Genomic DNA, 122,220 nt, shown 5'->3' on the forward strand with positions numbered 1-122,220 from the left:
AAAATAGTAAGAGTATGTATTTTTCCATTTATCACGATGCGTCAATCTGGTACAATCTGTGTTTCTATCTATATACTACAATCTAGAATAGAACATGACTATTTTTTTCTTAAATTAGATCGCAGAGAAATTAAATCTCAAGAGTCTCATAAAAAAAATAGTCATAAATATTGACAATATTTTGATGGTTAGTAAAAGAAACTGAGAACATGTTTTTTTTTTACAAATAACTTTATAAAGTTTTAACAATGAAAAAAAAGGATATGAATAAAAAAGAATTAAATAATACTTTATTTTCTTTAATTAAATGTAAAATTAATTATTAAGAGTTATTTTGAAGTCAAATTAGAGATATGGTGTTTGCCCCTCTGTCGGATTTGTCTTGCCCCGTCGTCGGCAAATCTCTACCGCCACCTCTGGGCAGATGGCGACCTTATATGCATCTAAATAGTGTTACACAATCAGACAGATACTCTATTCCATACTTGCATGATTTATTAATTCTTTACATGAATGCACAATATTTTCCATCCTTTATTTAGAAGGAGTGTACCACTAGATATCAGTAAAATCAGCAAGCATAGAGAAAATAGTCATTTACACTCCCTTTAAGTTTTGCTAATTTACCAGATAGACTTTTGAATTGCGCAATGCAGCACAAATATTCCATACATCGGGGGTCACTGTGATCTCGTAGCAAGGTTGCACACGCAAGGCATAATATTGTCAGAGGTCCCCAGGCTTGGATACCAATGCACAAAAGAATCGTCGTGTAACCGAGAATGCGCTCTCAAAATTCCCCGGAACAAAATGTTCTCCACTAGTTTGGAGCGGAGGGCAAAAGGGATGAAGAGGCGCCGATTTAGGTGTTGTCCTTCTAATTTGGCCAAGGCTCAAACTTATGATACCCATCCCGAAATTGTCCTCTTATTGCTTTGAAACGGTACATAAATATAAATAAGCTAATCATTCCATATTTCGGGACTTAGAGTTTTGTTTCGCTTTCTTTGACGAAATTCTAACTGAGTTAAAAGATGAAATCGAATACACCAGACGAGTTTTTCCAACGCCTTCAAGTCAACTGAAATAGGTAATCATATTTCTCTCAGTGGCATCGAACCGACTAAAAAGCAATTGAGAATTTCAAGCTTTCTGAAGCTGTTTAAAAATTCCGAAGATATTTAGAAATTATAAATTTTTATAATAAATAACAAAGTTACGGAGGTTTTCCTTTGTTGTTGTTGTTGACGGCAGTACATTTATAAAGAACTGCGACAGGTAATTATAGTTTTTTTCTCTTGTAATTAGTTTTCTGAATAAAAAGCAGTACCCGGACACTTTTTTGACGGACTGTATCGTGAAACAACCATACATATAAAATTAAATTTTACAATCCCCCCCCCCATAAAGATGTAATCTGATTTTTTGTGGTGTTATCAATTTGTTTTTCGATTATTTCATAGAGGACATCAAATATTTCTCCTAAATGAAATTTTATTTGATTTATCACATCTATTCAGCGTGACCACCTCGTATTTGGCAACGCTTTTAATGTAAGTTGTAATTAGTAATTTGAGAAGAAAAGTATTTCTCAAATTATTATGATTGTAATAGTCAACAGTAGATATGAAATAAGGAATAATCTGTTTGTCAACCACGTTCACTCTCATATACGCAGCGGTATCACGTGTTTTCATTTTTAAAAACGTTCGAGCATTCTTCTTCAGATTGGCAGCGATATAGAAGGGTTGTCCAAAACAATGGAAAAGCCTCGCTGAAAATACTGTCTTCCATATGTGATAGTACTGGACTACGTATTGTTGCTTATAATCTCAAGGTGTGAGCGAGTGAATTATACATCACTGTCTGCTTAATTTCGCTTCGGGTGAAGCTAAAATAAGAGAATTGTCAGAATTCCAAAGAGGACAAATAGAGGGAACCCGTCTGGTTGGTGTATTGGTAACCACAGTGGCACAGTTGTTGAGGATATCAATAGTTACTGTGTCGAAGGTCATGATAGCATACAACGATCAGGTCGAACGGCATCTGCTAGAAGGAACTGTGGAAAAAAAACCAAACTTATTCCTAGAAACAGATGGATGTTAAGCAGGATTGTGACCACCAGAAGGAAGACCAAGGCAGCAAAAGTGACTGCTCAGCTGAATGAGCATCTACAGAGCCCAGTGTCAACCCATACAGTTCGAAGGAAGTAGCATAAACATAATATTTGTGGCAGAGCTGCGATTGCAAAACCCCTTGTGACAGATGTAAATCGGAAACGGCGAGTGCAATAGTGCAAGGGCCATAAAATCTAAATTGTAGATCAATGGGAATATATCTTGTTTTCAGATGAATCCAGAATCCAGTTTCTCCCTATTCAGCAACACAGGATGGGTTTCCATATGGCGAATCCCCGCAGATTATTCCTTACAACCTAGACTTATGTATTCTCCTTCCTACAGTGAAACATGGGGGTGGTTTCGTAAGGGTTTGGAATAGGTCCCCTTGTCACCTTACATGGACAGGTTACTAGCAAAGATTATATTACTCTTTTGACCGACCAGCTGCATTCTATGGCGCAGACATTGTTTCTGGCTGGAGATTGCACTTATCAAGATGATAATTCCCCGATTCACGATTCACCGTAGTCGAACTGTTCAATCATGGTTTCAGAAACGTGAGGACTCAGTTACACACCTTCTGTGGCCTGCCCAATCACCGGACTTAAATATCATAGAGTCCATGTGATCTGCTTTGGAAGAAAGAGTGAGATTCCGTTATCCTCCTCTTTCATCTCTTCGGCAGTTAGAGGAATTTCTGCATGAGAAATGGTACAACATTCCACTTACTATATTACTAAACTTGTATATGTCCACTTAAGAAGAATTCAAGCGATTTTAACTGTCAAAGGTGCTCCCACACTTTATTAGGGGCAAAACACTTTTTTTTGTATGAATTTTCCATTATTTTGAGCAACCCTTGTAAATTCTTATTTTAATGAGTATTAGAATTCCACCATCACCATGGATATAATGAAAAGTTAGTTCAAAAATACTTATAAGTTATGTTTCAAAAGTTTTTTGATGAAAAATATTTTTTCTTCATTTGGAGTTTTTTAAAAGATTGAAGCTCGTTGCTTTTTTGATTCGGCACCGTCCTACGCCACACGAACTGGCACGTATTGACGGTGTGGATTTGCACAAGAGTTTCATTAATTGTTTGCATGCTTTTCTAAAATGTTCTGCACGAGGATAAGGCATTGGCTGAAGATTTCTTAAATCAAGTCCCTTAATTTTGTCATAATTCGCGGTATCTGTATCATCCAAGTACATTATTATGACTAACCCTAATAAGGTAACAGTATTTCAATTTTAACTAGTTTTTATTTTTTTAATCTTTATTCTCTCAAGACGTTTTTCTTTCTTCTTTGTTCTTCATACTTTCGGTTCTCATTTTTGATACTTATTATGTTTTACAAAGTCTGGTTTATTTTTTATTTCTCAATTGCAACGTTTAAATCAACTATAGTTAATTTATCAGCAACAGTTATATTTATTTCCGAGTCAAAAAAACCTCAAATTCTACTTTTTAATACCTTTGAACATTGCCTCATAAAAGAGTTTTGTATAACAATTAAATTCACAAATAGATGGTTCAAATTCATTTTAGAAATTGGAGATTCAAGAACTTCTCGAAAAGAAAATCAAAGTATCTTTTTTACCTCTTCGGTCTAACAAGCACAAATCGAAACCATACTGCCGATTAACTTCAATCGTTCGCTGATTTATGGATTCTTAAGAATTCTGGTATTTCAATCCATAGAACGTGCTTCGCACTCGACGGACCAGATGTTGATATCTCAATAGTTAAACATCTTTAGCGTATACAAACTCGAACATACGGATTGATTCCAGTGGATTTTAGCATATTCTTATTTTAAACTCTGGAGGAAGAGGTCCCTCGTCGTTATCTTTCTACTTTTAATATAGTATACAGGGTGTCCCATAAATACTGGGATAAACTTTAAGGGGAGATAGGGTACATCACAAGGATTCAGATTTGCATAGTAAACCGTGGTCGGAAACGCCATGGGAAAGTAGTATGACAGGTACAAGAAATGAAGAGATACAAGATTGAGATCATCTGAAATGTTTATTGGTTAAAGATATTACACGTGCTGTGGTACATGATATTTGAAAATGTCACAATAGATGTTCAAAGTTCCCACCATTGTTAGCGATGCATGCGTTACACCGTCGGACCATAGACTGGCGAACTCTCTCAAATACATCCGGATTTTGTTGGATATCCGCAGCAGCACAGATTCTTGCAATTAGATCCATTTCTGAATCCACAGGTGTTACGTACACAGCACTTTTCAGTGAACCACAAAAAAGAAATCGATGCTGTTTAAATCAGGAGAGCGTGGTGGCCAGGGAACCGGTCCACCACGACCAATCCATCGGTGACCAAATACCTGATTCAAATGTTCACGAATACATCTGCCATAATGGGAAGGTGCCCCATCATGTTGAAACCATATATGGTATCTGATATTTTGTGGCACAGGGTCAAGTAATGTTGGTAGAACCTCTTGCAAAAAGATGAGATATTTTGCAGATGTTAGTGGCGATGACAACAAATAGGGTCCGACTAAGATGTCATCAACCACACCAGCCCAAACATTCACTGAAAAGCGATGTTGGGCAGCATGTGGTCTAATGCCATGGGGATTCTCGACAGCCCATAAATGCGCATTGTGATAGTTGAACATCCCATCTCGCATTAAGTACGCTTCATCCATCATTAAAACGTAGGATGGGAAATTCGCATCTTGGTAACATTAATCGAGATATTACCGTGCAAAACGTTCACGAGGAGAATAATCTGCGGGGAGCAGTAACTGTACGCTTTGCAGATGGTATGGGTGTAAGCCTTCACGTTGCAAAACACGATGAATACTATTCCGAGATCCTCCAACGGCAGTAGCGACGGCTCGTACGCTGGCATTCGGACTCCTTCTAACGGTATCCAACACATTTTCTTCCATCCTGGGAGTTAAAGTCACTCGTGGCGTTCCCTCACTATGTCTATTACCTCGTAATGACCCATATTCACACAAATTGTGATGCAAATTACTGAACATCCGGCGGTCCGGTGCATCTCTCTGTGGGTACCTTTCCCGATACAACCTTTCAGCCACTCTTGCATTTCCTTCTGCCAATCCATAAATCAGGTGCATATCTGCCAGCTCCGGGTTCGTAAAACGTTCCATACTCCACTGCGGGCAATCGCAGCTCAAATGACTGAGAGATGGCAGGTCTGCTTCCTTAAACGCCACCTAGCGCCGAAGGAAGGCGTTTCAGACCACGGGTTGCTATGCAAATCTGAATCTTTGTGATGTTCCCTACTTCCCCTTAAAGTTTGTCCCAATATTTATGGGACACCCTGTATCTTTTGAAATCAGATGCCACTTTTTTTAAGGACAAAACAAATCCTATAAGGTACCAGACGAACTGGTTAGAATTATTCCAGCAGCTTCTAACCTCCGTATAATCAATGTTAACTGCATTCATATTGCAAACCGGAAGTTAAGCACAGAATTTTGGAAGTGACACCAATTTCAGCAATATCATGCGCAGTCTTCAATTCTGCTAAATAGCATTTACTTACAGAAATTAAAATACCTCACTTTTGCATTGAAGACACGACTAGGGGTCAGAATTACAACCGTAATCATCTTCGAGCTTCAACAACCCACAAACTGTCTATTCCGTCTCGCTGGAAGTCACACGGAAAAACTTGAATGGCCGAACTGCCGCAACAGCGACACTTGTTGCGTACAGCCGACCACCCTGCCACCACTGAACGTAGCAGTATCGACAGCAACACACTGGTGGGAATTCTGGTTGAGTCCTAAGGATCATCACTGGCCATGGTACAACCTATCCCTAAGGAAGTACGTCCCGTCATCGATGGAAGGAGCCAGACGTCCCATCTTTTCATGTACCCACAAGGGTGGCGAGAACTAACTACCATACCTGGAGCTTCTCATCCTCAATCACGAGGTGCATCCCCGTGGGATTCGAGATTCAACAAAGTGAAGTAAGTCAAGAGCGAAAATTTTGAAAAATGTTAGTATTATCATAAGTTTGGCGGAAAGATCAGTAAATGTGCTTGTTCTTGCAATTTTATATAAAAAGTTATGTAATTGAGGTGTGAAGGCGATAACTAATTGCCTATTAGTTAGAAACAGATACTCGAAAGTAAATTTTTTGGCCAGATATTTTGATTATTTTTACATCAAAATTGCAAAAAATAGAAAAGAAATAGTCGCCAAATGACTCTTTTTCAATACAGGTATAAAGTACAGAAAATCTATCAGTAAACCATTGACTGAGAAGAATAGTAACTGGATATTTATTGGAATTTCTAGAAATAGCAAAACCTCCTCTCCCAGATCAAGAAATAAAACATTCTGCAGTCCATTATTTTCAAACCAAAGATCCTCCTATTTCTATGAGACGCATAGTTTGCGTTTGATTATATGAAAATTATCAAGGAATAATTCCAAAACATGACTGAATTAAGACATACGCAGCCTTCAAGGAATAACTATGATCCACTGGTACATTATATATAGAGCCCAAAAAGGACAGTTTGGAATGGAGATTAATAGGCTATTAATGTGCAATTAATGCGAAAACGATAAAAGATGAAAGGAAAATATTCTAGATTTTATTTCTAATTTATATGATATAAAATTCTTTTCCTATAGGTTTCAAAGAAGTTTAAAATATCATAAACCATTAAATTCCAATATACCCTGTTAAAAGTGCCATAATAATACCTTTCGGTGTATTTGAGAGCACTAACATGAAATTTGATATCTGCCTTGCTACATCGATGGAATGGAGATTAATAGGCTATTAATGTGCAATTAATGCGAAAACGATAAAAGATGAAAGGAAAATATTCTAGATTTTATTTCTAATTTATATGATATAAAACGGTCTAATTTATATGATTTACGGTGATGCTACTCAAATTTATCTACGCCTTCGTTAATTCCCTTTGCTTCACAAACTCCGGAGGTACATACTGAGGATCCTAGAATTTTGTTTGAGCCTTCATAAAATTATGAGCTCAGTTTAAATATATTTAAATGTGTTTTCATAATTGCAACATTAAAAGTTTTGGTCTTCGACGTTTCAGATTTCATGATCGAATCAAGACTAGATAGTGTAAATAGCATTTGGAAATTTCCAAGATCAAATACAAAATCTCAGGGAAGACGTTTCATTGGTCTTTTTGATTTTGATTGCCCGATTCGTACTAAAAATCGCATACAATTTCACATCATTAAATGAATTCTTGTAGAACATTAAAATTTAAAAAAAATCAGGTCAAAAGAAAAGTAGTAAAGATGATCCACAAGATGATCTTTAATGGATTAAGCAGCTGCTCAGCAAAATGATTTTGTTGTTTTTTTTAATTGAAATAGTTGTACCTAACTAAATGTTTTATCCAATTACTAAAACAAACATTTATGTGATGTCTGAATTAATAAATCAAGACTATTTATGTAAGAATCTTTTCGGAGAATCATATTTAAACATTTTTATAATTTTGTACTCCTAAGGATATCAGGAATATTCGAGTTAATACTAGAACTACCAAGCTCGTCATTTTGACAGTTTTCATCTTTCATGTTAAAACTCTTGATACATGTATTGTTCTAGAGCTTTATGAAAACTTTTAAGGAAATATAAGAATAATTACATATTCCTATTCAATTTCCACTCAGACATTTTAGCTTCCATAATCAGTATGACCTATACCTATTTATACAAGATGACGGCTTTAGCAATTTTAAAGTTTATATTTTATGAACCATCTGTGCAATGATAGATATTAAAACGTATTTAAATTCATTTATGCATCGCTTTCAGACATTTTTTTGGAAAAATTTGAATTATATTTTTTATATATTGTCCGAAGAACTCTCTAGTTAATATAGTTGCTGCAGAAAAGAAGCCTTCTCCCAAACACTAGATCGAAAGTAGTGGATTATACACCAGTAAACAAAAACAAAAATAAAGTCTTTGTGAATGTAAATCTTTCCAAATTTGACAGTGCAACAAAAACAGAATGATTTATACCTGAAATGCATGCAACAAATATATTTGTGGCAAGTGTTCATCTAAGATAACATGTTATTGTAAAATATGTGCCTCATAGTTAGATCATTCAGTATCAAATGCGATATCATATAAATGCAAATACAAACTGTTTGTCGTGGGACTTTTTATTAATAATTAATGAATTATTATATTAAATGTCGTTTTTGCTAAATTATATTCTTTTACTTGTATAAACTAAGCCAAAAGTTATGATGAAAGCCATAATGATCAAAACCCCGTCTATTTGACGTATTTGGTAAAACTAGGTATATATTTAACATCGGTAATTCTAGTATTAAAGTCTTCTAACTGTATATTGTCCAATATAAGGTGAGATATCAAGCAATTGGAAAAGCCGTATTGCATATCCATGATCAAAAGTACATAGGTTACGAAAACATTCTATGGCACTTTTGACCCATTTACTAGATTTTCTCACATACACATTAATATAAGCCCTTTACTTCCCTTGGACCTTTGTGGATCGGTTCATTAGGTGGCGCGAAGCAATTCTTACTTTTTACAAATATACAGAAATAATCTATTTGCCATTTTTAGTAGTTGAATCTGTTATTTCGGATATCCTTCGATAATAACAGCAGACCAGAGGGGAGAATTCGAATATATTTTCTCTTAAGAAGACTAATTACTTGGTGTGACCAGAATAATACCAAGCAAACAGCATTACTGAACGTTTCCATTGTTCCCTCAAATGTTTTCTGAAGACTCTTGAAAACCATAAATACCAGACAGATTTAAGAATTAATACTGAAATAAACAGACAGACCTAAGACAGATACCCATCTAGTAATTCTTATGGTGGTTATAGCTGCAGTGCAAATAGATAACGAGGTTTCTAGGGCAGAATTAGTAGTATATGGAACTTTTTTGAGACTTTTAGCTTATCCTAGTACAAAAACAACACTTCACTTCTGTTACACGTATGATTTTGATCAACAGCTGCGACAAAGAATGTATAATGCTAAACCTCGTCTATCAGCAGTTCTAAACAGCTAGATTTTTTTACCAACAGAAAATTAAAAAACTACTCTTACGTTTCCATCAGGTGGACAAAATCGCCCCAATCCACATCCTTTGTTAGGTTTAAGTATTCCGCTGCCCTAGGCAGTGCATATTATGAGCCCGTCTTTCAAATAAGATGGTCCATTTAGTTTCCTATTTCAGAATATTTTTAATAAACTAATGATTTATTTTAAATTAATATTTTATTTTATTAACAATGTAAACACGTATTCGTTTTTTCTTATCTGTTGTGACTCTAAACAGCCATTGATACAATATTATTGAAGAAGCTAGATTCGATAAATATTCTAAGCGAATATAATGAAAAATATAGGAACATGACCAATTATATTCGATAAAATGTTAATATTGTCGTAATGTTTTATTAATTATTTTTTTTAACTTATTTTTTATTATTACTTTATTTATTAAGAAATTTTTTTTAAATCGACTTGTTTGCAACTCCTTCTCAGGCTAGTGGGCTAAGCAATTGCCTAATCTGTCTTACAGGAAATCCATCGTTGCCTCTCACACAGCAGTATATGGGATCTCATGAGATATTGTTTTGAAATGATTAAGTCATCACTAATGGCATGAATGGGTAGAAGAAATACATATCACTTAATACACATTTCTGTTCAACTCTTATATCTAAGGATGGTATTGAATTTCCTTCCAAATGTGGAGAAAAACTACAGACGAGGAGAGTAAATACAGTCGGACTTGTTTTCGTGTGGTAAATAGGGATTGTTTAAAAGAAACCGCACAAAAATATCCAAAAACTTTATAGATAGCTGTAATAAATAAATTTTATCAATGCATTAAAAAATTATTTTTTATACCGTGGAAGGAAACCACATAAAAAAGTGTCAATCAGAAAATATGTCAAAGATTTATGAAATAGCGAGGAAGTGCTTTCATAACAAATAATTAAATTACATGTGGAAACATTTATTTTAAAATTAATTTCTCATTTTAAACATGAAGGAACTTTCAAAATGCAAATGTTACACAAAATATTCGAAATCAGTCAAAACGCAAATTAACTAAATATAACACTTTTTAATTAACCGCGCTAGGGAAAACAAATGATATTATTTCGTGATGTTATATTATGTATATTCAAATGTAAATTTTTGATACTATAGTGCATATGACCTGTTGTATTTTTCTTGTGTTGCATTAGCATTATTTAACTTTTAGTTCTATGCATACTTATTGCAATGGTCATTTTTTTATGCAATTATGTCGACATTCTATTGTTAAATTATTTATTTATAGCGACATTCCCTAATTTGGGGATACTAATGTAGTGAACATTAACAATAATAGCCTTCATCAGCGTGTTATTATCACGTTGATAAAAACCAACTTTTCTCATGCACAAACGTAACACGCTCGAGTCATAAAGTTTTATTTTGATTTTATATTTTTGTAGAATAGAATAAACTAGCTTTTACTAACGCATAGATGAATGTCTGACTTTGACATTAGGTAATATCACATATCTATGCATGCTAAACTCCTTAACATTTAAGATTGTTCCAAATTATGTCAAATTTTTACACCATACTAGTTTTTAGGATCTTCAAAATGGAAGTGCAATCATACCTTTAGAAAGAAAAAAATGAAGAAAACTAAGTTTGAATAGACGTTTTGAATGCAATTTTTTCCCCATGAACAATTTAATATTCTGATTAATTTTATGTTTGAATTCATCAGATGTGAAAATAACATTCAATAACAAAGAGTTTGATAAATATTTTATTAAAAAGCAAATGTTTTAAATATATCATCTGATAATGAACACTGAATTGTTGAACATATACTTTATTTTCATAATAAATAGGCAATTGTCTTTTGAGGGATAAAATGGTTTTCTTCAAGAGCAAGAATTATGAGAATATTTATTTTTAAAAGTCTTATGTTATCTAATATATTTTAAATTTCAAATGTTTGAAATTATATAATATTATGCTCTTAAGAAATATTCTTTCCCTCTAAATACATCTGAACTCACATTCGAAGAAAATAACTGAAATGATAAATAAATAATGAGCTATATGAAGAATGAATCAAAAAGTGATCTCCTGGATTCACACATTCCAATCATGCAAAATGTGACTGATACTTTTAAATAAAGTTCAGAATTTTGTCATTATAATATACATAAATCAATAGAAATTTGTTCCAGATAATATAAACAAATAAGGTATTATTTTCCCCAACTCATTTTCAAACAATCTTTACTTGTTTTCTTTAAGTTAGGTAAGAAAATGAATATCATTTTAACATTTAACACTCTTGTACATTTCAAAATACAGAATATCTTGGAAATTATATACTCTAGAAACACGCTAAGAATTTAAAAAGAAGGCTAGTTACATGTTTAATTTGCCAGTTTAGTGCACATAAAATTTATGTCTTTAGATTTCTAGTTAAAATACAGCAGTAAATTTTTAATAAATGAGATATTAATAATTTTGTCATAAATTATTATTTTCCTCATTATTTTCATATTGTGTATAAAAATGTAATTCCATAAATATCGTGTTCAGTTATCATTAGAGAAGATTTTTTTTTTTGTCTACGAATGGGTGTCGAATAAAGATTCTCTAAACAAATTATCTAGCATATCATTGAATACAAATTTTAAAATATTGTTGCTTGTAATTGTAAAATACATTTATAATTGTATATCATATTTATTATTACTTATAATTGAAGTTATTAGATAGTTCTAATAATTATATATTTATAGTTGAAAAATACATTTTCATAAGATAAGTTATCATTATTTTATATTACTCAAACGTATTAAATGAAATCAATTTCAAAAAACCAAATTCTACAATTAATTCAAGTACGGATGAGTAGACTTGATGATGCATGACTGTTCCTCTTTTTTAGAAACTAAAATTCGTCATGATACAATATTCAATCTAAAACATCTCCTTTCAGTTCATAAGCATTAAAAAAGTCGTACAAATACATCTTTATCAGCACCAAATACAAATAATCATTGTAAAACTAGAACCCATCATTTGGGAACGGCATCTCATAAACAGTTTATAAATAAAACATAGAAATAAATAATGTGATGAATATTATTCTGTATTAGAAGGCTCCTCTCCTCGAATGATGCCCCAGCTGCTGACTGTACCACTCCCGTATGGCCTTTTTATCACCAGATGGACTGTCTTCACGCAGATGCTCGTGAGAACCACTACGATACATGTTCTTATCTTTTTTGTCCGGACGAGCATAAAGAGCAGCTACGTCATTGACAGTAATTTCACTGGCTTCTCGAAAACCTTCGATAGTCCCTCTCCCATTCCCACGAATTCCTGGATGGTCCAGCGTTTCTTGACGAGTCACGGGTGAGTGAGGTCTCTCAAAACCACTGATGAAAGCAGAGCCTTTGTCTTCGTAGCGAAGGTTCTCCCAAGCTCGCTTGTAGAATTTGTGCAGTCCATTTTCTCCACTTCCACTACTGTCGTATGTAGTGATGGTGGTGGTGTCGAGAGATCGTCGCGACGCCCGTTGACTTCTTGTCCTGAAGAGAAGCATCCTGGAGTGAGTGGTTAGGCCTAGTGAACCCTGAAATGTTAGTGAACGCGTGGTATTAAGAGGGGCAGAGGCACTGGGATGCGAGATAATAGCGAATCCACCACCAGTGAAAAAGAATTAAAAGGGATTCAACATGATGTGCGTTCTGTTAACAGAGGCTAGTGGAAACAGTGCCTCTGCCAAAGAACTGAAAGAATTGTAAAATAAGAAGCAAAAATAGCATGTATACTATTTACCAATTATTAGATCATTATACAGAAAAATATTTATACCTCATTAATATTAATTATAGAAATTATTTTTTAACAAGTATGTAGTTAACAAATATGATAATGTTCGTTAAAACCATTCACTGTGAGCGCTGTATCTCAGTTATTCAATCAACATGTACACATTCTAAAATTTAAACAATGAGTTAAAGCTTAGAATCATTCTAATCTTTTTATTACATGAAATGATTCTTTTTTAAGAACAAGGGAAATAATATTTAAAATGCAAAAAATTTGGGGGGGGGGTTAAATAAAAGGAAGATCTCTTCTTTTGAAAGCTAGAATAGCGTTTTTCATTTATCAGGTGATGATCTGTCAAAAAACTATGGATAAGAAAATTACTAATTCTAAATTACATTATCGCCAGTCTTCATTTTTTCTTTGGCAATCAATACAACAACATGTATTTAATTTTTAAAAGATGGCATTGTTATTCTTCATCTAACAATCTCTCTCCCCCCCCTCTCTCTCTCTCTCTCTCTCTCTTTCTCTCTCTCTCTCTCTCTCTCTCTCTCTCTCTCTCTCTCTATATATATATATATATATATATATATATATATATATATATATATATATATATATATATATATATATATATATATATATATATATATATATATATATATATATATATAAAAACATAATTTTTGAAGCAGAGTCGTGGCCGAAGACAGAAAAACACTTTGAATTTTTAACTCCGTTTTATTTCCATCTCGGGAGGCATGATTTATGAACGAGTACAACATAGAACGACACAAAACGAAATGAGGAAAAGCTAATGAAAATTTTATCCCTGTGAATATATATTATGAGATTTTAATAGGGATTTCCTACACTCGTCGACCATAGGCAAGGAAATCATAGGGATTTTTTAGAATTTGTTTGAGTCAGCAATATTTTATCCCTTCACTCGGAGTGTGGGAACTTGTCGGCTTTAAGCCGATTCAGCAATTTTAGAACTCATGTTGAATTAATTGAATAGAAAAAGTGGAATGGGATGAGGAAATAAGAGAACATTTTAGAATGAAGTCAATAATTAAATTAATTAAGTTTAAATTAGATTTTAATATATATATATATATATATATATTCCATCCCGGACGGCATGATTTATGTACAAGCAAGAAGCAACGAGGTACGTCAATCCACAGCGCAACACAAGAGCGAAAGAGAGCGAAATATTTCTCCTCGGCGGTTACACACTATGAGATTTTGATAGGGATTTATTTACACGTGTCAGTTTAGGTAAGAGAAATTTAAAAGAATTCGCTTAGCTTGACAAATTTTAATCCTTTCACTTGGGGCGTGTGAAAGAGCAGATTAAAGCAGTTTTACAGAGCTCATGTAGCATTAATTAAATAAAAGAGGTGGAATTGGATCAGGAAATAAGAGAAAATTTTAGAATTACTAATACAATATTTCAACGAAATTTTATAACAACATAACAATAAGGAAAAGCTGGCAAATAGGGAAATTTTTACTTTTTCCAATATTTTATTACAAAGTAGTAGTTTCGATTTTCAAAAATGTATAGTAAGTTAATTTATGTTGTTAAGAATCACTTTTTCTTTCCTTGCAAAATTTCTACAGCGATTTTCATAGCAAAATAGCATTTTCCTAAGTTAGGTAATTCTCAGTACCCTGCACATAAAATAATTTAACAGGCACAGAAGGACAATGCTATGTTTTAAAGCAATAACTCATTTTTCAAAAACATTTCTCTAGAAGAAAGAATCTATCATAGCAATGACATTTTCGGATATGCAGTATCATCGTTACTCTCTCAGGAAAATATTTTGCTAACAGCGATATATCGATCAGCCTTAACACTAGACCAGTCAAAATGATTGGTCGATCTCTGGTAGAATTTATATCTATGTCAATCTCTAGTAATTCTGGAGTTAAGGAAATGTTGCTAAAATTTTCCTGTAGCACAAAAGTATTGTATAATATAAGGTACTGTATATATACAGGGTTCTCAAAAACCTTGACCGTGCCTTTTATTCCTTAAATATTGATCGTAGACATATACTGTAAATTACAAAGTTGCGTAAAAAAAAGGTGCATATTGCTATGAAACCAATTAAAGTTATCAGAAGATTAAGCTTTAAAAAATACAAAATTTAAATTTTTATACGGGCCCCGTACAAAAAAATTCCCAATGAGTAAAATGTGCACTATCCTCTAATAAGGTCATGTACAAAATTTCAGAATTTTATGACAGTCTCATAGATATGAAACTACATAAATGCTGACTTAAACCACTTTTCATGCTATTTTTTAAATTATATTATTATTATTAATGTTTTATTAAACCGGGCTATTTTTAAGTTATATTCTGTAATTTATGATATAAAATTTTAAAGCATTTTTCAGGAAGCATAGATTTTAAAATTTGTATTTAAAACTACAGATATGAAGCTTATTTAATTTTTTAATGATGCATTCCTGCGTCGCGTCATCTGTAATGAAGTTGTAATTTGTGATTGATCCTTCTCCAACTTTGTTTTAACATATCTTTGAGAATTTTAATGATAAAATTCTGAAATTTTGTACATGACCTTATTAGAGAATGGGGCACATTTTACTCATCGGGAACTTTTTTGCACGGGGTCTGGTTCGTATAAAAATTTAAATTTTGTATTTTTCAAAGTTTAATCCCCTGAAAATTTTAAACGATTTCATAAAATTTTGCACCTTTTTTTTAAGCAACTTTGTAATTTACAGTTTATGTCTACGATCAATATTTAAGGAATAAAAGCCGTAGTCAAGGTTTTTGAGACACCCTGTATATATATATCACGAATATAAAGTACTGTATATTTGCGATATTGAAGACTATTCTCAATATTATATATATATGTTAGACAATGTCTCATAATATAATATCAAACAGTTTTGTACAATATCGTACAACAAACTTTGCGAACTGATAATTTAACTTATAGTGTATGGCAGCACTGATTAAATATATTTAGCTTTTTCTTTTTTTATTCAGTTGTTAATTAATTTTATTTACAACCCCAGCATTCTCCCTACTAAGATTACATCAAAATGACTTTTTTTTTTTAATTTGCTAAATAAAAGTGAAAACGTTAGTTCCGGGTTAGAAAAGAAAGCCATAAGGGAAATAAAAATATAGCGAAACATGAACAGGTTAATTATTTCAGTGCTTTCTTTAATAAGAAAAATGGATATTTGTGTTATGGTTAAACCTGATAGTTACAAAATAATTTATATGAGCATAAAACAAAGTAATATCATAAATTAGCATTCTAAATACTTACCTTCGAACAAAGATGAGAATTAGTGTTACTGTTATTGCTAATAAAATGAAGCCTCCAAAAACTCCCAAGGCAATTATACCACCTACAAAAAGAAAAGATGTTAATTACTCTTTGCTATAATGTAATTCAGCTTTTGAAATTTCAGAAAACTTTTAACTTTAAATTTAGAAAAATAACATACCCATATTGAGCTTTGCCTGAGCACTGTTAAGAGATTTTCCATCATGCTTGTGACCATATTTAACCTTGTCATTTCTGTTATTGTAAGGGGTTACATCATTTCCTAGATTATCATTCACAGTTACTATTGATGTTTCTTGTGTAGGTTTAAATGGAAAAGACCAATTTGTAGATGTTGGTATATTTATAATAGTTGGAGATGGAGTTGAAGGTTTTCCACTAACTGGATGCTTTGGGTTTGCATGGAAGTCGGGTATTTTATTTACGGGAGCATTTTCATAGCTTGAAATGCGATTGCTAGAAGCTTCTTCAAGAATATTAAAAGAATCTTCTAAATCTTCTGATGGAATTATTTCCAGAGGTGGTGGCGTCCATGATGGGAAACCCTTCTCTGTTACATTATGTAAAGGCCAAGACGATGTGGTAGTTGTGTACACTGTAGAAGAGGGTACATGAGCAGAGTTTGGAGATGCAGAAGTGGTGTTAAAAGAGGATGTACTTTGGCTATGTGTTGGAGATGGATAATTACTGTCAGGAATGTATGTAACTACAGAATTGAAGCTAGAAGAAGGTGTCGGTCGGAGAGTTACTGGAGACAGTTCAAGTCGAACATTGTAAGATGATGTTATTTCTGGAACTGAGATGTCTTCTGCAGTGATTTGTTTTGATGTGTCGCTGGTAACCACACTTTGAGTGCTCAGCTCGTTGTCATCTTTAACTGAAAATAAAACATGTAACAGTTATGCCAACGAAGTATGAAACCTTGTTTTTAAAAATTATTTTATCGATTAAGTGTCTTTTAGAACAAGTGTTAAATTTTCTTTAGTAATTACATCTTATAAAGTTAATAAATTTTTCAAGAAATATTTACTAACAATTAAGGAAAACTAATAATTTATGCAGATAATTACCAATACATATGGGCGGTTCACCATTCCAATAGCCACTAGCAACGCATTTAATTGTGTCCTTTCCCTTCATTTCGAACCCTTCATCACAATAATATCTGGTTATGGTACCGAAAACCGTAGTATTGGAAGACATTACAAAATGACCATTCTGAATAGGAGGAGGTTGTCTACAATAGAATGCTATAAATAAAAATAAATTATTAAAAAAATATTTTAAAAGGATTTAGTCTGATACTGATAACTAAACATTTTATATGATAGCAAAAGAATAAACAGTATCATTCATACATAAATTTTGGTAAATGGTACACACATTCACTGAAACCATTAACAAATATTGTTGAAAAATATTTACTCAAAAATGGATTTTGAGTATAATTTGTGAAAGATATTAAAATTTTTTAGATATTAATTTATAATTTTTCTTAATAAATGTTCGGATATCCTAAAATTAGTTTTTTTTTAAATTCGGTATCAGGCGACAGTAGTGTAAAATCTAAACTTAATTAAATTATTTAATTACTTGATAGTTTTTAGAAGACATTAAAATAGAGCATTGTCATCCAGAACACACAAGTATGCAAAATTTGAAAACTATAGCAACTCAGGTCATGAATGATTTATTAAAAAATTCCACCTTTACAACCATGAAACAAATGAAATGAAAGAAAAATATGTAATCAAATAAATTTCAGCTTGCATTTTTTTATTTTATGATATCAAATACATAGGGTCAGAAGGCTTTTATTAGTCTCTCTGAAAATAGCTAATTAAGGATAATAAATTGAATTCGAAATTCATGATTCATTTCTTCATTTAGCAAAAGTAAAGCGAAAATAAACCAATATTATTGTTTATCTTTGAAATTATGGACTGTGTTTTCAGACCACTCTTATAATGAAAGTGAATTCAAGTATCAAATGAGCAGAGCTTTTCTTACTTTGTTTAATTTTTGACTGAAGCGTAGCTATTTGATAAAAAGAAAATTACAAGATAATTTTATCAAAAATAATTATATTTCAGCATCAACCGATTATTATATACCAACTATTTATATATCGTTTGTATTTGTTTGAAATACAACTGCTGCAGCATCTTAAATCGTATCAACCTCAAATTCCTAAATCATACTTGGTATAATTTATGATTTGATACAGTTTAACTGAAATTACAAGCTTTGGCACACATTAGGTAACTAAGGTAGTTTAGTGGAATTGCGATAACATGTTCAAAGAAAAATTGTGTATTTTTTTCTACTATGGCTCCCAAAAAGTCAAAGCGTATTTATAACAGGTGGAACCAAGAAAATATGGTTGAGGAGTTTACCAAATTACGCAAGGGCCATATTCAAGGATTAAACTAGAACATAAAATTTGGAAGCCCCAAGAGCTGATTAAGCATATTCTTACATTAGAATCTTTTTTTCCCGTCTTTGAATTACATCGATTGTTCTAAGAAGATTGATATTTGAATTAAATGAAAATTATAAGCATCCATCTAACTTGGGAAAAATAATTGCTGGTAAAAAGGACATTATAAGTTTATGAAATACCATCCATGATTAAGTGCCTAAAATGACTTCAGTGCTGACATGAACTAAAAAAAAAAAAAAAAAACATGTGTGTGTCACATCTGTATTTAAATAATCGAAACAATAGGATAAGGTTGGGTTAATTTTTCCTCGGTTTATTTCTTGGTACGACTGAAGCAATACATGATACAGCTTATGATGCAAGTCTCCATAATCTTACCCTTTTTATTTTTGCATCAAATATGTATACTTTTTAGACTTATTTTACAATGCATATGAACGTTTTTTACGATGACAAAAAGTTAAAAAAAAAAAAAAAAGATTTTGGATCAATTTGGGATTTTTCTTAAGAAGTACGATTTGAGCAACCTCTTCTATATATATTTATGTATCATGCAAAATGTTTATTCTCAAGCAGGATAGGAAGAGAGTGTAAAATGTATAAGAATTAGAGTTTAGCAAAAGTGAAACAACTCAAATTAAATAAAAAAAGTTTGATAAAAGAAAAGCTCAAAAAATTAATACACTTGTCTAATTTTACCACATTTTTTGTGGTTTTGTTATAATTAGGATGTTTTAGTATATTCTAAATAAATCTTCTTTGTTGGATTCACGTATAAGTCAGTTATTCTAAAAATTCATTTAAAAAAACTGATGGTAAAGGGCTCAGAATCAATGCTATGCATATCAACCAATTCTTAAATTAAATTTGTGACTAAGCGCGTGTGACTGGCCACGATGAACTTCAAAATAACATAAGATGTTCTACAATATTGTTATGATACCTTTACAATATTGCACATTCCTTAGAATATTGAACAATATCTTAAAAATATCGTACAACACCCACTTAGCAAAATATAGCTACAATACCTTCGTGGCATTATGCAGCATTGAGAATACTCTATAATATCTTCTAATTCAAAGATCGTTGGGCTACAATAGCTTTCACATTAAATGGGCACTAAATGTATACTACTAAATGTCTGGGCACTAAATGGGCACTTTCACACTAAAATGGTATGGAGACGGAATTTGGAAGTGTCATAATCTGCCCATGGAATAGATAACAAGATTCACTTCAGAATAATAGTAAACATCTATCAAGAATGATAGAATTCAACTCAGATGCATTTTTGTTTGTGGATGTGAATTTTGGAAGCAATTATAAAAAACATAATCTAGTTTAAATCAATTGAAGAAATTATGCATCATTCCTTATCAAATAACTAATTTCATAAGTATTTTTAGATAAGCAAATAGGATAAGCAAAAAAAAAAAAAAATGAAACATAAAACTGATGAATAGTGCCAAAACATTGAGACACAGAGCTTCTCAGAGTGTATAATTGCTAATAATGCTATTCACTAAATGACGAAATTTTATTTGTAGAGTGACAGATAATTTTGCAATGCATGAAAAATACGATGTATAAATATTCATAAGCATATTTCTACCGAACAAACAAAAAAGAAATATTTGCCAATAGTAAGAATTTCAGTAAGTGACACAACAATCTAATATAAAATTTTTAATAAACAAACTATAAGAAAAATGCTTACGATCACATCGTGGAGGCGGCCCATTCCATTTTTCATCTACATCGCATACAAGATTTCCTCGTCCTACAAGAACATGGCCTTCATCGCATGTATATTGCACTGCAGAAAGATAATGAAGAGTTCCATTGATGAGAGTATAGCTACCATGTGCTATTTGAGCAGGATCACCGCATTCCAAATCTAGATTAAGAAAAGGGATTTTTTTTAATAAAATGTATTCATGAAACTTTTCGAACTATTTAAAATGTATTATGTGGTCATAATAAATTTATTAGTAAGGTCTGTCCAAATATTTAAAAGAATTTTCAGTATCTGGAGGACAAAATTCACTAATGAAAATTGATTATTTTGAACTCGTCATCTTTTTTCTTGGACATAGCTTTCAAGCAACAAATCTTTATCGTTTTATTATAAAGTATTTTATATTAAAGTAGGTAATCCCTATCAGAAAAGAAAATATTCATCACAAGAATATACAGTATTCTTGTGATGTTGTTCTGAATGCTGTGCAATATCGTAAAAATATTCTAAAATTATTTTGTGCAATTTGGAATGTCTCAGATTCTTATAGAGTAAGTCGATACATTCCTGATCAAAATTTCACAATATCAGTTTTCTCTCGTTAAAGAAGAGTCTTAGGTTTGTATTAGAAGAAAGTACCGAAGATCTATCATCTGTTCTGAGACATAATCAAATGTCTAGTCATGTGGCTATGTTAATGTCCAAAATGAATAGCCCTTATGTGAAATTTTATTAAAACATATCAAAGTACTTATAAGTTTGTACATACACCCCCCCCCATTTTTTTAATATGTCATCGTGTCATTTATATCATGAATTCGGAAAGTCTGTTTGCTCATGTGCAAAATATAGGCGAGAATTAGAAACGCCATTTCTGTGGGATTGCGAATGATGCGTTGAAGAGAAGAATTAGAAAGCAGATATATTGAAAATAAACCCCGAAAATCTCACTAAATGTGATCCTTTATAGTATTACGATTTTGGGGGACAGAAACATTTTTTTATATTCATCTCGAACTGTATAATGTTAATGGATTCAGATAAGATAGCCACCCAAGATAAATATCAAAACACGTTGGGTTTGACCCACGTTAATATTCACCCTCACTCTTCTAGATGAACGCAAGAAATTTTGCATCAGTTTTGTTAGGATATTATTCATGATTTCCCCATAGACTAGATTTGTCACCTTACGACTACAGTCTCTTCAAACATACATAACAGTCTCACCGTTTCGACAATGACATTGGCCTCCACTATGCGTTTAAGAGTTGCCTTTTTTTCTTGGAGGCAAAATCTTTTGAAAGAAGAATTTTAAATATTCTGAAACGTTATCTCTACTATTTCAATATGAAAATCGATTATGCCGTTATGTATGTAATATCTAATGCTTATAATATCTGCAAACGTTTCTCATTCCTCATTGTTATTTTCTGAACTACTTCAAAAATATATTATTTCTTCTCTCAAAAATAATAATAACAATATTTTTTCATATACTAAATGCATTTCTAATTCATAAAATCTTTTGAGAAAAATGATGCACTTACATCTACATTTAGGAGGAAACTCGCTGAAAAATCCAGATGGCAAGCATGTTCGTATATTTGGACCAACAAGTAAATGACCTGGATTGCATTTGTATTCAATGACGGATCCTATATCAAAATTGCGCGCTACAATTGTTGAATTTGCTGGCCTCTCTGGTTTACCACAAGTAGAAGGTTCTATAAAAGCAAGAATGTTATAATTAAAAAGATTTAGCTATAAATAGAAATGTTTCAAACTGTCATAATTTTAAAAAAGCAAGCATTATCAAGTAAGTACAATCAGAATGAAGAGAAACTATTTATTCATCTTTGCAACATCAAGTAAAGTTCTTATATTTTATTTTTATATACTTGGAAGCATAAAGAGGTTATTAAGTAACAAAACAGAGACCCTCTGCCGTACTTTTCGCAAATATTTAACCAGAAAAGTTCTTTTGGATTAAATAAAATGCTCATGTGTTTCTCGTGTTAAATTTTAATATGTCCTAGAAAATCTAATTCATAACTTATACTAAAAACTATTCTTTCCTTTACTTGTAAAGAAGAAGAACAGTATGTATTATTTTAATTATTGTTGACAGTTTCTGATAAAGCATAACAAGAGTTTTTGATACTATAACTAACTTTTTGTAACAGAATGCTCCTAAAATTTCATTGTCATTGCAAATCATTTTAACATTGTCTTGAATTTTCTATAATTTATTTGATATCATCACTTCGTTAGATGCAACTTATGTACGTTCGTATATGCGACGATCTTTCAGATCATATGTAATATAAGTTTTTGAAATATATAAATTCAAACAGAGGTTTCTTAACCCAAGGCTACATACAAGTTTTCCTGTACCTTCAATGCAATTATAATTCCTAGCAGTTCCTACACATTTCTTTATTTAAAAAAAACACCTTTTTTTAATAGTAAGAGTTCTTTAAATATAAAAATATCTTATTAAAACGCAATCGAGAAAAAGAATTATTTTGCAAATATAAGAAATGACTAAAAAGTTACTTAATTCATATTATAAGCTATTAAATCCGTTTTGATTGGCAATTGCCAAGAATTTAAATACTGTAAATTCATCTAAGCTTTAGATGAGAATTTGTGGTCAGTTGAATCATTGAGCGTTAGTTTTTTAAATATTTATGCATACTTTCAAAACTAACCCATATCTACAGATGCACTATTTTGCATATAGAGTCAGGGTAGAGAAGCTTTATGATTTAAAGAGGTACTCATAGAGACTATCATATCGTCAATGACGAGGCGTATCTTCTTAATGGAGCTCATAATGGAGTCTATTAAGAATTATTCATTATATCTGGATTGGTATTTTTGCGGCAATAAGGTCAATCAGTTTTACCGGATGTTTCGTGACTGGGCGGAGTATTTCTTTATGACAAATAGAACTATGAGTTATTGTTTGATAAAAATTTTATTTAAATATCTCCAAAATATCTCTTAATTAAGAAAATTATTAATAAACTCTATTCTATGGCCCAAGAGTAATAATAAAAAAATGTTTAGAACTCACTGTGCTGGCAGATGTAATTCAGGTTCAAGTTGCAGTTAGTTTCAGACCAAAGCCATCCTTTGGATCCATCAAATCTCGAACAATTCTCCTTAGTTCCGGGAACACTCCAAAAAGAAACTGTAACATCTTGTCCTGTGAAGTGAAACCTCATGTATAACAGTTAATTAGTTCACAATACAAAGAAATGAATCTCTAAAAATATTTTTTTACGCATTTCAGCATCCAAACCAAAAGTATTTAATCAAACCTGTAAGTTCCTATAAAGAATAAAGGTTTAATTTATTTTTAATACTTCGGAGAAGCTAGAAGGAAAATTGGTCGTAAAATACTGGCATTAGTCACACTTACTAAGAAATGGACAGCGGGTCCTGGCGCATGTTAAAATAAATATATGATTCACTATACAATTTCTAAATTTTGCAACACATACCTTTATTGGGCTTTTGTGATTCTCAATGCCATTTCTGTATAAATATAGAATATAATTCCTTACCTGAAGTGCTAGTGATTCCTGATCAAACATTTTGTTAATCTAAATTTCAATTAATACAACAGAAAAAGTGAGATCTTTATAGAGATATAAATCAAATTATCAAGAAATCTGTAGCAATGAAATTTCTTTGATACAAAATTTTTAGGTGGCTTTCATTCAAATATTTGCATATATGTAAATTAATCAACTGAAAGTTAACTATGGTAAAGTTACTAGATTATTATACGCTCACAATCTGAGTTATCACAACGAATTTTAAAAGGAATGAAAAAAGTTGTGAAAATTTGAGAAATATTATCTAAAGTTTAAGGTTTCACTAATAAAATGACCAATAAAGGAAATAAAAGATATAGTGCTCATTTTCACGGCGCATTTTTTTGATATAAATATATGATATATACTGATTAAGCGAATGTAAATTCATTAGATTTTGTTCAGACACGTCAGATAAATAAATGTTCAGATTAGCCTTTCGCAAGCAGATCGATGCAAAAAGCTTAAAACCCAATCATAACTATTTTCAATTAGAAAATACTATATATACCTTAATATTATGAGACTCATCTAGAAAGTAAGCTTCTTACCTTGCCAACAGATGACAAGTCATGTATCACGAAAGGAGACTGCGGATACCTGAAGGACTCAGAATGTGCTTATCATATGCGACAGTTCTCGATCGATCGAATTATTGTAGCGGCAGGAAATCACGTCTCTTAATTTTTTCCCCCAGCTACTGAAAGGATAGGTCTATGAATTTCTGAATTTTGACCATGCAAGTTGCATAGTTGGTGTTTTAATTTTTCGAAAGAAGCTCCAAAAAATCCAAGATAATTGGTATTTAACCCTTATTTATAACGACCACGTTTTCCTGGTTAGGTGAACCATAATGGAGAATTGTAGCTTGATGATTACGGAACCCGCAGCTTGTGATATGGTATTATTATGAAATTGTTTCGGATTAAACTGTCATCTGTTTTCTTTCAACTGTCTGTCAATTGTCATCTGTTGCGCAACAGAACCTTACTCTCGAACATTCATTGGTCATACACTATTTCCTAATCCAGGAAGTAGACATCTAGGATACAGGATACGAAGGACTTCAAGGATGCAGGATACATAGGATACAGGAAGTAAAGAAATACAAAGACTAACCTAATTGTATAACAACTGTCTCAATTTTTGCAGCGAATGTAATGAAAAGTACCTCAATTATTGTTGTATCTGCTCAGATAAACGTTTTCTTTTTATTAACAGCCATAAGGAAATCGACTTCGAAGAACCTCGTGATTTATAATGAATAGCATGATCAAACGTTGCTATGAGTGCTTCAGTGCCAGAAAAGCAAAATATAAGCTCAGTTTTTCTTTTAACAGATGATAGTTGGTATCAGATTTAAAAAATTCAAATGGATAAAATTCAATCGACTTCAGTCATTACCATAGTATGATTTTAATTCTATTGTGCCGCTACTTTTTCTCAAGAAGAAAAGCTGTATTAATAGACAAAAAATGCTTATTTCATGATGCACTTTTAAATATAATAATTTTCTTTAAAAATATAATTAAAATAAACGTATGAATAGATACTGAAAAAGAAAGTATTTTATTTATTCCTTAGATATAGTTTATTATTATTTAGATATAGAAATATTTTTTTTATTTATTTTAACAAAAAAATAATTAAATAAAAATAGAAATAAAAAAATACTGGAATTATGACGAAAAAAATTACTAAAAATATCGTCATAAAAATAACAAAATAAATATTTCTGAAAATATCATATTTAAATACATTTATCTTACAAACTTAAAAATGTTCTCATGTAAAATTAGCAATTCAAGAATGAATTAGAATTAGTTCTATGCTAATTAAACATTAAAAGAAGTTCTACATTCATTTATCATTAAATGCGGTATTTATTTTTCAAAGTGTTTTAAGTCCTCCTTTTTAAAGTTAGGCGATGATGTATATGCACGTCGAACGCAATACAAATGATTGCATGGTAATATTTACAAAAAATTATAATAAGATAGATAAGATTTCTTTTTGTATTAGATAAAAAATTACGCATCGAAATAAAATTTGGATTGACACGTCGTACGTACTTAACGGATTAACGTAGTGTGCACTTCTGGATTTTAGTTCTTCGTCACATCTTATTCTGCTTTAGCTTGCTTTAAATTATACATAATAAACAAGATGTAGTAAACAGGATTTATTTCTTATATTAAGCTATTTCATTATAAATTTTACTCTCGATTTTGAAAGAAGTAAATTGTTTTTGCTTTTTCACAACTGCAAGAGATTGAAAGAGAAGTATTGAAGAGAATTATATTAACGTCCCTTTGGAAGCAAAACTAGGACACGTTGGGACTGACCTCGTAATGCTCAGATGGCGAAATAGACAACTGATCTCATACTCTTCTTTCAAACTTCCGCACTATACCAAAGGGAGAACGTCTAGCTCGCGTCGTCATACTTAATGTGCAGTAAGCCTGCTTGTATGATGGATTTTTTCTGTAATCGGGTTTCGAGCCTGGAGCCCTCCGGTCCCGAAATCAATATTTTACCATTAGGCTAACTCGGTTCTGAAGAATTTGACAGCTGGCAATAAATTGTTTAATCTCTTTTATTTTTGTTTTTATAAATTAATTCCATGAGATTATTTATTTTACTAAGTTCGTAGTTAAATTAAACACTTAACCATGCGCTTAAATATATTAAAATGACTTCTAATAACTTTTTTTACATTAGACGTTTAACATGAATCGATGTGCATACTGGTGTACTCATTTTTCTCACCGTTTATCCACTTCCAGTTATTGGGATCTCTCGGATCTCTGACAGCACCTAACCAGTACTGGCCATTGGGATCATTTCGATGTCTCCGAAACAATTCCCAGCTGAGGAATCCTTGAAGAGCTGGACTAGTCTCGTCAATTAAGTTGCCTCCTCGTATTTCACAAAACCGTCTGGCTGAAAGCAAGTTTCGGGGTTGGTTGTTGAAGAAAATATAGCACTTTCCGTTGTACGTTGCTGTGCTGCCCAAAGGTTGGTCACGGAAGGATGGACAGCGTTCAATAGGCAGAGCTTCAGAAGAAAAAAAAAACATCATATTATTAAACATTACAGAATGGGACAGGAATGGACGATTATTAATTAAAAATTAGTAATACCGAGATAAAAAATATGTAAAAACACACACATATTTCATTTTAAAATCCCTTTTTGAATATAATATCACTTCAGTAGTAAAGAATACAACGACCTTGCAGAAGTAGGGGGAGGAGGGCAAAAGAAAAATTTTAATCAGTGATGTGTGTTTCATATAGTTTCCTACAAAGATTATTTTTGCCCACACAGAAATAACTGATCATTTTATTGCGATCATTAATGATATCATAACACTGTGACCTTTTCAGCTCGCGTGAAACCTGTAAATGCCCCATGGCAATTTAGTTTTGAAATACATTATTACGTCTTACAGGAAGAAAAGCGTAAGATGTACTTCTCTTATGTATTCTCTTCTCGCAATGTAAAGTCATTGGTTTTATTTTTCAGTTTCAGAACCTGCGATCCGGGAAAGGAATTTTTGAATTCAATTTAACGATAGATGTAACATAAAACTTCGTTTTCACCAATTATGAAAAACTATACTTAAACCAACGTACGTTAAATAAGCAACATTCTTTTTTAGTGATACAACGAAAACGTCATAAGTGTGACTTTTTTAAAAAGGCTAAAATCGTGACTAAATGGTAAGAATTACATTAGAATATTAATTACTATAATTCAATCAGTTAATTAATTTCAATTAATTTTATTTACCAAACGAAATTATTTAGAAAATGTGCCTAATAGTTCCAACACAATTACATAACCATTCCGAGATCTACATGATCTGTTTTTACTTTGACTATATATTCACTGTACGATTTGTAGAAAAATTCAAATAACACCTTATTTTTATGGATTCAAAATAAAAGTAGAAAATTATTCCTAATCACTGAGACTTCATCCTTCAGGAAAATTTATTGTGAGAAGAATTATTCACACAATGGCAGTTGCTGTTTCCATTCACTTAATTTGAGGTATGAATTTTAATAAGAATTATTGATAATTTCAGAAAGTATATAATTTTTGATTTGAAGATAAATAACTAGTTTTTTGCAAATCTTGTAATTTCTTATTAAACGGTATATTCATTTTATGAAACGCATTTATATTCCCTCGCAGAAGCAAAAAAAAAAAAAAAAATAAATAAATAAATTAAAAAAAAAAAAAATCTCGTGACAATCTTTTACGAAAAATATGTGGAAATGTTTTAATGTCTAGTTAAATTTTTATTAAAATGACGTTCATCAACACAATTTTTATAAGCATTTTATGAAAGCAGCATTATATCGAACTGTTAAAAATTTAAGAAAACAATTAGCTAACATATATTTATAACTTTAATATGTCTCGTAAACCTGATTGTTTTTTACTGTTCGAAAAATTAAAAAAATATATAATTAAATTCAGATGTCTAGTTATCATTAAATACCTTGATCTGTGTAGACGAAAGCTTCACAAATTGATAGTTGATTCTGAGCTGGTTCTTCGAGATATACACTTACAAAAGCTCCAGGCATAGCAGTTGTACAAGGTAGGAATAAAGGCCGCCCTTCCTCTAAGATTTAAAAAAACACAAAAACACAACAATCTTCAATTAGAAACTCAAAAACAATTTTTTAAAAAAAATGTATAAGTGCACAAAGAAGGAAAATAACCATTACCTATAAAACCAGTATATTTGTTGCAAATTGGATTGACTCCCAAATCAGGCCTGTTATTTCCAACCCTTACAACGATGGTCGCTGGACGGTTGTTTGCTAAAAAGATATGAAATATTTCAATTAAGAACTGCTAAGTTGATGTCATAAAGCTAAAAATTAATATTTGAAAGTACTTACAACAGCATGCCATTCCAAAATCCAGTCTAACCAACTGGACCATGTAAGGTTCCAGCAGATTAACATACCACCAAGGGGATCTCTCTGTCTGGGTCATACTGCACGTGTCTTGATTGAAAAATGTGCTGGTGCTGCCATCAATTGCTTTTTGGGGAATGCCGTTACCAGCAAGACTTGACTGCATCGGTGCTTTTCCAACAGCTACATTTATAACTACAAAGAAAAATCCGATATTTAAATGAGGGCAACAAATTAAAGTATACATATGAAAGTAAATGTAATCGTTTTGATTAGGTGCAAGTAGTGATATATATATCTAAGAATAGCTTATAATTTACAAAGAAGTAACTAGCTAATGGGAATCCCATCTGTAACGAAAACAGACAATTTGAGTAGTCCAAAAATGCCAAAAGACGTATTTCGAAAAAAAATTTTGAGCTAATTTACATAATCCTAATCAGAAAAGTAAAATTGCAGAAAATCGGAATTTTAAATGAAAATAAAGAATTAAATACGTAGACTGAGTTTTTCAATGTTTTTTTTTTATTTTTTCAAAGCTTATTTTGTAGAAACTACACCATAAAAGTTATTTTTGAAATCACATCGGTTTACCTTTCTAAGCGTATATCAACGCAAAGAACTTAATCTGAGAGATGAATAAAATTTTTGATGCAGCTATTATTTCAAAATAGAATATCTGCATTGAAACATCAAATAAAAATCCATTTGTCTATGCTAATTTGAACTCAGCAACGTAAATAATTTCATGGAAGAAATTTGACACATGATCTTTACATTAACAATACCCGATTTGTTCAGAATCTGTGAACGGGGGAAGTAATGTCTATTTGTAATATTTTTTATGCTAAATGGAAACGTGTCATTGATTATTTATTACCTAGACACAATCATGTCCGAATTCAGGTGATCCATTTTTGAACACATTCGAAATAATACATTCCTGCTTTTTTCATATTTCTGATCGTTTATTTTATCAGTTCAGCAAACCATTTCGTAGTTCATGGGAGTTCTCAATACAGTCCATCAATTTTACCTTGAAAACCTAAATGAATGTTGAATCTTATAAATAAAAAAAATAATTGTTTTTCATATTTTTAAACTTTTTTTATCTATTGAAATATGACGATGATGACGATTCAATACAGAAGAAATGTCCTTCGATTATAGCGAATTCTTGTAAGGATTTCAATTGAATTTAAGTATGCTTATAGTTAATTTCTGGTAAAGGACAATTTATATAGAGTGAGCTGAGATTCTCCTTTAAACACCTTACTCAACCAACAATTATTTTTAACGAAACACAAACATATAGCCTGTTACAGCTTCACCGATAGATGGCGTATCTGTCGATTAAGAAGCTTTTGTTAATTGTTATTGTATCAAAAAGTTTAGTGTAAGAACGATTCTATGACCTAGACGTGGCACCCAACTGTGAGAGGTGTCCTTATCTGTAACAGTCTACCTGAAGAGGCACAAAAAATGTGTCCGAAATTAAAATAAAATGGTGCTCATCAGACAGAAATGAGTTTTATTTAAAGAGAATTACATGGCCTATTCAATCTGTCAATGATTGAACATGTGGCCAGTTTTCATTCTTTTTATTGCAAGTTCTAAGAAATCACTTTCTTACTACGGATGAGAAATACCATGAAACGGCATTTTGATCTATAAATAAAAAAAAATTTTAAATCTCATTTGAATCATTTGCAAAACGAATAATGCTTTAATTCTTTTGATAATATTCAGCAATATGTTCATTAAATGAAATATTATGAATGATTTATTAACTATTACATAAAAGTAAATAGCGTTTTGGTGATTCTAAGTTGTTTTATTTCTCACTTGGTTTAATCAAATTTGTCAGCATTAAATCAATGATAAACAAGAAACAATATTTCTAATTCTTAATCAATTGTGATGAACTTTTTATTTCTTTCCTTCGAATTTTCCATTGAGAAAGCGAAATGCGCATTTGTATTATTTCATTCAAATTAAAAACATTCAGAATTATAAGCATAAATAATTATTCAGTATAAAAAGCATTAAAAATTTCATAACATGCAAAGATTTTTTTTAATAAACTTAATAATAAAAGTTTTTAAAACCACTCTTTTAAAATTGTACTAAAATCCAAATTTTTTTCTTTGAATCATTTTCGTCTTTACTTTCCAATTCATCATTATAAATAATATGGAATCATGAGATCAACATATTCGCGAATTCAATAGTAGATGATGCTGCGAGTACGAAATCAAAACAAAATTAGTGGGAAATTATGAATTAAATTTTAGAAATATTAAAGTAGTATTCGTCATCAAGAAAACATAAATGTAGAAAATTCCGAACATCAAAAAATTAGAAAAAAAAATCTGTAATAAAATTTAATCTTTACAATCATGAAACAAGTTCATTTAAATAAAAGTGTGCAAAGAAAAGAACTACAGATTAATCTGATTCAAACACGTAGAAACAAGTAAAAGGAAAGATAGTCACATTCAACCTCCTTTTACGAGATATCTGCCGCTTTTACTAAGTTTTACCAATCTGAAGAATTGCTTTGGAACTAAGAAATATACAGATAATTGCCTCATATAGCGTCTTGTTTCAATATAATTTCAAACTACATTATCCTATTTCATAGAATATTATCTAAAAGAACAAAATGCGACGGCGTGAAGAGAAAATAAATAGATGTGTTACCTAGTGTTTGTTCTTGGACAGATGGATTATTATTTATTAGACACAACGTGTATTAGTATCCAAATTTCCAGCATAATAAATTGTACAAGAATGCATAAAAATTGCATACATAATAAATTGCACTCGTATGCTGAAGTATGAATATTTCCTGCACCAGTGTTTCTGTTCTGTCCTCGGTAATGAAACTTTTCGTATTTGACAAGCAATTTTTGTGTTATATATTGTAGTAGTAGTAGTGAGTAGTGATATAGTGCGATTATGCATAGTGATATGTTATATGACTCTTGAAATATGTGAATAATATTTCAAGAGCTCATTAAAATTTAATATGACTTTCCTTTAATACATTGAATTACATAAATATATTTTTAGGTAAACCAATAAAATAACCGATTTCTTATATTGATTTTATTCATATATAGAGAGATCAAAAAGAAAAAAAGTACTGTTTCTCTAATTAACAAAAAATTTCTATGAAATAATTATTGATTCATTTTATTTGTATATTTTCTCTCATATTAAAATATGAAAATAACTTATATGTTAATTTTAGCTCTTTAAACTGACTGCCATTTAAAATAATTTAAATAAAATATAAAAAGCTGTTCAAATCATAGATATTTCAAATCATAGCTGTTCAAATCAATATTTTTATTAGGATAAATATTTATTGGGCATTTAGCAGTAATTGATTGCGTAAAGTCAAACTCATTATTCACAGTAGCTATATTTGAATGTCAGGTCTATTGAATGTGGGGATGACCGTTTAATTTCTATGAAGCTCAATTTATCCCAATTTAATTATTGTAGTTTGTATCTAACCTATTTTTGGCATCTGTATATATTTATGAAGTTAAAAATAGGTGATGCCATTGGAAATTTTGAAATGGGTACATATTTGATGCGTTTAGAAATTGAATGTCAAGTAGCTAAAATGTTTCCATTAAAATGACGCAATGAATGATGTCATTTAATTGAAATAGCCAAATTGTGCAAAGTGCACTGTTTGTTATGGAATGCGAAGTGATCCACAATTCTGTTGTAGAATTACATGAGGAAATTACGTTTTCATCTTTCATTGCTTCTATATTAGCTCATTTTAAACGTCATTCTTTCTCCTTTCAGTTAAAATTTTTTATTTTATTTCTTTTTGCATGAGATGATTTCGAAGTTCCACATCGTTGCGTTTACCGAAACTATTAAAAAAAGAGGTGACGCAAGATGAAATCGCTATCTAACGAGTTCTGGATCATTTCACCAGAAAGTCTTTAGATTTGACCTTAAAAGCTGAAGTATGACAGCTGTTGAATAGTCAGTTTTCTTGGATGCTATTTGCCAAGTTTGATGTGATTATTTGAATTGAAATATAACTTAAAGACTTCAATACATAGTGTTATTAAACAGCGTTTAATTTTTATTATTTTGTAGTGATGACAGCAAGAACCTTTCGCACTCTCATAAGATGCCCGACTCACTATTCTAATGCATGCATAGTTTTTACATTCTTGTTAGATTATGGATATTATAAAAGACCCATAACAGGAAAACCACTCAGGTTCATTTTTATGAATTGAACCAAATTAATAAACATTATTTTGCAGCTTCTAAAACACTAAAATAAATCATTACAACCCAAACGAATTCATGCAAAAAGTGGTTTGAAAATATTTGTTACCATTTGAAAGGTTCTCTTAACAGGTTTTTTTTATATAAAATAATACAAAGGGCACAAAAATATATATAAATATAACAACCCTATATAAATCATATGGAATGTCATTTATATATGGTGGTGACGAAGTATCAGTCAACAGATTCACTAATGTAATTACATGTTATTGTGATTGTCCAACGACCAGCACTGATTTTATCATGCCTGTTTTATTGCCAGCAGCAATGGCCAGCAACGATAAGGACATTCTATAGTAAGCTTTGGAAAAATGGTATCAAGGAATGATGTAAGCTGCATAAAAATAAAGTGTCTATTTATCACTTAGTTCAGATATGCTTTTTATTAAAACTAACTGAAAACATCGTTCAGCATTCAACATACTGCTCTACAAAATGAAGCCAACCCAAGAGTTTCTAAATTCTGTTTCTGAATATCAAAAAATTCTTAAAGTTAGTGAGAACACGATTTCTTTTCTCATAAAGCAAAACAATAGCAGTCTGGACTAACGTTCACTGTGGAACAATCACAGATAATTGATTGTATGTGTTTGAGGTTCAAAAATCTTTAAATACCATTTCAAAATGATGCTTCTAATGATCATTTGTCTTTGTCTTTTTTTATTCATTTCTTCCTCAAAATGACTTTATAATATCGAAAGAGTATTTGTATTCTGCTGCAAAATAATATTCAGGTCAGGATATTCTAGATTAACTAGAGTAAATGGAATTCCACAAAAATCTACATTCTGTTGGATTACTGGAATCTTCAACAAAATGCGACGATGATATGTGTTCAAAATATAAAAAAAAGTTTTTAGAAACACAATTTTATTAGTGTATTAAAATGCAGAAAATGTCCCACTATTAAATATTTTACATATTTTAGTCTTTAATTTACAATACATTATTATTAATATTATGAAATCCTTTATTCTAGTCATCCCTTTCTTTACCAGGAAATAAAATTGAAGCGATCAGGAGGCAATTAAGCTCTCACAATATTAACAGGGTTATTCTTATCGAGAATACTAAATGCGCTAAACATCTTGCTAAATAACTTTTTTTAATTTTCATTTTTATAGACAAGAAAAAGGTCAAAATTTATTAATTTAATTTAAGTTTCCAAAAACAGTAAAGAAGGTCATTTTCTTTACAAATCTTTCAGACAATCGATTTTGAAGATGGAAAATATTTTATATCTCCAACAATAGCTGTCTACAAGATACATTTGCAATTAATTTTTTTTATGATTCTGCCAAGTCGAGAGTGCTCGGGGTCTTTATAATCATGTCTGAAATTTGTTTCAGAAAATATAAAGACTTTAAATTAACTCTGGACTCAATGTATATATTTATTCGTCTTGCATACTGCCTTTTATTAATTAATTGTATTTCCAGGTATACAGAGAGATATAATTCTTGAAATAACTTCTGTAGACTGTAAGGTGTAAGATGTGGAGATGCTTCAAAATCTCGACATCAAGTGCATATATATTATTTTAAAACTTTATTAGCAGTTTTTAACAGTGTTAACTTGGCGCCATCTCAAACTTCTTTATTTAGTTTAAAAATAACTTTTTTTTTTAATGCTGGAAGAAATACATAACATTTAATTACTTTGCCGATAAATTTCATTTTTAATTTAATGATTTTCATAAAGCAAAATTTTTCATTTTAAAGCGACTTTGTGCCATTTTTAAGACGTATGGCGTATTCTATATCGCAATTTTGCTTTTTAATCCAAAACAGATGACTCTGGAATCATTTTACGCCATTTTAAATTATGTTTTCCTTTTACCATCTTAAAATGAAGTTTTTCGGAACAGAAGAATGGCTTACAGAAGCGAGAAAGGACACTATGATAAAAAGTAGATGAACGGTTCAACAGATCATGCTTTCCTATTTAACGGGTTCATCTTCTGCAACGTAACGAATTACTGCTCTTTAAGCTGATCTGCTTGGTAAGTCAAGCATCTTCGTTCTACGACGTGCCCTTTTTAACAAAGACCTTTCTTGTAACCGAGTTACGGCTGTGTGACGAGGTACCCCTGACCGCCTCATTCAGGTCAATGTTCATAGCACGTGAATCATTCGGCTGTCTGTAGGATTCGCTATAAAATAAGTACTTGTAAGAAAATAGAGCAAATTAAACAAATCCTTCGAAAGTAAAAGTGATCCTCACCGTGCAATGTCGAGCAATATTTATTGCTTTCCCAATATTACACGGTGCTGTACAAAATAATGCATTTTTGCGAATCTTGTACGTTACCCTGCTCTATTGTAAAATATTGGTGAGGAATTACAGATTCTAACAAGTTGTACGATATTCCGAAATATTGTTCCATATTATATAATAGTATGAGGCATTGATATATGATAGTGTATTGAGAATAATATATGATATTACGTTATATTGTAAAATATCTGTGTACTACTAAGCATTTCAGACATCTATCTCCGCCGGAGAATTGATGGCCGTCTTTAATTAATAATCTTTGCATAACAATCAGCTGAATTAGCTCTAAGTATTTGAACAAAAAAAAAAAAAACAACAACTTGGAAAGGATCATTTGTGGTACTTGTTTGCATTCTAAAGTCAAATGCGACAAGATGATTACATTTTGGAAGCCTTTGTCAGGAAGAAAATTTCCCGCAAAGCGCAGATAAAATATGCAGTCATATGATTAAGACATCTCGTTAATAGATTCCATATTAAATATTAAAAATTCTTCCAGTTAATATTTTTAATAGGCTGCTAATAGGCTAACTAATAGGCTGTGTGCAAAAACTAAAATTCTTCCAGTTAATATTTTTAATAGGCTGCTAATAGGCTAACTAATAGGCTGCGTGCAAAAACTAGAGATGCAAACGTAATTTTAAAAAAATGTGATGTACTTCCTTCGCACATAATAGAAATACAATCTTCCAAATATTTAGATATTTTTGTGAAAAAAAAACCCTAAGAATAACAATATATATATATATATATATGCTTTAAAAATCCCAATAAGTTGATATTCCAGAGTGGATTCATATCCAGTATAACCAGATAAATTATAAATAATGAATTGGAAAGATTATTAAAAATCCTTTCGTCTGCTAATATGGAGTAAGTTTATACAACCGTTTATTAATGGGTTTTTTTTTAGTACAAATCGCAATTCTCAGAATTTGTAACAAAAAATGCGTAATCGAACACACACAAATCACTATATAATAAATGGAATTAACAAATGCGTGGTTTTAAAAATTGCATTTTCATAACTTTGTTATGAAACAGGAATTAATATAATAACTATCCCCGTAACAATTAATTTAATAATTATTCTCATCGTTTCCGAAACACATGATTGGGTTACAGAATAATTTAATTATAGTTAAAAAGGAAAGAAAATCCCATTTGTAACGAATTTCCGGAAACTAGAATGAACTTGACCCTGATATTTTCATATTACAGCTTTGATTTTCAGTCTCTCTCTAATTTCTAATTTTATCCAAACATTTTCAAATAAGTCTTAATTTTGTGATTTTTTACAAAAGTTAATTACAAAAATCATTTGATACATTAATTTCCTTATCTAATGATGTAGAGGCTTCATTGCTGAATTTTTTAATTTAGTTTCTTTTAGTTTTCTTTAGACTTCATGATTTTATTACTAAAATAAAACTTTCAATATTGTTCTGGTAACTATCATTATACTTTTAACTTGTTGTGGTCATCTTAGAAAAATTGGGAGAATTTCAAGATTCTAATGTTGGAACATTTTAATGACTTTTTAATAATTTTAAAAGGTATTATTTTAAATAAAAAAAACTATTATGATGACCGTTCTAAGGATATCCATAAAAAACTCTCATATTTCTGATTTTTCTCATTTTAAAATTTTTTTATATTGATGTATTTTCGAATATTTAACAGAATACTTTACATCCTTCCATAAAAACAACCTTCCCCTCTTAAATCCAAATAAACAGATTCTTCACTTTTGATACTATACTTCCACAAACAGATTATGAGTCGTAAGATTTAGAGGTAGGGTTATCCTAAGTAAATCAAAAATACATATGATAGTTATAAAGGTCTTGACATCGATACAAGAAATGATCATGACATGATGAAAGTTATATTGGGATAGATTTATTCTTAGTATATAAGGAAAAATAAGTCATATCAATGAGTTTAGAACCATTGATATGACGCAGAGAAATTTGCAAATCAGGAAAATATTTTGCACTTCTGTGAGCGATATTCAGATCGCTCACAGAAGTGCAAAATTCCCCGAAGGATAATGCTGGAAAGACATTAGGGAATTTTTATGCATTGCAACCTCTGGTGCATGAAAAAGTGTTACCTTTTTGGTAACAAAGTAGAATAAGAATGTATGTTATAAATTTCCAAGAATGTCTACTCTCTGCGGAAACGGAAGGAAAACGAAATCTGAAGAAGAATGATGAACAAATAAGAAAAAGAATTGTACTAACATATAATAAATTTGAATAATTTTTTGAAGAGTATTTAATAGTTGTAAGCATTTCTGAAAGACAAATGCACAAAAGAAAATAATCTGCATGTTATAGACGGAATTATCAAAGTTACAATTAACTTGGGATTATTCAATAGAGTAATTGCAGAGATGAAATTCTAAAATTCGATAATAAAGCTTTATTGTTTGATATTTATTCATAAAAATTTCTTGTTCATGACAAATACATAGCATGCTCATGGCAAATGATATTAGTGTAATAAAATAAACTGAAAAAACTGCATTTTGAAACTGCTATAAAACCGAATTCTAAAATCTTCTACAATGTTAAAACTTGTTTATGACTAATTGTAAAACTTCTATTTTGTTTATGATTAAATGTATTATTTAGAGAATAACATATCGAAATAAAATAATAAAATTCAAGAAAAAAAAAGAAACATATTTAAATAAATTCTTCTATTACGTATTATTTAAAAAGTTATATATTCAAATCAAACATTTTATATAATCATTTTGTCTTTCTTTATCGAAACTCACTCAATATGTAAATCTGCATCTATATTTTAATACAGGGTGTTTATAAAGTCCCGGACCCATTTTGATGTTTAATAACTCATAAAATAATAAAGATAGATTTAAATTAATAACATAAATGGTTAAATAGACTCAAAAAGTTTCATGACCCTTGTCAATGAACTTCCACGTGTGCCCCCTTCGTCGCACGGAGAATATCAAGTCGATAGTCAATTTTACGCCAGGTAGCGACAAGCATGTCGGCATCCACAGAGCCATTTGCGCACTTTATGGCGATTAACAATGCCAGAAACATGAAAGGATGCTTCATCGGAGAACATTATGCTCTTCAGAAAATCAGCAGCATCTTCTATCCTCCTTAGCATATCTGTTGCAAAGGTCATCCTCCTAGGTCTATCGTTCGGTTCCAAAACTTGAACAATTTGAACTTTGTATGCATGCAGTCTTAATTTTTTCTTAATAACCTTGTACACCGTCGAAATTGGCATATCCAATTCTGTTGCCGCTGATCTCACAGATATTCTAGGATTGTGTAAAAATGTCTCTCTGATACGCTCAACATCAAAATCACTTGTGCAAGGACGTCTGGAACGTTTCTTATCTTCGATACTTCCAATTTCTAGAAAATTCTTTTTCCACCGTAAGGTGCTGTTTTTGGATGGAGGATCTTTTTGGTAAATTCTTCTGAAATTTCTCTGTGCTTGCACTATCGATTTCATTTCTATGAACCACCATAAAATCTGTGCTTTCTCTTGTGGTGTATGCATTCTCCTTAATATCCGCTCGAATAAAACATCACATACAAAAGTACTACATAGAACAAACACATCAAAAGTAAACATAACATTGCAATAGTTGACAAAAACAAAAGAGAGAAAAATGCAATTAATAAGCAGACAATATTTAGAAAAGTACAGATATTTAGACTGGAAAATGAAATTATCTGAAATTAACCACACGCGCAGACGATATTTACAAAAGTAAAAATATTCAAACCTGAAAAGGAAAATATATGAGTTATTCCATCAATAAATGTCATAAGTGTGTTTATATCTTTATTATTTTATGAGTTATTAAACATCAAAATGGGTCCGGGACTTTATAAACACCCTGTATTTATGCTTCAAATGTCTATAGCTATAATATGTGTGAATTCATAAAAATAGTGTATTAAATCCAATATAAGCATAGATGTGGGAATCATTTTACACAACGTTAAGAATATTAAAGGCCGAATCAAATTAATCAATACTAATTGTCGAATCAAACAATTTATTATTTTTTAATGAATATCTCATGACTGCTCCACAGACATATTATAAAACAATTTGTCAATTTCCTTAGAAAGCCCTTCAAAATAAAAGATATCGTATTTCATACTTGTGTTAAAAGATGGGACTTTTTAGGTGTTAAGAGCGTTTCCTGGTTTAGAAGGTCAAGTTCGAGCCGTTGACTTGCTTTGCGTAGCCTTGAACTTCTCCTTACGGAGACGCACTGTTTAGTATGAAATACCTTGGAACCTCTTACGAACTGAATACTCTGTAAACAAAAAGTTAGCTATTGATTTAGTATTTGATTTATACGTGAGCTAAATAATTAACGATTCAAGACGGACTAATTCGTCTTCCATTTTGCCCTAAAAGTTATCAGGATTGCAAATAAAATTCCAATATAAGAATGGGAAAATATAATGGGAAAATTTGAATGAGAAAAAATGAAAGTTACATATGCACACTTAAAATTGAAAATTGTTTATTGAAATTCACAATACTCCAAGGATTTTCTTCAAATTTTATTCATTGATGCTACGAAGCACAAAAAGTTTTATTGTAGGTTTCATGACAATTTATTAAATAATTTTTATTTATTAAAGATTGCTTTTCCACCAATAGAAAAATTGTTTTAGCTTTAGCGTTGCCCTTGTTACTGCATGAATATAATATAGATGTATATTTTAAATCATTTTACTGATTTACTGGTTGTAAATTTAAATTAGATTTCATATCATTGTTTTAGAATTATTAAAGACTTAAGGAAAATTAGCTTTATGATTGTGATTTTGTTTTTAAATTTTGGTACGACGTCAAATATTTTGAGAATCTGCAAGATTTAAAAATTCTTTGATACAAATGGTATTCTCAGTTTAATTAAAAATGAAATTGCAAACGAAAAGTTTTTTTTTTCGATATATATAATATAATTTTACGGATAAAAATATTTTTCACATTAACAATATTATAAATTTAAAAATGCCTTTATTCAGAATTCGCAGGTTGCTAATATTAAATATATTTTATCAGTAGCTAATTTAATATACGATAATTGTTTTATTAAATATTTACTGATTGATCTTGAGCTATAAAACCAAACCAAAGTATTATGACATGTTATAAGCACTTGATCACAAATACTGAAAGTGTTAAAGCATTTAATTTTTTACTGATGAAAGACTTGAAAATATTTTAATACCGAGAAGTGCTGGTGTATCTGTTAATGTAAAATAAGATTTTAAAAACGTCTCATACATTATGAATAACGAGATAAGTAGAAGAAAGTGAAATTAACGTACAGATGTGTCTTTCATACTTCATCCATTTGTTTCAATTTTCGAAATAAACGATGAAAGCTGTTACTCTCTAATTGTTTTAGAGCTTCACTTTACATTATCTAAATATATATGCGTAGGAACTAAATAAACTAATATAACTATAAACATATATATTATATAATAATAATAATTTATACTAAATATATAAGAAAATAATAAGCGCTTCAAGGAATGAAATATTTTTGAAGCCTAGAAGTATATAAGTAGCAATTAAAATTTAATTATTTGACATAGATAATCGGTAATTTATGTATTTTCCGCAGATTGGTGACGAAATCAAAAGGAAGTCGTTCTGTTACTTCTGAAAGTCCAGATTTTAGAATAAATAAGCAATAAAAGTATCTTGGGAAATTAAAAAAAAAAAACTCTAAATAACTGAAAATTTTCTATTTCAGATTTTTATTTTTACTTGAAACTTTTTTATTATTATAAATATTATTTAATTTTGATGCTACTTTTTTTTTCTAGAATTCCTTACTAGACAAGTACACTCCTGCGCAAATAAAATCTAATTAAAATAACAGATTATTTGATAATTAAGATCTGAAAGTATTAAAATAATTTATTGTTTTGAATAAAGAAGCAGACAAAAATTCAGAACTTCTTGTAAAACAGGAAGTTGATTTCAAAATTCCATCTCCACAAGTACGAAACAAATCAAATGAAATAAAAGTATGTAAAACGAAAGGTTATTTTTATACTAAATTGGCTTTTACAATTATGTGCAGTGATATATGTAGAATTAAAAAATCAACGATCCATACACTTCACCGAGCTAATGTTGTTGTCCAATAAAGCGATTCCTTTTCATAGGTAACGCAGCAGGCATTAGAATAGGGTAACATTTTAATACTTTTTAGATTTTTTTTAAATACTTCTACCCTATGCAAACCTTCCACTCTTGTAAACATTGTTGATCGTTACGGTTGGTTTGTAACATTCCTTTTCAAATATTTCCTTGGAAGTAAATTAGATACAATTTAAGAACAGGTTTTTTTTGCCGGGGTTTGTTCTGCAAGGTGCGCTCGACTGAATAATAAAGATGTTACAACAGAAGCCCCACCAACACGAATAAACAATTACTTTTGACATCTTTAGTTACTGTTTCAATCTTATAATACGCTGCTTCATATGAAAGCGATGTTTATTCTTCCCCAAGAAATTAGCTGAATCTTTTAAAGTAAAAATCTTTTCATTCACAATTCATCTTTAATGAATGAAAGATGGTTTTTGAAGCCCTGTTCATTGCTGAAATGTTGAGCGGACAATGACGCGGATCCTTTTCAAAACTTTTTTTCGTTGTAAAAGTTTTTTTGAGTTATTTTCATAAATTAAAAATTATCATAATTACATTGTAAATATCGTTTTTGATATTCTTCGTCATTAGATGCAATATTGTAGCATTCATTTTGTGCCAAAAATTTTTTTAATTCATATTTTTCTTTTAAATTTTTTCAGAAATGCTTTTAAAAATTCAGTACAAATAGAAAGAATAATGAATGTTCATTTATTTAAAATTATTTGATAAGCTCAGTTTAATGCATTCGCTTTATCTTATTTTGTTTCAGCCTTTTTTTTTTTTTTTTTTTTTTTTTTTTGTGAAGAGGAAAGAGCCATTGCGACATAGGGTGTCAAAATAGCTTGCTTCAGGCATGAAAATTCTCATCTGAAAATTCAACAAAATCACCAGGCTGAATTTTTTTTAACTATTATAATGATTTCTTTTTGTGCACAAGAAAGAGCGGTGTCAAAGGGAATTTTCACACATACATCGGAATTAAGTCGGTGATATATGTGCTATAAGGAGAGTGAAAATCTCTGTCAAATTCTTTGATTCGTCAGCTATACAGTTCAAAGGTATGCTGAAATTTTCATTTCCTCAAACTGAAGACAGGAGATTTATTGCCTCGTTATGCATAACGTCTGTTAGAAGTAAGGAGTCGATATTCCTCGATCACAAAAGAGGACAGCTCGCTGGAATACTCTCTTTCATCTTTTCGAAGCCCAGTAGCTTTATTTTCATTATATAATGTAAAGGAAATTTTCTTTTCTCTCTATCTATCTAGCAACTGAAAATTATTCCAATTAAACGAATTATTGTCTCCACATAATGAATAATTTTTGAGCAAAAGTTTTTCGATAGCTGCCTTCCGTTTAAAGTTAAAATACGCCTACACCTCCATTATAACATTATAATATATACTTATAAATATTTAAGATTTATTCCAATGCGTCATTGCTTTTCTATGAATGTTACATATATATTTTTAATTTTAAACCAGACAAAAAAAATTAAGAGATATAAGTCTTCCCATCTTTCGTTTTAATTTAGTTATTCTCAAAATTTTTCAGATTGATCTTCTTTTTTTATTTAATCAAAACTTGATTCTCTAAGTAATTAGCTTAATGTTAAAGTCAAGGACTGAATTTTCGAAATAACTCTTCTTGTTCGTATAATATGTCCAAGTTATAGCTCCTCTGACAAAAAAATCACGAGATGCCAAAGGAGAATCTTTTTAAAACATGAGCGGGTGTATTAAATTTCTAGGATTCTGTTCAAAGAAAAATCTGGAATTCATTGCCTATAAAATAATTGAGGTTTATTTTATTAATAGCTCCCTGAAATAGCTTTGACTAGGATATACAATCTAGCAAATACCTAATATCATAGAAATCAACTGTCCTAAAAGCATCTGGATTTCAAAGTTTGATTTAACCTTTAAAATAGAAAAGTCCAGTTTAAGATTTCTCTTCCTTTTTCATGTGAATGCATTTCAATAATTTATTCCAAAGATATTATTATACGATAAATTTTCAATTAATTAATAAAATAATATTGCCATAAATAGAAATGAATGAGTTTTTAACTAAAATGGCAGATATTTAATCAAAGCATAGAATTTTCCCCCTTAATAATCTAATAGTATAAAATGTCGTTTAACTAATTCAACAAGTTCGTCACGGTTATAAAATAAAAATAACCAATTCATATTTTTCAAATTAATGTGTAAACCAAACATCCCCTTCTTACAGCATTTGAATCAAATAAAAAATGTATTTGATAAAGAAATATCTTCTGATTCTTTGTTCTTGTTCCGAAATCAAAAAAGAAAATACTGGTAATAATCATACCAAATTAAACGAGATGATAATTTATCCACTAGATGAGTTTCCGCTCTTTATCTCAAACTCGAGTTATTTTTAGCGTGAATAGATATTTCTGCTCCAGATCCTCAGTAATGGTGTCATCTCTTGCGTGTTACCAAACAAAAATGACCTTCCAGAACTTCTCCTAGGTTTTACTATTGCGATTCGAATGTTGCTTGTTCGTGAGAAAAAGCTTCGTTATTCCAAATCTTTTCCCAAGTTATAAATTCCCCGAAAAGAAAAATGAAATTATTGTAAGTCGAATGATCTGCATGACCTCTATTTTCTACGGATGCCTTTTCTGATACATCCGCTAATTTTGTTGGTGTCTTCGAGACAATGATTACGACACGATTTAAAGAAACTGGTTGTCCGCTATTCAAGGTCGATTGTTAGACTCTTCTTTCATTCGCATATTTAGGTCACTTAAGTAGGGTAGATTTCCAACCACCTTAGAGTTGTCAAAAAATTTCGCGTCATTAAATACAGTTTAAGATTCTTGGAAGGAAAAAATAAAAAAGAATGCTTTTTCTGCCGTAGATATTTATAACTAACCGTGAGAAATAAATTGGTCACTTTTTTCGATTCCATTGATATTTTTTTTTTCTTTTTAGGGATAGTGATTTTATTATGATTAAAGAAGTTCGTCGTCCAAGATTGATTCTTAAACTTCATCATCCATGTATTTGGGTCACCTCATTGAGAAAGCACCACTGATTTTTTTCCATCAAAAGAATGTAGGGAAATTTCGCACCTTTAGCGAAAATCTACGAATTTGGAATAATATTCATAATAAGCAATAAATAACAGTTTATTTTTTAAATCGTTTTGTGAGAACTTTTATGTGGAATGTCAGAAACAGATCCAATAAGTAAATCCAATCAGACCAGAGTAATACATATAGGTCAAGGAGGAAAAAAAAAAACAAAAAAAAAACAAAACATAAGTTTAAGGTTTCGGCTAATTTTAATCATTTGAAGACGAAGATGTCAATGATCTAAATACATTTCTTGAAATAAGTGAAAATTTGTAGGAAAAAGAACGTAATGATAGAAATTTAAATTTTCTCAAATTAAATTTGAATTATTTGAAATGTGGTCTTTTTAATCTCTTCCTTTTTAAAATGACATAGCGTTTCAATAAGATATTTCTATCTCTTTATATAAGAATTGTCTAGAAATTAATTATGAAATTTCCATAACGCTAATTTGGGGTCTAGCAAATCTCTCTCTCTCTCTCACTTTTTCTTTTTTTTTTTTAATGCGTGCAAATAGTGAATGTGAATAACCCGGAAGTGCTTATGAACCCGCATGTCGTTCTTTTTTCTTCTTTTCAGTATTTTTATTTATTTTGTATTTAGCAATGCATTTTTTTTTCGTAGACCACCATTTATTTCAATACGATTTTAATTAGTTTCAGTGCTTCATTTAGTTTAATTTGAGAGATCAGATTAGTTTTGATGCAGTTAAATTTTATTTTATGATGGTCTTCATCTCATAATTTCGAATCAAATATATTTAATGAAGGCGAAGAAAAAAATTTTATGACATTGTTTAAACTTCCATCATAACAAAATCTGAACAAGTTGAAAACCTATTTTAATATAACGTGACAATAACTATCTTATAACTCAATAAAAGTGTAGCAAAGAATAGTTTGCCCCGGGCAACATAATAAATCAGAAATCCTCTGTCCAGAGAGAGGAAGGAATATAGAAAGAAACTGACAGAATTTGAAAACGATTGGATAAAATATGTGATCAGAAAAATGATAAAGTTTTGAATACTAAAGGCTCTTCAACATATTTCAGTGTAAAGGCTTTATTTGTGAAAAAAATTAAAGTAAGAAATAACAAACGAAAAGATAAGATATTAAAAAAGAATTATGAGAAATCTTGATCTTTCAGGATTTTTTTATTCTAAGAATGAATCTCAACATTTTAAAAAGAGAATCTTGACTTCTATACTAAATGATATTAAAGAATAATATTTTACTAGTGTGCACATTGTTATTCAAGGATATTATTTCGCTACAAAATTATATTTTTCATTTCTAACTATCTCATGTTAGAGATTGTCAGCGAAGACCGCTTAATAGCAAGTCATATATTCTGCAATTATTTATTTGCAATTGTTTATTTATTTCAAATATGATATTATGAAATAAATTTACCACTGTGGCAAATATTTGTTGATTAAGATATTTGATAAATCATGTAAACAATCATGGATGGTAATAAATAAATAATAACGTAATAATAAAATATAATCTTTCTAATTCTTTGTAAAATATAATTAATACAAAGAAGCAAATAGAAAAAAAAACTTTGTACACAGATTTAACATTTAAAATATAGATTCTAATCAAATGTTGAATCAAATCTGTCACTCAGTGGACCGTCTCTTTGTTTGTAATTTCGCATGCATGTCAATGCAATAATTCATAAGCGCAACGACTTCAGTCAGTGATCAGTTTATGAAATCAGTGAATCAGTGATTACAATTTTAGTTCTGTGTCAAGTTTTGGTGTCAATCGGTCGGCAAAAAGGATTCCAAAATAATATTTTCTCTATAGATTCAATACAAATGCTAAATTCATGTCAAAGATCTATATTTTGTAATTATCGCCCTCTATAAATCTATATTTCGTAATTATCGCCCGCTTATACCGTGCGAGGAACTTATACCGTTGCACAAGGTCTACAAATTAATGCGAAGGGGTGGAAGAATATTGGATAGCATGCGAGAAAGCTTCGCGAACACCAATCTCACTGGTTTCATTTTACTTTAAAGTCACTGAATGGACACAACTGGACCTTCTGGACACTTCAGCATGATTAACTTCTACTGTGAGAAATTTTTACAAAGATGTCAAAAGAAATTAATCTTTACATTTACTGATGTTCTTGGAAATATATATTTGATCTATATTTCAACTATTTTGAGCATTTTATTCTACGTTGAACAAAAGAAATACTATATTTATTTTGCATCACTAATCTGAATTGGTTTGTTATAAATAGCGAAGTCAGGAGCCAAGAACTCGTGATTGATGACAGCTTCTGTTGGTATAAACGCACTTTGGGAGAATTTTGACGCAGTTGTATGTACGAGCTGCCTTTCGTACGTAGGAAGAGTTTATTTTGTGTTTTACTTGAAGGAAAAATCATGAAAATCTCAAACAGCAGGGAACAATTCGTTGCTTAAGTGCACAGCGGTCTACCAGAGTTGAATAACGCTTAAAATCTTCTTTTGTTGACAGACATTCCTCAGGTAAGCGATGACATTAGGATCCTGATAACCATTTTTACATGATGTTTTATAAAATGTACCGCTTTAAGAAGCAAATAAAAAATCCAATAATTGCATAAGGAAATGGCGCACCAAATTTTTCCTTTTGTTTCCCTATATTACTTACCGACTAACTTGATTTACTAAGCATATAAAGATGAAATAAAAAAAAAGTTTATTTTGAATGAAAAACTCTATGAAACTATGTATGAAAATGTTTTTCTATAATTCGTAAACTACGATTGTTTGTGAAAATGTGAAAGTACGATTTTTATGAAATAGTCAGAAAAAAAAATTGCTTTAAAAGTTCGGTTTTCCAGTCTTTTGAGATTTCCCATGTCTCGCATCTCCATCACCTGTTGACCTGACAGTTTTCGCTCTACTTCGAGTACTAACCTTATATCCGTTGAATACCGGCTACCTTCCCTGGTTTCCAGAAATACGTAGCCCGTTTTAAGTTCATCTTTCTTTTTCTTTGCATTCAGTATTAGGTATGCCGTTATTTCACATCTTTGTGTCTTCCAGGTATTTTAACAGAGAATAATGTCGAATGCAAAAGCTGTGAGTATTATATTTTAAAAACAGATTGTGACATTAAGGTCTTGTTGTAAAAAAATTCTATCACTAAACTAGTATAATTACTTGTAAATAGTAAATTTTGAATATATATCGCTTCATATCTGTTTAAATATGTTGAATATTATCCAAAATGTTACATTATTTTTCAAGTGTTTTGATCAATATATATCTACCAAAATGGTAAATTTATTTCATAAAGTCATATCATTTTACAAAAAAATAAGCCTTGCTCAAAAGCTGTCTTTGTCGACAAATCTTAACATGGGACTGTTAGATACCAAAAATGTATTTTTGTTGTGATAATTATGATGAATAAATAGTGAGATTTATTCTCGATATAATAATAGAGGAACAACAGGATGCAGATGAATGGGAAAGATTAGATGAGAAAATCAGTGAGTTCTATAAATGAACCATTTTATTGTGAAACTAATGATTATCGAGCAAATACTGAATATGGTTTAAGAAATAACCTACAGACTGAGTCAGTAGGCTAGTAAAAAGGCCTCTGTCAAACTGACTAGTATTGAAATTACCACTTTAGATAATGCTTCAGAGTCATAAAATTATTAAGTTGACATTGAGTAAAAAAAAAAGATGTCTTCTTAATATAATAGTCAGTAAAAAGAATAATTCTTGAATTTTAATTCAGTATAATTACTGTTTTCTGTTTTGTTGAATGGGCCAATTACTTAATCTCTGATTAAAAGCACTTAAACTGAAGCCTTATATATTTTGAAACCCTCACAAGTTCAAAATTTGAATTGTGAAATCACTGTTTTCGAAAGATAGCATTAAATCGAAAAAGTGCCCAGTTTTCTAAAAATTCATTAAATGAAGTTTAATAATGGATTTGAAAGAGAATTCATTTTTGGAATATCTAACCTGAAGTCCTGATAAATTAAAGGCTTAATTAATAGTAATCGAAATCTCTGATTCCTCTTGAAATTGCTGAAATGGATGGTTGTGTTGAGTTCATACAGATTCAAAACTTGAATCTGATATCTACAAATTGAATTGTTTCAAAAGATTTTAGTGCGAATTGCGGAACTCCCCAAAAATATTTTTGCATGTTTCAAAGGAATTTATTTATATAGTGGAGCAAATTTTACATTGAATTGCTCTGATATGATAACTAAGAAGGAACGTGATTGAGCTGCGTTATTGTTACTTTTATAAAAAGAAAAGAACTGACAAGATCGACCACCGGCCGAAATCGGGGAGTGAGCTAGATAACGGAATTAACGCGTCCCTGGAAATGCCGATAGTTTATGATGGCGGCGAAAAACATTGGCAAAACTAACAGCTGGGAGATATTTAATCAATGTCGGCAAGTACAAAAGCTCACGATCTTTTCTTTTAATTAAACGCGCTATTCAAGCAATTTTGTAGACCGACTAAAATGGGTATGCATGCAAAGGCTAGTGCTTTGTAATTGCTTTATCGTATTTTTTTCTCTTCCCTTTTTCTCAAAAGGCAATCGATGCATTCTTTTGACTGTCGTATAACTATCAAGTTGGATGTAGCATGATCCTATGGACTTTTGAAATCCAACTAAATAACTGAACGATTAAAAATCGTATGAACGCGACAGACTTTATACGATTTTACTGAATGCCCTATTTATGAAAGAAAAAAAATATAAAAAAAATCATTCACATTTTCTCTAACAATTTGAAAACTGATAATAATATTGCTTTTCATTCAGATAAAAGGCAGCGGTGTAGCTAAGCAGCTTGGATCCTCGGGCCAATGTTTGTGATGAAGCTCATCTTTCCATCCTGAAGGACAGAAGCATTGTCTATATCAAAGAAATGGCAACACCTGGGGTCAAAGCTCCCAAAGATAGAGGGCTCTAGAAAATATGTCACCTCTGAAACCCTGACGTTACGCAACGTAATCTTAGTTTCTAAGAAAATGTTTTGCTTACTAACAAAAAGTCACCGTAGGAGAAAAATAAGTTGTTAGGGTTGAAAACGGCAGATTACGGCAATAGATTTCTTTCTCTGGCTGTTTCTTTTAATGCATTTGAATTCAGATAGGGCATTTCTAATTAAATTTTCATGAAGTGCATAACTATAGTTGGCTTTTTAAAAAAATAATATTTGGCTAGAGTTTTAGAAAAGTTGATGTACTTGCTTCATACATACATACATACATATATCTATATCTATCTATCTGTCTATCTATCTATCTATCTATCTATATCTATATATCTATATATATATATATATATATATATATATATATATATATATATATATATATATATATATATATATATATATATATATATATATATATATATATATATGACAAGTAATGGTGTCTCTTGTATCACTATATAAAAATGTACGATGGGTAATAGTTATTCTACATACGAATACTTTTAAATTTCAGAACACATCCTGTAGTTTCATTTTGCGGCAGCACATAACCACACAGGTATGACAATATTTTAATCCTATGTTACGAGGTATCAAATCCTTTGATTTATACAATCCAAAACCAAATTCTCTTAAAAACAAATCGTTTATGTGCGTGCATCTTTAAAACGAACAGAAGCATCCGCTTATCTGGGAGATAGAAAGAAAGAAGTTACTTCCGTTCGGGTGACCTTCATTTCTTACGTCATTAAATGGTGGTGGGGATTTGGGGTAATAACGAAAAACCTACAAGACTCACCGCAGAATGGTATGCCCTGCGGCGTCCATGTGCCGTTGGCCGTACATACTCGGCGAGCAGGTCCAAGTATTTCAAAGCCGCTGTCGCAGGTATAAGTTGCCACTGTACCTGGGCCGATGACCTCAGTCGAGAAGCTGATGGAAGCATGAGCTGGAGATCCGGGATACCCGCAGGCATTCACTAGGTCAAGAATGAAGGAAGATTATTGTAAGAAGAAAATCACAATAAAACAGAAACAAAAAAACTGAGGGTGTAGCTAATACAATTTTTGTGTTAACGGTTAAACCGGTGTATGATGAGACAGTTCACGAAAGGCCATAGTGAAGGTAGGTGTTTCAGAAATGTGGGACACGATTCCTTAAGTGTTCGAAAATTAAGGTTTCTTATCTGAAGAATGCCCCTAATGATATAAGAATTTTTATTCGGTAGAAGAAGCCATACTGCCATTGAATTATTCGATTAATTTTTTCATTCTATACGAAAGGCTCCATCTGGCAGCGAATATGAGAAAAATCGAAATTCCATACGAAATAAACGGATCCTTTTCACAGTCTTATTATTCTTTTTCGTGTCTTAATCAAATTAATTAATATTTCATATTGTTTTTATCTTAAATTTATTCTTATAGAAGAAATATAATTGAAATGAATATTGAATGTAGTTATAGCAAAGTAAAAATTAAATTATTCATGAGCATATTATGACTTCTATAATAAGGCCTCTTTCACTTATGATATATTTTGAAATGTATAGATAAAACATTTTAAAAGCAGCAAAACAGATGAAACTTCCAAATAATGTAACTCAGTATTATAAGTATAACATAAAAACTCCAGAAAAAAAAATGCTAATTATAAATATGCATAGTAAAAAATATTTCAAAGCCACATCTATTTCTGAATGTTTGTATTTATTGTTATTACACACCCATTTCATTTGAAATCTATTTAACTCTTTATTTTAGAAATTTTATTTGTTTCTTTCTCTCAATAACAATTTGATTTATTTTATAATAAATATAGAATAATAATGCAATATTTTAATGTTTTATATTTAGTTTTAGTTTAGTTTTTATGGCACAAGAGCCATTCTTAGCTCATATGCTCCATAATATTTAAAGAACTAAATTTAAAATTACTCGATTAATTTTAATTAAAATTTCATTCAATAAGAAAGGCTCTATCTGGCAGCAAATATGAGAAAAATTGATTAGAAAATTCCATAATAATTATGCAATGCATTGAAGATTATAAAGGAAAAACTTTCATGAAAATAAGATGATTAAGTTTTTAAAATATGTTTCCATTAGTGAACTGAAATGTAGAAAATACTCGTTTTTATCAGAAATATTTAGGTCCAAAAAATTGTAAAAACTGAAAACAGTACTTTAAGGAAATAAAACCATAATCAATATCACCAGAAATAAAAGCATTCATTTAAAATGTTTAATAAATTTGATTAAAATTCCATTTTACAGAGTTTGTTTGTCCATGCTTTTGGTATTTTGTGTTGATGGACATCCATTAAAAAGCATCTATTTCCCTAATGTTTAGGTTATAATTTTATAAAGTCAGAAGAAATATTAGATTATTCAGGTCTCATATAAAAGTCATTTTGCAAATGAAGCACTCGATAATATGTCTAGTGACCAGGCATTACAGAAAAACAATTCATTTGAAATAACTTTATAATACTTGCAGGGCATTTTAGTCGAAGGCCACCTTACTAGTGATATACATGAGCAAACAAGTACTTTTTAATTTGAAAGTAAACCGACTATCATGAAAGAGCTAGACGACAAAGATTCAGATTCTCTCTTTTAAGACACGGTCCTGACCCTATATCCTATAACTAAAGAAACAATTGATTCATTTATAATCTTCAAATATATGAATTTATTGTTCTTGAAAGAAATGAAAACGTTTGACACTGCTTGCAAATAATTCTTTAAACTTTCCTAGAGGCTCGACGTGTACGAAATATTGTGATGATAATGCTACAACTTTTCTTACATTTTTACAATTTATGAAATGTCATACCTTTTTTTAGTAGAATAACAAGAGTTCATATTCCCGGGAGAGAAAAGTGACTTTACGAAGAAACGAGGAAATAAACCTAATATCAATGATTAAAATCTTGACTCTCGACGTGTAAAAAGCTGAATCTCGTTTTGTTGTTAAATATAAGGCCGATGTGCTTTAAAAATGAAATATTTTTCTGATGCTTCTTGATTGATTTTACAATAATGGATAGACAGTCCTTCAACCGACAAGTAGGCGCTTTTAAAGACCTTTAAAAAATCGTTTTATAAGAACTCGTGTACTCGACACAAAATAATACAGAAGTATGATTTTCTTTGGACCTTCTGATGGGAGGGGGTATTCTCTAAAACACTATTTATCGTGTGTAATTTTACTGATAAATAAATAGAACCATGATAAGAATTTTGAAAATCAGCAACTCATCATGATAATTTTAAAGCTTCATGAAATCTTTTGATAAGCTTCTTTGAACTAGGAAATCCACCCAGAGGAATTCTGTCTAGCTAGCTGTTCGAGTAGTAGTGAACTCAATTACTACAAAGCTTCAAATGCTAAAGAGACAAAATTTGATACACAGGTTTAGCATCTAAAATGTAGGTTCTTTCAAAATTTTGAGCCAAATCTGTCAACGGATTGAGCGCCTTCGGTCTGCACTTTCTCACGCACGCAAATTCAATAACTCATATACGCAATGCCTTAAATCAATAAAATTCGGTATGTGATTCTTCAGTTCCGTGTCAAATTTTGATTACAATCGGTCATGAAAAAGGCTTCCATATTGCATATTCGTAAGATAGATTCAATAAAAATGCAGGACCTTTATTAGAAAAAATGCGAGAATGTTTCGGGAAGGCTACTTCCGCTGGTTAATTTTCAACTATATTGGATCATTTTCTCTCCTGTTCATTAACATAGAGCATGAATAGAAAAACTATCGAAGTTTTCATGTTAGATGAAAACAAATGAATGACAGTGAAAAAAATTGCAAAATTAAATATAAATAATTAGCTCATTATTTCAGTTTTCCTTAAATAAATTTTTAGAATTAAAAAAAGAATATTACTCATTTCGTCGATCTATTCCTCGAAGAAAATTTTATTTTAATCACAATATCGCTTAAAGATAGGGCAAAGATAGGAAGAGCTATTCATTCTTTTTTCACATAGTAATAATAATAATAATAATAAACTTTTTAAAACATTAAGAGAAGAAACTGAGTTTTTAAAGTTCTTTCTATATCATTTAAGTGAATTGAAAGAAGTCAAATTTCTCAATTTTTACCTCCTCTAAATATCTGCATTTGCTTCTTTTTCTGACGGAATAAAAGAAATTCAAGAATCTAGACATGCTTCTGCCTTTAACTGTTTTTCGTATGCTATATGCACAACAAACTAAAAAAAATCTCTCTTGCGATAAGAGTTTTAAATAGCTAATGCTATCTTCAGTCATCTATAAAACCGAAGATTTAAACAGCACTTATTTAGTTGCTTGAAGCGAAGTGTTTCATCTTATAAGAAGAAAATCATTTGAATGAAGATAAATGCTGAAGTAAAGTTCCTTTGAGACAAAAATAATTTTCATTCTATAATCTTATGAGGTATGAAACAGAATGCCCATTTAAGAATATACATTATAAAAATACAAAATCTGCAAATTTTTACAAATATTGTTTATATGATTAGTTCATTACATCTGAGCCTTCATCTGGAATTGGACTCACAAGAGCTATTAAAAATTATTATATTACATTCGTGACAGCCCGAACTTTTGCTGGAATCATTTTGATTATCCAGAAAGGCAGCTGCATATCTACAGCTGTGGACCCCCTAACGCTTGTTAATCAATAGAATTATTATGGCTGCATGTTGTGTTCTCTGCATCCGAGTTTTATTAAATAATAAATTCAGACTTTGGAAGAGTTTGATTACTTTTCCTAATCTTTGAATTAGAATTGATCACTGTGCAAAACATGACATAATAACACAGAGAATGAGATAGTGGGCTGAATCATTAAAGTCTTAGTGAATCATACAGATTGAAGGAAAAATTACGTCATTGACTTTTATAAGATAGATTGAATAAACCTATAATCAAATTCAATAAAAATCTATTGCTCATAAAAAAGTAGATGATTCTGAGAACAATAATCCTTTTTCTTTCAGAAATCATTTTAAACACAGCATATAAAGAAAAATATAATTGCAATAGGAGAAGAAAAAAATTATTTGTTTCTAAAATCTAAGGATTATCTTCAGTTATAATCAAAACTTTGCGTAGGATGAATAAAAAATAATGAATTAAACAAATTCGAAACTATTTGATCAGTGAAAACACCAATTTGAAAATCTAAAATTTGCTTTTCAAATAATTATTTTTCAAAAATATCTATGAATTTATAATAATGTGTGCATTTTTAATATAAAGTTTGCTGCTGCTCATGAAGATGCATATTTTTTTATTGAAACAGGAATTAATTAACATTTGATAAGAATAAAGGCCTTTTAGTGAATTCACAAGTTTCTGTTCCTTACCGATTAAAACATTTTCATTCATTTAACTTATTTTCAAAAGATTTCATCTGTGGATATTAAAATGATTTAGCTTGAAATGTTTATATGTTAGGACTTAGACTAAATTTCAATAGCAAGAAAATTTCTAAAAACAATGGAATTAAAAAAAAACCTTAACATTCACGATGAAATCAATAATTTTATAACAAATTCAATCGTACACAAGCATAAGTTTTTGAATATTTTTTTTTCATTCCAGTTTGGTTTTGCACAATTTTCCGTGTTAATCGATACTAAACTTCATTGCGAAATAAAAATTGCCCTTTCAATAAAAACTACAAACTTCTGTACATTCTGTAATTTTCTTAGTTTAGCTCAAAATGGTTGCCTGGCAAAAGCTATCGAATGCTATTTTAGTTCTTTCTTCTTCTGTAAAATTTATTTCATTGAGCAATCTCTTCCTAATGCAATAGAATAAGAGTTTTAAAGTGTCTTCATAGATTTTTCACTTAAAAGACTTGAATTTCAAAATGAAAAACTTAAAAAGTGAATGAATAGGTTTTGTGGGATTTCAAAGATGAATTTTAAGAAGGAATACAACACACAAATTTACAACAGACAAGAATAATTGACTGCATTTTAATGTATTCTGATCGTGGCCATTGACTTCTAGTTACACCTGGTTGCGCAACTGTTTCCGTCAAATCTGGGTAATTAAAATATCATCGAGGAAATAAGCGTGGATATACATTTTGTCAGATAAGAACCATTCGGTATTTAAAAGAAATGTTAGCATTTTTTTATTAAAGATTTCATTTGCCGTGACAGAATAAAATTGACAAAAAATACAATTGGAATAATTCAATAAAAAAGCTATCCCATTAACTCAACCTGAAAGAATTAAGAAATAAAATTAAGTCTCTAAAATTTGTTCTCAGCCTAATAACTACAGAGACTCAAAGAATCAGTTGTTCCACTTTTTTATTACGAAGTTTAAACTCTGTACTAGACAATAATTTATCTCTCTTTCGCCTTCCATTAATTAAATCTAATGCCATGTAAGTCTGTGACATATAAATCTTCATGTTGAATAAGACATCAATTAAAATTAAAGTTTCCAAAATTATTGATTATAAAGTAAATAACAATCTTATAAGCAATTATGACATATTCGGAAAGCAATAAACACATTCTGTGCTATTCATTTTCATTTTATTATCCCGCCTGCTTCTAAAAGCCTGTAATAATTTGTAACTTTTTTAAAAAAGCTTTGTAAATTTAAAAAAAAATTAATTTCTTTTATGCATTTTGTAATGTTTTTAATGGCATTGTTTCAATATTTTTTCAAAATAACATTTAAGGACATGAGTGTAATAGCCTTATCATGACCATACTTATCCTAAATAGTATTTATCATTCTATAAAATGCCTAAGCATTAAATACAAAGCCTAAGAAATCATATAATAATTCCCATATTTTATACTTCGCTTAAAACTACCTGATATTCTATAAAATGCCTAAGTATTTTATAGAATGTCGGCGTTTCATACATTGTGGGTAACATAGCTAATCTTCTACAGTATGCTTTAGAATGATGGAATGAAATAATATGTATGCATTCTATTAAAAGATAAAAATGACTTCTTTAACTGCCTAAAAGAAAATTTTCAAACGGCAAATACTGAAAATATGATAAACGTCATGAAAAGACTCAGTCAACAAAATGGATCTTTTATCACGCGTGACGACTTATCACGCTATGATGATTCCGGAATTCGCGATCTGTTGTTTTTCAGTGTGACAGATTTTACATGCGATAACTTTTTTTTCTTTTTCAGAAATCAGATTTTTATTTTGTAAAAAAGCACTAACCAAAATAAAATATGAGCAAATGAAAAAAAAAAAAAAAAAGATTGTTGAGGTTTGCAACTTTTGAATTTTTATTCTAAATGTAAAACTGAAATTATTCATGAAAAGAAATCTCAGCATGATTTTTAAAAAATCAGCTTGTTAAATAAAAAAAAAATTTAATAAATTTTTCAAGCACATTTAATTTGGAACTTCTAGAATGCTTTTTTTTATCATTTCATTACCCCTTTTACAAATGCATTTAAGTTCTCAAATGCGTTAGGGACAGAAAGATTTTGTTATAAATGTAAAATAAATAAAACACTGTAAAATTAATTATTGCTATATATAAATAAAACTATATTTAAAATAAGTATTTGGAAAATTTATTGAAATATTTGATTAAAAACGACTTCTGTCTGCAAATATTTAACCAGTGGGAACCTCAGTTTTTTAATTAACTAAAATTGTTATTTTTCGCATCTAGTGGAGTAAGCTAAGTGTGTTCTTTCGGCGGATTGAGTTTAAATTTCGATAGATATCTATAATTTATCATTTGCCTAAATCATTGCGATTTAAAGTTGTAACTTTACTTACATCCGAATCCAAAAGTGAATAATATTTCGTAAGATGCAAAAATTCGATGTCAATGTAGATGAAATGATTCACAATGAGTTGTGAAGAATTTTGGAGACATATTTTTCTGTGATGATTCGATCATGATGATTTTTAGGGGCAAAAGGGATGAAGAAGAAAATTATTATTATCATTTCACAGATAAAGGCAAAGCTTTCATCAATATTTTGCTTTCTGTGAGTAATATTTCCATGCATTTGAGTAAAAATAAAATAATACATATATCCTGAAAGACATAAAAGTTGTTTTGTAAATCAGTCCCAATTTTTCAGCATTTTTTCTGCTATAATAAGCACAGTTTTTAATTAAATTTTATGAAATTTACAGAATTAGTGACAATAATTAGATGTGCATTAATTAAAAATTCAAAGTAAATATTTTGAATATTCCAGAGTATATTACTATCTACGGTAATTGATATGTAACTGCATATGCAAAACATCGCATCATTTTTCTTTCATTAGTTAGAAGCCATTTTCTATAAAATTCCAGATAAATTCTGTTAAGATTCAGAAAGATGGGAATTTTTTTAAAAAAATCATCTTTTATAAACTTCAGTCGAGTTTAAATAAAGTAACTCAATTATAAGAATGCATTTGTATTTACCTTATTTCTAACCTATATACTATTCAATATAATTACTCAAAGATTTCCGAGTTTAAAACATTTCAGTTTGTGAAAAAATCTTCACAATTTTAGCTTCCTTTAAAAAGGAACTGAAATTCTGCAATTTCTTTGAAAATCGCATATTTTTAGCAGCTTTTTCTATGAAACGGTTTGAGTCCAAATCCTCTTTCTACCCCCGAGATGTAATACAAAAGTTGTACTTTCCACGATTCTCTGCAATAATTTTTTTCATTGTACAAATTATACTTAAGTTGTGGACAGAATGACAGTTTCTGGATGCAATTAGTTCAAAATTTGAAAAAGTTAATATCATAACAAATTTTACGCTAAGCTTCATTTTTGAATTATTTGCGCTTTGAATTTATCGCTCCCAGGACGGACAGACAGATAGGAATTCTGAAAGAGGGATTTTGTGAAAAATTTAACAGAAATCAACAAGTTTATTTTCCAATTATCATGTTCATTGACAGCCCGAGAAGAGGTGGGAGAAAGGGTGGCGGATCATCAAAAGGATGACGATTACAATAATTGCCCTCAATATGCAGCGCGTAATAGAAGGTAAAAACCCACCTTCGTGTTAATAATAAGAATATCAGTAAAATTGTATTTTAATATGAGCTCTTAATACCTGTATTTTACCTGTATATAATTTAAACTGCAATACTTTTCTATTCAGAAAAACAAACAGAATATTTGAAAAAGATTTGATTTTCAAAAATTGCGTTTCTCGAGCAAACAAAAAATAAAAGAAAAGACAGAATTCCGAACTATAATTAATTTTTATTTGATGAACTCAAATTTGGGAGATTTAAATCTGTATTTCTAATATCTTGAAATAAGCGGCCCGATTACTCAAATATTAATCTCTTTACCAGGAAGTTGTCCCTAATAATTGCTTATACAGTGACATTCCGTTGTTTTGCTTTGGTGTTGATCTATTCCAAATCATCTCAGTATTATGAAAACTCTCTATAATGTCGCAGAATGTTACTGCCTTGCCTATTCTGAAATTTCAACATAGCTATATTTTCTTTTCATCAAATTTGAAAAAAAAAAAAAAAAAAAAGCTTGTATTCTACCCTGCCCACCATACTTATAGTGGATTTAGACAAAGGGTAGTTTCTTATATCAGACGACTGAAGTTCTAATACGGAATTTTTCCATTTTCATAACAGCCGTTTGAATGGAATAAATTTAACCATTTTATTTTATATGTTGTCTGATTAAAACTCCAGAAGAAAAAAAATTTGTGTGCGAGATGAGTTTTTACAATAGAAGTTCTGTATCCTAAAGTGTAGTCCAACTCTTAAGAGTTTACACTATTTATAATTTAAACTTATTATATTATACAGCTAAAATAAATATTAATCGCATTCTGAACTAAGATATGATTATACTTTATCTGATAGGCTTTACTATGGATACGACATACGGCGGATAACATTTCGGCATATTCAATTACTTATATTTCTACATTGAATCTGCATTATGCTTTTAAATTTTTTATTTGGAGAATAGAAAATTCATTTTATTTCATTTCAAGAATGTGTTCTACTATAATAACTGCGACTAGTATTTAGATTTTGACATTCATTTACAACGTAGATAAGTATGCATTTCTTTATATTAGGACTTATTTAGCCCATTTTTGGGGGGAAAAGTTTCAAAATAAATAAATAAAAAAAAGAATCAGATATTAATAGCAACAAGAAAATTAAATAAAAATCGATTGTAGAAAAAATTTGGTAAAAAATTCATTTCAAAACAAAGCGATTTTCTTTGATTCCAAATATTAAAAAATCTAAAAATAGTAAGTAAGAAGGTTTTTGCATTTTTCTCCATGCTGTGTCAGGGCTTTTGGAACTTCTAAAATTATACTCGTAATGTTTACAGAATACGGTCAATTTCAAGAAAAAATATGCCGCATTCAATAACAAATTTTATATAGATTTTTTTTTCTAAAATAGCCCTTTCACAATAGTTTTATGACAAGTTGTAATTTAAAAATGAGTTTATTACTGAACTATTCTTATTTATTACTATATATAAATCATATTAACATTTAAAGTGTCATGTTGTTTGCTTTTTGGATTATTATTCCTATGATACTAACATTTTACATTTAATAAAGGTATTAATATCATCCTTAAGGAAAAACACGCCACTGCCTTAAAACGGTTTTTATTTTTGCAAACTGAAACAAGGTAAAATATTCCTTATTTCATGTAAAATTTCTGAGTTGACTGTAACAATACTTAAATGTCTAATTTTGTAGCCACCAAATTGCAGAGCATATAATTTCTACCATCATATTACAGATGCTTCGTTTTCCAGCTCTGATAGGGAGATTACTAGATGAGCATTCCAGCCAGAACATTTCACGAAAATTTTCCATCTTTGGTAAATAGCGAGGTGCCCACATGTTGAGATAAACTTTCATTTGGTTTTTTTTAAAAAAAAGGACTTTAAAAGGAAAAGTTAAACTTTAGTAAACAACAATGAAGAGATTAGAATAGTGATAAATATGAAGACAATTAGTGAGACGAATGGTAAGACTCTGAGAAGACGGATTACTTAGTGACACTCCAACGAAAGGCTATGGACTACTCAATGCACTGTAAACTCTTTGAAGAGTAAATATGCAATAAGAAAATTCCGAACTTTACTTTATATAAGATAATCGTTTATGATCTAGCTTTCGCCATTGACGGTAGAGATTGTGCATTGATTTGCGCGGAAACAAAGCGAAATGATTGCTTTAACGACGATGAAAAGTAAATTTTCTCATTTCGGTGTTTCATGAAAAAATACATCAAAATTCTTGATATACATCACATTTATATCGTTTATGAAAGCAAAAAAAAAAAAAAAAAAAAAAAACTTTTACTAGCTTGAATGTACTGTTGAAGCTTGCTTATTTATTTATTTATGTATGATTATATTTGATTATATTGCTATTTATGATTATATTGCTATTATAAGGAAAATTGTTAAAAGTTTTAACTGTAATTCGTGCTTTGCAATTATAATTTTATTGTATACAAAATTTTTCCAACTCTGCCGATGAAAACATTTTACAATAAACCTTTTTTCTGTAGAATCAAAATTCTCTCTTTGCGAAGTTATTCTAAAGCCTAGCTTTGAACTAACTTTCGTTTCCTTGCAAAAACTAATATTATCAACGTAGAAAGATTTAGTTTTCAATCCTCCTGAATTTGTTTCTTCATTTTTTAATCCTGTTATTGTAAACCAAATTTTATTTCTCCAAAGACTTTTGGCTGCTTTCGATTAATTGAATGAACGTGAAGAGACAGACATCTAAACATCTTTACCCTAACAGGCCTCCTTCACCTGATATGACTGCCAGGGGGAACAAATCAAAACTGAAAAGATGGTTTGCAGTTTCAAAAGAAATTGATTAGCGAAGCATAAAAAAATTATTTCCAGGATTTTCTATATAATTCTGATACGTCGGAAACTCTGGTTCCGGAAGCTGCCCTTAGTTTTTGTACATGAGTAAAGGGCCTTTTGTTACTAAGCGGCTGCAGTTTATATATATATATATATATATATATATATATATATATATATATATATATATATATATATATATATATATATATATATATATATATATATATATATATATATATTTGGTATAATGATGATATAAATTATAAGTTCCACGTATTCTAAACAACATTATGTCATTTGAAGTAAGCATTATGTTATTAGGTTTAGGATTGATTATTCACATATTTTTCACCATCTATCTTTTCACCATCTATAGAATTCTATTATGATAATAATGAATTATATTGGGACAAATTTAAATGATATAAATGCGTTCTCCAAAACTTTAATTCAAGAGGGTTTATTATACATGTTTTAAATTTTATTCTTTGTCAAAACGTTTTTTTTTTTTTTTTTTTTTTTTTTTTTTGGCTTTACCGTTTCAAAAGCCAGCATTCTTGGTTAAATTGTACCAAACTTCCGTTGAATTCAAATAAAATAGCATAAAAATTTAAATTAAAAAGAACAAAGATATTTTAAAAATAAAGAACACATATGGAACTGATGCTTTTTGTCAGAACGGAATATCGTTAATAACCTAATTGCATTCTCATAATTAAGCTCACCTTGGTTACACTAAGTACAAAAGAAAAAAACAAATTGCATCATTAAACCAAGAGTTGAATTTAATAGAATTTGCTTTAAAGAGATAGAGATTTGTCCAAAATATGAAATTTATATCAACAGTTGTATCTAAAAAAATAATTGCAATGAAATTTTAAAAATTGCACACAGTTTTGACTTCTTTTACAAAATAATTCTCCTGGAATAATTTGAAAAGATTATTTATTAAGAAGATTAACATTCTATGTTATGAAATTTTCCTTTTGTTTGGCATTCATTATTCCAGTGAAATTCAAAAGTTTAAAAGTAGGTCAATTTTCATATATAAAATTTCCCCCATTTGTTTAAATGCATTACAGCATAAAAGTGCTTTGATTTTACATTTAAAGTTGTAAGAAATAAATCCCTTTAAAAGGCTCAATTTGTTTACATCAACCATTAAGACAATTTAAAATTTGGGAGATAATCCCCCTCCCCCCCCCCTTAACACAAAAACAGCTCACTTGCAAATTTTTATTCATTGATAGAAACTAATCTCTACTCACCTGTTGCGAATAAAACGAAAACCGAAACAAAACAACTAAGAAGAAATTCCATTCTGTAAGGAAGACCGTTTCTTCGGTATTTAACCATGATTTTTCAAGGTAAAACGTACTCTCTCACAAAATGAATGAACCAGTTCACGTCACAACCGGCATGCGCATTACTTCCTAGTTTTATGAAACCTTTCCGTACGGTAGCGATGAGTTTTATGACAAGTAACTGTGACGTCACTTGAACTTGAGACCAATGGAAGCTTCCTGGAACATCCGAATCGGTTACGGTTAATAACCAGTCTTGGCGCGTTATCGTCCAAGACTTTCATCGGTTACCACGAAAAGAGGAGCTAGGAATGAAAAATAAATTTTAATAAAAGCATTCCTATTCTACAGATACAAATAATTTTCCTGCAACTCATTTTATTCATTCATATAAAATATGAATTTCTTGTTTTTATTTATATCTAACCTTAAGTAATCAATGGCAAAATATATAGGGTAGGAGGGACATAAAGTTTTAAGTGGGCCAAACTCGAGATGTTACAAATACGTGGGCACATGCAGCTCAAAATAAAATTTAATTGTAAATGTTATTTATCCCACAATGTCAGTAAATACTAAATGTTTCCCTTCTAAATGATGAGATCTAACATGCAACATCCATTTCTTCCGGTGGCAACATCCATTTCCATTCCATGCAACATCCATTTCTTCAAAATGTTATCGTGCTGAAGTTAAATACGATGAGGGGGCAAAAAATATTATCCTACCCCGGGCGCCATTTACACTTTTTAAGTCACGGATAACGAGTAACCTGGGCCATTTATCCTCTCTAAGGCATTGTTACAAACTTACGAATTCAAAGAGGATATTTTTTAACCACGGCTCACTTCGATTTCAGTTCTATTATTTCAGTACTATTTTATAGACAATATAAACGGAACTAATATTTTATCAAAATCATTTCCAAGTTGGAAATAATGAATAGAATCTTTCAAAGTATAACGCAATTTTTAAATGGTTTCGTCAAATGAAAGGAGTTACTGACTATTATCTTTCACTGAATGGTTCCAAAATTTACCATACTAAAATTCAGAATTCTTTAGGACTGCGTTCCGATACACAAGAAAAGTAATTCGACGCAATGGCCCAAAACTTGATACATATTTGTATTTTGGTTGGAAAACCAATTTCATATATCTAGTTGATTGTATTCTTAAAATATCGAATTCACATGCATACAGATTTCGTACAAACTTTGACAGAAATCTGCAATATTTGTCACATATGAAATTTCATTCGTTTAGTTCATTATGGTATTAAGTTACTGTGTGTCAGACGACGGTCTCAGCAACACAGAAACAATTACAGAAAAAGCATTTTCAGATTCAGGAAGGTTTGAATCGCGGAAATTCATAAAAATCTCAAGTCTGAATGCGTCTGTTGAGACATATTGGAAATCTACAATTTTGCATAGCATTAATTGTTTGCTTAAAATAGTCAGTTGAAATAATAAATATTTTTTTTTATTGATGATTGCATACCTCTTTGGATATGGATACACAAATGCACTAGCAAAAATAAAAAGCTGAAGAAAATCTTTAATTTTTAATTAGCTTAATATATATATGATATTTATGCTCTTTTAAATTGAAATGCTCATTAATATTATGATGAAAAACAAGACTAATAACATTTTATTTTTCTTTAATGTTTGTCTCATATCAGATTCACAAATGCATAATTTCAATTGAATCCTTCACACAACACGTTGTCTGTCTTTCTCGTACCATTGTGGAACTTCAAAGGATTTTTATTATTTAAATATTTAAAATACAATGTTCAGATTCAATAATGGTTATTGTTGCGTAATAGTAATAAAATTTTCACTATTTGAGAAATTTGGAAATTTATTTCTTATTTGATAGATAAATTATTATCCATCAGAATATATTAGAAAGGATATTCTGATGGATACCAGTTCCACAAAAAATGTGACAGAATGTTTTTATTTCTTTATAGACATAATTTCCTAATTGCAATCGACATATTTTAGTGCTAGATAAAATGTGTTTTTTTATTTTGTTTAACTCAAATCAATTGTCTAATAAATGTATACTGTAGGTACCGACATTTGGGATTTTTTATTGATATTTATGTTCATTTCATTTTATACATACATCATATCCCCTAGGGCGCACCTTGTAATTGAGGATGAGAAGCTTAAGGCACGGTGGTTGGTTCTCGACAACCTTGTGGCTATAGAAAAAGGTGGGAGTTTGACTCCTCCCATCGATGATGGGACGTACTTACCAAGGGCTGGTGTTGGCCCTTAGAACTCAACCACAGTTCCAGCCAATGTTATTATTGAGATGGTCCGGTCATTCGAATTTTTCCGTGTGCCTTCCGGCGGGTCGGAGTAGCGAGTTTAAGGTTGTACATACATCAATGAAGCAGTTTTATATGTAGTACATAGAAAGAATAAATTTTCCGCTTCTAAAAATTTATTAAAAAATATTTTTCTAGAACAATTTTACACCGCAAAGACCTATTTGCAGCGAAGATAGATCTAGTTCACGTTTGACACTTTGGAATCAAAGTCCCATCTGCTAATGAGGTGTTAAAATTTCGAGAGGAGATTGTCAATATCTCTCTCTAACAATGATTTGAACTTAACGGGATCTGCTCCTATTTGCACTCCTGTAATTTGAATAGGGACATTAGTTTATCTAAATAGTTTTAGAATTTAACTTATTATTTTCGTGTAGAAAGACGAAGTATTATAACTGTAAAAAAAATCTCGAAGCTCCTGAACAAAGAAAGATAAATAATATGTTTTTCTCTCCGATAAGGCGAAGAACTATAATTCCGATTATATTAGGACTTGTAAGTAAAGTGCTTATGGTATCATTTCTCTTATACAAATCGAGTAACACAAAGATGAAACAACACGAAGAGACCCTTTAAAAGACAAAGTGAGTGGAAGACAAAACTTTTGACTAAAGGGTTAACTAATTAGTTTCTGAAAAACATTGAAATTATTAGTAGTCTAATAATTTAAATATGAAATAATACAATTTTCTCAGAATATTAGTTTTCTAGTGCGAATCATATTACAATTGACGTACATAAAATCGATTAATTAGGTTACGATAGTGACGATAAAATCCCCTTCTTGTAACCTAATTTTCACGTGAAACAGTTCGAGAATTCGAGTTTCCGGAGGTCTGAAACCAACTCCTTTATGGTCATATAATGGCTGTTTCGAGATGATAATATCAGAAATAATTTTTCGGGTATTGATGTTGTTTTTCAATAAGACCCTCTATTTCTTGAATCTCAGCAACAAATCTTGATCCAATTTCTTGATATGGCATTTTGAGATATTCAGATTTTAGGAGATTACCATTTGCTTTTGTCTCCTTTTGAGTTTACCATTCAACAGCCGATATTGCCCTTCATTTAAATGATGCCTTTCAATGATGACCAGTTTTCCAGTGCGAATAAAATTACAATTTACGCACATAAAATGATGTCATGTCCATGCAACTAATTTTTCAATTACAGGGTTAGCAAGAAATAAGTTACCCACTTCAGAGGTCTCTAAAATGCGTTCTATTGATCCAAATGAGAAAAAATTTGAAATAAAGATTATTGAGATAATGCGGTTTACATTTATTAAATAAAAAATAGTACAAAAATTCACCGTTAGATGGCGTTGTAATACATATAAAACCATTTAATATGGTTTATAATTGTTAAATAAAGTTAAATTAAAATTGCTCAATATTTCTTCCTTCATTTTCAACAATATGCTCTAATCGGAGAACCATATTTTCTATAGATGACCTAAGCGAGTCTGCCGGAATATTAAGAATATGGCGCCTAATGTTGCCCTTCAGATCTGGTAGAGATGACGACCTTTGATGGTAGATATTGTCCTTCAAATAACCCCACAACCAAAAGTCGCAAGGGGTGATGTCCGGTGAGCAAGGAGACCATGCTATTGGGAAATGACGGCTGAAAACTCGTGCTTCTGTGAATAATCTTTTTACCATCCCGCATGAAAATGATGTCTTGAAGGCATCCACGCTGTGGAAGAGTTGGGATTACAAAATTCCTCAGCATATCATGGTACTGTTGTCCTGTTGGATTCCATTCGAAGTTATCTCTTCAAAGAAATAAGGTCCAGTTATAAAGGTAGCTGTAAAACCACACCATACTGTCACTTTTTCAGGATACAAGGATTGTCCCTGGACAACGTGAGAGTTTTCCTCTGCCCAAATTCGGCAGTTGTGGGTATTAACTTGCCCATTGAGGCAAAAGTGGACATCATCACTCTACAGAATGTTCCATGGCCAAGTTGTGTCAACCACCATTCGAGCAAGGAACTGAAGTGCAAAAGTTTTACGGACCTCTAAGTCCCCGTCTTGCAACAGGTGCACAGACTTGATTTTGTATGGATAAAAATGCAAAATCTGCAGCACGAATTTTCGTACAGTTAAATAATGCATATCCAGAACACGGGAAACAACTGGCAAACTCACACTATTATGCGGCGACTGACTGCTTGCTTCAACGAGCGCGGTAGCAACATTTTCGTCCTCAGCCTGGAAGAATGCCAAGTTGCCCAGTTTTTTCAATTTCTGTATCATCTTGAGTAGGGCACCTGGAGTCATTGGACCTCTTTGTATCTGCTTCATTCGACGAAATTCCTTTAGAGCTGCAGCGGAGTTTTGTTGGTTCTGGTAGAACAATTTCACCAGTAGCACTTTTTCTTGAAAAGTAGGCATGACGAACAGAGAAGAAACTAATGTTCGTGCAGAATACACCTTCTTTTTATCCAAAGAAAAATGGTAATAGATATGTGCTGTAACGCAAATTATGTTTCGCATTTTCAATATATGAAAATAAATGCCATTTGTGTTAGAGCGCCATCTATTGGTGAATTTTTTGTTCTAAATCTTTTTAATTGATAAATGTAAAGTGCATCATCTAAATGATCTGTAGTTCAAATTTTATCTCATTTGGACCAATAGAACGCATTTTAGAGCCCTCAGAAGTGGATAATTTATTTCTTGCTAACCCTGAATATTCATACTTAGTTATTAAAATCTCATAAATTTGTTTGTTTTTTTATTATTTTTATTATTCTATATTTAATACGGTAAATGCGCCTTACTGACTAAATATTGAAAAAAAAAAAGATATATTCAATTACTTATTTAACAAGATATGCTTACAAACGGGACAAAATAAATCTAGACTAGTTATTGAGATAATGATACAATGATCTAATTATGAGTGAAAAAGAAATAAATTATAAATGTCAAAATATATGTAATTTGTACTTATATTAGCTCAAAAATAAACATGATATTTTTATAAATATTTCCTAATTTTACTATAATTGTTACACTAATTTCATTTTCACTTTTTTTTAGAATCAGATTATTTCGTATTATTTAATATCAGATATTAATTTTAACTACTAATAACCATTCCTTTTCCATATTGTGAGACTCCTCTTTCCATAAGCTTATCAATTTAGTTTCTAACTTTCATTATTATATAATTGAAAATTCCATTTCTGATCGTATTGCTTCTTACTTTTGATTTTTGTTCTGAATAACTAACTCTACGTATTGAAGTGCACGACCATCCGTTTAAAGCAAAATGGGATTCTGGGGTCCCTCTACGCTCTGTTTGGCCCACACTGCTCCGTAAATTGCGTAACAGAAGTTATACCAATCTTGTGAAACGGCTGATGGTGTTGTTTTTCTTTGGAACGGGGAACCGCTTCTTCAGAGTTTGGCATGCAGTTTCTGTAGATCTGCATCTCTCCGATCTCTAAGCAATCACTGTGGCTGGAGAATCCCAGAAAGTGCATATGCCTTTTTTTTTGTTGTTGGGCTCCATGATGGTGGTGGTGGTGTGGGGGGCGGGTTAAGATTTCTGTAGATCTGTATCTCTGTTCCAATCTTAAGCAATCAATAAAGCTAGAGAATCCTGGACTGGGCATCTGCCTTTCCTTGTTGGGCTTCATGGTGGATGAGGGTATATTAGAGTATAACATTTACATATTATAGGTATGAGAAATTTTGATCCCAACGAGGCATGCGTCCATTAACTTCTCCTGAAGAAAAGTACGACGCGAATTCTAAATGTTTTTGTAGAGAGGCAGAAAGAGAATTATTTCAAATGCACATCACATACTTTAATTCATAAAACGATAATGAATATAGGAGAGATCATGTATAGAAAAAAAAATGTAAAACTGGCAATATTCTGATTGAAATTCAGGACACAGATACAATCTACAGCTTTAATGAATTTGCAGAAAATTGGAAATTTTGATATCATTGCCTATCCAAATAATTAATTAAATTAATCTAAAGGAATTATTTCTGAAGCAGAACTGCAAAGAGACACAGAGAGTGACATATTGGATGAACTAAAAAAATCAAAATGTAACAGCGGCAAAAGGGATTTTAATTCGATAAGATGAACATTTGCTTCTAACAAAACATTTGATACTAGCATTTAAAATACTTCCATTCTAAAAGTAATCAATATAATATATTTTAATTATTCTATCCGGCCATAAATCTCCAACTTTTTGTGTTGTTAGTGCCAGAAGTTTAGCAATACAGTACAAAATTGCCGCAGCATAGATTGCCTGGACATAACAGTAAAATGTGTACCGGCCTTAGTGAACTATAAAGTGACTAACCTGCCAAAAACAAAATATATCCCTGTTTTAAAAAAGAAAAAGAAATACAAAAGCTAAAAATTACAAATAAATAAATGAATAATTTTTTTTTCCAAGCTGGAAAAATAGCTCAAGGTCGTACTCCAAAAATTAAAGTATTGTAATCTGCCATGGAAAAAAAATCTATGGTATTCAAATTCACGCAATATGACACAGAGCCCTAACCGACAAAAAATTCTCCCGTTCTTTCGGTAAACAAAGTCAGACGAATTCAATTTATCTCTAATAGTAGATGTAATAAAGCTGAAAGCTCTAGTGACAAATTATCTAAACTAAGTAATTAAAAAAAAAAGAACAACAAGTAGTAACAAATAAAGGAAAAAAAAATAAAAATAATGTATCATGTATACCTATCACAGAATCAGATAAACCAGAAATACCTAAAAAGTTACAAGAAGTTTTAGAAGAAACCAAAGCGGTGAAAAAGAACCAATTACAAAGAAAAAAAAATCTAGATAAAAAACAAAAGACTTGACAAAAAAAAGTGTACCAAAACAAAAAAAGACTTGCTGAGACAGTCAAATATTACTAAAGACGACGGTGGTGACGGAATACATTCCTCTGATGATGGTTTTATGTCTCTCGAAGGAGAATTTTCTTAAAATTAACACTTTATACATGACAATTAATTTCCTGTTATGGAACTGCCATGGTTTGCTGGTGCATATTGATGATTTTAGCTCCTAACAATGAAATTAAAATTGCTAATTATAATATAATCTTGAAATTCATAACTCATATGCAACTGGAGGAGTTGAATCGATATTCTTACAGAACTTCTCAATTAAACCAGTACATTTAAATTAACCTCGATTCAAGCATTTGCCATACGAATTCATATTAGTATGCTTGTTACAATCTGTATTATATATTTACCACCCAGCCAAGCAATATCTCAAACTGAACAGGATAATCTATAGATAAATTGCCAACTATTTTCATAATGGGGGATATGAATGGTCACCATTGTTTATGGGACACAAATTCAAAAGACTTCAAATTGAAAATTTGGTTTCGGATCATAATTTATCCATTTAATGACAATAGCAAATTTTGCTTTCGTCATATAAATAGAACTTAACTTGCTTTATTCTTGGCAATATACTCTCGATCAATTTTAATTAAATAGAATTTTGCAGCTGATGAAAATCTTCATAATAGTGATGTGATCACTTTCATATTACATTGAAATATTTTGATAGTTTTGTTCAAATCCATCGGAGACCCTTACGTTTTATATTCGATGAAATCAACTGGCAACTTTTTACGTTTTATTCCGAATTAAAGGAAGACATAGTTGGAACATATGATATTGATGACTACAAACATTATAACTCAACACATTTTAACAGCTTTCGAAAAATCCATATCTAAAACATCAGAGAAATTCCTCAAACAATGGAAGCCCTTGCGGAACGACATATAAGCGGAACTTAATTATAAAGGATAAAATAACTAAATTTAGCTTGAACTTATTTTCGCCATAATCCAAGAACTAATGACTACATGGTTTTGAAAAAAATTAAAACTTGTTGAATAAAATTACAAAACAAGAGAAATACTTTTCAAAATTATGTAAATTTGATTGAGAGAAATACGAAATCTAAATAAATGTGGTTAAAAAACTTGAAAAATATTAAGAATACATAAAATATCACATTTTATGTTGATTTTGAATATTAACGAGCAAATTAGTTCGGAAACCAAATGCATTTCAAACATACTAGGCGAATCTTCTGCAAATATTTCAAGCGTAGAAATCTACCGAATGAATTTATGAAGAAAAACAAAGAAAAAAGATAGAAAAGAAGTGAGAAAGGAATGTATTGATTTTTTGATCGTCAAATATAAAAACAAACAAAAACACCCTTTCACTTTACATAAATAAAAATGGCTTTAAAAAAAATACACTCAACATCTCTAGGAACAGATAAAACTTATTGCAATATCTAAAGAATGCTTCTTTTAAAACTATTTAATAGAATTTAATGTGAAAAATATTTCTTCCTTTCATGACGTGATTCCTAAGCCTGAGAATGATCCTACAACTAATAGACTAATTGCCCTGACGAGTTGTGTATGTAAGTTAATAGAGAATACTCATTTAGTTCATTTTTTTGAAAGAGAAGGTATTTTTTTTTATCAAATTTTCAAGTCGGATTTAAATATGGATGTGATACCATTCACAATGTTTGAACTTAGAAGTAGCGGTTAAAGAATCTTTTGCGAGTAAGAGATACCTAGTTTCAATTTTTTTTTTTTTTTTTTTTTTTTGCATGCTTATGATAGGTCCTGATTCAAAACCGTTAAAAAATCACTTTTGAACGAAACAACCTGTAGCAATAGTTTCCGATGAAGTTTAATAATTTCTATAAAAATAAGCTTTTAACATATGAGAACATTTTCAAGGCCGCATATGTGACATTTAATCGCACAACTTTCAGCATTCTAAAAAAAAAAAAAAAAAAAAGTTTATTTTTGAGGTAAAAATTAAAATTTGCAGGAAGGGATTACAATGCAAGTTGTAGTAACGGAAGTCACTCTCTTGCAGATGAATCAGACGGATGCTATTCTCGACTCAAATGAAGAGCCGATAGTGATCACGGTTGAAGAACATTTGGCGAGATGATCTATGTCTTAAAAATCATTGCGTGGAATTACTTCACTTGAAGCGGAAACTTGGCGGTATGAGAATTCTGACATAGTTACAACCCTATCAAGGCTGGAAACTAGGTAAGCGGACTGATGGCAGGAAGAAAAAAACCCCAGTAAACTGAGTGAGTATTCTTACTCATCACAGATGGATTTCCTCTCTCCAGGATTCGTTTCGTAGGTCAATTACCTGCTGAAATCTGAACAGGATTTCGAACAGGGAAGTTCATAGAAACCTTTCGCCTTTATTTATTATAGAAAGTATAATCAGCTTTTCATTTGAATATCGCAATCTAAGTGAGGAAAAATAGAGCCCGGAGCATAATACTCATCAGTGTTTCGGAAGTGCAAATAGCGTCCGTGGAATGGTAGTTTTTTCCCTTCCTCCCAATCCATTAAATTTATATCTGTGGCTATCCTTAAAAACAGCACCCAGAGCATCGTTATTAACACAAGATGCTCGACAGTATAAATGCGCTATCTTCACGATATCGTGCTACATTCGGAATGTCGAAGAACATTGTTGTACAATATATTTGTGCTAATATGAAATTCTTTTGCCCCTCCATGTTACACTACAAAATTCAAAACCGAATTTTAACGCAAATTTTCAAATGCCACCATGGTTTTTCAGTGTTAACAAGTACGATGACATCACATGCAATTTTTTTAATATTTCGGACTGAATAAGATGGATTTCGTTCCCAGATTTCTGAAATTCTCAAACAAACCTTTATTGTCAATCTTTATATTCTACATGAGATTTTTTGAAGGTGGCTAGTTGAATTAAAAGATCGTTTTTAATTTGTAAGCGAAATACTGAAACTAAAAACTCCAGGTTTAGTTTGATGTATTTTATCTTTTTTTTTTCATTGCTTACAACCCTACTTGCATTAAACTATCCATTTTGATCAAGGAAATCAATTAAAAAATCCCTCTCTAGAACCTAAACAGAGACATAACGTGACAGTATAAGACCATTTCAAAGGTTTGCGAGGAACTTTTAGAAAATGAAACTCAAAAAGACAGCAGCAGTGCATTAGTCCTAACGTAATTGCAATGCTTCGAGTCAAGTCCCTAAGCCCGGGGACTCTTGACCTTCATTCTATTAGGTAGGCACATGATCCTAAATGTATTTCAAAGGAAGATAAGGGAGATAATTAAAGAAATAAGCAATATTCAGATTGAAAAATAATTGATAAACAAATAAGAAGTAATTTCTGAAGATGACATTTTATCAGCAATTCGTTTCATTTTCAGACTTTCGTCATTTTTTTTTACCTTTCAAACAACGTTTTAAAATGCCCAAACTTTCGTCAATTTTTTTACCTTTCAAACAATGTTTTAAAATTCCCAAGCAAAATGTAAACCATTCTTTTATAGTGATCGTTCAAACAAAAATTGATGACTCTTGAGAAAAGAATGAAAGTTGAGCTAAAAATTAATGTAATAATCTGAGATAAGATAATCATTTGTTGCCCATTATGCAAATTAGGAATACATGAAACGCAAACTTTTCTAAATTTTTTTCAAAAAACGTTTTGTTTGAAAGAGTCTGAAATAAAAAATTTTTCGAATTTAAAAACAAACAAAACACTACAAGAACAAGACATTGTTCTTTCAGACCTTTGTAGCAAGAAAGAACAAGAGAAGTCTTAAGTAAAATTATTCCTGTTTGTTTCAAGAGTACAAATGCCTCTATTTTATAAATGATATTAATCAATTAAGGTAATTTGTGAAATTTTTTTATCATGCTTATTTATCTTTAGAAATTTTTCATTCATTATGGATTTTAAATACAATGTTTATTTAGACATATTCAAGTAAAATATATATATTCAGAAATATTCAAGTAATATATATATATTCAGAAATATTCAAGTAATATATATATATTCAGAAATATTCAAGTAATATATATATATTCAGAAATATTCAAGTAATATATGCAAATATATATTTAGACATATTCAAGTAATATATTCAAAAGCAATGCATAAGTAATTTAGAAAAGTTAAAAAAATTTGGGGTTTTTTAAACTTTGGGGGCATCTCTTGGTTTCTGATAGAGAGCAACTAAAATTAGCGCACTGCAATGCCGATGTCTCTCTGCATTTTAATAGTGTTCAACTGGAACTTTTGTATAAGTTTCCGTATTTATCTGGATTTGATATTCTGAAAAGAAAAATATGCTATCTTTCACACACTATCATTTGGATTTTTTTTAAAAAACTTATATGCTGTTAATACGAAGTTATGCCCAAAGTAAATAAGACAATTATTGAAAGTTCCAAATCATTATATGCTTTTTGTGAAACGGATATGAGCCCAAACTAATTTTTTCATCACTTTCTGATCTGTAACCTAAGTGCCACAGTGGCCGAAATCTTCACAGTAGAATGTGAATTCAAGTTACTTTTTACAAGATCGAAGTCAGTCCTTTGAGTCTTTCAGTAGAAATTCGGAAAAAAAAAGCAATTCGGCAAAAATTTTCCGGGTACTTTTGATTATATAGAGTATCATGGAATTCTGCATTTTACATATATATTATGCAAATATTAAAATTATTTAAGAATACAGAAAATATAATAGAGGAAAAAATGTCTTTAAAGGAAAAAAATAAATAAGGAATGTGCTGCAGATTACTCAAGATCTCACTCTCGCCTGATCTCATGTAAGTCACACTTCTGTGGAGTATGTGCATTAAAGAGCGAGGAGAGAACAAGAGTTAGAATGGAGAAAATCTGGAGATGGCTAGATGATTACGAGAGGCTTTTGCGTTACAACCAATTTTGAAAAGTCTGATTAACTATTGCTGAAATGTAAATGTGTATACATAACGTTTCACATAATTAAAAGCCTTAAAAATAACAGACATGCCTATTTTATTTTGAATCCTGGAATTTCTTTGGTGGAGTTAATCACATTTTACTGATAAGTCTGCCAGAATTTAGAAATTCTACGATCTGAAAATAAAAATTTACTTATTTTAATCTGAATCCTGTAATTTCTATGGTGGAATGAATCACATTTTACTGGCGAATCTGCAAGGACGTAGAAATTCACGATTTCTGGGTCTGATTTATTTAGTTTTAATTTCACTTCGCAATGGATGTGCTGAAACAAAGATACTCTACATTACAAAGCGCCTTCACGAGAATTATGACTAGTCTCGATGCGTTCGTTACTTGTAAAAGAAGAATTAAAGGATTTGGAAATAGAAAAAAAAAGTTTTAGCTATTATCAGGAAAATGCAAGCAATTAAAAGATTGCGATCGTACGTTGTTGGCGTTGATGCAAAAAGAACAGTGCAATCAAAAGAATTACAACAAAGAACAAACTGCTCGCAAAAAGTTTGAGGAAAATTTGTAGCATATAAATTTAAACTTATCAAGTAAAATTGAAAAAAATTAGGAAAAAATCGATGTATTTCAATCTACCAGTATCTCAATTTAAACTCTCCGAAATTCAATCACGCCAGTTTCAGTTACACTTTGAAATTCAATTACTCCGAGCACGGGAATGGCTCGACTTCTGAACGCGTGAAACTCATGAAGATTTGGGGATTATTGATAGAGTTAAATACCAGTATCTTATTCGATGGACAATGCCCGGTTCCAGTCGAAGAGATATAGAGGAAAGTTTCCTTGAAACAGCCAAAAATTTACAAAGGGTGAATACATTGATATTCTTTTTCCATTAGTAGTATCTGCTTTGTCAATAGACATTGTCCAAATTTATAAATGGCAACTTATTCTGGCGGTATAGGATGATTGCAATTAAAATTGTACTTTTAAATGGTTATAACAAAGAATAACAGGAGCTGCATGCTCTCTGCCTTTTTACCACAAGTGTAAAGTGTGTTGCGCAAGTCATGACTTTTAATTAGTATCTTAAAATTAACATATCTTTTAAAGCAATCGTTTTTTATCATCTTATGACGCGTGCAGCGTTATCTATTAGTCAACTTTAGAATTCGTTTTCTCTAAATTCCCATTACATTCCCATTGCTTCACGTATACTCAGATGAAATATCAGGTTATTCTGACCAGTAGTTCTTTTCTTTTCTTTCTTTTTTTACAATCTTTTGAAAGTGCAATTTTATTTATAATTTCCTTGTGACACAGAAGGTAAGACAAATTTAGATTTGCTAAAGAACTTAAAATGCTTATAGTTAATTTAGAATTAAAATAGTTAGAGATAATTTTAATGCTGAAAAAAACCTAATAAGAAAAAGGTAAGTATATATTAGGATTCGGGACCTTTTGTGTCAATTACAAGTGAATTTTTAAGTGAGAATAATAATAATAATAATAAATAAAAATAGTCCTAATTATAAGAAATTCGATACTTGTATTTTTTGTCATAAATGTTGTGCAGCAGAACTAGGGTGGGGCAGGCAGAGCAAGTGTTCAAGGGGCGCAAAAGTGTAGAATTAATTAACTATTCTTCCAAATTTTATTTATTTTTAAGTCACATTTTCCAGAACTAAAAAAAATTTCTATCTAATGAAAATGAAGATTTTTTTGTTACATTTTATTATTTCTGTTTATTTAGTTATCGAAATTAATTCCCGAATTCAAACTATTATTTACGTTTCTTTCGCAAACTATGTCTCAAAACAAATTTTTTGTTAAAAGGAGCAGAGGCAAAAGTAATACAAAATAATGTAAAGAGCGAAACTTGAGACTGATTTGAAACTGTCAAAAATACTAGACTTATCAAAAAATATTAAAGAATTTTTAATTAATGGTACATAATAAATCAATCATGAAATTTAAAAAAATTACAAAATAATAATTATTAGTAAAAATTTTAATAATTTTACAATAATAATTGTAGTAATTTACTTAAATTTTCTAGAAATTCAGAACTTAAGAATTTTTTATTGGTTGCATTGAATAGCAGTCAAATACAGGAGAAAATTTAGGACTTTAAAAATTTATTTATTTATGATCGTTGTGGACATAAGGACTGCTGTATTTAACTAATAAAAACAGCTCAGAAATTTTAAAAAATCACAATTTGTAATCTTGATTTTCAACTAAACAAAATAAATTTTTCAATACAATAAATAAACATTAAACAAAATTAATTTCGAATACATCTTCGAATTACACCAATGCTCAACTGGCCACTTTGTCAGTTTATCGCCGCCATAAAAGTGGTTCTCCATACACACAAGACAGTTATGGAGCCCAGTATGTGTGTGTGTGTAAGACAGAAAGGCAAGAGTTTGCTCTTACGAAGAATTGCTAGAATTTCCTGAGCCTCTTCTCGATGAAATAAGCAAAATAGCAATCCATTTTATGTTGCATATACGCAACTTCTGGCCGTGAAAGTCGCTCAGATTTTTTATGGTAGTTGAGATGCGCGGCAAGATAGAAGGGAAACTATCCCTTCATGCAAAGAGCGATTGCATTAATGATACAAACCTCACATAAATGATTCTTAATGAAGCCTTTTTTCATTTTATTAAAATTCTTATTACATTTTTTAGAAAGATTGGTTGGATGGTTTTTGTTCTTTTGGCGCAGGGACCAATATATTGTCCATACTAAGCTAGACTTTTTAGAAAGGAATTTTTATTTATCTGTTAAAAAAAATTGAAACTAAGTGTCTATTTGGTAGCAGTAAGAATAAATAACTTTGAAATAAAAAAAAATTGGGTCTCAGTGAAGCTTTAAAATATGGATAATTGATATTTCATTTTCTTTTTTTACATTGATGAGCAGGATCAGAATTTACTCATATCTATACAACATTCTAGTACATTTATTAAAAAGTAAGTCGTAAATCCTTTTTTTAAAGGATTTGTACAGTTTATTCTTATACCTATAAAAATTGAATGTAACATTTCAGTCATTAATTGATAAAATGAAAATGAGAGTCCGTTCAACTTGGAATATGTCCCTCGTTTCTGATTTTATTACCTTTGGAGGCCATTCTAACTAGATGCTTTGACTTCTTGTATTCGCTTCATTTGTGCCATCCGAACCAAGCGTAACGTCATCCCTGAGTGCTTTCAAGAATATTTGCGGCTACATATTGGGATGAGTACTTTTTTCTTTCTCGCCTTTTGATGTTAATAGTTTAACTAAATGCGCTGAGGGCTGAAATGAGCAGAACTTAGCACTGCATCGTGTGAACTCAAGTAATTAAGAAATCAAGGAAGTTGAAGCGATGCATTTCAAATTGCGAAACAAAAATTGAGAGAGCTTTCTACTTGCTATTCATTGTTTTCGAAAAACTGCTATTCTATTTCACTTGAGTTTGTAATTTTTTTTAAAATTTTGTTATTCAAACAGAATTTTTCTCGGGCTCTTCATGTTGCCTCAAAGATTAATGTTTTTTGAAATCTACTTTTACTAATCATGATTTTCGCTGATGTAAATAAAAGATTTATTACACTAACATTTTAATTTGCATTTTAATTCCAGTGGGGAATTGAGAAATTAAAATTAATTGATTTTTATTTAACGCTATGTTTCCATTTGGAGCAGATGTAATATTATTTTTACAACCTTTCTTGAAACTTATTTAGATGATACAGAAACTGAAGAAAATTACTTGCTTGATAAAGTAAATAATATATTATATAATATATTTTTATAAAAATTGAAAATTTTGAAACTTTTTCATGCATAAAGATGTGTGTTACAATTTATGCCAAGAACAGTATCGTGTCAATTTCGAGAGAATTTTATCATTTAAATTTCCATCGCTAGATTGAAAAAGCACAAATCTTGAAAATTTTTCACAGGTTTTGCTTTTAATTATTCTCTAACGATGCAGATTTAATAAAAATAATTTTATACAAAGAATATACAAATTTATACAAATAATTTTGCAAACATACAATTATTAAAGAATAAGAAATTCGGAGGCAAAATATCTATCATTAAAATTTGTATCTTTAAATTTAATTTCACGGTATTTCAAGGTATTTCAATATATATACACTTTTAAAATGGCATACAATTCTTTAAGAACAATATTTTGTAATTTTTATATATGAACTATATTTTTATTCAATAATTCTTAAGCGAAATAAAAAAATAAATTCATTATTGTTAACAAACATTTCTTTTTTAAAGTTTTTTTCGGTAGGCTATATTTTTTGATATTATGTTTCTCCGACAATACACCTATGTTATATTAATTCTCGCTTCAAATCTTAAGAATTTTCTTCAGAGGAAGTTATTTTTCAAGCACGGTTTGCTTTTACTCGTGTAAAAGAATCCTAGTTCAAGTCACTGAAGGAAGCCCTCCATTGCAATTTATATTATCCTGTTAAATGCTTGAATACCAACCTACAAACAACAACACTTAACTCTTCTGTCAAAATTCCTGCTCAGCTACAAGGGTGGTGCTGATATTTTATGGAGTAAATTACGTTTAAGAAGAAATTTTTTGCAATCTTTTCCCTTTCTGGTAACTTTTCTTCATTTCATCAGACATTACGAGATTTACTGTGCGTATTTGGACAATTAAGTCCTGAACGCTGCCAGGTATAAAAGCCTCGGCATCAGAGTCACCAACATTTTTTGAAAACAGAAGATATCATTGCTTTTGGTCAGTTGTATTGCAGCAATTCACAAGATTTAAAATTCGATCTGGAGATATCAGGTTTCTACAAAGAAGGAAGATGCATCTAAACCGAAGACATTATTAGAATTTCAACAAAACATTCCTCGCGTTCCTGCCGGATTTTCGAAAATGAATAGATTGATAAAAATTGCATGCGCTCTACTAATGTCATCTTGTGCAGGGGAAACAGTTTCGGTACAAAGCGATTTGTTAAATATCCATGAGCATGATTATTAGAAGCGTATAATAGATGAAGAAGATTAGATTTACGTTTTATGATAAAAATATTTAAGAAATTGCATCGAAAATCCGAATTCAGCTATTCTTATATCATTAGAACCTACTATCGCTATCAGATGTTCATCATATTTTCCTATAAAAGATAAGTTTGCTTTTTGTGGTTATGCTTGTTTTTTAATATATTGTTTATCTATAATAACTTAAGATCCTATTTTTTGTTATGTGAATTGTACTTTTAGGTATCTATGAATAAATGCCAATTTGCACCATCTGTTTGCAAATATTTAAATTAAAGACCTTATTCAAGTTTAAATATATTGTATATGTTCTCAAATACAATCCATACATTTAAAATCCTTGTGATGTATGTAATAAAAAAATGTTAACATGTTATTTTAAGAAGTTGCTGAGATATACAAATAACGCTTGTAATTGTAATTGAATTCAGGTTTATGATTTGATTTTCAGATTTTATTTTTGCATTTTGCTTAAGCCTAAGATAAATTTAAAATAGCTCTAATCAAGGAAAGAGAATGACGTGATTTGAAGCTAACTTTATCATTGAGGAGAGATAATTAACTCCTTTGAAATATGTACAACCACAATCAAAATCTACTCAGCTGAAAAAATTTTCTACATAATTTGGCAATATTTTGGTTCTCCATTCACAGAATGGACTATTCTAAAAAAAAAAAAAAAACTGACATTGAGAGGATATTGTCATTATTCTCTTCCTTCCATACAGCAGGTCGTGCCCCTTCGTCAAGCAGATGGTGTGCTTTCCCCTACCATCAGACACACCATGCCTCTATGTTGAGCGGACTCTAACGTCTGCTATGAACAGACAAAACCACAGATGTATACTTTCGCTTGTCGTATTATAGAGATAATTATACAATTGGCATTAAATACGGATGTGTTTTTCATCTAAAAAAGTGTCATAAGGAAATATTACAATTTTTTTAATTTATAAAATCATTTCAAAAGTTTGAATGAAATTTTGCTAAATTTACCCAAAAAAATCTGAAATATCATAATTTTAATTTCCTGAAAAGAGACTGAATAAAAAAATTCAAAAAGTTTTTGTTATGTGTGTGTGTGTGTGGAAATTTGGTCCATTAGAAAAATGTCGATAACTTGGAATGGACTCCCATTACAATTCACCAAGCAAGTAGAAGTATTCACCATCTTTTTTCTATTCTTGAAAATAGTATTTATATTTTATTCCTGGTTATTTGTTACGATCTTCAGAAGGGGTCGATATACAATAATTATGAATACTGAATCTATGCGCAGGTGGTTATCAAAATAATGGAAACACATGTGAATAAAAGTGACATTTTTAAATGCTCTTCGTAAACATTAAAATATAATAATAGCTACCAGTTTATTTTATAAATAGCAATGTGTATATTGTGGTAGTATGTGTTAATTTTATTGAAGTTCTGTAATTCTTTGATTTTTTTCAAAAGCGTGAAATGTCGGAAAAGGCCAAATTGTAGCTGCCCGTCTAGCTGGAGCAAGTGTGACTGAGACATCCCAACTTTTAGAGGTATGGTGTCTTTAGTCATGACAGCGTCTAATACTGATAAGTGGAAAAAAGTAATATGGCATGACGAATCGTGTTTCACACTTTGCCTTACAACCAGACGGATGCACGTTTGAAAGACACCTGCGCAAGCGTATGATTGTGATTGTCTCCTTCCAAATGTCAAGCATGAAGGTGGATCTGTCATGATATGGGCAGCCATGTCATGTTTTCTGCTGGACCAATCGTAACCCTGAAAGGAAGGATCACTGGGAAGAAGTACAGATAAATTTTAGCTGACCAGTTCCATCCTATAATACAAACTTTGTTTCCTGTAAGATATGGAATTTTCCAGGTTGATAATACACCTATCCATGCAGCGACACTTGTCCAGTCATGGTTTGATGAACATGAAGATGAAGTTAAACTTCTGCCTTGGCCTGCACCTCAATATAATTGAACCGTTATGGTCTATTTTAGAGCATTCAATATGGAATCGATATCCTCCACCTGCATCTCTCCCAGAACTTTCACAATGTCCTTAGGAAGAATGGTAAAATATTCCTCTAAACACTATTCAACACTTGTATGAATCGATTCCTAGGCGAATCCAAGCTGTATTACATGCCAAAGGCGGTCCTACACGTACTAACAAAGAATTCTTTATAAATTTAAGGTGTTTCCATTATTCTGATAAACACCTGTATGTCATGAAGAAACTTGAGGTACCCTGACTAGTTAACTCGCATATTATCTCAGATCTTTTTAGGAAAGGGATGGTCAAGTATATCGCTCCATCCATTTCCAATGATACATAAAACTTGAAAAGGACTCTGACAAAGTTTTCTTCCTCACATGGGAATTTTGGACATCAGATATCTGTAAGATCAAACTATTTGTTATTTTGTTTTGAGAAACTGAGCTTAAATTGATCATCAGGTTATAAAAAGTTTGGTTTCTTCTTTGTTCAATTGGAACCTTTTGAATGTTTAAGAATCTGGAGAATAAAAGTTTTAAAAATTGTAATTTTATTCTTAAATGCAGCTAATTTGGATCCTCTAGTAAAGACGCTAAGGGCACTTTCGTGATCTGCCGCACTTTGTAAAACACTTCTGTTATTATTACTAGGAGACAAAGGAAAAAATAGCATTTTTTTCAAAGACTGAAGAGTCGAAAAACAAAATAATTCTGTTTTCTTTACTCATTTGCGATGTTGTTACTCTAGACATCATCAGAAGCTATTCGCGGTTGAATAAGCAACAAGTGACGAAATTTGGGGCCAAATCTAATCTGTTTCTTTTGCCTGGAGGAAAATATCGTCTCGTTGACTTTACTAGGTCAAAGTCTGGGAGCGTTCGATGAGGAAGTACTTCTTTTGGAATTTGGCTTCTCATTTCTGTTAGGCTTCGGTAAATACCTGTTGTTTCATCATAACTAATTTTCAAAGAATAACAAACCATTGAAATTAGTTTTTCCCATCTATACAAATGGCAAAAATAAAAAGTCTTCATAATTTTACTCTATTTATTTTAAGATATGAATGCGTTATCTTTGAATAAGTAATTCCGAAAAAGAATTTGTTTCATTTTTTAAAAGATATGGAAAAATGAAAGAAAGTCACTAAAAAAAACTTTTTCTCTTAAAACATTAAAAGATTTTTAATTAAATATAGCAAAATATCAAAAACAATGATAACCTTTGAATTCTTTGTCTGATCTCTAAAAATAAATAAAAGCGAAAAAGGAAGAAAAAAATTAAAATGTCGATTTATGACTTAAATATCTAGGTATGGAGTGGTATAAATCAGTTAAGGAATATTTAGAAGTTTGAGAATACATTTTGAATTCTTGATAAAGGAAATAATAATAATAATGCAATGCGTTCGGTTTAGTAACGGAAATGAAATGTGACTGTCCTATAAATAGGTCACTGGGTGTTAATAGGTTAAACAGTGGGTTGCATGCCCAAATGAAATCATTCAATGGCCAATTATTCTCAGGAAATCATTCGAATTCTTCAATATTCTTTAACAAAAGCATAAAATTACCTTAATTTGAAAAGTATTAATAAGATGGAATCAATGTGATGGCGACTTCAAAATATCACAAATAGATTTTGAATTTAAATATTACTGTTAGTTATAATGTTCCTTTTTTGTACAGCAATATGCAAAAAATGTTCTGTGATCGCTTATTAAACTGATGTATGGGATTTCTTAAAACTAATCACTTGTTAAAGTGTATAAAAAATAATTTATTAATACGCAGTGCAGACACATCTCACTATAGTAGGTACTGTAAAACTTTGAAATTATTTTTTAGTTAATGGGGACTCAACTGTATTTAAATCTTAGTTTCATGGTTAAAAAAGTAAAGATTTAAATATTTTCATGGTAGCTGGCCTGAAATAGATTTGCAGATACTTTGAGCTGACTTATAATGAGGTAATTTTCTAATTTTATATAATCATTTATTTGTATGCATGCATATAAGCATACACATATGTGATTTTGTGAGAAATAGTGGAAATACTGTATACTTTGATATGATTTCGATTAAGCTTTATGCATATTAAAAATCTAAAATTTAATACGTCACGCTATTTTCAGAAACAGCTAGTAAGTTAATTTCCTACACATGCCAAACATTCTTAAAAACTAAATTTATTAAGGAAATTTAAAAACGTTTAAAGAAAATTTTTGAAGCTAAATAAAGCTGCAAAACTTTTAAAATAAGTTATTATAGCTTTGAAATATTAGTTTAATTTTAATGTTCAAAAATAATATTTTATAACGAGAACTTAATAATATTCGATAATTAAGCAATACACTACAGATATATTTTATCTTAAACTCATTAAACGTGAGCGGTATTTGTAAAAATTTACTGCTCAAAATGCATAAATTAATAGTCTTTATCATAAATGTAAATTAGGAACCTTATACATCCCATGTCTTTTTCATTGGTTAAGATATGGAATAATTTTAACTATTTCAGTATTATTATAGAAAATATGCCTTCTATTCTTTTTTCTGAACACTTCCAACGTGTTTTACTCATAAAAATACAGTTTATTGTTCACAATTTTAGCAACTTTTTCAGAATATTTCTAATTGTCACACGAAACCAAAATATAATCATTTGAAACTATTGTAATTGTTCGCAGAGCCAGCCTTCAGACTCTGAGGCTCAGATAAGGATTTAGAATGAGGCCACCAGTAAATGAAATAAAATTAATAATAAATGAATAAAATTTTTAATACAAGAACATATAGAAAACTTATTCATATCTAACTAATAATACTTAGTATATAATATTAATAAAAATTAAAGGAATCATAAAAATTTATGTTCATCAATTTTTTTATTATTATTATCTGAATGCTATTTCTCATTGAAGAAAAGTGAGGCAATATAAATGATTCTTTCATCCAGAAAAAAAATATTCAATAAACTTACTTTAAGCAAACGAAAATTCTTGTAAAGAGATGGATTCATAATTATTAGAAGTCGTAATATTCTAAATGGTGAAATTTAAAAGGGATAGTTGGCACAGTGTGGCCAAATGTAACACTTATGCTAACAAATCAAATCAATCCATTATACCCATTATTTCCCCTTTAGAAATCTTTTGTCATAATAATTTTCATTTATATGAAATACAGGTAGTTACAATTTATTTCGTTATTTCTTCTCCAACTAAATTTTTTGTGATCTTGGGATCACAGGAAATAAATTACAGACCCGCTCAGCCAAAATATGGAATTTTCATTTGTTAAAAAACACACGAACAAACAGATCAATAGCAGCTTCTTATGGAATGCTAGTTTGGGATAAAAGTGATCAGAAGAAATCGTAGAGGAGAGTAAATTTGAAGGCAGTTATTTGGGTATTTCGGGATTGGAACATTTGCACTTAATGAAAAAAGGTAAGGGGAATATGTGGTTTAGAAGATTCAATTCAATTTTTAATTCAACTGTACTTCAAAAATTTAACCAGTTATTTCGTTACTCTGCTTCACACTAATATTTTTCACTAACTTGTTTTAATTTTTCTTGTCTGCTGTCCTCAAGTAATGCTTAATTTTCTTCGAATTTTGGTCTTCCGACGAAATATTTTTTTAACGGATGGTGAAAATTTCATCTATTAGATAAGGTCTCATGAAGTTCAAGAAACCCTGGCTTAATTAGTAAGGCCATTCTGTGTCACATCGTAAGTGTGGGTTAACAATACAAAACTCAAACAAATCTCTTTCTCTGACGACACCCTTTCCTTCTATGTTAGGGAGCTTTGAGTGTCGTCACCTTCAACCTGACCCAGGACAAGGGCTGGGCGACGACCGAACTTAATTATCACGATAATCGTAAAACGCATATCGATATTTTTCAATATATCGTGATACCATTATTTATTTATAGCTATTAAAACTTATAAATAGCATTTCTTAACGTATGACTAATCAGAACAACTCCAAATAAAATCAAGTTTTCAAGTTATTTTTCAATAATATAATAATTTTTAAATTTTACCTTTTTTACTGCTGATTAAAAAAAAACCTTTCAGTTTCTTTCATTCCTCCTAAAAAATAGAAAATGACATAATAATGTTTTTAACAAGTAAAATTAAGTAGTTTTAATAAAACCTGAATTCGAAATCTGATGTCTTGAATAATTAATTTTGTATATGATTTCTATAATTTTTATTCTTTTTATAATAATATTATTGGTAGATTTAATTTAAATATGTACTAGAATTTTAACTAAAGGTATATAAGATAATTAAAGTTAATCATTCAATTTACTATTTCGAAATTCAAAACGAGACGAAAAATAGTAATTCCGAAAAAAATAAAACATTAATAGAAAATATTATGGGAGGTAAATTTATTTACAGACACATGGTGTAATATATTAAAAATTTTGGAAAAGGTCTTGATCGTGATCAAATAAAAGAAAAATATGCCATTCTATATCATCATTAATATAAACTCAATGAAAAAATATCCAGCACTCAAGTACAACGCTATGTTTCTGAATTTTATAATTCTGCCTAATTATCTATTATTTCTAATTGTTCTATCAAAATTTTAGCATATTATAAAATTCAAAATGAAATAAAAAAAAATTGAAATAAAATATGAAAAAATTAAAATAAAGGGGGGAATGAAAAAAAAATATTATGCAAAAAAAAAAGGTAAAAAAAACTGAAAAATTACCATTAAAATATCATTACTTTAAAATCAAAACAAATAATAATAATAATTTCACAAAAAAATTTTTAAGACAATTGAATGCAACATATAAGCTAATTCCATAAAGTGAAATAAATCGGAATAATAAAATTTATCCATTAAAAATAATCTTTATCTTAAATGAAAAATATAATATTGTAATAAAATATACATTATGAAATTGGAAAAAAGCGTTTTTAAAGTTATAACACAATAAAAATCGTACAATTCTAGAAATGCAAAAGCGCATACTATAGAAAAGCATACAGATTAAAAAGAAAAAAAAAACATATTTTACACCGATATACAAAACAATGACTTGAAATAAAAAAATAAAAAAATCGCAAACCTTTGCCAGGGCTGATTTTCTTTAGTCATGAAAATTCGATAAGTATCGGAAATTTGATAAGTATCGAAAATCTGGTATATATCGAAAATTCAGTAACGGCAATTCGATATATCGAATTGCTGATAATTCTGATATTTTCAAATATCTATGTACATTTTCAGACTTCCTCAAATTAATAAAAGAGTATGTGTAGTTTTTATAGAATATTGACCTATCTCGATTGATTAAAGGTCTATAATTTTTATAAGCAAATAAAGCATTTTATGATTTTACCAGAGCTATATTGGTAGCATTTGACAAATAACAAATGCATTGAAAAATTACTTTATAGTTTCTTTTTGTAGGGCTACTGTAATAATTAGCTACCAATTTATCGATCAATATTTGACTCCACAAAATAGAGATAAAGTAAAATTAAAATAAACAATTTCTTAAGTCAGATTTTACTGTGAGACACTTTTGATTTTTACCAATTAAATACTACATGTTAATTTTCAAAATCTCTCTTTTTTTTCTGAGCTAAATCAGATTTCAAAACAATCCAACCTTTTCTGCCTTTATTAATTTGTACACCGTTACCTAGTTTCAGCATCAATGTTTACCGATTCTTTTTCAGACCAGAATAGACTTTTTTCATTACGTAATCCCCCACAATTTCGCAGCAAATCTCGAAATCCTTAAATCTCACCCGAATGACTGAATGTAGGTCGTCGAATTTTCAAAGTGACGGCCGTGACCTTGACGTCTCCGTGGGATTTAACCTTCTACCAAAACTTTGAAGGAAGATGTGTGCCTTTGCTGCTGCAAATGACATTGTTTTAAAAGGGCGCCTGTACAAATTCATTAGATATGAATGACCTAGTAGGGAGGGCCAAATGTGAATTTTGAAATTAGTTTCAAAATTTTGGCTGTATTAGCAATGAGAATATAATACAATCCAAACTAAAATTGAAAGAGTATTAGTAAATTTTTTTATGTACCTTATTAAAATGAAACAAATCGAAGGGAATTTAGTCTAATTTAAACATTTAATTTTTAGATTAATATTTTAAAATAGTCAATTTTTTAAATTTAAAATAATAATTTATAAATTAAAAGAATGTCTTTTTCCGAAAAGGAAATAATGATTGAAATTAATGAAAAGAAATAAATATCACAATCTTATTCAAATTTTAAACTTTCTTTGGCTCAATTACAACTCCATAATTTCAAATGTTTATAAACCTTATTAGATTTTTTATCAAAAAGTCTCTGTTTCATCATAACTTTTAATATGTTTAATAATAAATTAAGAAATGAAGTTATTTTTCATTTCAAAATATAATTCCAATCAACCAGTTTAACAAGCTTTTCAAATGTATTTTCACTTATATTTTGGCATTTAGAAACTAATGTCATAGTTTTTTTCAACATTATTCAAAATAAATTGATTGCTTGAAGTAGGATATTCTGAAACAGATTTCCAATGAGCATTATGATAATACATTAATATTAATTTTTCAGGAATTTTATGATATTTAGAAATGATATCTCAATCGATGGAATTTTTGTTTTCATTTATAAATTTTTTCAGGCAATTTTTGACAAGTTGAAATATTTCGCCATCTATAAATTCTAAATAAATTTTTCGGATAATTTTTGACACCTGAAAATTAAGTTTCAATCATTTTTTTCTTTCTTTTTAATTAAACTCTCAGTTACTCCAAGATTTCCGAAACTTCGTTCCAATTAACATCGTTGCCCATTTATTAGAAAAAAATTCTTATGGTGACAGATAAACGTTTTTAAATGCAATGTCTTACATAAGTTTGTCAATGTAAATTTTTTTTATACTTTGAAATATAATATTTCTTGGAGAATAAGCAGTTGTATACATATTTAATATCATTATTATAAAAAAAGAAATAAAAAAGTCTTTTTTTTCTCTGTCAGTAAACTATTGTTATCAGATTTGAGGTTTACTATCAAAGTATCACCCAGGCGTATTCTGAAATAATGCTGAAAATCAGCTTCATCAATTAATTCTCAAAACAATGTTATTTGCATATGAATATCACAAGTTATTTTCAATTTAGAAGTAAAAGTGGAATTGAATATATCAAATTTTACTAAAGTTCTCCAATAATTTTTTGATGCATGATAGTCTCTCCACGAATAGTTAAAAAAAATGATTTTTCAATTAAGATGGAGCATAAAATCTATCATGATCTCTCGTTGGAATATTATCAGGCGTTTTTTTTTATCAACATATTGTTTAGAAACAGCAGCATTTTTATCTTGAAGATTTGTCAGGCGTTTCAGTGCAATGCTTTTAACATTATAAATTCATTAATTTAAATTTTAAACACTTTTTTCAAATTATTTTTATTGATGATATTTATGTCATGAACTGAATCTTTGACATTGCTAATAACTCTACCTCTTCATTCGAAGTCACCATATTCAGAATAAATAAGAGCTATTTTTGAAAGTTTGACAATTTGAGATTTTAAATATATTTGAATCACATAAACATATGGTTTAATAACTGAATCTTTTATATCAATTAGATCGTTCATACATTTAATAGGTTTTTTTTTGTCTATATCATAATGACCGTGATCTGTTAATTTAAAACTAATAACAACAGGTCCAATGGGTCCTTCTAGAATAATTAGTTTTTAGATTTTATCGAATTACCTCCATTTATTAAAGTGATGTTTTTATTTTCAATTGTATCGCCATTTTTTGTTGATTTTCAATTGCTGATGTATAGCCTTCAGAATGTAATATATTATCATCTTCAACTCGAATAAAGGATTTAAATCTTTTTTTTTCTCATTCTATTTTAATATTCAAAATTTTCCGGGTTTTTTTTTTTTTTTTTGAAAATAACGAAAATACGTTAAATAAAAAACTTTCGATGTATTAAGAAAAAAAAATTGTAACCTTTTCCCATTTTTCTTTTTTGATAAAATTTCATTTAATTGATCACAAACAAATGCTTAGTTTTATCTTCTTATAAAAGTTTCTCTTTACCAAAAGCAATCAGTATATCTTAAAATATTTTTTTTTAAGATAAGATCCTTTTTATTTTTTTTACTTTTTTAATATAAACTATATTTATTCATTTTGTTAATTTATAAAAAAAAAATTAGGCTAACAACCTAGGTGTAATAAGTAATAAATTGTTTCAAAATAATTTTCACCTTCTTCGTCTAGAGCGATGAAATTATATTCTACTCTTACTTTATTTAAATCTGTTAGTTCATTTTTTAATTTTGATTATCATTCTTATTCCATGAATATGAATTATTTTCACTGAAAACAAACAAACTTTAAAACTAAAATTTTCAGAAAAAGCTGTTAGACACATTAATAAAGTCAACTATACTTTTCATTTTAAAGGAAAAGTTGCTGACCAATATTAAGATTGTGAATGGATTGAAGATGGAAATTCATACTAATTTGATAGTTCTTTCATCATTTTCTTTAAACCTTACATTGAAAAAATAATAAATTGCTATGTTACGATATAACTAAGACTTTCTGGTGAAGAATTTAATTAAGTTTATTCATTCTGCAAATTTTAGTATAGATCTAAAGAATATTTAAAATATGAAAAAGATCGTGATTATTATTTCTTTTTTATTATATTTTCGATCATTATTTTCTCTTTTGGATAAAAATTATTCTTTAACTAACAAATTGCTATCTTGAATAAAAAATTACCTTTTTTAAAAATTTATTTAAAAATTAAAGGTTTAAATTAGATTAAATTCTCTTTAAGCCTAAAGTTCGTCAATGGCACGCAATGAATGCACATGTGCCAAAGGATATATATATTTTTAAAAACTGATGTTAAATTTCCTTTTATTCCAATTAATGGTTATAATTAAAATTTTTAAAAGCGCAACAAATTAAGATCTTAGAAATAATATTGAGAAAAGCAAATGATATTTTTCCTCCAATATAAATGAAAAATCAACGATAAATTCGTACTTTCTATTATAAAATTCTATTGTTTGCAATTAATTGAAAGAAAATATTTACACACGATAGGTAATTTCTTCAAATTGGTTTAAAATGTTTAGAAAACTTCCAGTTCTAGCCTATTAATACAAACTTTTAGCACTTTCTAAAAACTTAGAAATTTTTCAATAGTGTAAACTTTGTTACTATCCTAGATATGTATATTATTATTTATAATATTTGTATTTTGATATTATTTATCTTGCAATAAATACTGAATTGTTCGATAGTAATATACGCATTACCCATAGTTACTTCAATGCATAATATTTCATTTTTACTTTATCATATGCGACGTACAGAGAAAGTATAGTAATCGTCAAAAAAATTCAAACTCAAAATTTTGACGAAACGTTTCGTTTCGTATGTCCATGAGTCCGAAAAACATATTTTAGGCATTATGACCGTCTGTCAATCAGTGACAAAGATAACTCAAAAACGTTTTGAGATAGAAATGAAATTTCATTTACGGTCATTTCACCAAATTTGTAGATTTCTATCAAATGGTGAGCAAAATCTGTTGAGAGGAAATCTGTTTTTCCGGCTGTTTAAGTGCAGAAACGCGAAGAGCTATATGTAATCAAAATTTGGAACATAGGTTTAGTATTTAAAATAGAGATTCCTATCAAATTTTTAACCAAATCTGTCAAGCGGTTGACCATCTGTCGGTCCGTACATTCTTATGCATGTAAACGCGATAACTCATAAACGCAATGACATGAGTATCTAAGTCACCTTATATAAATGCATCACAATCTGCAAATAAGCTCTATTTAAGCACTACAGTTTTTTAGTATGCAACAAAAGTATGAATTTTTTATGTACTAGAACATCAGTGTAACGAACTATATGCTAAAAGCTGATGGGCGCGACAAAGTTGGGATACATTTGATAGTTATTTTTTGAATAAGTTTTCCAGAAACTTAACAATTTTTTTTTTCGGATTTGATGAATTTTTCATCTATCTACAATAACTCGTAAAAGCTTAGAGATAGAATCGGGATACTACAATTTTTATGCACCACACGGGCTCTTTTGCTACTCTCTTTCGTTTGTCTGATTAAGTCATAAATCCCCATTTAATTAACTTTCAAGATGTGATAAGTTTCAATCATAATTCGTGTTCATTCCAATCCTCAAAACATCCTCAGATTACAAATTCTCAAGAGGCACACTATATTGTATGATATTGCTAAACTTGAAGAAATGATATTGCATAATAAAATTCTACAACATTGAAACTAGGGGTTGCAATACCGGTAGACCGGGAAACCGAATACCGGTATTTTGAGCCATTTGTATAATTTTGTAATACCGTTATTCACAAGTTTAAATACTGGTTTTTTTTTCGGTATTTATTAGAAAATTTGTTTAATTGTCTCCACTATATGTTCGGGAATCGCCAACATAGCAAAATAGTATACGTTTTTGTTTTCATGTCTCTTTAACGGGCGAAATGAATTAGACTGTGAATACAAAATTGCATCGTACAATCAAGAGAAGAGATAAAATTCTATTTGACAATGGAGTGTAAAACCTTCTGCGCTTTTGAGCATGCATTAGGATGAGTTTAATTCGACAAAATAGGGGTGACAGGAAAGATGAAAGGAGGAGATGTTTACATTTAACAATGAAGATTTGCGATTTTATGAGACGTAAACATTACAGATAATTAGTAATACAGAAGGGAAAATGTACTAATGCACAGTAAAATATTTCAGAGCAATTTTTATTTAATATAAGGGACATAAACATTAAATTATGACGAATAAATAAAAAATTCCTATTCTTAAAATTTGGTAATTACTTTTTTACAAAATAAAAATGATCTTTTTTTATATCAAAATGTTTCTTTTTTATATGTTATTAAATTTTTTCAGGAATATTTTAATTCCCCGTTTTCAGCTTCTTGGTCACAATATTTAATGATATTATGTAAAATTTTCTTCGTACCATTCCTGAAAGATTTTTATCACTTTTGGCTACACATATCAATACAAAATTTTGAGTTAAAATCAAATGCTGTCAGAAATAACACAACATTCACATACACATGAAAAAAAAATTGAACTAAAAAGTATCTAATGGGATATTTATGTTTTTTAAGATCACATTTCAAAAATTTGTAATAGTACCACAGACTGAATAGTGATATTTACACTTTTATGCGATTCAAATAAATAAGATGTTCCTTTACTTTTTTGTGATTATTTATATACTGTTATAATTTATAAGTTACAAATTATTGTTTGTGATATTTACACTCTCTAATAAAACTGGCAAATAAAACAAAGAAACATCAGGGTTTTCTTTCTTTTTCTAAAATTTCTACTACCGGTATTAAAACCGGCATCCCGGTATTCCCGAATACCGGTATTGAACTTTTGGTCCGATATTGCAATCCCTAATTGAAACAGTGTAAAATTTTAAATTTTTGTTACATTGTACAATAGTGGGTGCCAGTGTCGAACAATATTGGGCCCTAATCGTGAAACATGTTCGCAATATTTACAATGTAGTTACTCGATACTGTTACAACGCAATTAACAATATATAATTTAACTTAACTATGCATAGATTTATTTTCTTACTTAACTATGTATAGATAATTTTGACTTTATTACATAATATTTTGATTATGCTTTTAACAATATTTGATACTTTTCCATTTATATTATCTTTCTTGTTGTCCCACTCTTGATTAACTTTGAGAATACAACACAGTGCATTTTGAGTAACTCATCGGCATCTTATCCATTGGATTAGCAGGATCTTGAACGAGGAGCGCCGATTATGTTAACAAAGGGATTCTTAAGGAGCTCGGTTTCAGGACAAATATTATGCCTCTCTACATCTCATTTTCAACAGAACTTTTATTGAAATTAATGTTTCACAATTTTGAGTTAAAAAGATATCTTACAGTGATTTACAGGGAGTGATTTTCACTCGCAACAAGATTTATTATAGAAACAAATTAGGCTAAAAAGTAATACTTATTTTTTCGTAACCATTTAACATTTTTAGGATTTTATTTAGTTTACACATTAAAATTTTAAGATTAAGAAAAAAAAATAAACAACTTCTTCAGCAAAGCGTAGGTTGCCCATTTTAGCTCTTGAGTAATTTGCTTAAAACTGAATTATTTTGGTATGTTTTTATATCATTAAAGTAGGGAAAGAGAATTTTTCAAAAGCTTTTGATACTATATCTAGTTAGTTTTTAAAAATTAACATTCGCGGTCTGGCCAGATTGCTAGCTTTCCCAATGCCAAGTAGGTCATCCGTGCACTCGAGACAATATGGGCCCTCAGGTTGATGCATGAAAGAGAGGTAGCTCTAGAAAGGAAAGAATCTGCTCTAGGAGGGATTTTCTAGAATTTCTTTTGCCTCAAGAGACTATGTAAACGAAATAGCAAAAAATTACTTTTGAGTATAAACAGGCAACCTCTTCTGAGGCTCGACCACAATGACCTCTTAAATTTTTATAATATGCGGTGTTCTACGGCGAGACGGAATGGATACTATCCCTCTTTGCTGGAAGTATAGGATCCTTATCTACATGACTGAACGATATGCTATTCTCTTTTATTTTTTTACAGCTGCATTTTACTGTAATAAACTTATGGACAAATGAATTGACCTTTCTAAAATCTAATCTGACCTTTCTAAGTCTTCTTCGGATCTTTAAATTCCTTATAATGAGGCGGAAGAATGATTTAGAATATGACCAAAGTCAAATTTGGAGGGGGAGGAAGGACCATGTACACCTTTTCATAGATTTTTGTGTTTGGGGGCATTTGTTTAATCACGTTTACAGCGCTCACGAAAAGACAGAAAGACTCAATTCTATTAAACAGATTTCTGGATAGTCTTTCGGGAAAATGTTGTATCCCTGTTTTTAGTAAGCAGGGGAAGGCACGTGTACTTCAGGAGAAGAAAATTTTTTGTGAAGAGGTGAACTGAAATTTTTGTTTCTCTATTTTAACTTTGCTTTTGTTGTATTAAGCAATAACAACCTACGGCAATCAATTGTGTCCGCACAATTTATTATTTATAATAGTTTAATTATATCATTATTAAACTATTATAAATAATAAAATGTGTTAACTACTAACTAAACTATTAACTAAAATGTTTTAATGATTGTTAAGATGTCGGTGACTCAGAAAAGGATGAGAACTACTGCATGGAACCAAGAGTTACCTAATTTGACATAGATATAAATTGAAAACTTAAAATGTGCACTTAAAATTATTTTTAAATTTTGATTAAAATTTTTAATTAATTAAAAATTAAAGGATTTTTCTCCCCAGCTGTTGAAAGTCTTAAAACATTTTTACACCATTTTGAAATTCAAAAAAAAAAAAAAAAAATTATATTTTCATTGATGCCACACAAACGATTTCCAATAATATTTTTGATTCTCGAAGTAATGATGAATTAGATATTTCAAATTACCAGTATTTTTGTCAAATCAAAACTACGGGGAACTAACTACAAGTAGCATGCACACATGCATTGAATAAAATCTGATTAATTTCAATCCATCGGAATATTTATTGTGAGGCATAAACAAAGGTGTTGGAATGTATCTGAATTGTAATGCTAATGTGTTTTCTGTTTAGTAGAGGGCAGCACTAATCAGCCACAAGAAGACTGTGGAGTTGGACTGCATATGCGCCCACGTACTGATATGAAGGGAAATTCTGCAACTGAAAATTAACACTAGAAAACTGAAGTAAAATGTTGCGTACTCTAGAGTATTGCAAAGTGAAGGCTGTAGAAATAGATTGACAATAATGAAAGAATAAGAGAATTTCTTTCATCATTTGGATTTCTAATGTTAATTTTCCTCTAACGTCTCTTGAAAATAAATAACAACGCCTGAATAAAAATATTTATTTTGAATGGATAAGACATTAAATTCCTTTAGGCAAAAGTCCTGAGCTGTTAAAACTATAAATTTCTTAAGAAAGGAAATTTTGCTGTAAGTTTTTATGACTTTTTTTTTCTGCAAAACAATACATAAAAATCCAGTTGGTTCACATTTTTGAATATTATTTATTTTTAAATTATTAAATTTTAAAATCGTAATGCGGAAAAAAGTTCTTATAGAAGGGACTTTGTAGTTTGGCTATTTTTGGCTAAAAATTGACTAAAAATTTGACTAGTGTTTATTTGGCAAAGCTATCTTTAATTTAAATGGTCAATCATTATTTGACTAAACATTTTTCTATCAATTAAAAGATTTTTTTTAATGTTTTTAAAATTGTTTTTTAAGAAAGAATTGTTAGTCACCAGTAGAGCTAGTGATGACCGAACACCATCAACGCGATATATCTTCCAACCTATATCGATATTTCTTGATATATCGAGATATCGTTATTTATTGCTGCTATAAATTATAAATAACATCTTTTAACATAATTGCTGTTATAACAACATAATTTTAACGTACTTATTAATCAGGATGACTCCAAATAAAAGAAATTTTCATTTATATAATAAAAATCTTTTTATTATATAAAGTATTAAAATAATCTTTTTCAATAAAATTAATTAAAAAATATTTGTGTTAAATCCCCTTCAATAAAGTGTGCCAGTGTGAAAGTAATATTTGCACTTATCAATTCATCACATTACATTTTTTTAACAGTGCAATAATTTTTAAAATATTACCTTTTGACGGTTGATTTACAAAGTGTCAGTTTCTTTCTTTCTTCATTAAAAAAGATTTAAAAAAAGAGCACTACATAATAATGTTTTTAACGGGTAAAATTAAGTAGTTTTAATAAAACTTGAATTCGAAATCTGAAGTCTAAATTCTTGAAAAACTAATTCTGCATTACATAAGTTTTTATTCTTATAATACTTTTTGGTTTATAATAAATTTTAAAAGATCATTAAAACAAAATTTTAAAAAAATAAGAAATCCTTTTAAATCGAATTTAATAACAAACTATGCTTTACATTGTATAACGTAAATGAATTTTTATGCTTTACATTGTATAAATGTAAATGAATTTTTGAAATGCATTACGGAATTTGGAATTATAAAAACAAAACGTATAGCAAAAATTAAGCCAAAAAGAAATAGTTGGAAAGTCATGGCAACGTTTGAATACTTCATTATCAAACCTCTCTGAATTTCCAAACTTCAATAAATGTATTTTTTAAGGATAATAATAAATAATATCTTACTTAATATCTTAATTGTACCGTAATATCTGAATTAATCAGTTGGATAAATGCTATAAAATGTATTTGAAATTAAATAACATTTAGAATCGGTTGCTGTTTTGGATTTCAGTTATTTGTATGATTTTTAAATTTAATTCATGTAGGTATTCAAATTATTATCGAACTGATTTATCATTATTTCTGAAAGATACTTCGGATGTTTAAAATATATAAAGCATAAAATTATTTTATTATATTTAAATAGAAAACTATTGCTAGCATCTTTCTGAATATATGTATATGAAGCACTTTATTGTTAAATGACATGCTTAAAGCAAATAATTTTATACATTAAAATATGACAGTATTTATAGAAATATTAACAAAAAATTCTGTACAAAGTTGAAGGAAATGAAGAGGAACAAAAATTAACCGAAGACTAACCGAAAACGAAAATAATTCTGAGTATCGTTTTATTGTATAGCGATTCAACCATAGCGATTCGTGAACGATGATTCATTGTTATGATACCAATAAATCGATATTTTTCAAAAAATTTTATCGAAAAATCGATTTAAAAAAATATTGATCTTTTTAATAAATCGAAAATCGGCACAGCTGTAGTCACCAACCAGGGAAAGATAATTAATCTGACATTGCAATTAAGTTGGATAAATAAGATTGCAGTGTTAAAATTCTTTAAGACGGTTTTTTTTAAAGCAATCGTTTTCATTTAATTGAAATAATTTATTCATCGAAAGAAAAACTTATTGACTGCGAAATCGGCAAAAGTATGTTTGCTGCTTGGAAAAAATGTCGATTCTGCTTCATGAGAATGTAATACTCGTATTCCTCAAAATCGATTTTTTATTCAGATTCAGATAGGTAAAATTTTCATTTTTTAATCAGGTAGATAAAAATAACTTATTTAGGTTTTTTTTTATCTGTTATTTCTCCGTAACACATCTATATCCGAATAATAATAGGTACGATTAACACAAACAATAATGATAAATAATTAAATGGAAATCAGTTATCTGAAAATTTGTATTCTTAAAAAAAAAAAAAAAGTAACTGAAAAAATTTAGTTTATGAATTTTTTAATAAACAAAGTGTAATTTTGATCGCTTACAAATTATAATTATTTTTCCAGTTCTGTATAGTAAGCTTAATGCAGAATGAGAGAGAGAAAAAAAAACCCCACCGAATTTTTGTTCAGTAAACTTTAGCTTGAGAACAACAGAAATAATCATGCTGCATAGATTCAGCCAAGTCATAGATATAATGAAAATATTAATCTTAGAATAAATTAAAGAGGCTTCAGCAACATATTTATCACAAGCGTAGCAAGTGAATGTGATAGGTGGGGGAGGGGGAGGGGGTACTCATTTTTTGGATGACAGTCTTGGAAGAGTCATGATCGGAAAGATATACCCAATGTTTTTGATCTCAGAAAACAAAACTATCACTGATACTCCTTCAGAGTCTTAAATATTTCCTTTTTTAATTTCCTTGAAATTATTCAAATGTTTAATTACGGCTTATTCCTAGCTAATTGGAACCTTTTTAATTCAAATTCCAGAATTTTTTCTCTAATCTCTTCAATTTTCTATTAAAATAATGATAACATATTAATAAAACTTGATAACATTTCGGTTAGCTCAAAATATGAACTCAAATATATTATTTGTAATTGTTTTCAGTTTTTAAATATGCCCGTATCTTGTGATTTTAGTAGTAATAAAAGTGTTGTCAGCGTCCTAAATTCAATCGAGAATTCCTAGAAAATTTTGCAAACGATGAAAATTTTTGATTTTTGTTTATGAACAGTAAATCAAATCAAAGAAAGTTTCAATTTAAAATATGGCAGAGCAAAATAAAAATGAAAAAAGCAAATCTTTACAATTTACTTAATAAAGAGTACTTCATTCATTCTACGATCTTTATAGTAAGCTTATAGAGGTAAAACATCTTTAAAAAAAAAGAAAGTTATAATTTCCTATATATTGTACTTTCATTCATTTGTGCATTGCTATAAAAGTCAATTTTGAATATGCTATTATTGTGATTTTATCATTGTTCTTTTCCTTTATTCTCTCTATGTTATCCTGAATATGTTTCAGATATGAGGCTGATCATATTCGAGAAAGAAAGGAAAAAGAAATGACTTTGAAGATAAATAATTGATAAGGTTGTCTGATTTCATCGGTTTTACTTCTAATTGCTGTGCTTCTCATATAATTTGAAATTTAAGTTAATATTATTAGGATTAAAATAAACTTTCGTGCGAATATATTTCAAAACTGAGTTTTAATTAGCTGCAGTAAATGTATCCTTTAAATTTAACTAAAATATTGAAATGCCAATAAATTCCGAAATGATGCATTTTTTCTTTTAGAATGATAGGTTTATTTGTGCTGTGATAAGATTTTGATGTTGGAAACACTGAAAAAAATTAAAGAAAAGAAAATATGTATCTCACAGAAAGTATCAGAATTCTGCATACTGAGCTTTACTCAGATTAAGCAGTTTATTGATGTAAAAGAAATTTTACGATCGTGCTACAATTTTTCAGTCATTGACACTTGAAAACAAAATATTTGCACCAGCCATTTTCAATTTCAATTTTTCTTGTTATTTTAGTTTACTTTTAACAGGAGTTAACTGCGCAGTAACTGGTTGAAATTCTTGAATAATGATTATTTTTAAGTATCTTTCTGAATAATCATGGAAAATTTCCTGTTAATTTTTTATTGTTCTATTTTGTTTTATGAAAATGTTATATATGATGATATTCTCGAAAAAACTTTATATCTTCTGTACACACAGAATGCTTTGAAATAAGATGCTCTTATAAATGTTAATAATAATAATGCGTAATATTCCATATATCAATGAAATTATCAAACTTGTGATAGAATATTGACTATGATTCATCTCGATCTTCAGTGTTTCAAAAGATCTTCATGATTTCAAACAAAGAAGCATGAATTAGTAGATTAACAAAGGCATTTTAAACAATTTTAGACTATTTACATAAATTGATTCTGAGTATCCTTGCTTTTGGGGCCGTCTCGTCCAAATATGAAGGAAATTGTCCTATTCACATATTTATATCGTTGTAATTAAATGAACGCATCGTAACAGCTTGAGAACATTGAAAGGGAGAATAATATTTATACATTGATCAGTTTTCAGCCCGTATGATGTGGAGAGAAAACTAACTCTTATTTCAAGGCCATGCAGCTTTGATATCAAGGAATTTACAGTATTCATGTAAATCGTTCTACCTAAACGAAAGTGACGTAATAGGTTGAGAACATGAAATGAGAATATTATATGCATTTTATGCATGCTTCTGCCTATTGAATTGAAAAAGTGTTAGAAAAAGTAAGTATTCAATAAAAAGTAAGTATTTCAATAAAAAAAAGAAACAATCTTTTTTGGGGGAAATTCCGCTCGTTATAACCTTAATAAATATCGTTCTGACGAAACGAAATTACTTTAAAATATGAAATGGAAAGAAGAAAATTTTTGCTCATTCAATCGAATAGAAGGTTTAAAAAAAATAAACACTTTGTTTACAATATAACTTATCGAAGTATCACCTAGAAATTTCATTCTTATTAAATGAAAACGATTAAATTACTATAGATTATGAAATGGTTTTGTTTAAATTGAATAACCAGATGGCCAATTTCGTTTAGAATATAGTGAAAAAAATATATTTTTGCTATCGTGGAGTTTTAAAGGTTTTTTTCAAATGAAAAATATTAATGAAAATGCCAGTTTCTGTCAGAGAATTGCAAGGTATATCGAAAAATAAACGTTTCATTGTTTTACAAAGTTTTTAAAGAGAGCTCTGAGCAGGTTGAAACTGTGCAGTGGCTAGAACACTGGATATAAACTGGATTTTTGTAAATCTTTGGTTGGAACCTCGCTTAATTTACGAAAGCGTTAAATACGATGTATATTTTGCATTTAGATATAAAATTAATTTTTGAAGTCTCTAAGAATTTGATAATCTATTGTCGAATAAATAAATATGAACCGTTGTTTGTGGAAAAACCATTACGAATTCTTATTCGACATCCCGCCCTAGGATAAAATTAGACTTTGCTCAAGCTCCGATCTCGAATTCGGTTAAGAATAAGTGAATGAAGGGTAGATTTAACTTCTTCCGGCATGGATATTGATAAGAACGCTGGTTTCTAAGTCGTAGTTAATTTAAATGTGGTTTCGAATCATGCGCCGACCACTTAAATATTCTCTTTTTTGCTTTGAAATATAAAATTTGTTGAGATTTTTCAAACTGCGTCTTGTAATCTATCAGTTCGATTAGAATTGAACATGTTATATGAGTATATATTAACACACCATATTAAATTCTCAAGTGTTTTAAGTTTTTTTTTTTTTTTTTTTTTTTTTTTTTAACTGGAAGGATATTTTGGAAAACGACAATTTCAGTCAAAACACTGTGTAATCTGTCGAAAATGTCCATTTTGCTATTTTGGAATTCATAAAAGGAAAGCTGAAACTTTTTTAACATAAAAATTTTATTCTCCTATAGTTTCGACGGTTTTTTTTTTTTTTTTTTTTCAAATGAAAGTATATTAAGGAAAAGACCAATTTTACTCAAAGCATTGCGATTTATATTGATTTTGATCTATATATTTCTGAGAAGGATAAAACTGTCTAATGATTGAAACGCGGGCTTTCAGTCATGACGTTTCACACTTAGGGTCGAATGTAGCGTCAACTTGGAACACATTTCCTATTTTTTGCTTTTAAATATAGAATTCATTGAAAGCACTCAAAATTCAGAAAGCTATTTTGTATAAATAAATATTAACTTCCATTTGTGAAGAAAGCATCAAAAATTTCAATTCTGCCAAACCCTGACATCCCGACAAGGGAATAAAATTGAGCCTTTATAAATAAATATGAACCGTTGCTTGTGGAGAAAGCATCAAGAATTCCTATTCGCCCCGTCTCTGATATTCCGCCCGGGGTTAAAATTAGGACTTCGTTCAAACTCCAATATTGAATTCGGTTAAGAATAGATTTCACTTTAACTGTCGGCAGGAGTGATGTTTATATAGGGATTAAAGTATAAGGTGAAAGTTGACATTTATGTTTTGGAATCACGTTGGAAGCGTGGAAGTTTTGCAACTGCATTTAAAATTCTTTTAGGTGTTTGAGCACTATTTTCCCTATTCGAATGGAACTACATCTTAACCTACCATAAAAAAATTACCTAGAATTTTAATATTTTCTGTAAAATGGAAAATATTAAGGATTACGAACACAATGGCGAAAAACGTCGAAAAAATGCATTTTTTCTTCCATTTCGGAATCTTTAAAAATGAATAGCCTAAAACTTTTTGAAAATGGCAGGACATAAATGAAAAGTCGAATTTTAGAAAGTATATTATGAGACGTATTGAAAAGCACAACATTTGTTATTTTCCATCTATAAAACTGATTAGACTGATACATGTTATATTCTATGTATCTTAATTAGGAATTGCAATATAGGACCAAAATTTCAATATCGGTATTCGGTATTTTTTAGATCTTAATACCGGGATACCGGTTTTAATATCGGTATTCGGTATTTTTTAGATCTTAATACCGGGATACCGGTTTTAATACCGGTATTAGAAATTTTAGAAAAAGAAAGAAAACACAAGTGTTTCTTTGTTTTATTTGCCAATTTTATTAGAGAGTGTAAATATCACCAAAAACTTTGCAATTTATAAATTATAACAATATATAAAGAATCACAAAAAAGTAAAGGAACGTCTTATTTATTTAAATCACAAAAAAGTGTAAATATCACTATTCAGTCAGTGATACTATTACAAATTTGTGAAATGTGATTTTAAAAATCATAATGCATCAATTGCACTGTCATTAAGCCTGAAAAGCAATTTTGTACAAAAATTACCAGCTGTTTGAAAACGCTCTTTCGGCATCTACACTACTAACAACTACTACGCTAGTTGGCGGTATTGTTAGCAATGTGCGATATGCTTTTTCCACGTATTTACCTCTAAATCCCTCATCTTCAAATAAATCGATTTCTCGTAGGATTGTTTTGGATATGGCTGATTTCTGTATTGCATTTTGGTTCGTTGAAATTTTCTTACTTATCGCTAATTCTAATTTTTGTTCCAAAGACAATTCCTTTTTACTATCGACATTAGTGTCATCATAATCTTCGATAATTGAACAGAATTCTTCTGAATGTGGATAGGTTTGTTGGTAAAAAATTTTAAGAAAATTTACTATAAACTTAATCAGATTTGAATTGGTTATTTTCTTTTCTTCTTTTTTCTTTTCATTTTAAAAATCATTATAATTATGTAAATACCATAAGACATTTTCTGTTTCGGCATGCCTTTCTTCTGTGCGATTTTTCAATGTAATATATAATTCTTCAGATAGTGATGTGTGCTGTTCTTTCAGTGACTGCAACATGAAATGTATTGTTGCATCAGCTGTTAATAAATTAGAATCTCTCCGACATAATGCCTCAATAGTCAGTTTTATTGGAAGTAGAGCTGATACAGTTCTGGATATTAAGTCGAATTTACTATCTGAAAAAATAATTTACAGGTTTAAGTCGATTATTGCTTTTTGGATTGGATTTCTCAGTTTCAAAAATCGTTCCATCATTAGGAGTAAACTATTCCAACGTGTTTTAGAATCTAATATTAACATATATTCTGTTTTATTTTTAGTTATTATATATTTTAGTAATATGTCATTTTTTATAGAAGAACGTTTAAATATCTTAACAATTTTTTGAACTTTATAAATTATAGGAAGCAATTCTTGATGGGTTAATATTTCATTCTCATTAGCAATACCGTCTTCAGCAATTACATTGTCATTATATTCATTGTCAATATCACTCTCACTCTTACTCTCTTCAAAGTTGGAATCCGAAGTTTCAATATCCACATTATTTGGATTCTTCTGTTCTTTATTTTTTTGGTATAATATATCTATTACTCCTAACTGAATTCCATGAACATAGCACAACTGCTGATTTGCACCAATCAACTTTCCAACTTTTTTCATAATTGTCGCTCCCTCAGTTGTTATGGATACAGTATCTTCTTTCAGGGATAATCCATGTTTCGCTAATTTACATTTAAGCAATTAATTAAGCCATTAATTAGCTAAGTAATTTCGCCGGTAAGGGAGACATAAAAACAAAAACGTATACTATTTTGCTATGTTGGCGATCCCTGAACATATAGTGGAGACAATTTTAAAAATTTCTAGTAAACACCGAAAAAACGGTATTTAAACATGTAAATACCGGTATTGCAAAATTATACAAATGGCTCAAAATACCGGTATTCGGTATCCCGGTATACAGGTATTGCAATCCCTATTCTTAATATGTAATATGAAATTATCAAACAATTTTAAGGTTTTCTTTAAATTAGAGTGGTAATAACGAAAAGGCTAATTTCGGTCAGTATACACTGTCAGATCTGTGCAAAAAATACATCTTTTATTATATTGGATTCTATAAATCCAATTAGGCCGAAACTTGTTGTGTAATTTTTAACCTACTATGTCAAAACTGAAGAAGTCATTTAACTTATTTTTTTCCAAATAGAAGGATATTTTCGATAAAGAGGATTTTCATAATAACGCCGCGAGATGTATAGAAAAGTACACCTTTCACTATCTTGTAATCTATATGTCCGATTAGGCTGAAACTTGTTATGTATGTATAACCTAACATATCAAATTACCGAGATGTTTTCTTTTAACTGGAAGGATATTAGTGAGAAAGCCAATTTCTGTCATAACATGGGAATATCTATCGAGAAATTATTCTTTTTATTATCTTGGAAGCTATAAAAGCGAATAGACTGATGCTTTTCTCGTATATGCACTTTAATTTCCTATATCATTAAGTAGTTTGAACATTTTTTTCTGAAGGAAGAATATTAATGAAAAGGTCAGTTTTGGTCAGAGCAGTGCAAGATATACTAAAAAATAATCCTTTCATTATAGTGGTTGGAACATCCGTGTGAAGTTGGATATGTGTATTTACTCTGCTACATCTTTTTATTAAGCAGTTTGATAGTTTTCTTCAAAATAGAAGGATATTAAAGAAAGGATCAGTTTTGTACACCATGACATGCACCGGAAAACACAACTTTCGCCCTCTTGTAATCTCTAAAGACCGATCGGGTTGGAACCACATCATCTTTCTAACCGTTTTCTTTAATCTGGCTGGATTAACTGAAAGGCGAATTTCGGTCAAAATAGAGTGAGATAGATCTTTTGGGAAATTCCCCTTCGCTTATATCGGAATCAATCAGAACGAATAGGATGAAAATGGATTTATATACATATTTCCGCGTATCATATAATATTATTAGCTCTTTGAAAGTTTTTCTTTACCCTGGTAGGATATTAACAAAAAAAACCCCAATTACGGTAAAAAAAAAAAAAAAAAAAAAAAAAAAACGGCCAAAACAAATCTGTTGCTGTCTTGGAATCCATAAAAGCTAAAGGACTAAAACTTCTTTACAATCGTTTTATTTGTTTCTTTTATCATCATATTCAGCAGTTGAAACTTTTTCTTCAAAATGGAAGGATATTGATGTGTACACCGAGAAATACATATGAAAAAACACCACTTCCGCTGTCTTGCAATCTATAAATCCTATTAAGCTGAAGATTCTTCTATATACATTTTAGTCACGTCAGAGTACGCTGAAATATGTCGAATATTGGTCAGCATACTACGAAATATATCGAAAAACACAACTTACGCTATCTTGCAATCTAAGCGTCCGATTAGATTGAAACTCCTTTTAAGAGATATTTTAACCTGCAGTATCATTTTATTAATTCTTTGAACGTTTTCTTCAATCTGAAAGGATGTCGTTACCAATCATCCTGTCTATAAATCGATATTAAGAAAACTTTCAAGCTAAATCAATTACAGACAAGACAAGTGAGATTGTGAATTTGGTGTTGCTGCATTTGATTTTTTATGCAATGAATTTTAACAGTGTTGAAGTGCCAGTGTTATCTTTAAGCCTTGCTTTTAATCATGCATTTGTATGCAAATTTCTATTCGTAATAAATAAATAAAAAAAAAAGAATGTAAGTATAGGCGACTGTTCGTGTTTTACCGGACAGATCGTTGAATCTGCACAGCATGTTGTGAAGAAAGAATGTATGCCTCGGATAATTTTTTTAAACTTTACATAATTAAAAATTAAATAAGAATTTGGCATTTTATGACAATATATAATATTATATAAAATTATTTTTATACCACTTGGAATTTAAAAAAAAAATATTTTTCAAATGATACTAATTGAGATGCTGTATGATGCTTTTCTGAATGCAGAAAAAAAATTTTGTGCATAATTTTTTAATATACTTTGTTGTAATGAATGTCAAGCCAATTTTATTGTTTCATCAAATCTTTAAATATCTTCTTTACTTTTAAAAATGCTTAATATAGATATTTATATTTTGATTACATTATGATGAAATTTTTTTGGTGAGGAAATGCAGTCATTGCTTTGCCATTATTTTTAGTTTAATTTTTTTTTCATTTCTGGCTTATATCAAATAGATTTGTTATAAATATAAAAACAACTCCAAAAAGGTTTAATTCATCACAAATTGTACAGCCCCCAGTTAAAAAAATGAGACACTTCTATAATACAAACAGTTATTATCGAAACTGGTTTCGATGGAAATGGCTCAAAGAGGCAGGCTCATTTAGATTTTTAAAAACTGATTTCCGAGTTAATTGATATAGTAATTAATTAAAATTTCGGAAGTTTATATGCAGAGATATTTTAATAATCTGGTACTATCGTTCCTACCGATGTTTCAAATTTCATCCCAAAATTCTTGAGATATACTGAATTTTGTTCACTTAAAAGTCCACCTGAATAGAGCCAACGCATTTACGAACCTATATCAAACATTTTTCAGATTATTAAAAACAAAACAAAATAAAAAGCATTTCCTTCGTTTCATTTCACTGAGATTTTGAAAAATTATCCAAGCATGATTCAGAATGATTGTTAATAGCATTCATTTCCAAATAAAACTTTATTCCGATATATGAGATCGCAACTAGCTCAACATTCAAAAGAAGGAAATAAAATTTTGGTTCAAGGTATTTGAGGTATGCGCTCAAGAATCATATGAAAAACAAAAGTTAAACTCTAAAAGTTACGGTTACAGAAACAAAATTTCAAATTTTTTAAATGGCAACACCAACCTTCTTTTATTGGAATGCGTTCTTCAGAGAAATAAAAATAAATAGCGTTGGAACGACACCTGTAGCATGAAAATCACCAGTGGTAGACAGACTAAGAAGATAAGAGAAAACGACCAATAACAGCAGAGAAGCAACTGAAAGCAAAATAATTTTTTGTGTTCCACAAATTTTCTACTTCAGCCACGATGCATGCGGCAGATGGTGCCTAGAGCCAAAGCCCATGTCATGCCGAAAGGAATCTGTTAAACTTCATGTCTCTAGTAAGTAGACTACAGTTATTTTCTCTATGACGATCATATTTATGACAATGAAACAATTCATCTATACAATTTGCATTTTTAAAATTTGACTAGAATTTTTTTTTTTCGTTTTCATATATACGAAGCATAGAACCGATGTATTGCAACCATTGAATCATTTGACACCGCGAATTTACTGAAACTTTGTATTTTAAACCTTCTCAAGTTAATTTTTTTTCTGTAATTATGTCCGCCTGTGCGAAAAGGGAAATTCGAAAAAGGAGTTAGTTAGAGCGACGAAATTTCGTATGTAGTTTATGCACCAAAAATGTTGTTGTTGTTGTTACTTATGGCACTTTACAAGACCACTGACAGAGTTGTCAGTGATTTAAACAGAGTGAGCGTCTCTTGTTTTTTCAGTAACGCAACTAGGGCCTAGAGTACGACTTAGCTATTTCATGAGTCACATTCGCTTGCACAAACCCTTTTTACAGGGGGGAGGGCACATTCACACACCTCATAGATAGAACACAGAAGAACAACCATGCCTGAACCGAGACGCCCAGATAACGGGGAAGACGCGGTACCCCTAAGCCAGGATGCCGGCACCAAAAATGTAATATTGAACAAGGTTTGGACAAAATCTGAGTAAGGAAAGTTTGCGTCTGTCTATCTGATCATGTGTATGTGAGCACATTTCTAAAAAAAGACTGTTTAGCTGAAATTTGGTGTAAAGTTTTATCGTAGGACTTAAACATCTGTATCAAAGTTTGAAGCAACTCTTTCAAATAGTGGTTGCTTGTAAATTTGTTGCCTCCTGAATGTTCAAACGCGATTTCTCAAAAATGCAAGAAGGTAGATATATTAAATTAAATGCGTAGTTTCGACATTAAAACTGTGTGGAATTTTCTGTCCGATCATAAATATACAAAAGACGCGTTTTTATAAAGTACCTAAAAATCATTTAATTTTTTGAATATTTTAGGAAAACGTATTAATTTGTAATACAGATACAACGTGTATACAGCTGTGAGGGCTATCACAGTAAAGAACACAATAGAAACGGTCAAGTAACCATTCATTTGCATGTGACTTTTAAGATATTGCAGCCGGCGTCCTGGCATAGGGGTAGCGCGTCTTCCCCGTGATCTGGGCGTCCCGGGTTCGAGTCCCGGTTTGGGCATGGTTGTTCTATCTGTGAGATGTGTGAATGTGCCCTCCTGTAAAAAGGGGTTGTGCAAGCGAATGAATGGTGCGTGAGTGGCAAAGTCGTACTCTTGGCCCTAGTTGGCGCTGCTGTAAAAAATAAGAGACGTCCCCCTCAGGCTTAAATCGCTGTCTTCGTAACAGCGGGCTTGTCAGTGGCAAGTGCTATAAGAAACAAAACAAACAAACAAGATATTGCAGCTTTCCATTCCTATTACATATACTAGAAACCATAGAAAGAAGTATTTGAATGCAATTAGTACGCTTACATCAGATGCGAACTGCGAATATAAACTGTTTTGTTTAATATATTTTTGTGTTAAAACTATAACCCCTTTTTTTTAAAAATATTATTTTGGTCATTTTATTGCTGTAATTATTGTCTAGTTTGAATGAAAATTTTGTTAATGTCGTTATTGCTAATCATCCATCACCAAATTACTATTAATGAATAAAGGGCCAATTCTATAGTTGAGATTCAACAAGAATCTACAGCTAAATGAGCCTCGGGAGTGAAAAGAAAGAGAGAAAAATTATCATAAAATCCGTCAGTCAATATTAACTTGAATGGATGCAGCATTTCGCGTCTGAATTTTTAAATTCAAGCTATATACAAGTATTTAACTCTTAATTTATTAACTAATGGATTTAATTAACTAGCAAACTCTTATTCTGCTTCAAAGTAAACATAAATTTTGATGATTTCCATCCTTGTGTTAATAATTGACAATTTAAATTGAATGATTAAATTTCTTGAAACTACACCATCTTAATTTGCATATTCTAGAAAAAAAAATTTTAATCACATTTGAAGAACAAGTAAGACCTAGACATAGGAGAGGAGCAATAAATAAATGGGTATAAGCATTTTTTAAATACTTCAATATAAAAATTGCTTTTCAACATTAAAAATAAAAATCTGTAACAAAGCATTTTATTAAAAGATTAATGCTTAAATTTCATTTAAAAATTCATAAATACAAAGAAGGAATGATAATAAAACATAAATGATTTGAAGAAAATAGTAATTCAGCAATGCAATTGTTCTTTCTTCTAATAAGAAACCCTAATTTATATTCCACATCTTTTATATCAGCTTATAACTTTATTTATTTTTTATAAGAAAAAATTCCATTTTAACCCTTTAAAAGGCCATTTTTTCCTAGTCATATTATGTTAAAATATTTTTAGGCTTTAAATAAGAATAAGAAAAGGGATTCATTTAGCTTATTAGATAAATTTAATTTGATTAATTAATTAATTTGGTTAATTAATAATTAAGTAACAAATCAAGACTGAGATAAAGAACTGAAGCATATAAGTTTCCGACTTACTAAAAAAATTTGTCAGAACCTACAAAACCTACTAAACTACATAATTTCATACAAAGATTGATAAATTTGGCGGAAAGCATACTTCCCACGGCCCTAGAAAGGGTTAAATCAAAACCTTTTTATCTGAAAATGATACGATTGCGATTTTCTGATGATATTTAAAACTCATGTATCACAACAAATCAATCGATCAAAATAATGAGAAATAATATTCAGTTCCTTAATAAGTAGGATTGTCAAGAAGTTGTTTTCCACTTTTTTTTTTAAAAAAAAAATATTTCAGATAATATTGCAGGTTCCATTTTTTTCAGGTTTACTGTCAAGTAAATTTCTTCCTATGTGTTACTACTAAATATTACTTATTTTCTTAAAGTCGTGTTTAAAAATTTGTTATAAATATCATTTTTTTTATTGAAGAATTTATTTCATCCATTTGGGTTCTAAAATTATGTTCTTTTAATAAGGCAGAGAAATTTGAGGAATATGGTACAGTTTCCGAGGTAACTTCAAAAACTTGTTGGATTTTTTTAATATTGGGCTCGTTATTTTTAAAAATCTTATAACTCTTGAAATTATCTTCAAAACTTATAACATTTTTTCGGAGGTTTATTTCACGAGGAAAAAAAAAATTGCAGGTATAATGAGAAATTACGAGATACTAATTGATTACCTATTTTAATTCATTAGATTTTACAACTAAAGGTCTTTTTAAGCCATTTCCAATGAAACAAGTTTTTTATCGTAGCAAACACTTCAGATCCTATTTACTTTCTCATATACAAAACATCGAGAAAAAAAAGTCGAACACGAAATTTTATTAAATCTCCACCTTCTTGAGCTTGAGAAACACATTTTGACATCATATTTGTTTGTCTCTCTATGAAAATGATAAGTAAAAATCTCTTTTAGTTAGACAGATGGATGAAATCTGGTATATGGACTTCTGCAGACCAAATTTTGAACGGAATCCATTCAGAAGTCTGTCTGACTGGATGTTCGAGTATTAGTAAACTCGATAACTACAAAATATAAAGAACTATGTAGATAAAACTTGTTATACAGGTTTAACGTATCTATGCAATTTTCTAATATGCAATGCAATATAAACAAATAACAATTTGGACACTAGGTGTAGATTCTCAATTATTTTTGAATGAGATGTGAAGAGTATAAAATGTGAAGAGTATAAAAAATAATTGCTATTACTTATTTCCAAATCATATGCGAAATGCTTATTTAAGTCAATATTGTATATGAGCATAGAACAATCAATAAGTGATTCCCTACCGTATTTAGTTAAAAATGTTATTGTGCAACTTATAAGCGTTGTGTGCAATTGTTGAATACTTCTTTAACACGTATTTTTTTTCATAACTACAGGACAAAAAAAAAAAAAAGTTTTTTTTTTTCAGTTTAGTTATATTAACGTCCCGTTTAAAGCAACACTAGACCTGATAATTTTGAATCGCGGTCAGATGACGAGGACGACACCTGGGCTGGCACCCCCTCTTCACTCCACACCAGCGAGAGGACGTTTGGTCATGGCGGATTTAACGTTCAACAGGCCCCCTTACACGACGGCTTTTTTGTGGAATCGAATCACGAACCTGAAACCCCCCAGTTCCGAAGCCGAGACCTTACCACCAGGCCACCGAGGCCCGGAATTTGCTTTCAGTTCTTACATGATGTTATAAATTGAGGGTACAGACATGGTTTCAGGAGAATTTATTTGTAGTCATCGATACTTTATTGTTTTACTTTTTGTTAGCCTTAAGGTTTGATAGTGATGATTTCTATTTAATGTGAGTTGATTTGTTGTGCCGTTCATTTAAGCGAGTGTAAGTGTATGACTAAGAATTATTTCGTGTATGTATGCAGTCTAAAAAAATTATAATATTATACCATTATTATATTTACCTTTTCGTATAGTTTTCTTTTATATATATGCATATATTTCATTTTAATAACCAATAAATGCTTGTTTGTGAAATTATGTCTGTTTGTTTCGCATATCAGAGAAATTGCTAAGAATTGCGCCAGTAATGAATTTGGATCCATAACATAATCGAAAATAAAATTTAATCACTATCTGAATCGAATGTTCTGAGCAAAATTGTAGATAAATATCTTACAAGACTGATTAAAGTGGACGATAATGAAGAGAATTTGAACTATACCAACATTGCAGTCGAAACCTATATTTTAATCAATGGATATTTTTATATTAATATATCAGCCAACCTTAGAACACTTCAGAAGTTTCGAATCTATTAATACATACAAAAAGCTGCTTTACTCATTAGAAATGCTAAATTTCTGATACGTATCAGAAAATTATTTCTTTTTTATTTTGAAACTCTTTTTCTTATCTGAATGCAGCCAGCAAGGCTCCTGTTCGCATTCCTGATTTCCTCGCCAAACATACGTTCGGACTAATGAAATGGAAAAGCATCCATCGGTAAAGTTGGTTTTCATAGTTGACATTCTTTGGTGGATCCAATAAGACGTTTATTTACTGCGCAAGAAGAATTTAATAAAATACAGCTTCTCTCCAGCTTCAAAAAACGAAATTCCAAGGCATTCCTTTGAATTAATATTCATTTGATTTCTTGAGTAGGATTGAAACGAAAGAAATTTTGACAAGTTTGTAATTAGAACAGATAGAATGTTGACATAATATATGTGAAGAAACAAAAGAAGAAGCGATATGATTTTCCCATAATTCTTTATAAACTAAGGTAAGAAGAAAGCTAAATATTGTTAAGGCTAAGTTTTATTATGGAATAGTTAAATCACATTTCTATTTAAAATTTGAAACAAGAAAATTGAAATAACACAGTTTCTTATTTGAGCCATTCACGAGTCATACCGATTAATTTTGTTACATTTTGAATATTTTTTGTATGTTTTTGTAGTGTCAAAGCATATAATATGCTCCTATTTTTTTATCTTATCCGAAATATATATAAAATACTGTAATTGTCAAAAAAGTTCAAAAACACATTTTTGGCAGGATAATATTTCTGTCTATGAACTCAAAAATGTTTTGAACTTCTTGGATGAAATTTGGTATATGTATTTTATATCAAATTTGTAGCTTTCTTATTTGCAGATCCCAAGAGTCTCATAAATGGAGTACTATTTGGTGTCTGGAATAAGGTACCGAATAGCTTCCATGAATAATAGAGCAGCTGTTCCTGTAAAACTTGAGAAAAGGATACTTGGAATCATTTTTTGTTGGAAGATTAATGATATCCAAAATGGAGACATTATTCTAGATATTGTCTCTTAAAATATTTCAGAAGCTTATTCGTTGTTCCTTAAATTACAACTAATAACAGAAGCTGCTATAGAACCTTAATACGTCCTCTCATATGCATTAATTAGAGCTCTACCTACGCTTGCTTTCTTCCAAATTTGTTGACGTTCATATGAATTTGCTCTTCTAAAATCCCTCCATCAAACCATTTGTTTCTCTAAAAAAAGTTACAGCATCCAAAAACTGGGAGTCTTTTTTTCTTACATTTTAACAAAGGTGACTTTTTTACGATTAACCTTCCTTTCGAATAGTTTTTCTTTTCGTATATCTGATTCCGACATCTTATCTTTTGTAATACATTACCAGTTGTCTCACGATTGTATGAGTTCCTTCATGATCGTTTTTTAAGTCAGGTGATAATTTAGGTCTTTTAATTTGCTATTTTTCTTTTTGTAAGATCATTCAAAATTTTCATTCGTAAATATGAACAGTTACACAGTTAGTTTTGATAACTTTTTGTACTGTTTAGGGTTTCTCAGACTATATTAACAATTTTCCGTTGAGATTCGTTCTTTTGTAAGAGCTTTATATTTGAATCCTTTCGGGCAAGGTTTGTTCCTTTTTTTTTGTGATTCCATTGTTGAATCAATGAAAATTTCAATTCTCAATTTGAGAAAATTAGTATAAAACTTTCAAAATGTACTTAATAACACAAGCATTATTATGCTTTGCCTTTTCAAAAGCTTTTGAATTTGTGAATTCTCCAAATATCTACTTACTTTTGAAATATAGATTTTACTCGCCGTAAGTAAAGTCGGGGAAAAAAATGAAGACCGCATTATTTGCAAGTTTCTTTTAATGCTGTAATTCAAAACGACAAATGACATCCTTCAAAATAATTTTTGTATTTTATTTATTTGAAAAATATAAAATTTATGACTTGAGATATAACGTATATACTTACTTTTGAAACTAAGTTCGTATTATAATACATTTATTCTATTTAATTTTTTAATTACAAGCCTCAGTATTTTTTAATTACAAGCCTTACAAGTATCACTATCTTCTCAAAGTTGAGCGACCTGGGATAGAGTAATTTAGCTGTTTATCAAAACAATGATTAGGAATTTAAGCATCTATGTCCTGACAAACATACCTGTCGAATAAAATAATTAAGGCAGGGGTAAAAACCCAACTCTCTTATAAACATCTTATACAATTTTGCAAATCGGCACCTTTCTAAAATAGATTTTGCCAGCCAACTTACATGATAAATTTCATCGATTTCATAATTTAAAAAGTATTTTTTCTATTCTATACTGATAACATAATATATTTAATATACGATGACACATACTAAAACCCTTTTTAAAATTATTTTTTAATTGATATAAAAATATTCATTTTAAGAGAAACTATTACATATGGATTTAAGAGAACTATTAGATTTAAGATAAACTATTACATTACATTATAAAAATATGCATTATGTAAGAAAACTATTACACATATAAAAATTTTATATATTAAAAACTATAAAAAAATTAATAGTTATATTTTTATAATCATTGCGAATTTTCATTTTCATTTTATTAAATTTCTTCGTTTATTTTATAGATATAAATACCGATATTTTAATTAATAAATTTTTTTATGATATTTATTTGTAGAAAATTCATCAATGATATTGATTTTTGTAATATGTCATATTTTATATTAGAAATATTTAAAGTCTTTAACTTGGATAGTTCTAACGGCAATTGGTTTTTTTTCCTGCCAGTTAATTTGTTTTAATAACCAAGAAATTCTTTGGTTAAAAAAATTTTTTTCAGAGGATCAGAGATGCCTCTGAATTGCAGCCTAATTAGTTCCTACACAAAGCAGCCCATCTGAATGTTTAAATGAGCATGAAATACATCTAATCTGGAAAGTATTTTAGATTCATTTTTACTTTTTAATTAACAACTTTGGATAATTCATATACAAATATCCATAATTGCTCTATCGAGAGCTGCCTATATCAGTAAATATTCTTCAAAAAAGTTTGAAACTTTGTGGATGACTTGATAAAGTGATGGGAAAAAATTTGGTATGTATGAAAATTTGTTTTAAATCTGAAAACTAATGTCTGTCTTATCATAAAAACTGATTGTACATGTGCAAAGTTTTTCCTTTTTTTGAAGGAATACCTATTATAAAACCTACAAGGACAATTCGAAAATCTATTCTTACTTGAACAGCTACCTCCTCTTTTACCTGTGCAGAAACGAATTTACTATCCCGATAAGGAGACCAGTTCTTTAATTCTTATTAAGGAGCTTTTTCTAAATGTTCGATTCATCTGTCTCATTCCGTTTGATGAATAACGTGCGAAGTGATTCTCATAAAGGGTAGCGACTGGCATTCCATTAATAGGAAGTGAAACTGGAATTCCTTGATGTGGTTTTTATTTCATGTTTATCAAGGGAGTCTGAATTAAAATTTGGCTTTAAATAAAATAATTACTTCTATTTGCTTTAAATGAATTTTCGTTTTATTAAATTAATTTATTTTCAGAGATGAAGTGATTAATTTTTAAAAATTAATCTAGCTTGGACTAAGGAAATATCAAACAGATTTTGATTGTTTAGTGGAAATTAATGAATTCAGCGGAAATGACATCACTGTCACATGACGAATATTACTTCGCATGACATCAAATATATAATGACAAAATGAAAAGTTTAAGACATTATGCATCTGCCTGTGTATGCAGATTAAGTAAATTTTATAAGATTAAAAAAAAAAAACCTTAAAACCTTATTCAAGTTTTTATATTGCGATCGAGAAAGAAGCTACGCCACGAAAATCTTTTTTAAATATTCATTTAATAATCCTCAGTTATTAACAGGACGTATTGTAAGAAATTGATGGAATGTTTTTGAGCTTATACTTTATACTTTACTGCGTTTTTTAGACATAAAAGTTTTTCCAACGCAATGACGTAAGTATAAATATAAATATAAAAAATAATCTAATATACATATAAATCCATAACACATCATTAAAAGTTTCAATTATTGCATACTATTATTAAAGAAAGTAAATAAAATTGAACAAAAAATAAAGGTAATTAGAGGAAAAGGTAAAGGAAAGAATTAGAAAAGGTAATTAGAGTTCTTATGTAAAAAAATTAGACTACCAAAAAAATTATAGAAAATAGAATTACCAAAGAAAATAGTTAACAACAGCAACAAAATTCATCGAATTCAAACAGGAAAAGAGCTTATGAGCAGCAGATACAAGATGCGTAATAGCACGGGGTGAAAAAAAAATCGATTTTTCAAGCACCGACTTCTAACGGAGCTCAAAAGCTAAGTCTTTGTAGGATAATTAATGGTTAGATATTGACAAAAAAAATGATACCTTCTATCTTACGCGCATAGGGTGTAAAATATATAGGGTTTTTGATTTCGAATAGCATCACAGTACTTCATTTTAGTTGAGAAAAATGAAACCTTCAACTACATTTTGACTTCCTACAAAAAGTTTAATATAGTATATTTTTTACAATTTAGGTGACAAATCGGAGTTTCACCGGTATACAAATCTATGTTATATTTTAGTAAATGTCAGGTTATGGAGAAGATCCGAACAGTAATAAAGAGAATACGCTCCAATTGCAGAAAAGATAATACTAATCCCCAACATTTCAATAAGAGAGATCTATGCGCCACTTTTTTTTTCAATGCACAAATACTGAGTTCTTAACCAGTTTAAAATTGTGAAACAGACATGCATACCTTATTAATTTTTTCCTGTTGGAAGCGTTATAAATACTTAAAATGATAAATTCTATCTAATAGGAGGTGTTTAAACAAATGACCCTAGATACATAATCTCATTGTACCTAGGGCCATTCCCTGAAAATCAGATTTTACTCGGTAATGAATAGAAAACATAGTCTGTCTATTCAACATTATAATTTGAAAAAAATATTGAATCCAAATATAAGCTATACATATATTATCCATTTCAAGCAACTATAGATTTTTTGAGCAATTTGAACATATTATTGTTATTCTCTGTTTCATGAACAACATCTTTATCATACAGAAATTATTTTGAATGAGCAATGTTTTGAGATTTTCACACTATAGTGTTCCTCTTTAATGTCTGTTAATTCTACCTAAAAATATTCAGTTTTATTGCCTCGTAATCTTAGTAAACAAAAATCCTCTTTTTTTTATTAGTTTCGCTTATAACAGCTACCACAGAACTTGCACCTTCAGAAGAATCAAAAGAATCTACATTGTCTGATAATTCTTCGGACGACTCAATCTGAAACACAGATTTTTTTTCTGGAGTTTTGGCCATTCTAATTACTTGCAGTACATTTTCTTTCTTTTCTGGTGTATTTTTGAGAAATTCACATGTCCCCCGCTTCGACAACCAAGTTCCCTTCGTCTCGAGAGAGTACTGTTCAAACAATACGTCGGTTAGAATATGTACAAATAAATTTCGTATTTCCGGAATGAGTCTTCTAACAAAAGTGAATAAACTATTGTTCTGTTGACTCCAAACTGCTGTGCTGCAGCCCCAACTGGAACTCGATCTTTCAAAACTGCTTTTGCATCCACAGTCACATTATCTACATTATATTTTGACCTTTTATTCCATCAGGATTCCTAGGCATCTAAATTTATAATTATGAATATGTCATTTAAAATGAATATTAATAAATTAGGAATTCGCTGTATAAAAGTGGGGTAAAGGTTGAAATTTTGATTAAAATATGTAAAAAACCTTAAATAAATTTTTAATTTTGCTTTTAAAAATTTTAAAAAATGGTCGTTTTTAATAAATTCTCCTGCTTATTTAAACAAATAAAAAATATGTAATAATGATAAAATAAAACGAATGTTTTATAAGGCAAGCACATGAGAAGTTCCTCAGCAATATATACATCCTTTCCACTTAAAAAACATTTAACAGCAAGAAAAATGATTACTTAAAAAGGGTTTATATAATTAAGGTTTTCTTCTTCTATTTATTTTGGAAAAGCTTTCAAAAGATAACAACAAATTAAAAAAAAATGTGTTGCTATTAATCTAGGTTCATGGCCCTGGGTACAAGACTGTCATTTCACACAAAATGTCTTCCATTGAAACACCCATATAGAGAAGGGACTCTATTTACCACTCTAATTAATAATTAATTTTTACAAATAAAATCATGTACTAGAATTCAAAGAAAAGTATTTGATTTGTCATTGTGAATTAGTAAAAGATATAAGTAGCAAAATTTTATTCAGAATGTCCAAAAATATTTTTCATTTATAACTTGTCATAACCAGTGGCGAATTTTGGCAATATGAGTCCACAGGGGCTGAAATAATTTGGGACCCCTTCTTAGTAAACATTGATGATAAGAAAATATCCTGGACTAAACTTATTTGAGTTTTGAACTTTATCTTCATTCTTATTTTTTGATATCGTTATACAATTTAAAGGCAATTCCTCATGTGTATATAGCTTTTATTTCTCATTTATACGGAGAATATACCTTTTATTGACATAATTTATACACTATGTCATTTTTTTAAACGGTTCTAAAGCAATGAATCTTGTATTTCATCATATATAATTTAAAGCAACGGCCGTAAAGTTCCATAGACTCCAATTGAATTAAAGAGCCATAGAGCCATAGACTCTTTGACGGATTTAATTCAAAATTCAATAAGTGTTTACACAGTAGATGCTAAAGTTTTATACCAAATTTTATTCATATAGCTATTTACATTTTGGAGTTTTTCATGTTCACTTGCACTCGCAGTCAATGGATTTCATTGAAATTTGACTAGCTCAAGGCGTTTCTAGGCTATCGTGTTCACAGATATATGTAAACTGACATAATTCCTAAACTGTGCTTTACAAAATCAGTGAAAGCTGAAATGTTGCCTAATCTTGGGTTTTTTGACAATATTTTCTCTTTATATACTTCGTTATGAGAGTAAGTAAAAATGGGCTTGAATTCATAAATCGCTAAATGTTTTATGAATTATTACAAATGCTACTTTAAGTAAAGGACTATGAAAGTAAAATTTTATATTCTTTTTGATCTTGTAGCTGAAACAAACATTATCAACTTTCTATAATCCGAAGACTGAATGACATACTCTATATCCCAGCATATTTTCTGATAGATAACATAAAAAAAATGGTAGAAATATTAATGCCAAATGAAAAACAAAATTAAATTTTATAGGGAGGTACAAAAGCGCATACTGAATAGCAATAACTTTTACTATTAATTTATTGTATTATTTAATATTTCTATTATTACTAAGGTCAAACATTGAAGTAAAATTTTGCATACATATAAATAGATATTGAAAGATATCAAAATATCACTTTTCTTGCTTTTAATTAATAATAATCTATAATTATTATCATAACACCATTTTCAATAACTAAGTAAGACAGTTGACACATTATTCTGCAAATTGTCTTCGACTGTTTTAAAACAGAAAAAGATCACTCTCAAATTTTATTATAAATTCGGCATGGCTTTTATCTAGATTTAAATTTGGAGAATACTATTAAAAAAACAATGAATTCTTTTACTTAAATTTTTAATTACCGTTTGTAATTTACTGCATTTAGAATGTTTCAACTAATTTAGCAAAAAATGTTGCGATATTATTTTAATTTAAGTGATCTGACATTATTGAAATGAAGAGACTTGAGCGGCGATGAAGCGTTTTGGAAAAATCAAAAGACAAAGTCTCCTTAATACTGACAATTCTGATTCTAGAAGAAAAAAAAAATCACACTGTAGCACCAGAATTAGATTATTAATGCAAATGATTACTACTTGAAATTAATCTATTCCATTGGTTAAACAAAAGACTAATAGATGTTTTTTTATGCTCATAGCTTAAAATCCAAAGCCACCTTCAGTGGGAAATTATTTGCCCAGCATACAAATGTAGCCATGTCATCTAAGTTTGATCAACTGCGTTTTATCATAACAAATGAAAATAATACTTTAAAATTTTCTTGCGCAATAAAAATAAAACATACTAACGAAATCTGTAACCGGTTGTTAACGGATCGATTCGACTGCTTTATAGTTTTATTTTACGATAACTTTCGAAATGGGTTAGTAGGAGGAGACAGGCGTTCATTGATAACTAAGTTAGGGATCCCGTTCTTTCATATGAAATAGAAATTGGCGAAATCGAACGAGCAGTTGAAGATGAGAGGTTGGTTATTTTTTCCATTATCAGATATGGAGATTGTTTATTTAATAATAACGTTTATTTGTCATATTTGTATCTTAGAATCTCTTTGAATACTAAGGCTTTCGAAATTATTTAGGGATCTGTTTTTTATTACTATTTCCCTTAGTTTTTGTCTTTTATTCTTCTTTAAAGAAAAAGTAAAAGGAGAAGATTCTGCGAACCAGACGGAAAAGGAGACTCTGAACAAATAAATTTGTCATCTGCTAAGCACTCCGGTTGAAGTATATTTTTAAGCTTCTATAGATATTGAGGTACGAGGCGACTGCCTGTGCGGAAAACCGCCACTGCCCACAACTTTCTTCTAGAAAATTTCAAAACGGCTGGTGAAGTAGTGCTGCCACTCATGCAACTCAATAATGAAACTAAATCATAACCAATTAAAGAGTACGTACATGATAAACCTAGGTGAACAAGTGTCTCCTACACATGGCAGAAGTAACTGCTATTTTATATGCATCACAAAATCATTATTATTATTGGATTTTCGTAAATTCTATATATACACCGATAACAGGAGAGCTTTTCAAAATTATAATATTATACTTTTTCTTGTTAGCCGATTGTTGTACAAGTATGCAACAGCTATCATCATTAAAAGAAAGATTTCGACATAAAATTCGTGCTTAGTTCATGTTGCAATCCAAGACAATGAATTTGAAAATAGGGCTGCTAAACTGGCTTCGATACCTACCACTTTCCTTTTTGTGACACATCAAATAATATATATATAGAACGTGACATAAGGCTTGAGTTGGCGATAGGCTATATTCTATTCAATCCCTTCTAAATATGTACTCAATTTCTTGGGATTGATGAGCGGATGTAAAACTAATTCGTCTTCGTATTGAATACACAAAATACACACACAGATGTTTCTTTTCCATGAAATGAGCTCTCATTTATACGAACTGTGATGCGGTCATCTATACTGC

At 29.8% G+C, this 122,220-nt stretch overlaps 1 protein-coding gene across 3 annotated transcripts; it reads right to left on the reverse strand.

The window, feature by feature from the left end:
* Nucleotides 1–11,008: 11,008 nt before the first annotated feature.
* On the reverse strand, nt 11,009–63,300 carry LOC129958944 (CUB and sushi domain-containing protein 3-like). Of its 3 annotated transcripts, none has more exons than XM_056071696.1 (13): nt 63,135–63,300; nt 50,789–50,968; nt 29,068–29,280; nt 28,891–28,986; nt 28,659–28,784; nt 26,915–27,202; nt 23,620–23,751; nt 22,088–22,264; nt 20,517–20,696; nt 17,424–17,603; nt 16,514–17,230; nt 16,333–16,414; nt 11,009–12,762 (listed from the first exon to the last, which is right to left on the reverse strand). In XM_056071696.1, the coding sequence occupies exons 1-13, from the start codon at nt 63,220–63,222 to the stop codon at nt 12,324–12,326; spliced, it is 2,898 nt and encodes a 965-aa protein (XP_055927671.1). In that variant the 5' UTR covers nt 63,223–63,300; the 3' UTR covers nt 11,009–12,323. The 3 variants fall into 3 exon arrangements, with proteins under 3 accessions (XP_055927671.1, XP_055927672.1, XP_055927673.1); XM_056071697.1 differs by having other exon boundaries at nt 12,551–12,796; XM_056071698.1 differs by having other exon boundaries at nt 12,715–12,806.
* Between the last annotated feature and the right edge of the window lie 58,920 nt (nt 63,301–122,220).

Source organism: Argiope bruennichi, chromosome X1 (assembly GCF_947563725.1).
Source record: "Argiope bruennichi chromosome X1, qqArgBrue1.1, whole genome shotgun sequence".
NCBI classification, from domain to species: domain Eukaryota; kingdom Metazoa; phylum Arthropoda; class Arachnida; order Araneae; family Araneidae; genus Argiope; species Argiope bruennichi.

Excerpts from the sequence above, each read along its gene's own strand:
- LOC129958944 (XM_056071696.1), bottom strand. The coding sequence starts at position 63,222 with ATGGTTAAATACCGAAGAAACGGTCTTCCTTACAGAATGGAATTTCTT. Across the intron at positions 17,604-20,516 it reads GCCGCCTCCACGATGTGATC|CATTCTATTGTAGACAACCT; the intron begins GTAAGCATTTTT and ends TTTTATTTATAG. Across the intron at positions 17,231-17,423 it reads TGAACCGCCCATATGTATTG|TTAAAGATGACAACGAGCTG; the intron begins GTAATTATCTGC and ends TTTTATTTTCAG.